At 38.3% G+C, this 144,179-nt stretch overlaps 1 protein-coding gene across 1 annotated transcript; it reads right to left on the reverse strand.

Annotated features, from left to right (window-relative positions):
- Positions 1-20,292: 20,292 nt before the first annotated feature.
- Positions 20,293-72,865, reverse strand: SLC38A11 (solute carrier family 38 member 11; the record flags this gene model as incomplete). Its single annotated transcript, XM_082840916.1, is given in 14 exon segments — positions 20,293-20,600; positions 28,774-28,905; positions 32,308-32,420; positions 35,452-35,613; positions 36,630-36,700; positions 57,518-57,597; positions 59,601-59,707; positions 63,139-63,204; positions 64,077-64,211; positions 69,901-69,955; positions 69,957-69,988; positions 70,395-70,469; positions 72,226-72,343; positions 72,827-72,865. Coding segments are annotated over 14 exon segments (1,479 nt in total). The 3' UTR covers positions 20,293-20,306.
- Between the last annotated feature and the right edge of the window lie 71,314 nt (positions 72,866-144,179).

A 144,179-nucleotide genomic window follows, 5' to 3' on the forward strand; every position in this document is an offset into this window, starting at 1 on the left:
GGAAGATTTTTAATCACAGTTTCAATTTCAGTGCTTGTGATTGGTCTGTTCATATTTTCTATTTCTTCCTGATTCAGTCTTGGCAGGTTGTGCCTTTCTAAGAATTTGTCCATTTCTTCCAGATTGTCCATTTTATTGGCATAGAGTTGCTTGTAGTAATCTCTCATGATCTCTTTTATTTCTGCAGTGTCAGTTGTTACCTCTCCTTTTTCATTTCTAATTCTATTGATTTGGGTCTTCTCCCTTTTTTTCTTGATGAGTCTGGCTAGTGGTTTATCTATTTTGTTTATCTTCTCAAAGAACCAGCTTTTAGTTTTATTGATCTTTGCTATTGTTTCCTTCATTTCTTTTTCATTTATTTCTGATCTGATTTTTATGATTTCTTTCCTTCTGCTAGCTTTGGGGTTTTTTTGTTCTTCTTTCTCTAATTGCTTTAGGTGCAAGGTTAGGTTGTTTATTCGAGATGCTTCCTGCTTCTTAAGGTGGGCTTGTATTGCTATAAACTTCCCCCTTAGAACTGCTTTTGCTGCATCCCACAGGTTTTGGGTCGTTGTGTCTCCATTGTCATTTGTTTCTAGGTATTTTTTGATTTCCTCTTTGATTTCTTCAGTGATATCTTCATTATTAAGTAGTGTATTGTTTAGCCTCCATGTGTTTGTATTTTTTACAGATCTTTTCCTGTAATTGATATCTAGTCTCATGGCGTTGTGGTCAGAAAAGATACTTGATACAATTTCAATTTTCTTAAATTTACCAAGGCTTGATTTGTGACCCAAGATATGATCTATCCTGGAGAATGTTCCATGAGCACTTGAGAAAAATGTGTATTCTGTTGTTTTTGGATGGAATGTCCTATAAATATCAATTAACTCCATCTCGTTTAATGTATCATTTAAAGCTTGTGTTTCCTTATTTATTTTCATTTTGGATGATCTGTCCATTGGTGAAAGTGGGGTGTTAAAGTCCCCTACTATGAATGTGTTACTGTCGATTTCCCCTTTTATGGTTGTCAGTATTTGCCTTATGTATTGAGGTGCACCTATGTTGGGTGCATAAATATTTACAATTGTTATATCTTCCTCTTGGATTGATCCCTTGATCATTATGTAGTGTCCTTCTTTGTCTCTTCTAATAGTCTTTGTTTTAAAGTCTATTTTGTCTGATATGAGAATTGCTACTCCAGCTTTCTTTTGGTTTCCACTTGCATGAAATACCTTTTTCCATCCCCTTACTTTCAGTCTGTATGTGTCTCTAGGTCTGAAGTGGGTCTCTTGTAGACAGCAAATATATGGGTCTTGTTTTTGTATCCATTCAGCCAATCTGTGTCTTTTGGTGGGAGCATTTAGTCCATTTACATTTAAGGTAATTATCGATATGTGTGTTCCTATTCCCATTTTCTTCATTGTTTTGGGTTTGTTATTGTAGGTCCTTTCCTTCTTTTGTGTTTCTTGCCTAGAGAAGTTCCTTTAGCAGTTGTTGTAGAGCTGGTTTGGTGGTGCTGAACTCTCTCAGCTTTTGCTTGTCTGTAAAGGTTTTAATTTCTCCATCAAATCTGAATGAGATCCTTGCTGGGTAGAGTAATCTTGGTTGCAGGTTTTTCTCCTTCAACACTTTCAATATGTCCTGCCACTCCCTTCTGGCTTGCAGAGTTTCTGCTGAAAGATCAGCTGTTAACCTTATGGGGATTCCCTTGTGTGTTATTTGTTGTTTTTCCCTTGCTGCTTTTAATATGTTTTCTTTGTATTTAATTTTTGACAGTTTGATTAATATGTGTCTTGGCGTATTTCTCCTTGGATTTATCCTGTATGGGACTCTCTGTGCTTCCTGGACTTGATTAACTATTTCCTTTCCCATATTAGGGAAGTTTTCAACTATAATCTCTTCAAATATTTTCTCAGTCCCTTTCTTTTTCTCTTCTTCTTCTGGAACCCCTATAATTCGAATGTTGGTGCGTTTAATGTTGTCCCAGAGGTCTCTGAGACTGTCCTCAGTTCTTTTCATTCTTTTTTCTTTATTCTGCTCTGCAGTAGTTATTTCCACTATTTTATCTTCCAGGTCACTTATCCGTTCTTCTGCCTCAGTTATTCTGCTATTGATCCCATCTAGAGTACTTTTAATTTCATTTATTGTGTTGTTCATCGTTGCTTGTTTCATCTTTAGTTCTTCTAGGTCCTTGTTAACTGATTCTTGCAATTTGTCCATTCTATTGTCCATTCTATCTCCAAGATTTCGGATCAACCTTACTATCATTATTCTGAATTCTTTTTCAGGTAGACTGCCTATTTCCTCTTCATTTGTTAGGTCTGGTGGGTTTTTATCTTGCTCCTTCATCTGCTGTGTGTTTTTCTGTCTTTTCATTTTGCTTATCTTACTGTGTTTGGGGTCTCCTTTTTTTTTTTTTTGCAGGCTGAAGGTTCGTAGTTCCTGTTGTTTTTTGAGTCTGTCCCCAGTGGCTAAGGTTGGTTCAGTGGGTTGTGTAGGCTTCCTGGTGGAGGGTACTAGTGCCTGTGTTCTGGTGTATGAGGCTGGATCTTGTCTTTCTGGTGGGCAGGTCCACGTCTGGTGGTGTGTTTTGGGGTGTCTGTAGACTTATTATGATTTTGGGCAGCCTCTCTGCTAATGGGTGGGGTTGTGTTCCTGTCTTGCTAGTTGTTTGGCATAGGATGTCCAGCACTGTAGCTTGCTGGTCGTTGAGTGAAGCTGGGTGCTGGCGTTGAGATGGAGATCTCTCGGAGATTTTTGCTGTTTGATATTATGTGCAGCTGGGAGGCCTCTTGTGGACCAGTGTCCTGAAGTTGGCTCTCCCACCTCAGAGGCACAGCACTGAGTCCTGGCTGCAGCAACAAGAGCCTTTCATCCACAGGGCTCCTTAATTTGGGATGATTCGTTGTCTATTCAGGTATTCCACAGATGCAGGGTATATCAAGTTGATTGTGGAGCTTTAATCCGCTGCTTCTGAGGCTGCTGGAAGAGATTTCCCTTTCTCTTCTTTGTTCTCACAGCTCCCAGGGGCTCAGCTTTGGATTTGGCCCCGCCTGTGCGTGTAGGTCGCCGGAGGGTGTCTGTTCTTTGCTCAGACAGGACGGGGTTAAAGGAGCCGCTGATTCGGAGGCTCTGGCTCACCCAGGCCGGGGGGTAGGGAGGGTCACAGAGTGCAGGGCGGGCCTGCAGCGGCAGAGGCCGGCGTGACGCTGCAGCCTGAGGCGCGCCGTGCGCTCTCCCGGGGGAGCCGTTCCTGGATCCCGGGACCCCGGCAGCGGTGGGCTGCACAGGCTCCCCGGAAGGGCATGTGGCTAGTGACCTGCGCTTGCACACAGGCTTCCTGGCGGCGGCAGCAGCGGCCTTAGCGTCCCATGTCCGTCTCTGGGCTCCGCACTCTTAGCCGCGGCTCGCGCCCGTCTCCGGAGCTCTCCCAAGCAGCATTCCCAATCCCCCCTCCTCGTGCACCAGGAAACAAAGAGGGACGTAAAAGTCTCTTGCCTCTTCGGCAGGTCCAGACCCCTCCCCAGACTCTCTCCCGGCCAGCCGCGGCGCACCAACGCCCTGCAGGCTGTGTTCACGCCGCCAACCTCAGTCCTCTCCCGGCGCTCCGACAAAAGCCGGAGCCTCAGCTCCCAGTCCCGCCCGCCCCGGCGGGCGAGCAGACAAGCCTCTCGGCTGGTGAGTGCCGGTCGGCCCGATCCTCTGCGCTGGAATCTCTCCGCTTTGCCCTCCGCACCCCTGTTGCTGTGCTCTCCTCCGCGGCTCCCGAGCTCCCCCACTCCGCCTCCCGAAGTCTCCACCCGCGAAGGGGCTCCTAGTGTGTGGACACTTTTCCTCCTTCACAGCTCTCTCCCGCTGGTGCAGGACCCGTCCCTATTCTTTTGTCTCTGTTTAGTTTTTTCTTTTGCCCTAACCAGGTACGTGGGGGGTTCCTTGCCTTTTGGGAGGTCTGAGGTCTTCTGCCAGCGTTCAGTAGGTGCTCCGTAGGAGTTGTTCCACGCGTAGATGTATTTCTGGTGTATCTGTGGAGAGGAAGGTGATCTCCGCGTCTTACTCTTCCGCCATCTTCCCGGAACTCCTCTCTGAACACTAGATTTTTAAAAAGCTAATACCCAAGAAACTAATACAATATAAAAAATTAGCAGGGGATAATTGTTTTTTTCTTTTCTTTTTTTTTTTTTTGGTTGTGCCACATGGCTTGCAGGATCTTAGTTCCCCCACCAGGGATTGAACCCGTGCCCTCGGCAATGAAAGTGCGGCATCCTAACCACTGGACCGCCTGGGAATTCCCTAGGAGGTGATAATTTATTCCCTAGATTTTGGGGGGGGGCACTAGAAAGGAGGTACAAACTTTTTCCTCTCAAATTTTGGTAATCCCGGGATGACCAGTTTTACAGAATTCGGGGGATTGTTTGTAATTAAATGTTGGCATGTTTATGGCATGGACTCAGTTTGAACTCTCTAGAAGCTGACCTTGAGATAAGGATTCATGTATTAATATTTGACATTTATTAAGGAAGTGCTCCCGGGAGAAGCAGGTAAGTAAGTGGAGGAAGCAGGACTGAAAAGGGGGAACAAGACAAGCGAGAGAGAAATTGCCCGTGATTTCTGAGTCTCAGATTCCACAGGGTACTTTGGATCATAAATTACATCTTAGATTTGTCCCACTCTGAGGCAAAGAATGGTCTGTCAAACTCCCACACAAGTCAGTACTTGGCTATAGGTTTTCCCAGGAATGCAGTGCCTTTCAGGAACTTCTGCTTCTCTGTACAAAGAACAAGGGCAGAAGGGGCTCCAACAGCTCAAGGTCAGTTCTTGGAGAGAGGATCCAGGAAATCTGAATGATCCCTAGGGATGTGTGCTACATGTGGCGACAGCCATATTCTGCCATAAGTCTGCATTTAAGTTGGGAAATGTGATTCTCCATGTTTTGCTGGGCCAAAGCATTCAACTGTGAGGTAGAGTTCACAAGTCCAGGGATGCATTTAGAGCCTGGGCATTTTCATAGAAACTGCCGTTAGAATTTGGTGTGGAGGGTGATGGTGGGGATGCCTTAGGTGTATGTGATCAGGAGTGAATAATACAAGTTCTTTAAAAATTGGAAGCATAGGAAGGAGAGAGGAAAAAAAAGTAAAACAATTAAGAGGAAACTCAGAACATATTGATTATGGGAGGATGCTTAGCTCAGGGAAACTGTCATTGCCCAGACTCCAGAGGAAGGTTGGGCAGAAAATTCTCAGCTCACGTTTGGAGCTACCAGAACAGTTTTCATGTGAGTGCAGAAAGCTTGACTTGGGCCCCAGACTGGAAAGGAGCCTGGTTCTCTAAGGGTCTAGGAAATCAGTAGAAGTAAAACTCAGAGGAGGCCTGGGATGATGGTAAAGTCTAGCAAGAAAGGACAGTAACCCTGGGTCAAGGCCAAAGGAGGGGCCAGCTGCATCTAACGGGAATAAAAGTGAAGCCATCCAAGAACAGATTGTTTAAAGCTTTAAACCAGTGCCAAGTTTATTGAGGAATGTGAGACTGTGTACTTGCAAATTACCTCAACACTATATCATTTGTATTCTGAAATTTTCTCACACTGTAATAGAGACTCAGAGCCTTCTCAAATGTTTTCGTTTATGATTCTGTGATCCTAAATGAGTTGTGTATGTTATGCATCCTGAGGGTGCTGTGTTCCTGTGGACATCACCAGGGTTGAGTATTACTGGGAAGAAAAGTGAAAAAAGAAAAAGACGGTGATCTTCCATGTGTGGTCTTGGGGGGAGTATCCTGCCTTGTGATTACCCAGAAATTTGTCCAAAGCAAGTGTCTGAGGGCACCCATTGAGGAGAGACTTTTTATTCGTGCCTTAATTTGAGTGACCCATCTGGAAACTGTATGTCTTTTAGTCACATTTGCATACTGGCAAACTATATTTATGGAAAAAACCTCTCAGCAGATAATAATGATAAGTCTTCTACATGATTAGAGGATAAGCTGGCTTTGTCTGTATTCTAGCCAACTACATTTGTCACATTAAAAAAATAATAGAAAGCTAAGAAAAAAATACTTGATAATATTTTCACTTCCATTTTATTTTTGCAAGCAGGAAAATAAAGTATTACTAATAAATATTATTTGAGTTCCAGGAGCTAACTCTATCATCTTATACAAACTATTCTTTAAGTTGGGTACAGATAAAATTTCTTTCACAAAGACCAAAAGATTACGAGCTCATACATTTTTTTCTTAATACTCAAAAAAACTAGTTCCCAAAGAGGTACAAACTATTATGTATAAAGTAAGCTACAAGGGTATATTGTACAAAACAGGGAATATAGCCAATATTTTATAATAATAAAGGAGTTATTTTAAACCACTGCTATTATTATCCTGATTGATGCTCATATCATCCTGTCTTTGACCAGTGGAAGCAAAGCTCTGCAAGCTGACTTCCTTGTTTTTTGGATAGTTCTGCTTCTTTGTTTTTGGTCATCCATTTTTATTTTGCACATTTTCTGTTCCACTTCTGCATTGAGCCATTTCTTCAAAGAGCCTTGGTTCCTTTTATTGGGAAGGTACTTGGAGAACACAGTTTTGGTATTGCTGTGCGCAATATGTTATGCACTGGTCATTCTTTCTAGCCCTTTGCAGTGGTCAGAGCTAGAAAATAAGTTAATTCTTTTAAGATAAAATACTTTTTGAATTCACACAGATATTTTCAATTCAATTTTAGGACTGCAGGAATTTTACAGAATTTTATTGATGTTATATCTGCATGCTATGTCCAAAATCCTGATTTTTAAGGGCACCGCTATAATTTCTCATTTGCATCCAGCCACAATATCCATGTAATAGCCTTGGAATAACAATGCCTACACTACTACAAATACCAACAATAAAATATAAAGTAGTGTGGGCTTTTATTAATGTTCCTTTTGTTTTCAAAGCATATCACTGTGGGGATGTACAGTCAAATTATTGTGTTTTAAGAATGGTTGAGGGACTTCCCTGGTGGTGCAGTGGTTAAGAGTCCGCCTGCCAACGCAGGGCACACGGCCTCGAGCCCTGGTCAGGGAAGAACCGCACATGCCACGGAGCAACTAAGCACATGTGCCACAACTACTGAAGCCCGTGCGCCTAGAGCCCATGCTCCGCAGCAAGAGAAGCCACTGCAATGAGAAGCCCACGCACCGCAGCAAAGAGTAGCCCCCGCTCACCGCAACTAGAGAAAGCCGGTGTGCAGCAACAAAGACCCAACGCAGCCAAAAATTAATTAAATAAATAAATATATTTAAAAAAAAAAAGAATGGTTGATTAAATCATTGACTGTTGGTGGTTAACTCTACTACAGTCCCTTTCCCCTTCCCACAGGTTTGAAGGTGGCAATAAAAGTTCAACCTTTTGTCTTTCTGGTGACCAACCCCCAACCTGAAGCTATCTAGGGGCCCCTAGCCCCCAGTCCTTTCATTAGCATACAAAAAGACACTCATCTTCCTAAAGATTCCAAGGGTCTTAAAAACTCTGGTGTCAGGAATCTGAGTCAAAGACCAACTATTAGGACAAAAGATGCTTCTAGCACCCTATCTATCACTTAGGAAATTACAGTTTTAGGAGCTCTGTGTCAGAAACTGGAGGCCGAGACCAAATATATGTTTCTTATTATATCACAATAGCATTGTCCCAACTTTGGAGAAAATATAACATAGAAAAATGGCTGGATGCTAGTGAACCAAAATATTAACAGTGTGATGATTTTAATTTTCCCTTTGTGCTATGTCATTCCATTTTAATTTACAACGTGCACTTTATAATTTTATAATAAAAATAAAAGACATGAGTGAACTGTAATTAATTCAAAACTAGAATACTGGTGTAAAGTATTATCTACAGATCTTCTTCAACTTATGATGGGGTTAAACCCTTCCTTAACTTATGATGGGGTTAAACCCATCTTCTGATAAACCCATCAGAAGTTGTAAATAGTATAATTTGAAATGCATTTAATACACCACTGAACATCATAGCTGAGTCTAGCCTACCTTCAACATGCTCAGAACATTAACATTAGCCTCCAGTTGGGCAAAATCATCTAACACAAAGCCTATTTTATAATAAAGTGTTGAATATCTCATGTAATTTACGGAATACTGCACTGAAAGTGAAAAAGAATGCTTGTATGGGTACAGAATGCTTTTAAGTGTATCATTGTTTACCCTCCTGGTCTCATGGCCGACTTGGAGCTGCTGCCACTCCCTGCATCACCAGAGAGGATCGTACCACATATGTCTGGCCTGAGAAAAGATCACAGTTCACAATTCAAAGTACAGTTTCTACTGAATCCGTATTGCTTTTGCATAATCATAAAATCAAGAAATTGTAAGTCAGAACCAGTGTAAGTCGGGGACCATCTGTATCCTTAAGTGGAAAAACAACTTTTACAAAAACTATTGAAAAATCTTAAAAATATATATATTTGGCTATATAAAATAAAAGTTTCATCAGGTAAAATGATCAATAACAAAATTTTTTAAGTTAGTACCTTATTCATAAAGGCATGATATCATTAATTCATCAAGAAGAAAAGCAAAAACTCCAATGGGAGAAAATAAGTATGTGTAATACAGTACACAGTAATTCAAATTGTCAATAAATACAGGAAAAGCTCTCATGGAAACCTAGGATATTATGATTTCTTCATTTTACAGGTGAGGAAAGTGAGGATCAGAAAGGTTAAATCACTTGTTTATGAGAATAAGGACAAAGTTGAGATTCATCCTTCTAACTTTGGACTAAGATCTCAAGCCCTGTCACACCTGTGGCTGAGGAAACCCAGTCTCCTAGATACGACTTCTTGTGGCTCACCCTCATAGTCAAGAGTTCTTTTTTAAGAAAATTTTTTATTATTTATTTTATTTATTTATTTTTGGCTGCATTGTGTCCCTGTTGCTGCGTGCGGGCTTTGTCCAGCTAAGGCTTGTGGGCTGTAGGCATGCGGGCTTCAGTAGCTGTGGCGCATGGGCTTCGTTGCTCCGCGGCATGTGGGATCTTCCCAGACAGGACTCGAACCCGTGTCCCCTGCATTGGCAGGCGAATTCCCAACCACTGCGCCACCAGGGAAGCCCAAGAGTTCCTGACGTTAGAATGAGGAATACTCTCCCTTCTCTGGATACCAGACCCTCGCTAAATTTAAATTAAATTGTATGACTCAGTTATTGCTTAGTTCCACATAGAGCATACTCCTTTCATTAAGTTTTTAATGTTAACAAAGTAATTACATGTTCATCTTCATTAAAGTAAAATGTATTTTAGGCTGCTCTTCAGTCTAATTAAAGAGCATGTCTATGACTGTGAATATTTTGTTTAATCAACTACTTAATCTAGAAGCAACAGAAAGAGTATTGTTGGTGACTTCCATCCATTAATCTATTAGGTTGTCCTCTTTATGCATTCAAATATAAATACTATGCTCAGGCTTTAAACATTTATTGCCAAGATATTCCTACTTATTTCTACTCTCCACCCCCCCTTTGTTTATGACAGATATAATCATAAACTGAAAGCACATTTCCATGCTAAAAACTTTCTGACATTCGTTAGGGCTCTTCACATACAAAGTAGAAATCAACAGGATGTCTTAAGTTTTCCTAATTTGTAACATTGTTTCTACTACAGTTACCAAAAAATTGCTATTATGAGCTAACGAAAATATATGGCTAGTGTGTTCAATATTAGACAATGTTGGAAAAAATCATTTTTTAAATGTATGATTGTTCCCAAAAAAACACAATAAACAGAAATGGACTTAATTGTTATTGCCATAAATGAGTGATTTACAGTTATTTTTCCTACCCCAATTCCCAGAAATATGTTATCACACATTCTCATCAGTAACAGAAGCCCTAACATAGGCATAATAGACTCTCCAGGAGGTGGTTTCCTATTTAACTAAGATTCCTAGCTGATTTTGATAAGCCTCCTTCCCAACGGACACAGCCACTTGCACACTGGTGCTTTTCAAACTTGAACAGGAACAACTTGGGGCTCTTATTATAACGCAGATTCTGGTTCATTAGGTTTGGGGTGGAGCCTGAGATTCTGCATTTTTAAAGAGCTCCCGGAGCGATACCAATGCTGAGGGTCCACAGACCCTACTTTTCAGGGTAAGGCAGTATAACCACCTCCCAGCTCTTTATCACCAATAGATGCTGCACATTTGTGAACCCAATCATGGGTTTGATGCATTTGTCTTTATCTTGTCTGTAATTGGGTTCTATTCTGCTTTTAGAGAATTTCCTCCAATCAAAGAGGGAAATTAAAGAATTTATGGATCTATTTGACACAATTATTAAACAGTTCTTTTAGTGTCTCCTGCAAATATCTTTCCCGTAAGTAGAAAATCAGGAATGATGACAAGAAGAGAATGAGAACTGGTCTCACATGCTGGTTAGCAGTGGCAGCAGTAACTCCTGTGCAGACCCGATGGTAGAACAAAGGAAGCTGTTGAAGGATTCCTCTAACTCCCTGTGAGCTCTTATTCTTCAGTGGGACCTAATCCCTAGACGTTTGGTGCTTGGTGATGCTGCTTCATGTCTGCTTTATTCTCTCAAGGTTGTTTTCCCTTCCCTTTCTTAACCTCCCTTCAAAACCAGCTTTCATGGTTCAATCCATAAATTTTTCTGATCACTGATTCTGTGCAAGGCAGTCTAAGCACTGAAAAAAATATGAAGGACCACTGGTTTTAAGCTGTTTAATATTTATTTAGAAAAAAAAAGGTGTGCAAAAATAAGTGATGAAGGAATTCCATAACAACTCTGTATTTTATTTTATTAGAGGACACAAAGCTGTACCTAGAAGCTCAGCATTTGGGGAGACCTTAAAGATCAAGTTCAATTTTTATCTAGCACGTGAACTGCCCCTACCACGCTGTGGGCAATTGTCTGTCCAGCTTCTAAGTTGTTCCAGGCCCAGAAGGCTCACTAAGTTCCAGGGTAGCCCATGCTGACATCCGTTGCCTCTAATTGTTAGAAAGTTCTTATTTACACTAGATTGTTCCTTCTATTAATTGTCAGACATATACCCATTGTCTTGCAGAAGAAAAGTCATGGTCTGCCTGGTGGCTGGGCTTACCACTGCCCTTGGTCGTGGGGTTGTTGTTGGCACCAAGGCCCCAGCATTCATGATGAACTTACTTCAGACTGTGCATGACTACTGGGTACATATACTTGCCCCTTTGGGATTTGTCTTTGGATGTTGTCTAGACAGAAAACATGATGAAAAGCTAACTGGCTTCTGGAACAAGAGTCTGTTATTTAAAAGGAACTGAGGCCCAATGAAGAAGCCATCTGGAAATAAAGGCTGTGGCTGAATTACAGAATGTTTACATTTTTTAAATTGTGAGAGAAATAAAAACTCATTATTTTATTTTATTTATGTATTTCTTTTTTTGGCCGTGCCATGCAGCTTGTGGGATCTTAGTTCCCCGAAAAGGGATCGAACCCAGGCCCACAGCAGTGAAACCGCTGAGTCTTAACCACTGGACTGCCAGGGAATTCCCCACATTCATTATTTTAAAAAAAAGAAAAGAAAAGTTATGGTCTGCTGGAAATGGCTGGGGGGAACTTTCAGAGCAGGAGGCATTTGGGCAAAATCTTAAGTGCTACTAGAATTTAGGGAGACGGACAGAAGTGGGGAGGCAGCATTCTCATCCTTAGAGTTACACTTTCTAATTGTCAATCTGGATCCCCTAATTAATGCCCCCGTGTTAAGGGATGTCTCTATTTTAAATAATGCAGAGCAATCAACAATATGTCAGATACCATGGCATCATTTACACAAGATATTTGAGAAAATGAGTAGAGGGACTTTTCATATTCTCCTCACTTATAAAGCAGATGATTATCCACCTACTACAGCTGGGCCTGCAGTAATCTAATTCTGAAAGGCCAGTTTTATCTGGCGTGCAAAGGAAGTAGGCAGACACACAGCGGTTGTTTGGAGAATAGTACAGATGTTGAGGTGAGAAACTACAATGGCTGGAGATACACAAGAGGGGCTTGTGGGAGCACAGCTTTAAGCCATGAGGGTTCACTGTGTTGGGAAACCACAGCGGGAGCTGGTCAACCTTGTGTTACCCATTTGGATGGAACCGCTCCTATTTAACGCCATGAACTGAGTTTTAACTTTATGCAAGCAGAAGTCTTCTCGTTTCTCTTTTTTTTTAGCCACGCCATGCAGCATGTGGGATCTTAGTTCTCTGACCAGGGACAGAACCCGTGTCCTCTGCATTGGGAACCCTGAGTCTTAACTACTAGACTGTCAGGGAAGTCCCTTGTTTCTCTTTTTAAGAAGAGTGAAGTCCAGAAGTGCAATTCAGAATATAAATGACAGAGTACCTATATGTCAGGAAATGGAAAAATATGGATGTGCTGACAGCTTCCACCTGAATTCTTCTTAGGAAGAGAATGGCATTTGTGTCAAAAAAATACAATGACAAGGTATGGGGTAAAGTGGAATAGGGGTCTTCTAGAGGCCTGGAGGTTCTGGGACCTCGCTGAGAAAGTCACAGGGAAATATTTGCTTGTTAATCTGAAGGAGATGAAAAATGAAGAGTAGAGATGTTTAGGAGGTGAAGCCTAAAGACTGGTCGAAGGCCATGCCCCAGGGTGTGACCCTTCCTCCTAAGCACTCTAAATCTTCAAAAGGTACAACAACAACACAACAAATACACAATGCATGATGTGAATAGATTTTTATGGAAAATGATGCAGGGACTGTGTGTTTTGCGGAGTATCATGGAGTTTTTCAGGTACAACGCAAAAGAACCCTGCTTTATGGTGGCATAGAGAAGCGTGAGAATGTAAACCAGGCTAATTTACCAGAATTATGGAGTAGGCTCCTGAGTGTGGAATGGGGTTTAAGTTTAACCAAGTTTAACCAATTCATTTGGGGGCGAGGAGTCCTCAGCTGGCATTTAGGTTACACATTTAAAATCATCTGTTTCTGAGACAAATTTCTACCTCAAGCTAATATTTTAAAATTTCTTAATCTCTTGTTTAAAATGTCTATTTTGAAGGGTCAGATTGTCTTCTAGAATAGGGAGCATCTCCTGCTGTGTTTGTGCAATCAACTAGCCACTTCTACAAAACCCAAAGTTTTTCTAAGCCCTATTTTTCTAAATATTTAATGTTGATTTCCTTCCCTGTCTATTCTTACAGCTTTTTAAACAAATCTAAATTCATTTTGAAATGCTTTGAAACATAAAGCACATAAAACCCAAGGTCGCATCACTCAACTTCCAGTTTGTCTATGTCTTGCACGTGGAGAAGCAACAGTTAAAAGGTATAACTTAGTGGGATTGCTGGGTCGTATGTTAGTTCTATTTGTAGTTTTTTAAGGAAACTCCATACTGTTCTCCATAGTGGCTGTACCAATTCACATTCCCACCAGCAGTGCAATAGTTTTCCCTTTTCTCCACACCCTCTCCAGCATTTATTGTTTCTAGATTTGTGACCGCCTGGAGGGGTGGGATAGGGAGGGTGGGAGGGAGGGAGACGCAAGAGGGAAGAAATATGGGAACATATGTATATGTATAACTGATTCACTTTGTTATAAAGCAGAAACTAACACACCACTGTAAAGCAATTATACTCCAATAAAGATGTAAAAAACAAAAACAAAAAAAATGGTATAACTTAGAAAATTCTTTTTAGGACTTTATAAGAATGGAAAGTGGTGTAGGAAAAGTCAGAAGTCACCTAAAGGCTGCCATTCTGGGGTACAATAATTTTTCCTCTGTCTTAGAAGACGCTTTACTATTTTTTTCTCCCAGAACCTAAAGATTTAAAGAACAATACTGTTCTGAGAGAGACGTGACTGTAAGAAGCCTGGACTGGATTTATTTTTCTGGAACTGGCCTCGTTGTCCTCCGGCAACACAAAATTAAAAGATAATACACTGTGCCTTGGAAATAAAAGTTTTCAGTCTTTCAAATTTTAAACTGCAAACTCATTTGTTGTCTGGGGTGTTTTTCTTAAATTGTTGCCTGCATGTTCCTAAACCACCTCTTCTTTTTTGTGCTCTATCAAATTACTGAGCTGTCAGATGAGATTAAACAAGGTGATAATTGTATCTGAACCATAAACATATTTTGCTTTAAGGTTTTGACTATTTCTTTAGGAATAATATTAAATGAAGGAATTAAGGTAAGTTTTCCTGGCAAATTATAAATTTTAGTTAAATACATCGGAATTAGGTAAATTCAAGTCATTAAATGTTTACCCAAGCAACTCAAATTACTAAGATATATGAGCATACACTGGCAAAAAATAAAACTAAATACGACATGGTCTTAGGTCTCAAATAACTTGTAATTACAAAAGAGATGAGGGCTTCCCTGGTGGTGCAGTGGTTGAGAGTCCGCCTGCCGATGCAGGGGACACGGGTTCGTACCCTGGTGCGGGAGGATCCCACATGCCGCCGAGCGGCTGAGCCCGTCAACTATGGCCGCTGAGCCTGCGCGTCCGGAGCCTGTGCTCCGCAACGCACTGAAGAGGCCACAGCGGTGAGAGGTCTGCGAACCGCATTAAGAAAAAAAAAAAAAAGAAGAGACAAGTAAATTTTTATTTAGCAGTCAAAACAAGTGAAAAACTATGTGCTGATTGGTACGCACTTGAAGAGACCTTTTAAGAATATTCCAAATAGTCTAAACTTAAGAAAATAATTGACAAAAATGTAAAAAATGCAGATTAAACTAAAAGTGTGGTGTGTCTGCGGCCATCACATTATGAATAGCACAGAACATTAAGGAAATATTCTTCCAGTATTTGAAAACTATTATGCAATTCAACACAATAGTCACTTCACTGACAGGTGATGAGGTCCTGAAATAATGTAGTGCTAAAACTGAAAGAAATTTCAATTTAATGAGTATAGTTTATATGAGGATAAAAATAGATTAACAGTAGATCACATTTCAGATTTAGTGACAATAAATTTATTGGGAAATGAGTGAATTGGAATGGAACTCCATTTGTCAAATCATGGTTGAACTACAATCATAGGTTGCTTACAGATGTGAGAGTTCAGCATCAATCAACCAAAGCACCCTGTAATATTCAATTGGCTATAAAGAACTTATGATACAGTACGGAATACTCTATTATTATTTGTAAATTATGTGTCTTTAATATTATTAAAATTAATAATAAACGTATGTGCTTATATGTAAAAAAAAAGAATATTCTAAATAAATTCTCTGAAGGGTCGATGCTTAATAAAGCAAAACAAGAAACTCAATTATCTAAACCACCTTGTTGGATGAATGACTGTATCACATTAACTTGCTACTTTACTGAATGACAATCATTATAGATAGAAAAATCCTATTAAAAGAATATGTATGGCTATATGTACAATCAGCCATTTTCCCTTCTATACTACCAATCTCACTTCAAATACTTAAGTGTTTGGTACATTCAAGGTACCATGCCACGGACTATTAAGAATAAAAAGAGGCTTTAAAACACACTGTCCTCAAGGAACTTTTAGTCTGGTTGGCAGGACATGGTTTCTTCATATAACATAAGAATTACAGAATTCCAAAGGAGGAAAATTAACCTGCAGCTACAGTTGTCAGGGATGGTACAGGGAGAAGATTGGAGGACTGATAGAATTTGATGAGGGTGGGAAAGGAAGGTTTGGATACTTCAGATGAGAGGATGGCAAGAATTCAAGGGCAATGGCAAAAGGGGCAGAAAGCAATTTTAGTGTAAAACAGTGCTTTAGTTATGTCAGAAAAAAGGGTTCCTTCCTGCAGTCATGGGAGATGAGGCGAGATATGTTGAGGCCATTCTATAAAAAGTTTGAATACAGGCCACGGAGTTTGTACTTTATCCTATAAGCACAAGAGATTCATGAAAAGCTTCTGAGCAAGCATTTGGTGTTATCAAAGCATCAGTTTAATAAGATGATTCTTGGAGTGATACACAAATCATCTTGAAGGGAGGAGAGCCTGAAGGCAGATTGCTCAGGTAAGAGGCTGTGGCATTAGTCTGGGTGTGAGTTGGTAAGGACCAGAATCAGGTAGGTGTTAGGAGTGAAGGACAGATTAAATCTGTATGTGCCTTTTTTTTTTTTTAAAATGAGACATTTAGCATATTGCTATAAGTGAACAATATAATAAAAATTCCAAAGCTAAATTTATTCATAATCTTCATTTTCAATGAGCAAATATTAGAAAATGACTATTGAAATGTCCTATAAAGATAGCCACATGAATTATCAGCATGATGTTATTATGAGTATAACCCAATTTTACTCATGTTCCAAATAAGATTTTTTTTCCAAGTAAGACATTTTATTGAGTTTAGTCCTAGGAAAACTTGCTGTACTTTTGAGGAACTGGTATATTTTCTTCCTTCTCATAAGAGCTATGAAGCTCATGCAATCTTCCCTGAATGCCTGTAGGTTCCAAACCAGGTTTGTAGCTTAACCACTGCAGCTGTGTTGACTTTAGACCATAATCTCTGTTTTCTTCTTTGTTAACTCTCCTCCCCTCCCTTGTCATTACTCTTCCCTAATCTCGCTGTCTTGGTCTCTCCTCTCCTCTCTGTAAGCTTCGCCAAAGGATTTTTCAAAGAGATGAAGGATAAGTACAGTTACTCTCTGACAAGAGCTCTCCCTTCTGTCTCCATTCTCATTTCTTCCTGACCTCCAACCTGGCATTGTACGCCCTGCCCAGCCTCTAAACACATGGCCCCATCTGGCATCTCTATTATGTCCAACCTCCATCCTTATTCAAATGTGACCTTTGAATCAACAACAACCGCATCACCTGGGAACTTTGAACAAATGCAAATTCTCAGGCTTCACCCCAGAGCACTGAACCAGAAACTCCGCAGGTGGGCCCCAGCAATCTGCATTTTGACAAGCCCACCAATGATTCTGACACGTGTTGAACTTTGTGAACCACTGCTCTAGAGAATGACTGTACTGTTTTCTTTGTCTTCCAGTCTATGTGTTCTCTAGGTCATGGTGCCTCTTGTCCACTCTGCGTGTCTACTCTGTAATCTGGGCAAGTCCTTTACACTCTTTTTAGAATAATTACAAATTCTTCAAGGAGGTTATCTGATTGGTGTAGCTAATTATTACCTCCATCAAAGTCAGTTAAGCATTTATGGGTACCTTACCTCATGGTCATTGGTTGGTCCATGCTTGAGAATACCTGACAACGCCTGGTCCTGTCAGCGGCCAGCTATACTAAAAAATGGACTAGTACCACTCCCCTGAGAAGACTGCCACAGATCAACCAGAAGGAGGCCTGCTGCTATCCAATACATTTATCTTTTTATCGCTCATCTAATTAAGTAGATGTGTGCAGTATGACTCCAGCAAAGGACTAGTTGGGATTTTCCTACTTCTATAACCTGGATTTCAGAGTTCTTTTAGGAAAGACAAGAGTCAACAATTATTGCTTGACACCCTTGGGGCTGGTCAGAGGCAAAGCAGTCTACCTGTTCTGATATTTGGGTTGCGGTTAAAGAACCAACTATAAGTGACATGCATAACAACCCGATTTGTAAGTTATACAGATGCCATCCAATCTATATCCTTAAAGGAAATGTATTGCTAGATGTTTGCATTAGTATAATAATATAGTAGTATATTATTAGATATATATATTATTATTATATAATATATATAATATATATTAATATATATAATTATTACAATATAATAGTATAAATATACTATTCCCTCTCCTCCTCTTTAAAATTAAGAAGAACTTTATAAGGTCAAATGTAGTGACAACTTCAAAAACTGGATTAAATATTCAAGTTGTTTTGTTAAGGGCAAGAAGTAGCAGGGAAGGAATGAGTTTCAGTGGAAATCTCATTAAATTGATGGGGGTGGTTCTCAAAGTTATGCACACTGGCAAAATAAACGTAAGTATTCCTGTGAAATAGATGTGTTTGTAACATTTATTCTATCATAATTTGAAAGTGGTAATCCTTGCAGCTAATAACTGGGCCCAAGGTAGTCTTGTTCTGCAGCTGATTTGGAAAACACACACACAAAACCAGAACAAATATATATTAGGCATTAATGCAGCACTCAGTTCTTACCCGGAGCTTTTCACCTACTTGAATCAAGGTTAATGTATCTGAAGCAATAGCAAGAGTACAAGATAATAGAAGGTTAAGTACTAAATTACGTTATCCTTGACGTACTTTTCTTTGTACACCCTTGGAAATCTCTCTCATGACTTTATCTAACAACTATGTAGGTCAGTCTTTCTCAGTCCTGAGTAATGTAGAGAAGGACTGCTTCAAAAATTTCTTACATTCCCTCAGTATGGAATGAAAGTATTTTTATAAGCATTTTACCAAAACATGTATTGATCTAAAAATGGACACAAATCACCTTATGATTCTTAACCAACTATAAAAAAAACAACTCTACAAATGAAATACAGAAAAGCTATACAGCCAATAGAGTTTAAATTAATTTAGTGACCCGGATGATGTTTTGTTGAAGCGAATGCTACCACGCAAAGCCTGAGCACGGCCCTGCCGGCTAAGGGGCAGCTTCCTTTGCTTTCAAGAGGCCTTTCTTATTATTAGTCACATGACAACTCAGCTTTCACCACGTCTGTATTCAAACTGCTGTGAAACTATCCCTTTTACACTTCCTGTGGGAATATTTTTTTTTGGCCTGTGATTTTTACAGATACGTCAGGTGTGTATTCTCTGTTTGTGATATTTTCTCACTATTTGACAACAATTAAAACAGTACTATGGAGTGTCAACTTGATTGAAATACAGATGAAAAGGTGAGAAATTAAATCTACTTGATTTAAGGTAGCCATCCAGATGGGCCCAAATTTTCTTGTTACTTTTAAAAGATTGTTATAGATATGAAAACATGAAATCCCCCTTAAGAGATATAAAAAAATTCTCATTAAAAACTGAGGTCAGCTGTGGCAAACACAGCTGTGCCTCCCAGACCCCGCACAAGGAAGTATTAGTGTCCCAGCCACCAGCAGATCACCTCTAGCTCTCAGTCCCTTTGGGGTTTGCTCAGCTGCAAAGAGCTGCCCACATTCAAGGACTGATGGAAGTAGCAGTATTAAAACTTGGCTATTTCATTTGAACTGAGACAACTCTAATGGGTCACGTATGCTCCAGACTCCTTATGGACTTGTCTGGGGCTTTGCCAGCCTGCACTGCAGTTCCGTTTGCCCACCTGATCCTGCTTTCCCCCTCTGTCCCACTAGTTATAATCCTTAATAAATACCCCGAAGGCCAAACTCCATCTAACTGTCTGCTTCTGGAGAATCTAGTCAACGAGAGCGCCCAAGAATCTCTCTGAGGACCCCCCAGAGTAGTGAGACTGCCTCTTTTGTGCCCTGATTCTTCTCTCAAGGCTCTAGTCTGAAAGTTCAGCTTCCAGTTGTTTATTCCTGCCAGCACTTCACATTCAACGGGTCCAAAGCTGATGCAGAGCTGATCTCTTTAAGCTTGTGCCTTAGAACAACTTGTGGTTTCCCCCCATTTTATAATTCATTTAATGGTACCACCATCATATTCCCACAGGATCAAAACTGCGAGGTAATTTTGCTCCCTCACACACCTGGCTCTGTATACCTAGTCTATTAGTCACGCTTTGTAACATGTGAAGGACTTCACTCATTTCTCCAGGGATTCACTTTTCTCTAAACAAGGGATGCTGCTGAAATCCTAACGGACAGCTTCACTTTGCTCTTGGGATATCTAGTCTCTTTAATAGTCTTGAGTTTTCCTTCCCTTTCAGTCCTTCTTTTAAGACAAAAAACGTATTTTTCTCATAAAGGACACATACACAACATTGCAACCCACAATCATCTACTCATTTTACAGCACAATATATTGGCTCACATACTAAATAAGAGAATACTGCTTTGGGAGGTTGGTAGCAGACGCCACAGGCTTCACTGCTCCTCCTGCATTTAAGATTAGCGCAGCCCCGTCATGAGAACAAAACATTATTTTGTCCCAGTTTAAGATAAAATACATTCAACTTTCTTTTCCTTTTTATCTTTTTTTTTTTTTTCCCCCACACTGTGTGGCTTGCGGGATCTTAGTTCCCCAACTAGGGTCCTCGGCAGTGAAAGCGTGGAGTCCTAACCACTGGGCCGCTAGGGAATTCCCTTTATCTTTTATACTGGACTAAAGAGTAAAGAAAAACCAAGTCTTGATAAATGCCAAAGTAATACTTTTATAATATAGAGACTAAAACATGTGTGAATGTTATTGCGCAGTTTAGAAGTCTATGAAAAATACCTATTTTTTAAAACATGCAACTCACTGAAAGATGCTGACGTTTAAAATTGAAAGTTGTGTTGTCAGTTGAAAATGAGAAATTGAGATGTTCGTGAGGGAGAAATTGTCGGGAAAGCAGTAGAACATTTCCTGCCCGTGGGTGCAGTCTTGAGGATTGGTGACGGCCATGACAAATCCAACAGCCATCACCACAGCACCAATGGGAAGCATGACACAGGACATAATCTTATCTGAGTGTGTCCTCGGTTCTTCAGACAGTTTCAGATAACATGCTGATGGGATGATAAAAATTAGGGGAGCTGCACAGAGCACACCCTGCGTATTCAAAACAAGAAATAAGATAATGTTACTGAATGGAGCGTTCCTTGGACAGTTTTTAAAAAACATTTACAAAATGTATTTGTCATCAAATAACATGCATGTTAAACGTTTGATAGGTTCAGTTAAATCAAACAGAGGAAAGAAAAATAATTCCAAGAAAGACTTAGGAATAGGTTTTTCCCTTACTGATGGTATATTTACAAATGAGAAAAGCAAAATAATATAATAGTATATCAGGCTTAAATAATAATCAGAAAATAATATAAAATAAAGCAGATGGTAAGACTGACTCCTGGCAAACTCTTAAAAGTTCCCATATTTTCAGTCACATCATATTTCCTTATACTCTTCATTTCAAATTGCTGGTTATCTATTATGCCATTCAAAGCTGAGAGGTCTGTTTGTGAGCTGTGTACAAAAGGGGACTATTGGGAGGTGTATATAGGGCATAACGTCTTATCTCTCCTCTCCTCTTTCCTTGACTTTGTATGAAAGTAGGTGCCTGTCTGTATGAGAAAGGAAAACTGTACCCCTAAGGGTACTTAGCATGAAGTAGCATTTCTAAATCCTCTTTCAAGTAAAACTAAACACATTATTACCCTAGAAAATTGACAGCAGAACTAAATAACTATGACTCATTCACCCTTCCCCCACATTGGCTTACGGATAAGTCCAACCTGAGGAGGAATGTTAGATTGAAAATTATGGGAAGTGGTGTTGTCTATTATAGAAAGAACAAGAGTTACTGACTTCAAAGGAAAGAGACTTTCCCCTTGAGGAGGCCAAATCTGCACTAGTAACTCTGTGAATGAAGTAATGTTAAAATTTAATGCACTTTAGGTAATATTTTTTCTAATTATGTTAAAAATTAATTATATATTAAACAAAACATAACACATATTATTAACAAAATATATTTATATGATGTGACAAATGACATATGACGAATGATATCTTCTTAAACCGTAATACAGAAAATTTTTAAAACACACAATAACCAATATGATATGGTTTAGAATACAAAAGAAGCTTTCCATAAAAAATATATTTTCCATACCTGAAAAAGTTATTATGGAAATTTGTAAATATACAGAAAAGTAGAAAGGATAGTATAATGAAACCCTATATGCCTATCACTATGGTTTGAAAGCTTTTGACACATTATTTTGGTAGATTGTCCCTAGGGAAAAATCATAGAAAACTGATTTTGAAATTGGATGATGTAAAAGAACAGATTAGACCTTAAAAATAGTTTTAAAAGAAAGATTTTTCTCAGTATCACCATTTACTAAGTTTACTGTATTTTACACTAATTACTACTCTCATACAAGAAATATACGACTATGATTTCAAAAATGTAACTTTTTTATTTTTACAAAAACAGCAAAAGTCTGGAGAAATATCAATTGAGGGGGACAAATTATGAAGTCAGACTAGCCAGGCAGCATCTAAAAATCTGGGGAAGAATAGAAGGGACCACACTTCATGGAAAATATTTCTACAGTCAGAGATATAAGAATGAGAAAATTCTAAGAGGTACCATATTCTAATTTAAAATATATGGACAATATAATTTTGCTATTCATAGCACATGAATACAAATGATTACCTACAAAGGTACACAGCATATAAAGGATTAGTTTTCATATGGCCAGAGTTAAATGAATTATGGATTCCTTAGGCTCCATCATGTCACTTGAAACTGACAATGTTTTTCAAGTTATAAAAAATACTGTAGAACTCAATCTGTGCTTACAATAATTATCCTTTGATTTCTATGAAATAATTTTTGAAAACAATTATATATGTATGCGTGCGTGTGTGTGTGTGTGTGTGTGTGTGTGTGTGTGTGTGTGTGGAGAGAGAGAGAGAGAGTCTCTTCTCTTCATAGGAACAAACATGTGAAACTACTTCATCTGGAACTGTGGAGTGTGAAAGTGCTATCAAGATGAAAACTGCCACCAGCTGCTGCTAAGAAGCTGTCATCAGTCAGCATTTGGGACTCTTCCAAACCTAACTTGCTGGGCAGTGCAAAGTAATGGGTGTTCTGTTTATGCCATAATTTTTAAGGGTTGAGAAAGTAGTGGGAATTAGTGGGAAAACTGTATAGCTGATGTTTGTACTGGAAGAAGTCCAGTCGAGTATCTTGTCTTGATAGCGGTTACTTTCCTAATATTTGAGAGCTCCGTCTTGCTAGAGATTGTTGTTAGGACCTAAGATCATCAGTAAAATGATAGAACAGTTCCATCTGCTCTATTCCCTACAAATGAGTCCAGCTAATTTGATCTATCTAATATAGCCTTGCCTGAGGTTACACCACTGGCTTTGGGATAATTTTTGAAATTTCTTGACAGGACATAAATACCATACCAATTTATCAAAGAGCCAAGAAAATATAGCCTTAATTATAAAGGGTGGGGGGAAAGCACTATCCTTTGATAATAACACCACAGAAGCCAGCGCATTTTGTAGTTTGCAAGGGGGAAATAACAGAAAGTGTTGAAGATCTTTACGGGCAATACAGATTGGAAAAGTATCTGAGTTCTCCTACCTGAATATAAACCTCTCATTTATGCAAGGAAGCTGAAAACTAAATAAAAGAATGCTTATACATATTGAAAATTTCTACTCAGTAATCAATTTGGACTCGTGAAATGTGTTCCTATACCTTAGAAAGAAACTCTAGCTCACAGGTCTTTGGCAGCCTGGACTATGGCTCCCTCACTCTGAATGTGGGCTTTTGCTGGGTAACTGGTTTGCTGTCCTCCTTCCACTGTAAGCTGCACACAGTGCTTGCTGGGCTGGTTACTCTGACCACAAGCACCAGCTGCTTCATCTCTTCTCTTTGCTCTGCTGCACGTAGAAACCCATAGGACCCAATTACTGCAGATGCCTCTTCTCTCTAAGAGCAACGTCAGTGCCAAGATGCTGGATTCTTATTACCAAGAATGGAACCTACATTTATTTTATTTGTTTCTAAAATGAATCCTTTAAAATTGAGGGTGCATTTGCCTTGGAAAATATGTCGTTGTCTGCTGCCATGAAAACAATAAAATAAAAGGGAAGCTAAGTTCTAAATGGGGTTTTGCTTTTTATTAAATAACTAATATAACCCTGAATAATTTATTCTGTATTATTTTAGTTATACTAAGTAACAGCATTCCCCTAACTTTGCAAGTTGAAGGTCTGATTCTATTACACATCTCATTTGTAAAGGTCCATATTCTACTTATTCTTTTTTTTTAAAATAAATTTATTTGTTTGTTTTTATTTTTGGCTGTATTAGGTCTTTGTTACTGTGCGCGGGCTTTCTCTAGTTGTGGCGAGTGGGGGCTGCTCTTTGTTTTGGTGCGTGGGCTTCTCGTCGTGGCTTCTCTTGTTGCAGAGCACGGGTTCTAGGCCCGCGGGCTTCAGTAGTTGTGGCACATGGGCTCAGCAGTTGTGGCACATGGGCTCAGTAGTTGCGGCTCGCGGGCTCTAGAGCACAGGCTCAGTAGTTGTGGCACACGGGCTTAGTTGCTCTGCAACATGTGGGATCTTACTGGGCCAGAGATCGAACCCATGTCTCCTGCATTGGCAGGTGGATTCTTAACCACTGCGCCACCAGGGAAGCCCTCTACTTATTCTTGATTCTACCACTTAAAACTAGTGTGACCTATTTAAGTGTTTATTAACAGATGAATGGAAAAAGGTGTGGTATCCATACACATACACACACACACACAGAAATATTACTCAGACATAAAAAAGAATGAAATTCTGCCATTTGCAATAACATGGATGGACCTAGAGCCTATTATGCTTAGTGAAATAAATCAGAGAAAGACAAATACTGTATGTTGTCACTTATATGTGGAATGTAAAAAATAAAACAAAGTAGTGACTATAACAAAAAAGAAACAGACTCACAGATATAGAGAACAAACTAGTGGTTACCAGTGGGGAGGGGTGAAGGTAGAAAGGGCAGGATAGGGGAAGGGGATGAAGAGATATAAACTATTATGTATAAGATAGATAAGCTACAAGGATATATTGTACAGCATAGGAAAATATAGCCATTATTTTATATTAACTTTAAATGGAATATAATCTATAAAAATATTGAATCACTATGTTGTACACCTGGAAGTAATCTATTATAAATCAACTATACTTTAATTAAAAAAAAAACTAGTGTGACCTATTTAATCACTCCAATCACTCTGTGCCTCAGTTTCTTCATCTATACAATTAATACAGATTAAGAGGATAATGCATGCAAAACACTTGGCACAGAGTAAACGCTCCCTACATGTTAGCTCACACTGTTGCTCAGAAGGGGAACACCACATGCTTTAGCTACTTCGAAAGTGTTGCGTGACCTGGCTTGCATTACTGACAGAAATGATGCTTGATCTGGCTTTATGAAACATGACAAATGCCCACACAAAACGGAGTTGAACAAAGACCTGACTATGATATTGTGCTAACCAAAAGACATTTGTTGACCGGAAAAATGTGCACTCAAGTGGTCTGGAAGAGAATGCAGATCTTAGATTTTATGAATTCCTACAAAGTGCTTTAAAACTAGTGTAATTGAGTTATTAGATCATGACAATTTAACACTCTGTTTTTTATGAATGTTTATATAACCAGGTTTTTAAAAAATCTAAAGATCTAGAATCATGTATTAAATTTTTAAAAATAGTCCTCCAAGCCAGCTCAGATCTTGACTTTATAACAGATATTCACCAAATATTATTCTTTGACTACAACACCAGAATTCTGTCTTAACCACAAAAAATTTCAACATAAGCATAACAGGGAATATTTAATGTGATTATGTGCTTATAATTTTATTGTGTGTGATTCACAGTGAACAGAAAGTAATGGTCAAATTTACAAAAATATATCATTCCTGAAACATAAGCAATATGTGTACGCTTGCTTAACTTAAAGGGAACAAAACGTTCTTAGGCTATCAAAATAGTGAGTGGCAAGGCACTTGATAAAGACATTTTCTCTCATATGACAATCCTACAATATTCTAACAAACAAACAAACATGCGAACTCAAACGAGACATTTCACAAAATAAGAAATAACAGAGCTGGGAGTCATGTCGATCATGTCCTCAGCATCATTAGAGGGTTACCATTACTGTCAACCCCAACAATTTTTTGTAACACTTAATTTCCTAGTGCTACACTAAGAATGTCTCTTATGTCCAGGAGCATTTGTAGAAATAGTTCCTCAACTGTGCTCCCAAGGGCAATCGCCCATGCAGTAATTTGGAGCACTGTGTTCTTGGCGCTGTGCTATATACTGTGGAAGATGGAGGAGGCAGCTAAGTACCATTCTTGTCTCCAAAGAACTTGCACATAGATAGGCAAGGCAAGCTTATGGACAGTCCAAATAATACATAATACAAGATAATACATAAATCAAGTTAGCACATTTAGGTAGCAGTCATCCCTTTATGTAGACCAAGGTTGGAACATGAAATGATTTTGAGTGAACCTACTAGCCTTTGGCCTATGCAAAATTAGGATGTAGGTAAAAGTTACTTTTGATAATGATCCATCTCTCCTATGAGCCTTTTTTCCATTGCTAATGGAATAGATGTTTCCCTAGTCCCATGCGGTTTCAGGGGAGCTGCCTACTCCCTACTTTCCACATACTCTGATGCAGGAAAATTCCCAATAGTGTTCCTGACTGAATCTTCCACTACCTTTGCCTGGACCTTCAAATCCAAATGGCACTTGGAGGGAACAGTGTCTCGGGCACTGACAATAATACCTTCCCCCTTCCCCTTAACTCTCAGTGGAGTGAGTAAATGATAACTTGGGATTCCATCTGAAAAGCTTGCCCTCCCTGTGGGGGCATGATTGATAAATGCTAAGTGGTGTGATTCTGAGTAGAAATTTCATTAGGACTGTAGAAGGGGAAGATGAAAGACTCTAAAGTGGTAGATTCACTTCTATTCATGTTTCACCAAATGCCATCATTATCCTACTTCCACAAAGTAGAACCAAGGAGTCATTCTTTTTTTTTTTTGGTCACTTTTAAAAACTGACATATAGTTGACATACGATATTATGTTAGTTTTAGGTGTACTACATAGTGATTTGACATTTACATACATTATAAAATGATCACCACAATGAGTCTAGTAAATCATCTGTCCCCATACGAAGTTATTACAGTACTATAGACCATATTCCTTATGCTGTATATTACATACACATGGCTTATTTATTCTATAACTGGAAGTCTGTATCTCTTAATCTCCTTGACCTATTTCACCCCCCTCACCACTCCCTTCTGGCAACCACTCATTTGTTCTCCGTATCTATGAGCCTGTTTTCATTTTTCTTTTAATCTTTCTTAGATTCCACATATAAGTAAGATAATACAGTATTTGTCTTTTTCTGTGTGACTTATTTCACTTAGCATAATACACTCTGGATCCAACTATGATTTCATTTTGTTTTGCCCAAGTAGTATTCCATTGCATATACATACCACATCTTCTTTATTTATTCATCTATTGATGGACACTTAGGTTGTTTCCATATCTTGGCTACTGTAAATAATGCTGCCATGTACTTCAGGGTGCATATATATTTTCAAATTAGTGTTTTTGTTTTTCTTTGGATAAATACCCAGAAGAGGAATTGCTGGATCCCAAGAAGTCATTCTTGATGTGTCCCTCTATCCCCCTGTCCTCCCAGTTGAATTGGTTACCAAATTCTGTCAATCTTTTCTCAAAAATGTCTTTTCAGAGTCTACTTATACCTCTTTCTTTTCTTCATTGCCTATATAGCAGCTGAACTTTTATTTGTGAGATTGTAAGCTCCACGATAGCATGGATCCTTTCTGATTTCCTCCCATCCTTGTATCTCTGTTGTGTGGAATACAGTATACTTGACCCTTGAATAATGTAAGGGTTAAGGGGTTTCTGAGCAGTCGAAAATCCGTGTATAACTTATAGTCAGCCCTCCACATACTTGGTTCCTCCATATCTGCAGATTCAACCAACTGAGGTTCATGTAGTACATATTTATTGAAAAAAATCTGTGCACAAGTGGACCCGTGCAGTTCAAACCCATGTTGTTCAAGGCTCAACTGTAATTATGCAATATATATCTGATCAACAAATAAACAAGTTAGAAAATGCACTAAATTTTAAAACTTTGTAATATTTGCATAGAAAGGAAAGGAAAATAATAATTACAGGAAAGAATAAACATAAGCCAAAGGATAAAAGAAAGAATTAATATGGCTTACTCGTAGGTCAAAAATAAGATCGACTAGAGCTGAGGGCAACTTATGGGAAGTTAATGGTAAAAAACTTTCCATAGAAGGTTTGGGGTCAGATCATAAAGGCAACAGATTTTATGCTTGTTGGTAGGAAAGTGGAGATTTTTAAGCAGGATGGTGATAAATTGGAAGCAGAGCTTAAATATATGCTAGTTGAAGCAAAACGCCAGTACTAATTCAGATGTGATATGATGAGGACCTAGATTTGGGAAGCAGCAGTAGAGACTACAAAATAAAGTCTAGAGGGAGAAAAAAACACTTCAAAGAAAAAAAGAAGAACTTGTGCCAGGGTAAGTGAATGTGGGGTGTGGATATAAGTCTCTTCATTACATATTTTAATTAATCTCTCTAGACCTATCTTCACTCTGCATAGGACTTTCCAGATCCGTTTAATTTATTGTTATTTTCAGTAATATGTATGTTCTACAGAAAACAGAATATGAAAAAAGTCCTTTAAACCAATATCTTAATTTCAGCACTACTGACATTTTGGATTGGATAATTCTTTGTAGTAGGGGTTACCCTGCACATTATGGGATGGTTAGCCACATTCCTGTCCTCTACCCACTAGATACCACTAGCACCAGCCTACCCAGTTGTGGCAACTAAAAATGTCTCTAGACATTGCTAAATGTCCCCTGCAGGTGGAGAGGGAAGGGCAATATTTCCCCCACTGGAGAACCACTGCTCTAAAAATATAGTCCTATAAAGTACACAATATCATCTTTATAAATATTTACTATAATATAACAAACACATTTTCATTCCACTTTAGAAAGTGACACCTTTGTTAAGGGAAAATACACCTCATGTTAAATGTAAACATTATTGTAAAAGGGATTCTTAGAATCTTTAAATGTACTTACATTGAGCTCTAAAACTATTCCAAGGCAATCAATCAGCAATGACACAAGTGTGGCCACAGTAATGATAACTACTGTTATGATAATGTGGAGAACTGACGAAAGAGTCCCACCAAAAAACACATTGGCAATTACCTGCCAAATATAAACAGATTATTTAGAGAGGGAGTCTCAGAGTTGTGCAGGACTTATTAAGAGAGTATTTTATATTATAGTAGTTAGGACTGTATAAAATACTACCAATTAGGCAATCAATCAAATCTTAAGCCAAAGCCATATGAATGAATGTTCTATCGTTTCCAAAGTATTTACACATAGACACACACACATATCAATAACAAGTATTCTTTGTTGAACTATCAGACAGGCAGTGGATTACATTCCAGACTCAGAACACGGCATACTAATGTGTGTATAAATATATTTCTCAAGTGTAAGAGAGACCTTGGGAAGTTACCTTATCCTTCCTCCTTGAATCCAACAAGGTTACCACTTACACAAACTACAGATGCTATTTAGATTATTTGAATGACCTCTAAGGAAGGGGTTAGCACAATATCCTTTAATAATAACGAGTGTGTAATATCCTTTACTAATAGGAAATTAATTTCATATAATCTAAATCCTATTTGATACAAGCCAAGTCTGTTTTATCTCGCCTTTCCTCAACAAAAATGGAGAAGAGTTGATTACCATTTTCCATTGATACTCCGATCAGGAAATCGATCAACAGTTACTTATTTACTGACTTGCTAAGAGAAAATGTCTAGGAGATGATTCCTAGTCTCAGAAATTAACATCCTAATTGGAGAGATCCAACCAATCTAATGAAACAAATAGTGATCAATTTTTGACAGATTAAAAAGATCAAATACAATTCAGAACTAGACAGTGCTTTAGTTATCTAGATCTGTTTCCCTGAGAGTAATTGGCTTTACAGTATTCCTGAAATGTGCTTGTCCTACCTTGGCTTGAGGTAGGACTTGAAACATGGATGGGATTTAGAACAGAATTATAGACCAAGGCAACAGTGTGAAAAAGAGCAAAGAGGTAAGAACAATAAAGATACCTATGGGGGACAAGGAGGAGACAGCCTGAATAGGGTGGTAGCTTTATGCAAAAGAACCATGAGACAAGTATTGGAAATGGTGGGAGAGGGTCAGATGCTGGGGGACCTTAATGACTGTGATAAGTAGCATTCCTAGTTGAGTAACAGTCCCCCATTGACAGGATACTGCCATAACTGTTAATAATTAAATGGGGATACTAATCACTCTTACTCATTTATGGTTTTGCAATTGGTAATGTCCTTCCAAATATTAACTAATTTGAAGTTCATTCTTTTTTTTTTTGCGGTACACAGGCCTCTCACTGTTGTGGCCTCTCCCATTGCAGAGCGCAGACTCCGACACAGTCTCCGGACGCGCAGGCTCAGCAGCCATGGCTCACGGGCCCAGCCGCTCCGTGGCATGTGGGATCTTCCCAGACCGGGGCACGAACCTGCGTTCCCTGCATCAGCAGGCAGACTCTCAACCACTGCGCCACCAGGGAAGCCCCTGAAGTTCATTCTTATAGATGAAGATCACTGAGTGGGGCAGGCTAGTGAGAGTATTTATTAGGCACAGACTGGCTTGGTGGCACCCTTGTACTTGGTTGGCTACTTTACCTGTGAATAGAAACAGCTTTGATAATATTTAGGCCAACTGTATATTTGTGTGTGTGTGTGTGTGTGTGTGTGTGTGTGTGTGCAGAAAGGAGAGAAAGAAAAAGGAAGTGAATGGGTGAGGTATATGCAAAGTTCCTCTGCCTAGTATTTGCTACCATGGCAGAGATCTTGGTTCAGTTCTGTCTTCCTGTCATGGCAGCTAGAAAGGAAACACAAGTTCTAAGTACTGAAGACATAAGCTATACAGGTGGAGTGACTCTGACAGACCACAAGCAGTTCACCAGAAACCACATGAGAATGCACCATTTATTACTGCTGATCTAGAGATCAGATTTGAACCTAAAGTACTGGGCAGAAACTAAAATAAAACCATTTCTGGCATCCAACAATAGTTGGCAAAAATTTTAAAGGCTCTTCAATTTAAAAGATATTCATCAAGTTCTGTCTACTGCTCCCTATATTTGAGGAGAGCTGGCCTATGAGTTATACATTTGTAAGTGAGGACAAGTGATTAACTGCAAAGGATGTACATAGTGCTGAACATTTCCTCATTCCTTTTTCTTGTGCAGTTCCCTATCTGCAGAAGTGGCATAAGGTAAGCACTGGTGTGCCTCTAGAAGCCTGCCCATTAGTTAGTGTGTCTGAAGCTCTGTAGGCATTTCGCTTCACACATTAGACCCATTGACATGGTGCACTGTGTAAACAGCCTCTAGGAATAGATCCTAAGACTAAGCCTTTTCAGTGTGATTCCTGAAAGAACCACTATGAAGCAGGATCATGTTTTTCTGCTAAATGGTACAGTGGATTTTTAGCATACTGTATAAGGGATTCCTGACAAGCCACATTATCCAATTTTACACAAAAAGAATTAGTTCTCTTTTACCTAATCTTCCTCTACAAATTCAGGTGGGCTATGTAACATAACTTGGAGTTGACTTTATAAGTGAAATATCTGAATATACAGATATAAGTAAATAATATACTCTCTATTATTTTATATGGTATATAAGTATAAATAGATAAATATATTTATCATAATAAACATTTATAAATTTATGAATGAATAAAGAAATGTTTATTTTATATTTACATAAACATAAACATTTATAAATTTATAAATATAGAATAAAATATATCTGTAAAACTAATGGTTTAAATTGAATTTTGGGTTTTCATGAAAAATAAAATATTTTAGTTTTTTAAAACTAATAAAACTCATCAAATCTGTCCTGTGGTGCCTTTAAAACATGTTTACTTATAAAACATTTTAGCCAAAAAACAATTTTGTAAAACATGTTTTAAACCTTAGTACTTAATTTCTTTGTAAGAATGAGTAAAATAGGGCTTCCCTGGTGGCGCAGTGGTTGAGAGTCCGCCTGTCGATGCAGAGGACACAGGTTCGCGTCCCGGTCCGGGAAGATCCCACATGCTGTGGGGCAGCTGGGCCCGTGAGCCATGGCCGCTGAGCCTGTGCGTCCGGAGCCTCTGCTCCGCAATGGGAGAGGCTACAACAGTGAGAGGCCCGCGCACAGCAAAAAAAAAAAAAAAAAAAAGAATGAGTAAAATAAAATCTTGGTTTGACTCTATTAAATGCTGGCATTCACTTTGGAATGCAGTTGTATTAATATTTATACTTACGTTAATATAAACTAAACTACCAAACATGATTTTCAAATCCAACTTTTGAAAAAATATCTTGTAAACATTTGAATATGAATTTATCTTTAAACTGGTTAAAAGAGAAAATTTTATACATTATATTACTTGTCATGCACTTGGGAATTTGCAAAATCAAATGATTTATAAATCGCCCCAAATTAATGCAGTAGAGAGATGACCTAGGTAAAGTTTTGGAAAGAAGTTGTGCTTACCTCTCTAGTCACAAAGCATTCAATCGGGTACGTCAAAATGACAGTGACTCCATAACAAAACCTTCCAAATGTTACCAAGTCATCATTTCTGCAATAATTTTCAAATAAGTCTCCTAGAGAATAATATAAAATAGATGTATTTAATAGATACTGGGTATTGAGATAAATATCTAATAAATGAGATATTGGATATTTATTATATAAGTGAAGCTACATAAACGTCATTTAATTTAATAGAATAGATTGCCAAATCTAAACATAAATTTTACATTCAAAAACTATATAATTACTGATGGGTATTAAAAGTAGCACATGTTCCACTTGAAAGCAAATTCATCACTAATAGTTTTTTTCTTAGTCTCAGTGTTTGTTTTTAGAAGATTAGCCTTATATTTGTACCAAGCTCTGAAAAATACTTTTATCCATTGTCTTCTTACACCAGAATCAACTCCCTAAATTCTTGTGCACTGGTTTTATAAACTTGCTTCTGGTCTTTGTTTCTGGTAAGTAAGTGACTTCATTATTAAAAAAAAAAAAAAAGTCTGTTAAAATAAACAAATTTCCTTTTGAAATGTTATTCTTAGATCAAGGACAATCCTGAAAGGAACAGTAGACTAGTACATGTAGGGAGCTGAATTTCCTGTATATCACGCTATAGAGTTTAATCACAAACTCAGGGCCACAGCAAGGAATTCCAAACATACATTATCTTCCATGTTATCTGATGAGTCTGAGGTAAATGCACTGATTCAAAACTGTGAAAATATGGTTATTTCCCAGGCAGAGTATTATATTTAATTAGTTCCAAACTAAATGATGGACCATATATACATTGAACCAATTCTTATTTAGAGACTGTATTTTCTTAGACACCTGTGAGGAAATGCAGGGACCTAATGAGGGCACAGATCATGTCAGCAAAAAGTTTCCCAATAGAGAAACAAAGAATATTTGAGACTGTTTATTTCCTAAATATAACATGCTTACATTTTAAAATGTTGGTCACATTTTTCGATGAGACTGACTAGAAAATTAGATAAAAGTCACACACTACCACACTGTTTACAAAGAAAACAAAATAATAATACTTCTGTACTTTTTTTTTTCATTAAAAGACTAAATGACCTGCCTCTTCCCAAGACTTACTTTAAGTGACTCTTTTCCCCTCCCCCTGTTAATTGAAGTAAATGTACATTACTTTTTAGTGTTCCTTTTGGGCAGAAGGAGATTAAATCACAAAGCAGTAGTGGCAGAGGTTCATCCAAGGTTGATTGAAAGGGTTCCAACACTCTGAGAAAAAAGGCCCAAAGCTCCCTGTTCACTAACCTCCACTAAAAAACAGGCCCTGTACCTTTTCAAAAGTCACTGGGAAATTCAAGAACAATGTAGAGTTCTCACTGCCTCACAAGCTGGAGTTTATGTAATGAAAGGGAAAAGAAGCATGCAGTGTGCGCAAACAAGACTAGATTTGCCTAAGGCAAAATGGCCTGAAGAAACAACCTCAGCTTATTCTAGGTTGAGTCTAAGTGTATTTTAGGGAATTATAGCTAGAAAAGAAAGAAAAACAAAACAAAACAAAACAGACAACCAAAACCAAAACCAACCTGTCAGCTTTATTATATAAAGACTTAATTATATCTGCACAATTACTAATGATAAAAACACCAGGAAGGTGTGACTAAGAAAAAGGGTTTATGTCTTATAGAAAAGGCATTTAAAACCAAGGTCCTGTGCAGACTGGCGCCTACAGGCTATTTGTCTTTGCAAACTATGTAGCAATAGTGATACATGGCAATGTTTTGAAACAATTTTAATCAAGATTTTCAAGGTCACTTCATTACTGCACTCTAATGGCACACACCGGTATTATATTTTCGATGGCACTGGGATTTTGTTATTCAGCACTCTTTTATGAAGCCATCTTCTTTATTTCTTGAGAAATCTCTCCCTATAATCATAGTCACCTGTAACCTGCATTTGGAACAATGTACCACCCACCCAAGAGTACTTCAGCGTCATCTGAAAAGTAAGCTAAGCAGAACTAGAGGCTAAGAGACAGTTTTTAATGGGCCATATGTATCCAAAATGGGGTAGATGACAAGATGGAATGGAAAGAAAATGGGACTGAAAGTTAGGAGATGTGTTTTCTACTTTGTCAGCAGCCAGCTTGGGCAAGTTACTCCGCCTCTTTGTGTTCTAGGCAGGGGGTAAAACTAGTTATTCCACTTACCTTCCTAGGGTTGTCTGAAGGTCAAATGAGATAACAAACCCGCAAAAGCTGTGAAATGCATGAATCATAGTATTTAGCAGGCTGTCAGAATACCCTAACTCTCACACTACAGAGATGAGTGAATGTAAGGGTCAAGGATATAGAAGAGATGACCATTCCGTTGTTGGGCCTGGATGAACAGAAGAAAAGAGAAGTGAATTCAGTGTGGGGTCCTGGGATGAGAGTTGGGGTGAGGAGGGAAAGGCCTGGTTTTGTGGGAAAGGTGTATTTTGTGTTTAAGGCAAGAGTGAAACAACTAAGTAGAAATGTCCTGCAGGCAAGAGGCTGGAGATGAAAAGAAAGTTCTGGACTAGAGTTAAAACAATGAAAATCTCCAAGAATTTGTTGAGAGAAAAAAAGCCAACTTGCTTGAGCCAGTTAATGGGGGTTGTGGGGAGAGAGGGAGAGGAGGTAGGAGAAAGTAAAGATGAATCACTCAGAAAGAAAAAAATATTAAGGGAGTGAATGATGGTATGGTAGTGCTCTTTTCTCTGCGGGAGGAAAGAAAGAATGTACAGAACTGTTAAGTGACTCAGAGAGGTCCATGAAAATCAGAACCAAGAAGACTGTTAGCTTTGAAGAGTGGGAGGATATTGGTGTCCTCGAAAGTGAAACTGCAGTGGACTAGTAGAGAGGGAAGCTGGAATTCATGTGCTTTGAAGTGATACCGTGGAAGGAGGGAGAATGGACTACAGAAGAGGCTTAGCAGTTTAAAAAGGAGAAAATTAGGAAAATTAGGAGAGGCAGGAAGGTAGGGGAGAGAATGGGTTCTACTCTGAAGTAGAACATTGGGTATAATTGTACTTAAAATGAGAAGTGACAGCACCACTCCATATGAACACCAAAATATGCTAATACTGAATTTTTCATTTTACCTTGGGTGTAGCCAGTAAATGTCAAGTATCCGCATGTAGCAAAGAGAATACTGATAAATACAGAAATCAAGGTGGACACATGGATGATGCGAGACCACTTAGCTACTGTGGGTTCTTCCAAAGAACCATAAACTAAGAAGCAGTTATGGTGGCAAATAAATGCTGCAATACAAGAAAAAAAAAAGCATTATTAAAGCAAGCACCATAGTTCTCCCTTTCCTTCAGAAAATTCAGAGATGTATGCTACTTTGAAATACTAATGAACTGAAGTTCAGATATACTAATTTACTAAATATGTCAGAAATAATCTTTCTAACAGCTGTAGGAATGAGAAATTTCATTCATATTAGGCTTATATTCTCCTCATGTCACTCTTGATATATACCAGGCCTAGCCAACTTTCTCTCCCATTTCCCAGTGGCCTTTCCAATTTTAAAGGAAATCTAAACAACACCATATTTTCAGTCCAGGGCTTCCTTTCCCATCTGGGATATAACAGAGTAACTTTAGATGGCCAATTCACAATACTTTGTGTGCAAGGTTTTGAAGAAGTCCATAACACTTGCTAGATTTTCAAGTTAAGAAACAAGAAGACTTAAATGAGTTTTCTGCATGAGGAAGAGACTTGTCCAAATTGAAGCACATTCTGGTGATGAGTGAGAAAAGTTTGAGCCTAATTTTATGTTGGCACAAACTGGATCATATGCTGCTAATGGGAAGTCTAAAACGTAGGACGTCTGCTCTCCAGACACACAGCACCTTTTTTTTAAAAAAATTAATTTACTTATTTATTTTTGGCTGTGTTGGGTCTTTGCTGTGCACAAGCTTTCTTTACTTGTGGTGAGTGGGGGCTACTCTTCGTTGCGGTGTGCGGGCTTCTCATTGTCGTGGTTTCTCATTGTGGAGCATGGGCTCTAGGCGTGCAGGCTTCAGTAGTTGTGGCACGTGGGCTCAGTAGTTGTGGCTTGTGGGCTCTAGAGCTCAGGCTCAGTAGTTGTAGCACAGGGGCTTAGTTGCTCCGCAGCATGTGGGATCTTCCCAGGCCAGGGCTCGAACCCGTGTCCCTTGCAGTGGCAGGCGGATTCTTAACCACTGTGCCACCAGGGAAGCCCCACAGCACTTTTTCCTGGTACAGAAGACTCCATATTGAGAAAGGGCCTTGGAAACCATTTACTCACCAAACGACATTACACCAACAGCCTGAATAGCATTGGGCTTTGCAAATATCCAGGCATCTTCTGTTTTTGGTCTAGAAGAGAAATCAGTTAATTTGATGAATGATTAAACAAATGCAAGCATAAGCATAAAAGAAAACAAGAAATGATGTCACACTATAAACTGAACATCTTTAAGTCAGAAATTAATAAGGGGCTCCCATTCATCTTTTTTTTTTTTTTTTTTTTTGTGGTACGCAGGCCTCTCACTGTTGTGGCCTCTCCCGTTGTGGAGCACAGGTTCCGGACGCGCAGGCTCAGCGGCCATGGCTCAGGAGACCAGCCGCTCCGCGGCACGTGGGATCTTCCCAGACAAGGGCACGAACCCGCGTCCCCTGCATCGGCAGGCGGACTCTCAACCACTGCGCCACCAGGGAAGCCCTAATTTTTTTTTTTTTTTGGCTGTGCTGCCCGGCATGTGGGATCTTAGTTCCCCGACCAGGGATTGAACCCGTGCCCCCTGCATTGGAAGCGCAGAGTCTAAACCCCTGGACAGCCGGGGAAATCCCCATCTTTTTAAATTGTAAATAAATTTCCTGGGATTACCAATGTTACTGTTAACCTCAGTCCTTGAAAATGCATGCCCATGACTTGGAGAGACTCTAGTTTTGCATATTTAGAATTGACCTCTTAACTCTGTGACTTTATCTACTTATCAATTTAACAACAAACATTTGTTATGCACTCATCATTTGAGATACTTGTTGAGGGAGATTCAAACATTAATAATGCAAAGTTCTTCCTCAGTTAATCAATGCTGCTCTTTTTTTTTTTTTTGCGGTATGCGGGCTCTCACTGTTGTGGCCTCTCCCAGTGCGGAGCACAGGCTCTGGACGCGCAGGCTCAGTGGCCATGGCTCACGGGCCTAGCCGCTCCGCGGCACATGGGGTCTTCACAGACCGGGGCACGAACCCGTGTCCCCTGCATCGGCAGGCGGACTCTCAACCACTGCAGCACCAGGGAAGCCCTCAATGCTGCCCTTTATTTCCCTTTAACTCTTCCAGGTTCATCCTACCCAAGGGAAATTCACAGTTGGCGCTACAGTTTATTGAGAAAGGTAGACTTGAACTAATATTAATTGAAAAGGTACTTAACTATGTTCTAGGAACTACCCTATGCTATCTCAATCTTCACAATAACACCTAAGTATTATTATCACCATTTAATGTACTAGGAAAGTCAAGCTCTGGGTGGTGACATATCTGGTCAAGCTTCCACAAACAGTAAGTAAAGAAGTTGAGATCTGTCTCTTTGGTCTGTCTCTTCCTTACTGAACTGCCAGTCGCCTCAAATTCCCACCTGTATATACACCTCTCAAAGAGGTTTTAGAAATATATGTACTTTAAATAGCTTGAATAAGTCTCTTTCCTAGTGGAATTAAAATATTTGCCAACCTGTCTATAGGCAGGGACTGGTCTCCCTGTTTAACAAATCCCTGAGTAGCAGTGAAGAGCACAGGCTCCAAGGTCAGACAGCCTGTGTGATCTGGCCCCATCCACTTATTAGCTATGTATCTTAGGCAAAGTACTTAACCTTTCTGTGCTTCAGTTTTGATATCTATAAAATGAGGATAATAATAATAGTACCAAATTCACTGAGTTATTGTGTAAATTAAATAAGAAAAATATGTAAAACTTTGGAAGAGGGCTTCCCTGGTGGCGCAGTGGTTGAGAGTCCGCCTGCCGATGCAGGGGACACGGGTTCGTGCTCCGGTCCGGGGAGAACCCACATGCCGCGGAGCGGCTGGGCCCGTGAGCTATGGCCGCTGAGCCTGCGTGTCCGGAGCCTGTGCTCCGCAACGGGAGAGGCCACAGCAGTGAGAGGCCCGCGTACCGCAAAACAAAAAAAAAAACTTTGGAAGAGAGCCTAGCATACAGTAAGTATTCAATAAATGGTCACTAGTATTATCAGCTTATGTATTAACATTGTTATTATTATACAGTTTCATTTAATAGAAGATAGCAAATGTCCAAAAGTATGGCCGGCTTCCCTGAAAAGGAAAGGCTTCAGTGAGATCCAAAAAAGGCATAAGATAGAAGAGGGGGACAGGGAAGAAGGGTCCTAGAAAGCATAAAGGTACTAGGTATAAATCCATCTATTTCCTAAGTTTGTTATTCATTCTCAATGTAGACACAAAAATGTCTCATCTGTTTTGTCAAAGTTAGTGGGATTTATGCATTATATTACTTCTTTCCATATTTGAAATGAGCATTACAGACACAAAAGAACTAAGGAGCAGGCAAGGGAGGCCTCCTGCTGTTACAGTGCTTGCTCAGAAACCCATAGTTTGTTGAGTGGGAGCTGCTGCCACCTGCTGCTTCCACTACTCATTGCAGTGAACATTACCGACAGCAGCATACCTGTCAAATTCCAATGTTAATGTGGAAAAATACAAATTTTGTCCACAGTCCTTAAACATTTTTTTGAGAAAAGGCAGCACTAACAATTGTAGAAGCTTGAAGATTTTTAACTTTCTAATATGTTTTAAATGATCTACTTTCCCTGGTAGGGTATTCCCAGGTGAATAATATTCATTTTTCCTTTCAGTACAGATTGTGGGGGTGCCCTACTTTTTAACTCTTATATTAGTAATGAAAAGGTAGGAGTTTTATTTTTATTTTTCTTCTTTCATTTAAGTTTAAAACGTTTTTCCTGGTCCATATGGTTCCTTGATATTCCTGGATAAGATGGAGTGTGAAATAGTACCTATGATGATTTTGGATTTTCTGTGTTCAGCTTAATGATGCTGATTTTATAAGATGGAAAATACCAAAAACATGTTACAGATAGGAAAAAAATGTGTGTCCAAACCTAGATAAAGAGAAGGAAAGAGACACTGAATATGGTTTTCCAACCTTTTATAAATTAGCCTGGGATTGAGTTCCAGAAAAATGGTTCCACAGAAAAAAGAAAAGAGAAAGTTTCTTGGTATATTTTATGAAACATTGATACTCAGTGTGGATGAGAAAATGAAGTTACAGACCGCTCTGACTTTAGAATATAGATGCTGAAATAGAAAATGAAATATTATCAAATGCAATCAAGCAATGTTTAAGAAAAAAATCATGTCTAAGAAGAGTTTTTTCCAATAAGTGCAAGAGTAGTTCAGTAATAGAAAAATCTATTAGTATAAGTCATCACATTAACAGATTAATGGAGAAAAAAGCTATGACTGACCATTTCAAAATAGGTAGGAAAGCATACAATCCAGTATTTATTTTGACAAGCATGCTAAGCACGCTATTATTAAAATAGAACTTCCTTAACCTAATAAGGAATATATACCAAAACCTATAGCAAGTGACATATTTAAAAGTGAAAAATTATAAATATTACAATTAAAGGCAGAAACTAGATGAGGATGTTCACTATCACGGCTTTCAGAATATACTATTGGAACTCTTAGCTAATGCAATAAAATAAGACAGTGATAAGATATGTAATCATTGGAAAGTGATAAATTATTTGGACACAATATAATTATGTACACAGAAAACTCAGGGGAATCTACTGACAAGCTATTGGGATTAATAAGAGCATTCAGCAACTTCACTGGATACAAGCTTAATATACAAAAATTAATAGGGTTGATGTATACAAAAAAGAACCAGTTAAAATGTTTTTTAAATGGCAGTGACAACAAAAACACTATTTTTAAAGATATGCATAATATTAATGTCATGACATAATTTTATTGAAAGACAAACAAATGGAGAGATACAGCATATCCATATTTATGAATGGGAAGACTCAATATCATGTAGATGTCAATTCTTTCCAAATTAATATTAAATTTCAAAGAATAAAACATAATATCGATGGAGGAGAGATTGTTTTAAACCTATAAAGGCAGGCTTCCCTGGTGGCTCAGTGGTTGAGAGTCCACCTGCCAATGCAGGGGACATGGGTTCGTGCTCCGGTCCGGGAAGATCCCACATGCCGCGGAGCGGCTGGGCCCGTGAGCCTTGGCCGCTGAGCCTGCGCGTCCGGAGCCTGTGCTCCGCAACGGGAGAGGCCACAACCGTGAGAGGCCCACGAACCGCAAAAACAAAACAAACAAAACCTATAAAGGCAAAAACCATAAAGGTAAAATTGATAAACCTGATAAAATCAATGGAAGGTAAATATTAATATAAAATGTATAATAAAATAATCCATATTCAAAGTTAAAAAATAAAGAAAAGCTAAAAATTGGGAGACGAAATGTGTCTTGCATATAACCAAGAAAGGGTTATTATCCAGTGTATATTAAATGCTACTGCATATCATAATAAAAAGATATTCCAATGAACAATAGACAACAGGTAATTGACAGAAATGAGAATGGCCAACAAATATGCTGTATGTTGCTCACCCTCCTTCATAATTAGAAAAACTCAAATGAAATACATTAAAAAAAAATTTTAAACCTAATTCAATAATAGCAATGTTGAGAAGTTGCTAGGACAAGATACAATTATTATGGAGGGAACTGTAAACTATAAAACAGTTTGGAGAAGATCTTGGCAATATCTAGTAAAGTTTAAGGTACTCAAAGCTTATAAGCAAACAATTACATTTCTAAATTTCTAAACCGTCAGATTGTATGCTGTAGAGCAATTAAAAAGAGTCACCCAGTGCTAATTTTATCAAAATGGAAATATACTGAATACAATATTGAGGGAAAAATAGTGAGTTATATTAGAGAATGTACATTTTTTTTTACCATAGTGATTATTTATGAATATTTTACAAACATACTAATCAATACTAATACGTAAATGCATAGTATAAGTATAGAAGCATGAACAGGAATGATTCAAACCAACTTAAGAATAATAGTTATGTCTGGGAAAAGAAAAATGAATCCAACTTAAGAATTATAGTTATTGCTATGGAAAGAGAAGTACATTGACTTTTAAATATGATAGTCTATTGTTGATAAAGACTGGAACCAAATATAGAAAATTATTTCAAAAAAATTTAGCCCAATTTAAAACTTTCTGAACTTTATATAATTATACAATATTTTCTACATGAAACCTTTTTGGATTTGAACTTAATTTTTAAGCTTAAATTTCCGTAAATAGTCTATAACTGAAATTACATTCTTCCTACTGGAAAGTCATTCAAATCATTCAATTTTCAACAAATATTTGCTGAACACTACCAATGTGGCAATCAGGGTTATGGCCACTGGAAATGCTGCAGAGAAAAAGACAAAACAAAGAGGTCAAATATTTTTTATTCTGTATGATAATCTAGAATAGCAGCATACAATAGTGTGTCGGGGAGGAAGACATTTTCCGCTATTCTAGGTTCTTCTAGCTGCTCTAAGAGTTAAATTGACATGAGACAGATTAACAGGAGAAAATCAAACAGAAGTTTAATGACAGGTATACATGGGAGAGACTCAAGGGAACTGAGTAACTCGCCAAAATGGCCAAAGCCCTCACATTAAATACCATCTTTAGCTAAAGGCAAACAAGGATGTTGGGGGTAGTGGTTTGGGACTTCGAAGGGGAGGAAGGCAATTCACATGAAGGTGGAAAAGTAAATGTTTGGTAAAGAAATGTCTGCTGGGCCATGTGGAGACATGGGACATTTAGCGGACCCTGATCTCTAGCCCTTGCCAAGTTTCTCCACCACACCTAGCACATATTCTTTGCAGGTATCTCTGGTGATTGCTCTATTCCAGGAACATCCCTCTATCTGAATTCTTTTAGGCAGTGAGGAAGAAGGTCAAAGGTACTTCCTGAGTCTTTTGGGTCTTGATTGTTTTCAGCTCGAAATAATCCACCTGCCAAAGAGACACCTTTTGGCATGGCGAATTTTGCTCCCCTACAATTGCTTTCTGTGCTGATGGAAATGTTCTACATCTGTGCTGTGCAATATGGTGACCATTATGCACATGTGGCTACTGAGCATTTAAAATTATCGCTGGAGTTAATTAATTTTTAATTCTATTTAATTTTATCTAATTTAAATAGTCACATGTAGGGGGAGATAAATTAGGAGTTCGGGATTAACATATATACACACTACTATATATAAAATAGGCAAACAACAACGACCTACTGTATAGCACAGGGAAATATACTCAATATCTTGTAATAACCTATAATGGAAAAGAATCCGAAAGAGACTACATATATATTTATATATATACATTTATATGTATAACTGAATCACTTTGCTGTAAACAACACTGTAAATTAACATTTGCAACTAACACAACATTGTCAATTAACTATACTTCAATAAAAAATCATAAAATAAAAAAAATAGTCACATGTGGCTGGTTGCTACTGTGTTGGACAACATAGATCTAAAAGGAGTGGTATAGGTAACTTTTGTTGCAGAAAACCTAATTAGCTTCTAATGGTCTAGAAGAGTTAAAGAAATTACTTAAAGAGGATTTATTTTTCCTGCAGTGTAGCTTATGCGGTAAGTTTCAGCTACTATTTACCAACTGAACTTCCTGAGAGGCAAGAAGAAGAATGGAGGAGATGAGTGTAACAGTAGACAAGAAGAATACTTTGTTAACTTATAAAGAACCATGGCTACTAGAGAATTTGAGAAAGAAAAAAACAAGAAGAAAAGAAAAAGAAGATGAAGAAAGCAAAAAAATAACAAACTGGGAGAAACAAATCAAAATTGTCATTATTAATACAGACATAGGGGGAAAACAGAGTACATAGTAGTCATATTGAAATATTATTAAATATGAACCAAGTAAAGACTAATCTATTATTACAAAGTGATTAAATTATAGGATGAGAACTTTCCTTTTTTTTTTAATTTTAAAGAATAATTCACAGTAAGTAACCTGTAACAGGAAATGGTTTTCAAATGATTTTTCAAAATCAAACATATTAACATAGAACTCTTCAGGAGTATTTCTTTTGTACAAAGAGAGGCTAATTTTCTTCTGAAGAAACCCCAAAATAAGAACTACTCTCTGGTTTCTTTTTGTTTTAGATTCTTCTGTTGGCACCGTCAAAGTTCATTTCCCTGAGAACTGAAACCAACCACATTTACTGGTGTGTGTCTAGAGTTTGCAATGGAAGCCAACAGTTTTGAAGTTAGTCCACTGCGGTCGATAGCATCTCTTCAGCAACTGTTAATGTTACCTAGTAATGCATAAACCAGCTCTGTATCCCCATCTGGCTCCTACCTGCTTCTTTCATTTAATGTGATTATTTGCTGGCTATAGATAAAACTGTGATTAATATTATCAATAAGGGACAACTAGAACAATAATGAACTTAATTTCCACTGTGAAGGAACTTTCTCTCGACTAAGGAAAAACATATGGAATACAGAGAGCTGAAATGGAAAAAGTTAATGAGCTTTGGGGTCAGGCGGATTTGGATTAAAAATTTTTTTTTTAAGAACATAAATTACCATTTTTCTTTCCCAATGGTACAAAACAATTTTGTCAAAAACAATTTCCAACTTAAAATGAAGAGTAGAATAAAGTTTTCAAGTATAATTTCCAAGATTAACCCTGCACAAATGATATACATATTTTAGAAGTTCCAATACTTGCTGGGGAATTTTTTTAAACACTAAACATCTTTGTGATTAAGGCTACTTTAATCTTATCAATTAACCTTCTAACAGCATACTGTGAGGGAACACAAGCAGATTAAAAACACCGTGCTGTTTTCTGCACAAGAGAGACCCAGGTGATGCGGTGACACGAGCGTGTCTGGCCTGATCAGTAACACGGCAGACTTCATCTTCAGACCAGCCGACCTGCATAGGGGGCCGCACAGACCTGTTCTCTCTCTCTCTCTCTTCTCTAACTTGGAACAGTAAACATTATTTTAGATCATCTTAGCAAACTAGGGGCAAGTTTACAAACCTCGAGTCTCACAGTCACTCTAGGTGGGACCTCACACACCTGGGGTGTCTTATTTCAAATAAGCCTCGGAAGCCCTCTCATGCTGACCTGCCCCTTTCGCTGCTCTCCAGATGAGAGGGTCAAGGGCCTTCTCAACCTTCTTTAGGCTGTCACCACCCAGAGGCCAGCATATCTCTTGATGTCCACACAGGCGCTGGTGGACATTGCCACACAAGGGCAAAGAAGTGTGAGGCCTCGGGGAGCCCTGCTCCCTGGTTTGGAGCCTGCGGGAGCCCTGGCCCTGCCCCTCCTCCTCGCTTCCCCTCCCCTCCTCTCTTCTGGCCTCGCCCCATGCCTCCGGCATCAGGTCAGCGTGTGCTGACCGTGGTGTCTGTGTGGGCGTCCTGGTGGCCATCAGGCCTGCCCGGGGGTTGGCCAAGGTGAGTGAGGCCATGCAGGGCCACGGGTCAAACAGGTGGGCGTTGTGCACTCATGACAAGGAAAGACCCTCAAAAGAAAGTGAAACTAAAATAACAAAGAACTTCTGCCTAAGAACATTTGGCTTTAGAAGGTAAATAAAATAATTACATCTCTTAAAATATAATTTTCTGACTGACATTCCTAAATCCTACATGTACATTACTTCCTAACTGCAGATTTTCAAAAGGCAATTAATAAAAAGACAATTCGGGTCATTCTTAAATAATATGAGATAAACTTTAAAGATCAGATTATGATTTCCGGTATTTATATACACATTCTACGGAGAGATGGCTATTGAAAACAAAATAAAATAAAATAAAAACCAAAGGTGCAAATGAAGTCTCACTCCTGCAGGGAAGTAAAGCTCTTTCTGAATCAGACAGGAAAGTGAGAAACCAGACCCAGCTGTGCAATGTCTCCACCAGCGACCGTCCGAGAGCAGCATCTATGGTCATGCCTAAGATACCTCCTTCTGCAAATAACCCTTCAGACACATTCAAAAATGTCTCACTGAGACCTAAATTAGGCTTTTAAGATTTGGTCCCTTCGTGGGAAAAGCTGGTTGTGATCTGCAAATGACTATTATCAATTCTTGACTCTCGTTTTGTTATTTTACTCCTTGTAACGGTAAACGCAAAACTTAACTTTCATCTCTGAGACAAATATAGAGCACACAGTCAAAATAAATAACACGGAGAAGAGAACATTCCTCTGGGCAGTTACAAACCCTTGGGGTGGGGATGCTTGGCGGTCACCATGCCAAAGCCCTCTCTCATGGCCCTGCTCTGACTGTGTCGCTCCGTGTCTCCTCTGGGGTTGGCGTGATCTGCCGGGAGGGAGGGGTTGGCAGGGTCCCCCTGCGTCCAGGGGGACAGCCACTGGCGCACAGTGACCGCGTGTACCTCCATCTGGCGCTGCAGGATTTAAATTTTAACTTTATGATATACTAGCAGGGTTGACTTTGGGCAGACTACTTAATGACACTGGTCTTAGTGTTTTCTGCTGTAGAACAGAGACGATATTAATTGTATTTTGTATATCTGACACAAAGCTTATGAGAAAATGAATGAGACAGTGTGGTATATAGTGGACAATCAGTGTTAGATGGGCCTTCTTCTGCTCTTTTCCCCTTTCCTCATGTTATCACTAAAGTAACAATACATGTCTCAGTCTGGGTGTAAGGACCTGCAAGTTCGTGAAATGCAATCTTCATCATGGTATTCATATTCTTTTAGAGAATGAAGGGACCTTGAGAAAGGCAAGCTATCTTTTTTTTTTTAAATTTATTTTTTAGTTTTTGTGGTACGCGGGCCTCTCACTGTTGTGGTCTCTCCCGTTGCAGACCACAGGCTCTGGACGCGCAGGCCCAGCGGCCATGCGTCACTGGCCTAGCTGCTCCGCGGCATGTGAGAAGAGCATGTGGGATCTTCCCAGGCCGGGGCACGAACCCGTGTCCCCTGCATCGGCAGGCGGACTCTCAACCACTGCGCCACCAGGGAAGCCCTTGCTATCTTATTTTAAATAAGCAAACGTTTAATCTTGATAACAGATGGTACAAATGCAACCAAACGGGCAGCCGTTTGGTTTTGATTATGGTGAAAAAGATGAAAAAATTCATTTATGCTTTAGATATTGACAGATAAATGTTCGGTATTCCATCCCACCCTCCATACCCCATACAGTTTTCTGCACAACTGGGTCTGCCAAATTAGTGCAGCTTCCAGCTGCAGAAAACCCCTTGGGTAATCTCAGGGCACGCGGAGCTGCTCAACCCCCCTCCAGGGTACAGCTTAGCCCAGCTATCAGTTCCCCAGCTAAGCTGTAGCTTCTCTGTGCTGATATAAATTTTGCTACAGTGGTGTGGAGACTACCACCAATGGAATCTTTGTTTGAATAAATTCAAAATGAATAAATTCAATGTTTGAATAAAAGAGGGCACTCATTAAACCTTAAGATACTGGACATCTAAAATGGACAGAGAGGCAAATTGCCTGATTATTTAATCACCACTTGGATTACATCTTAGACTTGAAAGGAAAAAAAGTATAAAATTATCCTTTTACATTTTTAAGATTCTATCTATACACACATGCACATAGATTAAGGGTTATTCTTGGTGTTAAGTTACAATGACATAGAGGGAGCTAAAGATGTGAAAGAGCTAACTCACTTTGCTAAACCCCCGTGTATAAAGGACTCAGACACACCAGAAAGCTACTCAGGATGCTCCAGCAAAAGGAGAAAACAAAGAAAAAAAGAAAGATGTGAGAAACTGGAAGTAGGGTGTCTAACACAAGAAAAGAGGTGAAAGGAAGTCCTAGAAAGACAATGGGGCAGCAAACTGAGAAATCACTCTATCTAGAAAGGAGCAAGAGGACGAAGGCTCTGAGACTCCTCTCTAGGAAAAATAACAAGATTGGTAGATTATCTTATATGTTCGAGCATTTGGAAAAGGAGTAACAAAAATAATCAAAGTCAAAAGCTAAACTAGGAGAAAATATTTTTAAAAGACACATTTCACAAAGGACTCATTATCTCCAAAATATACAAAGAACACTTCAGACTCAACAATAAGAACACACACAACTCAATTTAAAAATGGCCAAAGATCCACTGACCCCCTAATAGACCCCTCACCAAAGAACAGATCCTGAGAGCAAACAGGCATATGAAAAGATGCTCCCAACCATATGTCACCAGGGAAGTTCAAATTAAAACAACACTGAGATACCACTATACATCTTGAAAGAAAGAAAAAAAAAAGTACAGCCATTAGACTGGCCAAAATCTAGAACACTGACAACTCCAAATGTTGGTGAGGATGTAGAGCAATACGAACCCTCATTCTTTGCTAGTGGAAATGCAAATTGGTACAGCTACTTTGGAAGACAGTTTGATGGTTTCTTATAAAACTAAACATACTCTTATCATAGGATCCAGCAATCACATTGCTTGGTGTTTACCCAAAGAATCTGAAAACATATGATCCACACAAAAACCTGCCACACCGATGTTTATAGCAGCTTTCTTCATAACTACCAAAACTCGGAGGCCACCAACATGGCCTTCAGAAGGTGAATGGGTAAACTCTGGTACATCCAGATGATAGAATATTACTCAGTACTAAAAAGAGATGAGCTATCAAGCCACGAAAAGACAGGAACCTTAAATGCATATTACTAAGTGCAAGAAGCCATTCTGAAAAGGCTACATACTATATGATTTCAACTGTATTTCATTCTGGAAAAGGCAAAACTGGGGAGACAGTAAAAAGATCAGTAGTTGCCAGTGGTTAGGGGTGGGGGAGAAGGGATGAATAGAGGAAACACATAGGATGTTTAGGGCAGTGAAAATGCACTGTATGATAATATAGTTATGGATACATGTCATTACACATTTGTCCAAACCCACAGAATGTACAATACCAAGAGTGAACTCTAATGTAAACTATGGACTTTGGGTGATTATGATGGACTAACCTAGATTCATCAACTGTCACCAATGTACCACTCTAGTAGGGGATGTTGATAATGGCAGGGCATTTGTGGGAAAACTCTGTACCACTCCCTCAACTTTGCTGTGAACCTAAAACGGCTTTGAAAAAATCAAATTTTTTATTTTTTTTAAAGCTAAACTGAACATCCAACTAAACATGATTAAAAACAAAACCAAAAGCAAGTCTCAATTCTAGAAAAAACGTAACAGAAGGGAAATATAACTAACTTTGAAACTTGTGTTACGTCTTCACATATTATGATATAGAAGAAGAAGAAAAATAATTTGAAAGAGCTAAATCCTCATCTACTATATGACAACAGTAAGAATCCAGAAATAGCAGTTACAAGCACATTACCTAGACGTAAAAATGTAAACGCCAAAAGATACAGCTGAAATAGGAAAGGATTTGGTAGCAGGCAGCTCTATTTCATTAAAAGCAATTTGTAATATTTGATGTTGTAAAAATATGTGAATATTCTTTTGAGAAAAATAAATCCAAATGAAAGCAATACTGGGAAGAGGCAGGATCTTTTAAAATGTCTTACAAAACTTCAAATAAATCATGGCAACATAATGAAGGTTTATCATAAGGTTCAGATCATTTAAAAAGCAATGCTTCCAGTGTTTTAACATATTTTAATACTGACAGGAATACAGATTGGCTTGTAGCAGTTTGCAAATACTTTTACAAGAATGATTGCTTCTCTTACTCTGAAAAATCCAGACATGCTTAATTATAAAATTTTTAGAAGCCTTTTCCTTATGTGTGCGAGGTGGGGAGGTTTTCCGGGCTTAAATTCATTTTGCAAAATTATCTCAGTTTGGGTTCTTGGATTCAGGTTTTGCATCCTATTTTGAAAGACATACTTTTCCTTATCTTTATAACAGTAGATTTGTAGTAATAAGCAAGTAGGAAGCAAGTGCCACCAAATACATCTCCAGTCTTCACAGACTGGAGAAAACAAGCTGCATAGGGATTGCTTCTGATCACCAGAACATCTGACCTCCGATCAGGAGGTCAGACACCACATGTGTCTGTTGTACCTGACCAAACTCTTTTCAGCTAAACACAGGCACCTTCCAAATCAGACAATCTCGGCAGAGCCTGCGTTTTTCTTAAGAGAGCCTTACATATTAACCTCTTCAACCAGATACATCTGGGAGTTAAGTGCTCTGGTTGGCACACAAAGGCTCCACGTTTCCTGTCACACCACAAGCTATTAGTGACATAAGCAGATCTGCCCACTTCCCTAGCTCCACATCAGCTGACAGCTCTCTGCCATTTCCTCGCTCCCACCTCACTTTTCTTCTGAGTCTGTTCTATAGACAGCTGTGGCCCACATGAACACATACAGCTGTTCAGGAACATTCTTCCTGGTATCACCCTAAACATCAAAACGGATCCTTTTTTTTTTTTTTTTTTTGCGGTACGTGGGCCTCTTACTGTTGTGGCCTCTCCCGTTGCGGAGCACAGGCTCCAGACGCGCAGGCTCAGCGTTCATGGCTCACGGGCCCAGCCGCTCCGCGGCATGTGGGATCTTCCCGGACCGGGGCACGAGCCGTGTCTCCTGCAGCGGCAGGCGGACTCTCAACCACTGCGCCACCAGGGAGGCCCGGATCCTTTTGTTTTTAAACGGAAGTGCTCAAGGTTTATATTAAAATAAATGTAATTTCAGATGTGAACTCCAGATGATGGAAGTTGACCCTTGAACAATGCAGGGCTTAGGGGCACTGACCGTCAGAGCAGTCGAAAATCCAAGTATAACCTATAGTTGACCCTCCCTATCTGAGTTTCGCATTTGTGGATTCAACCAATTGTGATTGTGTAGTACTGCAGTATTTACTATTGAAAAAAAAATTCCCGAATAAATGGACCCGAGCAGTTCAAACGCATGCTGTTCAAGGGTCAATTGTATTTACCATTGGGGTTCTACTAATAATAATCTCTTCACATTATTATTATTATTGGCTGTGCCATGCAGCTTGTGGGATCCCAGTTCCCCAACCAGGGATCGAATCCGTGCCCCCTCCCTCCCCACCAACAGTGGAAGCGAGGAGTCCCAACCAAGGGGCCGGCAGGGAATTCCCCACCCCACCTTATTATTATATGCTGTCCCTGTACAATCCTGTTCATATCAGACTCTCCCTAAACTCTAAACTTGCATTTCCAAAACTTCCTTTTCCTCTCTCTCCACCCCAAGGGTTACTCAAAATTGATATTAAAATTAAAAATTTATGTTTTTTCCAGACCTGCTTCCTTTTTTATCCTGGTTAACAACTTAAAATAAGCTGGGGTTTTTCATCAATGTTCCCAAGCATTTAGTAAATGCTTTACTGGATGGACAGACTTTTTCATTTTCTCCTTTTGGTGGTGAGTTCTGGACCATCTACAATTCTGGTTGTCCAAGCTGGAAACCTTGGCAACACCCTCCTCTGTTTCCTTTTCTTTTCTGCCAATCTTGCCTTTATACTGTTCCAGTTGTCTTTTGCCTGGATGCTTGCCTCCAGAGAGCCTCCTCCCAGGCCTTTAACCCCTATCTATCCTCACCTCTGCGGTGCGAGAAGTCCAAAATGAAGATTCGCTGTGGTTACTGTCCTGCTGAAGAACTTTCAATGTCCCATCAACTAAAGAACAAATCCAACTTTCTTGGCACTACGTGTAAAGCTTTCCTTCCATGTTGGTCTCTACCAACCTCTCTACGATCATTTCTTCGTTCTCTCTAGCTGAACTTTCAACTCAGGATCACCAACATTCTAGTTACTTCCCTAACACAGACGCTGTACAGGTGGTGGCGATGAGAGAGCAGAGGTCAGTAGATTAGGAAAGCACCAATATTCGGCAGTTTTTCAAAAGAGATAATATGGAGACATGACCATTGTTAAAACTATGATAAAATATATATTCGAGGAGAAACATAAAAGCAAGATAGAGTTTTTGAGAAAATTCTCAAGGGATGCACTTTTATTTTCTTTGATAGTTCCCCCAACCAGTGGCAGTGTCCTTCTTCTCCAGGTACCTCCTGTTAACGTTAAATCTTTAGGTCCTTATACACCTCACACCTCTGGGCCTCACTCATTTCTGCCAACAGTAGCTTCCCACTCCTCCCTTCTCTCCTTTTTTGACCCAGCTAATCCCAGTACATTGTTTTAAAAACAGCAGATCACATACTGTCTTATCTTGAAATATTACTTGCCTGCCCAGGTTGGGCTAAGGGCCCTTCCTGTTTCCATTGCGTTTTGCCATAATTCTATTAAATATTATATTGAGATTAACTGTCTATTCTCCCCATTCACAAACTATAAATATCTGAGGTCATGGACTGTGCTTTCCTCATCTTGGCAGCCTCAATACCTAGAAGAGTGACTGGCATAAGCCAGACATTTAATAAATGCTTATTAGCTGAAAGAACAGGTGACTCGATTTTTGCTCTTTGGTTGTTAATCTGTACCACAGACCAGTCTGGCTTCTTATCGGAAATAACACACAGGTGGCACATTTCACTAAGGCAGCCATTTATAAAAAAATAATTGATGGGCTTCCCTGGTGGCGCAGTGGTTGAGAGTCCACCTGCCGATGCAGGAGACACGGGTTCGTGCCCCGGTCCGGGAGGATCCCACATGCCGTGGAGCGGCTGGGTCCGTGAGCCATGGCCGCTGAGCCTGCGCATCCGGAGCCTGTACTCCGAAACGGGAGAGGCCACAACAGTGAGAGGCCCGCGTACCGCAAAAAACAAAAAAAAAATTGATGATGAGTGGGATGAGTCCTTAACACTGAGCAACCCAGGCTGCTCCTTCAGCTCCACTAACACAGGGACTGGACTGATCTTCTCAGAGAACATATTGTCTTACAGCTGTTTTTTTCTATTTTCATGCAGACTCAAGTCACATGATGGTTCTATTTGTTGCTTCATGTCAGCAATTGGTCTGGAAAAACTTAACACTAGCTCTAGCAGTGCTACAGAACAGAGTCAAATGGTATTTTAGCAAATGAGCGAGCAAATTTTGTTAGCATGGAAGCAGCCTTAGGAACATTTTCTTTGCCAGAGAATGTTTTTGTATGAAATTTTTAATGTCCTAAGATCATTTTCATTATCTCATGACTTCAATCCTCTCCAAGGAGCACTCTATATCATGAATTCCAACTTTTCAAGATCTCCTGGGGGACTTTCACTCCATCTTCTGCCTTGGTCTATAACATGTTCCATATCTCCCATGGTAAAAACGGTAGTTTTTAGACTTCTTACTGCCTTAAGCCACTGTTTTGTCCTGAGATTTTCATTCATTGAGGCTCTTAAAAAACAAAAGGGTTTTTTTTTTTTTTGGCCAAATTCACTTAGATCTTAATTCTCTCTAAGCTACTTTCCAACTTTATCATTTGATTGAAACGCCTGAAGGTCACCAGTAACCTCCTGTCACCTCAAGTGGATATCTGTAGTTTACACTATGCAGTCTACTCCCTCTTCCTGTGGCATCATCATTGCCTTGATTTCCTTTGGGATACCTTTTCCTCTGCTCAGAGTCTGTGTGCTTTAGCTGAGCTGATCCCATCCTTAGCTTCAAAGGTAGTCATGTAACATAAACATAAGCAACTCAGTACAAGGCATGATCGTCATGGGTCCTCACTAGAGCCAATCAGAACTAATACTGGAATTGAGGTTTGAGGTAAAATAAAAGAGAAAGCTCTTTCTATTTTTATGGACTTGAACTTGAATAGATGTAGGCTAAGATTGCCATTGCCGTCTTGTCACAATAAGGGGAAAGTCTTTCAGACACTAGAGCCAAAATAGGATATGAAGCCAAAGGATAAAAAAAGAAAAACTATGATTTTGTTGACTGAGCTCCTAAATCCAACCAAACCTAATAACAGAAATAGCCTTGAACTTTATAGCTGTGTGTGTCAATAAATTCTCTCTTGCCTCAACCAGTTATGGTTCTACGGTTGTTGTCGTCTGCAACAAAAACGGCAATAATTTATGCACCATCAAAACAAATCAGTGGCTGGTATCTGCCAGAACTAATCATTCCCTTTTCAAATATGCACTATTCCTTTGTCTTTACCCATTTTTTTCTGATCCTTCTTTAATCCCCTCTAGTTCCTCTTTATATATAGCTATAATTGTGGAATTTCAGGATTAGAATGAATAAGGGGTAACAAAACTAGTATGTATTGAGATCCTTGGAAAAGGCACATTTTATATGCATAAATACCTGTTAAAAGTGTAGACACATTTTTTGAAATTATGTTTGGAACACAGTACACTATTGATTAAAATGCTGTAAAAGAGATGTTATATGAAGGGAGACTAGTTATAAATTTGGACTGCATGCTATCATTTCCATCCTGAATGTAAAGAATTGAATATTAATGAGGCACAGAATGAAGGTTTTCACAGTGATAATGCCTCTGATTGTAGTTTGAAAAAAAATGGGAGAAATGTGTTATTGTATTTCGATACTAGCACACTTTCTGGAAAGCAATTAGATTGCGTTGTCACCTCAGTTTTTAGAAAGCGAAAGGTTAGAAAACACAATAAAACTGCACATTATTTCCAAAAAGAAATGAAAGTCATTGGACTGTGAGATATTTGAAATCATATCAAAAAGCAGAGTTTATGGCCCTATGAGTTATGGAAAAGGAAATTGAATTGTATGTTTTATTTTTAAAACACAACCACTACAAAGGTGTTTCCATAGTAACAAGGTCAATACCAGTCGCCATTGCAGACCTTCCTCTTTTCTGATACTGGGTTTAAAGATCTTTTTCAAATACCACTTTAAAAGTCCTATGAAAAAGTACAGGGTTTCTGATCATTCATCTGAACAAAAAAATGAGGAAAAACACACATGGGGTATTGAATTTCTCATGTTTTATGGATTATAAGCATTCGTGGCTGTCATATTTTCAGAGAAAAGCCTGCCTGACTAGCTACTATGCCAGCCCCTAAACACGGGATTTGATTAGCCTGATTGTAAATCTGGACAAACAGAAGTTGTTTGCAGTAGTATTCAAACAGAAATAAAAGGCACCACAGTATTAAAAAACACACTTCCTTAACATTTAAATATTGAAAGAGTTAACTAAATAATCCCTGTTATTAGAAAAATTTCAAAGACTCAGATAAAATATGATTATCAGCACTAGAGGAAGGTTAAAAAGATACAGGTCACATTTTGTTTATAACAGAAATAAATAGCTCTTGGCCATAAAAATCAATTCATTTAGCACCACCAGGAAGTGGCTTCTCCTTCCTCTTTCCTTTGTATCAAGATACACTGCCTATATGACAGTCATTTGTATCATCTTATCTTCCCCACTAAACTGTGCACCCCTCAGAGCAGGGATACTTTCTCTTTGTGTTCACAATAGTATATAGAAGACACTGAAAAAAATAACTGAAGGATGAATCATGAAAAATAACGACACAACAGTAACTAAAATAACAAAATCTCTGGCCTATTTTTAGAAATGTGTCAGTTAAAATGTGTACTCATGATTTTAATCTCTTCAAACCAAGAGGCTCTAGATCTTTGTTCACAAACTCAAAACCATTAAGTAATAAATCCAGTTGCCTGACACCTACATCAATTCCTTCAGAATCTCTGCAAGTAGGGCCCTGGCATCAGCATTTTTAAAGCTACTCAGGTAATTCTAATGTGAAGCCAAAGTTGAAAATCATTGCTTCAAACTGTTCTGCTTGGGCTCAACTAATGGCTTATTTATTTACTTCCAACTTTTAGCTGCTTGCTTTTTTTCCCCTCAATATTCCCTCATAGTACTCTATTTCCCAAATCTATTAACACCTTTTACCATAACTTGATTTATTCTCTACATAATAAAGGCTTCAATTAAAATAGTTCTGGCTTATAAAAGTAAAAATTTTAAGCAAAAATTATGTGTATTTTGTTCAATACACTTATTAGCCTTTCGTTGCTGTGAATTCAGCTTCTGAAAACCAGAGCAGAATACAGTACCAATATTATAGATGTTAAATACATCCAGTAGAATTTAATATGTGTTTTTGTGCTTTTAAGCTTACCTTTCCCAGGCCTGTAATGCCTTTTACACCCTTATCTATCTGGAAAAATTCAGATTCCTCTTTCAAAACGTCCAGATCATATTTCTCTTCCTATAGGAAGCCTTCCTTAATTCAGACTATCAAGAACTCTCTTCTTCGGTGCTGACACTGCCCCTCATTTATGCTTCTATTTTGCACTCCTAATACTATATTGTCATTTCTTTTTCTTTTTTGTTTTTAAAATAAATCCCTCATCCATAGCTGATCATGAACAATGTGCAGTAAGTGCTGCACAGCAAAGTAGTTAGAAGCCATAGGTACTCAATAAGTGTTTACTAGATGAAGGAATAAATGGCCATATTGAAGTGAACCAGGTACATTTCAAAAACACTATCGCTATGGACTGAATTGTGCTCCCCACAAAATTCATGTTGAAGCCCTAACCCAAATTCATGATGGTATGTAAGGATGAGGACTTTGGGAGATAATTAGGTTTAGAAGAGGTCATGAGGGTAGGACACTCTTACTGGGATTAGTGCCTTTATAAGAGGAGACACCAGAGAGCTTGCTGTCTCTCCCTCTGTCTGCCACATGAGGACACAGCAGGAAGGCAGGCATCTGCAAGTCAGGAAGAAATCCCTCACCAGAACCCAACCAAGCTGCCAGCCTGCAGAACTATGAGAAAATAAATATCTGTTGTTCATGTCACCCAGTCTGTAGTACTTTGTTCCAGCAGGCCAAACTGACTAATACAACTATGAACTGGGATTAAGTTATTTGAAGATAACATTAATATAATCATTACAGATATTTATGCTATCTCCTTTTATTGAAAACCTTAAAAAAAGGTTTTTTTTTTAAAGAAAAGACCATATGAAATGTAGTTAGTCTAGATATTTCATAATTCCTTTCAAATAAATTTAAGGCATAATTTTTGGTATTTTCCTGGTAAATTAAGAAGCCTGACATAAGTCATATATAGTGGAAGATGAAGTGATTTTGCAGAACAATGTTCAGTAAGAAAAAAATAAGTTACCTGGGGGATGGCATTATCAATTATAGCTATTCACCAAGTTTCTTTTTTTCCTCACAGATAACAACTGAAGACCCAGCATGTTCCTTGCACTATGTTAGAGATTGTCTTAAATTAATTTTATTTGTCTTATGTAGGATAAAGAAAATATTTAAGGTGTCATGGAAACTCCATAATGTATTATTTATTAATTTATTCAACAAATAGTTATTGTGCATTATGGGAACCCAATTTTGTGTTTAAAGCTATTTTAAGCTAGTTTCATTACTGCATTCTCTTGGGACTGTGGATACAAACTACCCAGTCCTTATCTGATAAATCTATTCTATAATCAAAGCATAAGAACTGTGTGGTTTAGATCAGTAGAATCTCTACTTTGAATTTCACAGCTAAGTAACATTTTTAAAATTTGTGGAACCAATGCCAAGTTCCCAACATTTTATTTGGCCAAATAATAATGTAAAAAACAAATAAATATCATTACCAACTATCACTATTAGTTCACAAATGACAAAGCATTTTAACACAATTAAAGAATATAATCTTAGTAGAGAATAAAGGGTGGTTTTCAAGGTGACCACATTTCATTAAATAGAGAAAAACATCCACTATATTCTTTACTCTTCTCATTTCAACCTAGACTGGTGAAAACTTTAAGAACAAATCCATCTGTGAGATAGATACAGAAATTTCTACCATCTACCATTTCTCCTCTTTCTGCCATCTACCACTTCTCTACCTTGTTCCTATTTCTCACTATTCAAAATCCCTTCCTTATTTTAATTCTTTAGGCAGGCCATTAAAATAATAAGCAAACTCAGTTTAATCCCATCAGCTTAAACGTAATCATTTTCTCTCATTTTGTCAAATACTGAAGATAAATGATGCTTCTGGTACCATTATAACTTTATGTTTCTGCATTTATAATACATCATATGAACATCTGAATGATGGGTATAAATCAAATATCAACCAATGAAGCAACAAAACTTACATGTGTGGACCCAATGAAACTACCCTTGCCATTACAATTCCAAGAATCAGAGTTGTTAAAACTGTAGAAATAAGAGAGATCTGAAAAAGAAAATGTAAAGATATATGGTCAGTTTAGAATAGAGACAATTTTATTGAAAATATTAGGTGATTCACTTTTTACTTGAGTAAACTTATGTACAGTTTTTAAAATACAATTCTTTAGTAGTTTATTCTTACAGATTGGTATTGATAATCTAAGGCAGGTAAATTTTTTATTAGATCTTAGTCTTAGTTCTTTTCCCCCCAAATAGAACAAGTACCAAATATGACTATTTCATAAAGGGAAATTATGTTTCCATTTTTCTTCAGGTTTTATTTTAGTGTTGACTTGTGCTTTTTTCTATCTATAATTGCTTCTTGCTTCTGTTGTTATCCTACCCTGCCCCTTCCTATACAACGTCCCCCCACCCACTCACACATATTTTGGGATGCCTCTGCTTTTTCCTTGCTGCTTTCTAGCTCTATTAAGTCTAATTTTCCTCTGTGGTTTTGTCCTTTGGTCTGTGTTTCTAGAGTCTTCTCTGCTACTTCCTCTCTCTTCTGTCACTATTTTAACTGGTTACAATATAAACTGGTCTGTGTGTATATGTGTTCTTTGCACTCTTAACATTAAATCTGTGTTCTACTCTTAATTTTTTAAATGGATAAGCACAATTTAGAAATTTTTGTCTGATAAGAAAAATATAAAATTGCTTTTATTTCATTTGATTGTCATTAATCTTCTTTCCTGGGTTGTTAGTTTTTAACTAGAGAGAAGGTTCTATTATAAGTCCTCTGATCCACTCAGATATTGGGAAAGAATCCGGTCACATAGCTAGAAAGTGGCCCGTGGGGAACTCAGATGCTCAGCCTGACTCCAGATCAGTGTTTTCTAACTACTCTGCTTTGCTCATGGGAGATTTATTTAAATACATCAATATGACATTTTTAAGGGACACTTAGGGTCAAAATGTTCAAGTATTAGTAATATGATGGAACATTAGCTTTCTTTTCATAAATGCCTTGCCTTTTGCTCTCAGAAGGAAGCATTTATGTCTACATTGAGCATGTGGAATGGAAAACAGTTCAAACATTTCAGAAAATTCACCAAAAAAGTTCCTTTTAATACACTTCAGTTTATTTCTAGATGCCTCTTATGGAAGGAAGGAGCATGGTCAGAAAACTCTGGAATATCATCTCCATTCTCAGCTCTACCTGGAAGAGGGGGCTTCATCACTGTGGATACACACGAAACATCACAGTGAAAAGTAAAACTAATTAACTATTGGATTTTTCAAAATAGAATGTAAAAACACATGAATAACTTAAAAAAAATTTTTTTTTATCAGAATGTTTGGCATAATGAGGATGCAACACCAATAATATTCTGAGTAAAATACAAACACTTCATGAGAGTAAGGAAATAAAATACAGCCAGATAAAGGCTAATGCATGCAGATAAGCGTATGTGGTGAGTTGAATACGTACTTGGTTGGTTTCATTAGAAATAAATAACCATTTCTCTTTAGCAATAAGAATCATAAATATTGGCCAAATTCTCAACAATTAATCAATCAAATATTGACATTTAAATTCACTGGATAAAAAATGGGCACAATAGACATTGTAATTTACAAAAAAATTTTAAGCCAATGAAGTGATTCATTCTTACTTCATTAAAGTTAATGTAATTTTAAATTGTTTAAATGACTATCTACAAAGAATGATAGAAAATAGACTAGATTTTTCAGTAAATAGACTTGGTTTAAATAGAGTTCTTTATATTTTCTAAAATTAAAGTGTGCTGTCTGTGTCAGAGTATCTACCTTAAAAAAAGAAAAGAGAGGACCAATTTATTTCATAGTCATCAAGTATTTAACCATCAGTTCCCCCAAATAAGATAAAATATCAAACATAGTTTACTCCAATACAATTATAAGTAAACTAAAAGAAACTAAAGATGAATACTGTAATTAAGAACTTGGCCATAGAGATAGCAGTTTGACAAAATTAATGCAGGTAACAAAGTGCATTTCTTTGCCTATTTAAAATGTAAAAATTACCTTTCCAAGTTTCGCTATATCTCGATACAAGGACAAAGGCAGAGTAAAGGCAACAGTGGAAAGCACAATAATGAAATGGTGACCAATAAGCAAGTTTTCAGGATCAACTAAAACACAATAAATATTATAAAGTGTTTATGAGTAACACCAGTGACACAAGTAGTCAAATATTTAATTAAAAAAATGACTTAATTAATACAAAGCGCTACATAAATGACAATTTTGAATAAATTCCATAGAACCATGTAAAAACAGAAATAATTCACGAAAAATGTAAATACAAAGTAACTTAAGGATGAACCTATAATTCAAATAATGTTATAATATTTTGCATTCAAATTATTTTAGTAGCCTCTGCATCAGTTGTCCTGCTTCTTCCTTCCTTTGTCCCCTTAGCATATGTGTGTGTGTGTGTGTATATATATATATATATATATATATATATATATATATATATATTTTTTTTTTTTTTTGCGTTACCTGGGGCTCTCACTGTTGTGGCCTCTCCCGTTGCGGAGCACAGGCTCCGGATGCGAGGCTCCGCGGCACGTGGGATCTTCCCGGACCGGGGCACGAACCCGTGTCCCCTGCATTGGCAGGCAGACTCTCAACCACTGCACCACCAGGGAAGCCCCCTTAGTGTATACTTTTAACCTAGAAACTACAGAGATCCTTTCCAAAGGCTAAAGACATTATGTCACTCCTTGTCCTAAACCCTCTAATGGCAAAACCCTTCATTCATAAAGTAAGCAACATGGGGAAATGGTATGTTCTGTGGCTTTTTTTTTTTCTAACTTCTGTATTCCAGAGAGACTTGATCAGTACAACTTAAAATTTCAAACCTCAAGGTTTTGATAAAAATATTCACTATATTTCTACCCTTCTATTGAGAAAGAAGTGATTTCCCTGAAGGAAAGCAGACAAAGCAACTTTTTGGATAGGGAAGATGTCATAGGGAAGCTGCTGAAACCTGGTATTCACTTCAGACTCTTGGCTATCAAAACAAGGAAATAATATATATATATAGTGTGTGTGTGTGTGTGTGTGTGTGTGTGTGTGTGTGAGAGAGAGAGAGAGAGAGAGAGAGAGAGAGAGAGAGATCAAATACAAACAAAATTTGTAAACATAAAATAAAACATACTTACAAGGATTTTTATATATATATATATATATATATTTAAAGCTGTGCTAATCACAGTATTCACTTTAGGAGCTATGTATCTATTCTAATGAAGACACTATTGTTTAAATTTTTAGCTCATATTGAATTCCTTCAGAGATCATGTGATTATACTTTTGAAATGTCCTCAGTGGTACCAAGTCTTTGTGCATTAATTTCTGCAAAATCTAAAATCTGTAGAAGCCAAGTCTGTCAAATAAGTAAGTGAATGTGGTAAAAAACAAAAACAAAAAAAGAGAGCTATTACTCTGAAGAGTAAGACTAGTTTTCTTATATGGCTAATAAACTAATGTATGAGGAAGTTCCAAGGTAGGAATTTCAAAATGGCATAAGTTATACACACACACACACACACGTATGTACCAGAATGGAAATATTAATTGTGGGTTTTTGTTGAACTCAGTCATAACTAAACAATCATCATAACGTTGTGAGTCAAAACAATAAAACAGGAAAGTCAAGTTCCAAAACCCTTGAACTTAACTATTTACATATTTCTGGTGAACATAATATGAATTAAATTATTTGTGTATCTGGTCTGTTTACCCTTTCAAACTGTTTGCTCTACTAATATAGTGTTATCTTATTTATATGAATGTCTGAAGTTACATGTATCCTTAAAATTCTGAAAGTATAGATTAAAAAGGAAGGAGAAAAGGAAAGAAGGAAGGAAGTGTTGGTAGGATTATGCCTACTTGGTTGTCCCAAGAGAAAGAGACTATGCTATGTTTTCTAACATTTTCCTCATACATATGTATTACTTCTTAAATAAGAAAAAAGAAAGAATTTTTTCTAAATTAATAATGCTCCTTTGAAAAACTGAAAAAATAGCAAAGGAAACAAAAAATTCCCATGAATCGCACAATTAAAAGATAACCACAGTTTATATATGTTTTTTATTTTTTCCTTATTTATGGAAATAGAAAATTTACATAATTTAGATCATATTGTATATATGGTATTATATTCTTCTCATTTTCCTTAACATTCTATCCACTCACCTAATCTCAGTTTATGAAAACAGGATTTGGAGGCTGGGGGCTATGACAGCACCTACAGATAACAGGTAACAGTGCTGGGTACACCTCCTATATGCTAGGCACTGTCTGCGTTGTCTCTCGTTTCACACCATAATTCTATGAAGCAGGTGATACTCTAATTCATAATTTAGAGATGAGGGGCTAGAACTCAGCGAGGGCATTAACCTTCTCAAGGTCACACAGCTAGCAAGTAGTGGGTCAGTGATTTGATGCTCAAATCTCCTTGGTTTCAGTTTCCACTAAACCCTGTGAGAGGAATAGGCACAATTTCCAGTTTTACGTTTTGTTTCATTTTGTTGGCATGTTTCTAGGATGGGTGATTCACACACTAAGAGAAAAGGTGTTTCTGTATCAATTTGAAGGATAATAACAACTATAAAGTTAGGCGACTATGAAATGGGGATTATGTGGCTTGGAGGAGGAACTCTTCAAAGAAAAAGACTCACAATCTCTGAATTATTCAAATAGCCATGATATGGTGAAAGGATGAACAGGGAGTGGCGTTGTGGCACATGCTGAAAAGGTCTGCTTAAAATGTTCAGGGCGGCTTTTTCAGAATCAAGCCAAACAGGAAACAACCCAAATGTCCCTCAACTGGATGATAGATAAAATGTTTATATCCATATAATGAAATAATCCTCAGCAATTAAAAAAAAGAACACGTTACTAATAAACTCCAAAACATGGAGAATCTCAAATGTACTAACTATACTAAGTGAAAGAGGCCAGACCCAAAAGGCTAGCTCCTATAAGATGCCATTTATTTGACATTCTGGGAAAAGCAAAAGTAGGAAGAGAAATCAGATCAGTGGTTCCCTAAGGCTGGAGATGAGAGAAAGTTTGACTACAAAGGGGAATGAGGAAAATCTGGGGGGGTAACGGAATGGTTCTGTATTTTGATTGTGGCTGTGGTTATATGACTATATGCATGTGTCAAAACTCATACGACTATACATTAAAAAGGGTTAATTTTACTATATTAAATTGTAGCTTAATACAAATAATGGGGACAAAGATTAGCTTGCTTATTTAAGAAATGATGTAGTATAAACACTACATGAAAAAATGATACTACAGATAGTGATACATAAGATATTTAAAATATAAAGTATTTTAATTATATAAATAATAATTTTTAAACAGCTAAATTAGAAATAAACTATATATAAGAGATTAATACTTTAGGATCAGATTGGATCATGGATATTACTGGATATTTGAAGTCATCCAATTCCTCCACTTGCAAATATTTTATTTTTAAATTATTATGAATCACATTAACTATGAAAAACTATATAAAATAAATATACTGACTTACCTCCAGGGATTCTTTGGAAAACTTTGCTCAAAGTATCTCCAGTTATTATGTTGTAACTTATCATAGCTAAACACATAATTAAAACAATACAGTCACCAACAAGCCATCACATATTTCATCTTGAATATTTTGAAAGTAATCAGTTATCACTTCTCAAATAGTCTACTTTCAAATATATACTGTGATTACAAATATGTACAACTTTAAAAATAACTAGACAGCAGATTTGTGGGAGAATATCAATTTGTATTACAAAAAGATTTTCCCTTCACAAATTGATTCTTTCCAGAACATCTTTAAATAATAGTGAGTTTTGGTAGTCACTTAAAACGCAATTTGTTTTGTTATTAAAGTTCAGTTTCCAAATACTCTTTAGGAACACATATTTTGCTCAAAGTGAGGAACAATAATAGAAAAATGTCAAGGCTCCAAAATATCACCTCATTTGAAAAAGTAAAATTTTGGAGAAATATATTCTTAGCTTTCTGAAGAGACATAAGAAACTAGTTTGAACAATAGCTTCTGTATTACTTATTTTGAAAATGAAGTCAATTTGGCCACTGATGAACGTTAACATTTTGCTTATTTAGGAAGTGCTGGGTGCAAACTTTAAACAGCACGTTGGCCTTGGACATGACTTCCAAAAATCCTTAGGTTTTCAAAAAAATTTTAGCCTTAGAAGAAATCTATCATTCTATTTTTCATCAAGCTAGGGAATCACAAGCATTAACTCAGAATCACGCTCACTTTATTTCAATGAAATACTCAGAAAACTGACCAAAAGGAACAGAAAACAAGGGAAAAATGGCTAAAGATAAACACTTAATGTGGAAAATATTTCAACTACTAGTATTCTTTAATGACTATTAAAACTATTTTATTCAGAAATGGCCGTTTATGAAAATACTTACAATATTCAATTTCATATTCATCCTTACCTATGAAAGGATACAAAAATTGTAGAACAGATAGTAGGAGATATCCTGGAAAGCCAAAAGTTTTATTGACCAAAGACTGGTAAGTGTCTGTCCCAGAGAGGGCCCCTCCTTTTATCAATAAAACAAGGGAAAAGTCTGTGGCAAAAATAACCATTAAACAAATGTCAGATTACATTTAGTACAATTTTTTTTTTTTTTTAGTGTTTTGACTTAAAGAAAAAAAGAACTTTAAAGAAGAGTTTAATGCTACAGTAAATTAGCATGGCAAGTCTTACTTTCTTTTCATAAAACTTTATCTTTCATAAAACTGTACTGTTTCCAGTTATATATTTTTCAATCGAGATGCAAATAGACTTCATATATCCATGCAATGAACTGGACAGATGAGGGTATGCAGACTAGAGTTAAAGCTTCAATTTTCCATTTTACTTTCTTAACCTAACCAGTGCGATGACTACTAACAGGATGTGGCTCAATTGTCCAAGCAACAGAATGTAGGTAATCCAATATCTCATAGGCGTTCAATGTGTGAAGACGGACAATAAAACGTGCTGGAAGCATTCAGAAGAAAAAATAGATTTAGGAGAATCAGATCATTTGTTTTATAACAAAGTACAATTAGTAACTTTATAGTTATTATGGTTTACTTTACTATATTATTATTATAGTTAAGAGAGCACTCTAAGAATTTTTTTTGAAATTTACATTTTAGAGATTTAAGTTCCACTTTTTTTTTTTTTAAAAACAGAGATGGCCAATTTTCTTTTTGTTTATTTATTTATTTGGCCGCATCGTGTGGCTTGTGGGATCTTAGTACCCTGACCAGGGATTGAACCGTGCCCTTGGCAGTAAGAGCTTGGAGTCCTAACCACTGGAACGCCAGAGAATTCCCGAGTTCCACTTTTAGTGTTGAAATTGAAGACACAAATATACAGAAAATATATAACTAAAAGTCTATTTCATTTAACCCAATGTTTTTTGAACACCTAGTGAATGACACTGCAGTTGTATTGGGTACACAGCTACACAGATGGTGTGATTCTTGCTTTTTCTTTTTTCTTGCTCATGCTTCCATCACAGGTGAATTTTTTTATCAAGTTATTTGGAAATGTACTAGAATACAAAGAAGAAAATACAAATCATTGCAATGTTGTTTCCACCTTGATTCCCCACCCCCAGTTCACTGAAACTTCTTTTAACAAGTTCATCAATGAGCTCCAAGTTGATAAATCCAATTGATACCTCCTAAATATTAATCATATTTGCTTTTTCAGTAGCATTTTCTCCCTGTTTACCATTCCCTTGTTTCTCAACCATCCTCCCTTGGCCTTTCTGACATCACTTTCTCTTGGATTTCCTCCTGTCTGTTGGGCCATTTAGTTTTTCACGTTTCTTTAACTCTCTTCAAACCCTGGATTCTTGGACTTTTTCCTCACTCTTCAAGATGTCCTAATGTGATCCTATTCATGGTTATGCTTTCAATTTTCATAAAGATGTTAGTAACTCCCAAATTTGTACCTCCAGCCCAGATTTCTTCCAAAACTCCAGATTTCTACATCTAGCTGCCTAATAAACATTTTACCTTGAAGACCTCATAGGCATCTTGATTTTAGATGTCCAAATTAGAATTTATGTATTTGTTTTGGAACCTGCTTCTGCATTCATATTTCTCCAAACTGTGAATAATATCAAGATAAACTTGAGAATCACACTAGACTTCTCATTATCCATCACCTTCTATTTTCCTTTGGTCACTAAGTCCATTAACTACTGCATCATAAATTATTCAACTATATCTCCTCACTTCTAGTCTCTAACCTGTTTTACTTTAGGGCTTAGGCCTTTATCACTTCTTGCTTGGATTACTGCAAAAACTCCTATTAGTTCTCTCATCCACTATCCCCTCCCTACTAAGACTTTCTTGACCTCCCCCCTGTACCAGATGAATCTGACCACAGCATAAATCTGACCATGTTTTCTGCTTAAAATCCTCCAGGGGAATACTTTGATGCCTTTGGATAAAAAACAACACTTTTTCATAATTTTTTTTCAGAAAAAAACTGTTTATTAGCTGTGGGATCTTGGATGAAGGACTCTGAGTTTCATCTGTAAAGTAAGGCAATACCCCAACCTTGAAGAGTCTATGAGGATGATGATGTTTAAATGCCTACCACAATGCTTGGCACACTATGGAGGCTAAATGAATGAGAACTCATGCTATTTTTAGTTATCTTCTATAGGCTGTGTGTTGAGGTGGAAAAACATTGTATTTGGAGTCTGATGATAATGATGGTAACGATGATAAAAACCACAAAAACACTAGCAAATACTTCACAACACTTTCTGTCTGCCAGACCTTTTTCTAAATGCTTTATGTATATTAACGTGTTTAATCATCACAACAGCCCTAAGTAGGTGCCATTATGATCCTCCATTTGATAGATGAGAAAAGTGAGGCACAGAAGCTTAAGTAAATTGCTAAATTTCACAGAAGAAAGGAGAGACAGGACTCAGATCCTGGTAGTCTAGCTCCAGAATCCATGCATTTAACCAAAATCTCAACTCTGTTGCCAGTAACTGCAGACCTTGGGCAAATCATGTTAACCTACTGGTCTCAATTTCCTCCTCCATAAAAAGTAGAACATGAATACCTACTTTATGAAGTCAGAAGGATTAAGTATAGTGGCTGCATTATGCTTGGCATCTAGCCAGTCTTCAGGAAATGGTAATGATTATCATTACATGGGAGCCTTCAAAAATGCCTCTGCAAACCTCTCTAACTTCATCTCTTTCCACTTACCAACATCAACCCTATACTTTAGCCAGGCTGAATCACTTACATAGTTCTCTCTTGCATTTCCACATTACCGTCTGCTTGCAGTACCCTTCCATTTTCTTCGCTCTCTCACATTTTTTCATAAACAGTCAGTGAAGCCGTCTTTTCCTCCCCAAAACATGTCTGCTCCTTTAAGGCTGGATTAAATGCCAGTATCCCTATTGTCATGCACATATTTGTATTATGGTATTTTTCATGAAGCATTATAATTATGTGTGTTTTTTCTGCCTAACATACTACATTGTGAGCTTCATGTGGGCAGGAATAATTCTATCATTGCTATAGCTATCATTGCTATCATTGTTATAATGGCAGCAGTGTCAGTAAATATCTGTTGAATGAATCAGTGATCAATAAAGCAGGATTGCTAGGTGTCTATATATCTGATTCAAATGTAATATGATAAATGACTTAATAAATATATTTTAAAATATTCTGCAAGCACAAATGACATGGTAATTCATCCTACATCCTTTGTTTAAAACTAGGAAAAGCTTCACAGAAGAGTTGAGTAGTGCCTTGAAGGATAAACAGGATTTCACCAGGTAGAGAAGAAAAAAAAAAAAGTCAAGCAGGGGGACTATCTATGGGAAGTCAGTGTGAAGGTATATTCTACATGTGGGTAACGGAATAGTCCAGAATGGCTAAAACATAAGTCCCACACAGGGCAGTGTCGGTGACAGGGTGAAAGAGAGGTCATATTAGTGGGAGATAAGACCAGAAATGCAGACTGTGGCTGAACCATGAAAGAATTTAAATGCAATAAATTTTTTTCTGTTGTCATTATAGAGTCTTGGAACGTTTTGACTGGGGGAATATCAGATCAGGCTGAGGTTTCGTAAAGATAACTTTTGCAGTAATATGGAGGACGGATCAGAAAGCAAAAGACAGATGCTAAAGGCAGGAAAACTAAAAAGCAACTTATTGGCCGAGGAAGAGAATCAGTGAGGACTGGAGTAACAGGAGGTAACCAATTTCACAGATGTTGTAAAGTTTTGGTGAAGAACTGTATGCTTGGGATGAGACTGCTGAATTGTACAACAGTTCAAAATGTACTGCTTAAAAGTAACAATTTGCTAAGAATTTAGTCAATAACAAATGCTATACAGGCTATAGATAAAGCTCTCAAAAGTTTTAGGAATCTCAAATATCACTATAACATTTTGACCTCCCTTTAAATGTACTGTATGCAAATTTTAGATAATCCATGAATGAGTGTACGTTATTTAACAGGAAAATTTTCTTTTACATCGTTATGTATACTTGGACAATAAAAATTATTTTACTCTAATCAACAAATATGAGAACCTTAAAGTAAATTAAAATAAAATCATTTGTTGTAAATATTTACAATTCTTTCTTGTTCTCCAACATTTCACAAACATGAAAACAGAAACACTACTTGTTGAACTGGACATAACTCATTGAAAAGACAAAGGCCTTAAAAAGACAAAAGAATAATTGTAGAGACAAACAACTGTATAATTAGTGTCAATTTAAAGAACAATTCAATATTATAACCCTACTTGTAGATTTTGCTCTTAAAATCCTAATTAAGGAAAAAAATGAATCACAGTCTATAATTATTTTTTGTGTCTGTGTGGTCATCCTTAATTTATCAAAATTATTTAAGGATTTTCATCATGCAGCCAAATTACTGAGTAACTAATTTCTGCTGATTAGTTGCAGCATATGACTTTGCAAAACACTGCTCACAGACATTGCTGTAGGTTTACGTATAGCATCAGTTGAGAGAGTTATTCACATTATGATCTATGTATGTATAATGTGACTTGGCTTTAAGAAACTATTCATTCTCCTTAATTATTGATTGAATCCTTAGGTGATATATATTTTTAAATGCTTTCTGTCTACTGGTGTACAATGTGTGTACATGTTCATAATGCACTTAAACAAGCCATGGTTATTATGCCTGGGAGGAAATTAATTATTTGTCAGTACCGATTGACTGGAAAACAGGAAATTAAAAACGACAAGGGTAAATCCTTGAATAGGGTTTTTGAGTGTGATAAATGTGCTCATAAATAAAACACACTTTTTAAGCACCAGCAACTCTGAATAAGCACAAAGTCACAGATTCCACATTACTAAATTATGGGTCTTAAGCTACAAATTAAGAGCTGTAGAAGCTAAAAGCATCTTAGGTTTAGGGAGTGGTGGGTGGTGAGAAGCAGGGAGGAAGAGAGTTGAGGGCCTCTGCAGCTCTGACTCTGGTACCTGCTGCATGCTTTACTTTCTTCCTCAGCCTGAGGAAAAACAGCTGAGTTACAGGCTGGTTTTGGAAGCCTGAGATTTTATGAGGGATGGCATCTTAGTCAGAGTCTCTAGAAGTAGAGCTGAGACAGAGATTCTTGGGCAAGAGATTTGAGGGAGTGCTCTTAGGAGAAGGGGAGTGAAAAGATAGGGCAGGGGAACAGCTCACCAGGACTCGATCTCGGGGGAGAGCAGCTGCAGCCCAAGCCCTGCAGTGGTGGCGCTCTGGAGCTCCAACGGCCCCGCACATTGGTCCCTCCCAGAGGCAAGGAGGACAGCTTTGGGGTTTCTGTTACTCAGTCTTCGGGGAAATGGTGGCTGGCGTTCATAACCTCACAGGAAGGTGATACTGTTAAGGCCCAGGTCGCCACTCTGGAGCAGGGGACAGCTGAGGTGTTTTGTATTACCTGGTAAAGGGCATCTAGGTGATCACACATAGCAGCCCCCTAGCAGCAACCACTGCAGTGGGTGTCTGTTTGTGATTGCTGCCTCTTTCGCAGTGATACTAAGGTAGAGGAAAGACCTTGTGTTTGCCTTGAGGTGAACTGGGGGGACGACAGGGCAGGGGTGAGAACAACAGGAAGAGAAGATGATTAGGAGTTATAAAGCCTGCACTTAGACAGGGGAATGGGTGTGAATGAACATGTTACACGGAAAGCGGGAAGCAGAACAGAAGAAGCGATACAGAAGCACCTTATTGCTGCCCTTGCAGACAGTGGCAGGCAGGAGGCTGGGCAGGCGGGGTAAGGTGGGGAGGGAGTGGGGATCCCTGCTGGTTGAGCACCGGGGCTCTTGGTGCCACCTGCACAAACAGAGCTCAAAAAGGTTGTTCATCTGTGTGCACCTGCCCGAGGTTTTTGTGGGAAAGGAATCCCTGATGTCTGCATTTTCAGAGTACGGTCTTGGCCTTAATCAGTCTTTAAAGTGACTCCTCTATCTACCACGTTTGGCATAAAGTGAAAAGGCACATGAAAAGGATTTAGGCTTGGTAATATATAATGCTTTTCTAATCTGTTCAGAGGATTAGCAAGGAAAGTAAATCTCCTCAGATACAAATGTTTAAATTCTTTAGGATTCTTTGATGCACTTTTTAATTAGGAAATTCAATTACAGGGCGTGTGTGTGTGTGTGTGTGTGTGTGTGTGTTTGTGTAAAACAGTCATTGCACAATTTAAATTGCAGGAATAATCAATTACATAGCATTTTACCTGTAACATATGAAACCCAGAATAAAAGCAATATTCCCAGAGGAAAGCCAGCTTGCTTCATTGAATAAGGCAATCCTGGAAAAAACATAAAATGTCCCACTCATCACATTAATAAAACATATGGAAACACGGAAGTTTTCCCCCAATTTCTGTATATAATAGGCTAAGTAAATTGACATATTTATATGACATAGTTTTAAACAGTGTATATGAATATTAAAATTAAATGTTAGCATATTAACACCTATTTCAGAATAAAATGTTGTAAGTTAAGGGCATGTCAAGTGAGCAAGTTTATGAGGTGGAAAAATAAGAGTAAGAAAGCATCAAATGAAAAACAGATGACAGTTCACACAAATAATGTTCCCTTCAGGGTGAGGGGGACATATGACCTAGAATATGTGGAGAGTAATGACCCAGAGCTCTCCTTATGTGCTGGCCGGGAAAACAGAGATGATAACAAGAGTATAGAAGGGTTATGAGATTTGAGGAAAGACCAACCCTGGGGTCAAAATGGGCAACTCTGTAGGAAAAGGAGAGGAAAATGAGAAGGCAAAAGTATTTTTTATAAAGCTGAAAGGAGTATGTAATGTTATTTCTTATGAATCTTTTTTGGAAATGGGCAATTTTAGATTATGGACAATGAAACATTTAAAATAAAATGTACTTAAAATAATTCCACCCAGAATATTTATTCTCTGAAAACTTTCCCCTTTCAAAAATCTGCTGAGCCTAATTAAGAAGTACTTTTTAAGTTGACATGAATCAGCTTAAAGTGTTCATATCAGGAATTAACTCTGGAATTCGGCCTACACCTCTATGGTACATGGAGGCTGAATTTCAAAAAAGTCTTTACGCCTACTTGCTACTACTTTGCCTCCGGTTCCTACAGTTTATTTACCATTTGAAAAAAAAAATTGTCTGTATATGGAAAGTAAAATCAAGAAATACATCAACTTGTGAAAGTTAAGAAAAGTAACTCAATCCAGATGACTGAGACTAAAATGTCATAACTTTACAGGAAAAAGTAATATTCTCAATGAGTATTTGCAGGATTTTGTTTTGTCCTTGCTTTTTCTTAAATTGGATGCTTCAAATAACAAAAGCGCTGAAAAAATAACTGCCTTTATTATTATAACGCAATGCACTTAATTTTTTCTGAACTTTTCCTTTGCTTCAAATTGGGAAAATATGAGAGGCTCATTTCTTTCAATTCTGATTATTTGGCTCCTTTGTTTTAAAAAATCATTTAAAAAACCATTTCTATTTATTGATTAAATTATATTTACAACTGATATATCATAATAAGTTTGTACTTTAAAATTTAATACTCTATAAATGGGTAAGGAAATATTACGTGGATTTGATTCTTCACGATTGTTATGTTTTCACATTAAACTTTTGTATCTCCAATATTTGCAAGTATCTGGAGGTTCTACACCTCTAGAAGGTTATGGAAAGGTGATTCAAGTAACGGTTGGCCACTCCAGGAACAGGGAAAAAAGTAAATTAGGTAACATTATCACTTGACCATGCAGCCTATGAAAAAAAAATTCAGCAATCTCCCATCTGCAGCTCCACCTTAATCTATCACACACGGAGGATGCTCTCAAATGTGGAAAGAGTGTGAATCACCACCCCATTTTTAGTATAAGAGAGACTGATGTGTGCACATTGTTACATTGGAAAAAAGGGAAGGCTTTTATGAAAAAACAATTACCAATTTTATCATTTAAGATTTTTTCCTTTAAAATTAACCTATGAATACTAGCAACATAATAAGTGTCTTAAATTTGGCCTTTTCACTGAAAATTAAAAAAAAAAAACTTACCTATTATACCAGATCCTATAATCGAGTTGACAACATTAAAAACAGCAGCAGACTGACGACAAGTTTTCCCTTTGTCCTTATGTTCAGAAACGAGGGTTTCTCTGTCATCTAGATGGCTCTATTTTAGTATATAAAAGTGCAATTAAAAAAATATTTAACTAGCTCAAAAATTCAGAAAACTGTAAGACAAATATGCAATTTAGGAGACTAACATGATATTAGTAATAAGTAATGCCAATAACGATAAGAAAATGAGGATAATAATAGAGTAACAACAATATCAAGTAATTCAAACAGAGCCTGTGAACAAACTCCATCCTAAAATGTCCTGATTACAGCTGCACCAAGTTCGTGGACTACTGCATGAAATCCTAGTACTTTAGAATCTCTTAGGGAGCAAAGGATGTGATTTTTGTGAAATTAAAGGGGTTATATTGAAAAGTGCCCGCTATGAAAAAAAAAAGATCAAGGCAAAATTTCTTTTTTCTCCTGGAGAACCTTCTGTGGTGCTACATCAAGACGCTGGGTGAAGGTAGCTAAACGCTGTTGCAGGGTAAACGAACGAATGACCTGCCTTCAGAACCAGCCCCAGTCTCGTTACCTGTGGCGGGACGACGGGCCGCTGACCCTGGTAGCCCATGGCTGCACCCGGGTCCTCTGCAGGTGGAAGGTTCGCGGGCGCGGGTACTCGACTCGCCAGAACAGCCTCCTCCGCGACCTCCAAGCCCGGGGTCAGCGCGCGGCAGGCGAGTTGGGGGCGGGCTGCGCGGGCTGCGCGGGCTGCGCGGGCTGCGCGGGCTGCGCGGGCTGCGCGGGCTGCGCGGGCTGCGCGGGCTGCGCGGGCTGCGCGGGCTGCGCGGGCTGCGCGGGCTGCGCGGGCTGCGGCCGCAGCTCACTTGGACGCCGCGGCCGAGGCGATTTCCCTCGGAGGTTGCGAAATACGCCTTCCTCCTGAGGCGGAGACGCTACAGGGTGTTTCTGATTCGGGCAGCCCTCTCTCCCAGCACCTCGCCTTTTTTTCCTTGTCTTTTTTTTTTTTTAAACCTCCAGCTGCGGCCTCTCTCCCCTCGCCTCCCACCCAACCAACTGCTGCAAAGTACAATATGTTGCGTCCACGCTGACTTGCTCGGAGTGTACAGAGTTAAGCTGGCCTTATAGTCCATTCCCAAATTATCTGCTCCTTGGCTGGAGTCTGACGTCCAGGTAAGAACGCACTAGCACACCTGTTCCCAGGGAGCGTCTTTTCTATTGCTTCCTCCTGCTGCTCCCTACACCGATTTCCGTCAGAGCTGACAGATGAAAATGTGGAACTGTTAAAAAGCTTTTCTCGAGTTTTAGCAAATTTGATTACTGAGCATGCTTTGGTCAAGTGTTTCCGGGTGACTTTTCAGAAAAGGAGACTTGGAGAATGGAAAGAAAGATGGAGTCAGGTAACGAACCTTAAAAAGGTGGCGGGGGCTTCCCTGGTGGCGCAGTGGTTGGAAGTCCGCCTGCCGATGCAGGGGACACGGGTTCGTGACCCGGTCCGGGAGGATCCCACATGCCGCGGAGCGGCTGGGCCCGTGAGCCTTGGCTGCTGGGCCTGCGCTTCCGGAGCCTGTGCTCCGCGGCGGGAGGGGCCACAACAGTGAGAGGCCCGCGTACAGCAAAAAAAAAAAAAAAAAAAAAAATGGTGGCGGGACAGGGTGTCAGCGGATGGGGAAGGAAAGGCACTTAGAGTATCTGAGCTACAAAGAATCTGAAATGACCATCTGTTCACCCCTCTTACATTACAGGTGAGGAAGCAGGCCCAGAGAATATTCAATCACAAAGAGACAGAATACGTAGAGAACAATTTCAAGGATAGTTAGAGTGGTAATATAACGCAACATCTACTTCTCCAATAATTCAAGTGGTTCTTTTTTCATAAACATTTATTTAAAATTATGAAGCGTTTAAAAAACATAGAAAAACCTAAAGAGAACTATAAACTTCATATACTCTCCACTATCAAAGTAACAAATACTAATATTTTGTCATATTTTCTTCAAATTGCGAAAATAAACATTTAATGTCACAACAGAAACCCCTTTACCCTTCCGAATTCCTTTCCCTACGTCGCTAGACTCATCCAATTCATGAAGTTTGTGTATATCTTTTGTATTCATGCTTTATATTTTAATTCATTCATTTGTAGCCATAAATGATATATAACAATGATTTGAGTATTTTCAAGATTTACAAAGATGGTCCCATACTGCACTATTTTCCTCCTAGCATTATTGTTTACCCAGTGTACTGTTTTCAAGATGTATTATATAGATTCATGTAGATACACAGTATATTCATTTTATCTGTGTCACTGTTCAGTTAGCCATCCTCCTACAGAAAGACATTAAGATTTTTTTCTAATTTTGTACTCTTCTGGAGCATATTAAATGACAGTTTCTCTAGAAGTAGAATTATGAGGAAGTAGTTCATGCATATTTTCAACTTCACTAAATATTTCCAAACTGGTCTACAAATTGATAGCCCCAATTATTTTTCCACCAGCAGGGATAGAATTCCTGCTCTGCACTGTTAACATCAGGACTTAGTTTCTTTTTAAGTTTTGACGCTGTGATGAGTTTTAAAATGGTATATAAATATTGTATAGATTTGTATTCTTAATCTATAGTGATGTTGAGGATCTTTTTATAATGTTTAATTAATATAATTAAATATTTTGGTTATCCTCTTTGTTAATTTCATTTTTTTTTTATCCTTTGCCCATTTGATTTGATTGTTAGTCTTTTTCTTATTGATCTGTAAGAGTTATTTATATGTGTGGGGGGCCAACTGTATGTCAGTTACATATTTTGTACATATCTTCTTCCAGCTTCTTTCTTCTAAAATTGTGCTATTTTTTTCATGCAAAGTTTACAGTTTTGAAATATTTAAAATTAGTAATCGTAATCCTGATACAAGTACATTAAAAGAAAGAAAATTATAGCCCTTTCACTAAAAAATATAGATTTCAAAATCCTGAATAAAATGTTAGTAGATTGAAGCTAACAGTGTATGAAAAAGCTAACGATATCATGACCAAGTTGAGTATACCCCAAGTATGAAAGGATGGATTAACCCCCCCAAAACTATAATTTCCCACATTAACAGATTACAAGAGAAAACGATGTAATTGTTTTACTAGATATAGAATAAAACATTTGATAATGTTGAATTCATGATTGGAGAAAACCTCTTTGTAAATTAGAAACAGAAGACAACTTCCTTAAACTGATAAACTATAGCAGATATCTTCATTAATGGGGAAATTTTGGAAGCATTTCCATTTAACTAAGAAATGAAACAAAAATGCACATGATAATGACCCTTATTTTACATGATGTTGGAGTCCGTAGCCTAAAGCAATAAGAAGAGGAAAAGAATTTATAGGTATGAGGATTGGAAACGTAGAAATAAAGCTGGCATTTTGGGATGATGAAATTGTTTAAAAAGAAAAATTCAACAGACTTTAAAGGAAAATATTAGAAGCAATAAGAGACTTTAGGGAGCTTAATAGATATAAGATTTGCCTGAAAATATATTAATTTTTACAGCAGCAACAAACAACTAGATATAATAATGAAAAAAGAAGCTAATTTATAATAGTGTCAAAGAATACCAAATACTTAGGAATAAATTCAACTAAAGACACACGCAAACTCTTCAGAGAAAACTGTAACAATCAAAAGACATTAAATAAGGCTTGAATAAATGGAGAGAAATACCAAATTCATGGATAAGTAGACTAAATATTCCAAAGATATCAATTCTGTCCAAGTTGATTTATTGATTAAAAACTATTAGTTTCACCATATTGACCACAAACACCTACAGTGTAAATTTATAGAGCTTGTAAAAGTTTCCTTTTTTTAATCTACCAAAGAACTATATTTGATTTTTAAAAGTAGAAAGTAAAGTAAAACGGAGAATTTTTAATAAATTTTGTATTTCTACTTTCAGTGATAACTTTATAAATTTTTTCAATATATTAAATATTTGTCTGTGTATGTGACAGTGGTGACTTCCTTTTTGTGAATAGGGCTCTCTGGGTGGTTTAAAACATGTTTACAAATTCTTGATACTCCTCCCATCAAGAAGTGGAGTTTCATTTCCCTTCCCTGGGTGTGGGCTGGACTCAGTGACTTGTTTCTAATAAACTGCATATGATGGAAGTGACATGTGTCATCTCTGATACTAAGTCATAAAAGCCATTGTGGTTTCTGCTTTGTTCTCTTTCAGATCACTCCCTCTGGGAAAAGCCAGCTGCAATGTCATGAGGACATTCAAGGGTCTCATAGAAGAAACTGAACCCTCTGCCAATGCGATGTGAGTAAGTCATGTTGAAAAATGATCCCTTAGCCCCACTCAACCCTTTAGATGACTGCAGCCCCAGCCAACATCCCAGATGCAACCTGAGCCAGGGCCACTCAACCAACCTGCTTGCTCCTTCCTCATCCACAAAAATGTTTACTGTTGTTTTAGACCACCAGTTGGGGTCTATTTGTTGCATGATGATAGAAAACTAAGATAGGATTTCTATACTATTTTTTTTTTGGTGGTTAGTTTTTGTTAATTAATTTGCATTTTTGAATTTATTTTATTTTGAACAGTTTTAGGTTCACTGCAACACTGAGCAGAAGGTACAGAGATTTACCATATATGCTTTGTCTCCAAACATCCATAGCCTCCCCTATGAAGAACATTCCCCACCAGAGTTGTATATTTGTTACAACTGATGAACCTACATTGACATATCATCACCCACAGTTCGTAGTTTACATTAAAGTTTACTCTTGGTGTTGTACATTCTATGGGTTTGGACAAATGTATAATGATATGTATCCACCATTATAGTATCATACAGAATAGTTTCACTGCCTTAAAAATCCTCTGTGCTCAGCTGATTTATCCCTGTCCTCCCTCCCCTAAATCCCTGGCAACCACTAATATTTTTACTATCTCCAGAGTTTACCCTTTTCTAGAATGTCGTATAGTTGGGATCATACAACATGTAGCCTTTTCAGATTGGCTTATTTCACTTAGTAATATGCATGTAAATTTCCTCCCTTTTTTTTTCATGGCTTGGTAACTCATTTCTTTTTTTAAAATAAATTTATTTATTTTATTTTATTTATTTTTGGCTGCATTGGGTCTTTTTTGCTGCACACGGGCTTTCTCTAGATGCAGCAAGTGGGGGCTGCTCTTTGTAGTGATGTGCGGGCTTCATTGCAGTGGCTTCTCTTGTTGCAAAGCACAAGCTCTAGGTTCCTGGGCTTCAGTAGTTGTGGCTCATGGGCTCTAGAGCACAGGCTCAGTAGTTGTGGTGCACAGGCTTAGTTGCTTCACGGCATGTGGGATCTTCCTGGACCAGGGCTTGAACCCGTGTCCACTGCGTTGGCAGGTGGATTCTTAACCACTGCACCACCAGGGAAGCCCCTCTCATTTCTTTTTAGCACTAAATAATGTTCCATTGTCTATGTACCACAGTTTATTTATCCGCTCACCCACTGAAGGACATCTTGGTTCCTTCCAAGTTTTGGCAATTTTGAATATTGATGCTATAAACATCGGTGTGTGGGTTTTTGTGTAGACATAGGTTTTCATCTCCTTTGGGTAAATACCAAGGAGTACAGTTGCTGGATCCTATGGTAAGCTTATGTTTACCTTTGTAAGAAACCACCAAACTGTCTTTCAAAGTGGCTTTTATATTGAATGGTACAATGAATGAATGAGAGTTCCTGCCAGCATTTGGTGTTGTCAGTGTTCTACATTTTCACCATTCTAATAGTATACACATAAGCACATATGATTGAATACATCGTTGCTATTATTATTTTGAACAAACTGTTATCTGTTAGATCAATTAAGAATAAAAGAAAGGGACTTCCCTGGTGGTGCAGTGGTTAAGAATCCGCCTGCCAATGCAGGGGATATGGGTTCAATCCCTGGTCCAGGAAGATCCCACATGCTGCGGAGCGACTAAGCCCACGCACCACAACTACTGAAGCCTGCATGCTCTAGGGCCTGCGTGCTACAACTACTGAGCCCGCCTGCTGCGACCACTGAAGCCCACATGCCTAGAGCCTGTGCTCCACAACAAGAGAAGCCACTGCAATGAGAAGCCTGCACACTGCAACAAAGAGTAGCCCCTGCTCAACTAGAGAAAGCCCGTGCACAGCAACGAAGACCCAGTGCAGCCAAAAATAAATAATAAAAAGAAAATTAAAATTAAAAATGAAAAGAATAAAAGTTTTTATTTTACCTTCACTCACTCCTGCAATGCTCCTCTCTTGTTTATGTAGATCCAAGTTTCTGGCATATCATTTTCCTTCTCTCTAAATAACTTATTTTAAAATTTTGCAAGGCAGGTTTACTGGTAACAAATTCTGTCAGCTTTTGTTTGTCTGAGAACATCTTTATTGCTCCTTCACTTTTGAAGGATACTTTTGCAGGGTACAGAATTCTAGGTTGATAGGTTTTTTTCTCTCAGCACGTTAAAGATTTCACTTCACTTTCGTCTTGACTATGTTGTCTCTGAGGAGAAGTTGGATATAATTCTTACCTTTGTTCCTCTGTAAGTCAGGTGGTTGTTTTTTCCCCTGTTTTTTTTCAGAATTTTTTCTTTATCTTTGGTTTTCTGTAGTTTGAAAATGATATTTAAGTGTAGTATTTTTTTGTATTTATCCTCTTTGGTGTTTTCTGAACTTCCTGGATCTGTGGTTTGGTGTCTGATATTAATTTGGGAAATTTTCAGTCATTGTTTTCTCAGATATTTCTTCTGTTCCTCTCTCTTCTTCTTCTGGTATTTCTATTGTCCAACTGTTACACCTTTTTTTTTTTTTTTTTTTTTTGCCTTACGCGGGCCTCTCACTGTTGTGGTCTCTCCCGATGCGGAGCACAGGCTCTGGACGCGCAGGCTCAGCGGCCATGGCTCACGGGCCCAGCCGCTCCGTGGCATGTGGGATCTTCCCGGACCGGGACATGAACCTGTGTCCTCTGCATTGGCAGGCAGACTCTCAACCACTGTGCCACCAGGGAAGCCCTGTTACACCTTTTGTAGTTGTCCCACAGTTTTTGGATATTCTGTTCTGGGATGGTATTTTTTGTTTCAGTCTTTTTTTTTTTCTTTTCATTTTTAGAGGTTTCTGTTTAGATATCCTCAAGCTCAGTGATTCTTTCTTCAGCCACATCTGGTCTACAAATAAGCCCATCAAGGCAGTCTTCATTTCTGTGACAGTGTTTTTTACTTGTATTATTTTATTTTAGTTCTTTCTTAAGATTTCCGTCTGTCTGCTTACACTGCCCATCTTGCATGTTGTCTACTTTATCTATTAGAATAATTAGCATCTTAATTGTAGTTTAAAAATTCCTGGTCTGATAATTCCAGCATCCCTCCCAAATCAGAGTCTGGTTCTAATGCTTGCTCTGTCTCTTCAGACTGTTTTTTTAGCTTTTAGTATGTCGTAATTTTTTTTTTTGATAGCCAGACATGATGTACTGGGTAAAAGGAACTGCTGTAAATAGACCTTTAGTAACATGATGGTGAAGATGAGGGAGAGGAAGCATTCTATGGTCCTATGACTAGGTCTCAGTCTTTTAGTAAGCCTGTACCTCTGGACTGTGAATTCCACGCGTGCTTCTCAATACTCTTCTCCCCCGTAGTTGGAACAGGATGATTATAGTAGGCTGGAGATGTGTATTTTCTTCCCCCAGGTCAGTTAAACTCTGATAAAACCCCAGCAGGTTAGGCTCTAGTTAAATAGTTTATCCTGAGGGCAGACTTTGTTAAGAAGTACAGAATGCTCTGGAGTGTTTAAAAATGGCTCCTTTCCCCTTCTCCTGCAGGAAGCAAGAGGAGATTTTTCTCCAGTATTTACTGTGAGAACTTGGTTGAGCTCCTGGAAGTAAAATTCACAAAAGTGTGGGGGCCCCTTATGACTAGGTACCCCTGGACTTTTTATCTCTCAGAGTTGTAATGTTAAGCCTCCAGAAATTCATCAGTTACAGCTCAGGTTTCCCTGTCTGGTGCTGGTTCCCCTGGAGGTTTGTGATTCCTTGTATTTGTCTGTTGGTCTGTCTAATTTTGGGGGCAGTGGTTTGCCCTGTGGCCTTACTTCTCTGAAGGGTCTCAGAAGAGTTGTTGATTTTTCAGTTTGGTTAGATTTTTACTTGTTTTTTTAAGACAGAGTGACATATTCCAGCTTCTTATATGCTGGATCAGAAACCAAAATTTCTTTATACTTATTTTAATGATCTTTCTTAGAGATCTTTTTTTTCTAGCTTGAAAAGTATTATTTGTTTAATTTCAAAAGTACTCTATTCTCAATGAAAAAACATGAGGAAGAAAGAATAGAACACATAGTCACTGGAAATCCTTCCATGCAGAGGTAAACACAGTGAGCATTTGGAGCCTTGCATTTTACTCAGATTATACAGTGTTTGAAGTAGAGGATAAGTGAATGTTCACATGCAGGTAAACAGTTTTTGAGCCTGTCTTAGCCCCAGATAAAGGCCATGGAAGCCAGACTTTCAGGAATGTTAGAGAGCCTAAATTTGAGCTTTTTATCAGATTGTATAATTATGTAAGTAGTATACTATGCTTAGGTAGAATTATTACTTTTCTTCATTATTTGGTTACAGTCCAGACTAGGTGACCTCTAAGAGCACCTGGCTGTTTTAGAAATAATCAGGGAAGGCTGTATCTTGGCAGAAGTGTGAATTTACAAAGCTCTCCCTGATAGCTAACCTGACTTCTTTCTGACATTAAGGTTCAAGTTTGGATGAGACTAAAGACAACAATTTTCAACCCACATCCCCAGGGAAGTTACTTTTTCCTCAACTTTGGAAAGGAGTCTAGAAGAGGAGTAATTTTGTTTTTTGTAAAAATGAATGCTTGTTATGCTCCACAGTATTAGATTATTAATTCTGCTAGCATTAGTAGAGCCTTAATATGCAGAGTCTGAAACAAGATAAACCTTTCTTTTTTGCTTTTTTTAACTTTCAAAGGTGGGGTCCTCAGTCTTTAGAGGTCTGGAAGGACTGCTCAGATACTTTTGGCTAAATAATCAAAGTATGTTCTTTTTAAAATGGATTTATCATCTTAAAAAATCATTCTTGTAACTATATTCTGTGATCTCTATATTACTCATTATCCAGGAATAGCTTATTCTTGTGGTACTATGTTATTATTATTGCATAGTTAAGGTATTTCGATGTTTTCTAACCTAATTATTAGAATTCTGTAAGCCACTATAATGATATTTTTGGTTAGGAGTCAGAGTGGATGGGGCACTCAGGAATGAGTTAAAATTAGTGTAACTGTAAAACCTGGTTTGCCCAAGATAGTCCTGGTTTAGGCTTCTTGTTCCACTGTAATTATGAATCGCATAATCGCATTCTCCAAAGTGTCCCAGTTTTCAGGATCAGTTACAACATCATGCTACAGAGACACCTGGCGGATAATAATCTCAAAATATTTGCATAGCAATTCATAGTTTTTCTTCCAGTGGTGTCCAAGCTGAGAAGGGATGGAAGATTTAAAAAACAAGGATCTTTGTTAATTCTTTAGTTAGTATAGCAGATTAGGAGTTGAGGGACTGGAATCAGAAAAACCTAGGGGTCATTCAAAGCTCAAGGGATCTTTGCTAGTTGCTTCACTTTTTGAGCCTTAATTTCCTTATTTGTAAAAAAGGAAAAATAACTACTTCTTTCATAGGAGTAGTTGTGGGATTAAATGAATTAACCTATTAGTGTTAGTTTTCTACAGCTGCTGTAACAAAGTACCATAAACTGGGTGACTTAAAATAACAGAAATTTATTTTCACAGTTCTGGAGGCTAGAAGTCCAAAATCAAGGTATCATCAGTGCCATGCTCCCTCTGAAACATGTAGGGGAATCCTTTCTTACCTCCTCCTAGCTTCTGGTGGTAGGTGCATCACTTCATTACTCCATCTTCACATGGTATTCTCTCTGTGACTCTTCACTTACTCTTCCCTCTGTGTAGGTCTGTGTCCAAGTTCACCTTTTTATAAGGACACTAACCATATTGGATTAGGGTCCGCCTTAATGACCTCATCTGAACTTGACTACACCTGGAAAGACCCAAATAAAGACCCAATAAGGGTCTTTATTTCCAAATAAGGTCACGTTCTAAGGTATTTGAGTTAGGATCCAACATATCTTAATTGGAGGACAGAATTCAGCCTATAACAGTATTTTTAAAGGTTTTAGTTAATTGCTTGGCACAGAATATGCTCTCAATAAATGTTTGCTGCTGCTATATCCAAACAGAAAAATAATTTGTTAGGCTAAAATTATATATGGTAGAGGGAATTTTGGCTACTGCAGCAGAAACCGTCTCTATTCTTCCACCATGACAGAGTCTCTGATTTTTGTCTGGACCATGGCCACTTAGAAAGAGGAATAAAATTCACCTTTTCACTTGCAGCTGGTTGTGGCTAAGTTAGGATCAAGAATGTAGGCAGAATATAAGTTCTTAAAGAGAAGGGTAATACCTTTACCTCTCTTTTGCTCCTTCCTGCCGGCTGGAGTACAGAGACACAATGGATGAAACTGGAGCTTTATCCTGAGCCAGCCACCTGTTGGAAACAAGGCTGAGTAACAAGATAGAAAGGATCTGGGTCCCTGCTGGTTATGCCAGATCTGGATTGTTCAGGTGATGTGAGATGGAAATAAAACTTTGATCGTGTTTAAAGTACTTTTATTTGGGATTTGTCACTTATAGACAAATCTAATCCTCATTAATACACAACCTCTGGGTACCAAGACTATCATTCTGATAGTCAGATAAGATTCATTCAATCTGGATATTTCTCTCTTACAACACCTAATGTGGTCCTTTAACCGAATTCCTTGTGGAAGTGATAGGAGGATTTATTGTGCTTAATTAAACTCTGTATTAATATATATATATAGTTTACAATTACAAGCATATAAAATAAACTATAAATTGTTAGATTTTGATATTTTTAGTTTTGCCTTACTAATGAACTGGTAAGAAACCTTGGCTAATATGGCTGGGAATATGCTCTCTTCAATACGATGTGGGTCCTCTTCTGTGTGTCCTGTGTTGGTCCTTTCCTTAGATCCTTAGGGGCCTGGAAAGCACTGGTTGTCAATGTCTTGTTTCAGGGTCTGCTTCACTCATCACACAGATTCTTAGTCTTTAATCATTATCCCGAGAACTGACCCAGCAAAACAGCAGCTCTGACTTTGACTTGAGTGTATGCTCAGCTTATTCTGCTCTACTGCCTGTCCTGTCTGCATCTGTGATAGAGAATGCAATTTTAAGTCTCTATGGAAACAAATATTCCTCTTTTTTTAATTGATAAGTCTTTCTTGCATCTTTAAAAAAATTTTATTGGAGTATAGTTGATTTACAATGTTGCATGGAAATAAATCTTTTTATTGGGAATTCAAACTCAAATTTGATCCTTCATGTTTGCAGCTCACAATATTTACTTTGTAAAATCAGAACCATTTTCCAAGCTCCAGAAGCTGGATGTGAATGGCTGTTACAGCTCAGTCCCTTCATGTCCACCGCAATGAGAATAACATAATTCATGACAAAGGTGGGCAAGCTGAGATTTATAATCAAAGAGTACCAGTTTTTATCACTTATTAATAAATATGCTCACAGTTTTGGATGAGGAAGCACACTCACATTGACAGGGTTGAAGAAATGAAATTGGGTGTGTGTGCCCTTTAGTGCTTTTCCAGTCAAGGTCATCTATGAAGGTTACACTAAAATAAGTAAGGGCTCATTCACCTATGGTGATATTTCTTCTCCTTTTGTTTTCATGAAGTTTCATTTGCAATATTTTAGCCCCATGTCAGTTGAATTAAACTGAGAGAAAGGATATTGTGTACCCCTCAAGTGGGTGGATAGGAAGATCAGAGACCCTGCAAGATAGTACTCTCAACTATATCAGCTCAAGAACTTGCAGTCCTGGAGCAAAGAGTAGGGTGGAATTTCGGCAGCAGAATTGTTAGCGACAATTGTGACTCTGTATCCTCTCCCAGCTGGGGCATTGCCTCCTCCTGCATGATGTGCTCCAGAAATATTCTTTCTCGCCAAGAATGGCAAGTGGGGTTAAAATCAGGAAGTGGGAGCAAAGGCACAAAAAAGAACTTTATGACTAGAGCCAGGATTGCCCATAGTGTAGAAATATGGAGCTGGCCAACTTTTCCCAAATCTCCTAATCTGATTTATGTCTCCTTCTCTCTGGTCTCAGGAAATTTTATTTATTCCTAAAATACAATACCCAGTCCTTTACTTTGTGCTGTTGGTAATTGGAACTTATCAGTGGGCATGATAAGCTCCTTGAGGGAAAGGAAAGGATCACATTTATTTTGATCTGTTGATGATGTTGTTTTTTTTTCTTCACTGAACCTAGCACAGTGATTCATACAATTGCTGCTGCTCATTAAAAATGTACCAAATGGAAGAAACAATCTTGAGAGGAATCAGCTTGTAAAAAGCCTTGTTGTTAGGTGAGAATAAGTTTAATGTGGCCAAAAATAAGGACCATCAGGAGAATACTTCAGTAATGAGATTATGATGCTCATTTGCCTCAAGGGCCTCTGTGAAACTGAGAAAGTGCTGGCTCATCTCCATTTATTAGTGCAACCAGAATATTGGAAAAAATAAAGAAATTATGGAACAGGGCGATACAAAGTTGTGATGTAATCTTAAATATTTCCATTTAACAAACTAATGCTTTGTCTTTAACTGCAAAATACAGTGCATTGTCATTCTGTGATTCATACAATAATTATAGGATATATTAATATTTAATATATTTATTCCTAATGCATGAAAATGAAGTGGCGTTTTAATGGGACATGATTTTAAAATTTATTGTGAGTGACATAATTTAACCTCTATAGTGTATCTCTGTAGCTGTATGTACAACTTCATTTAGAGTTAATGTATAATTCTGAGAATTTTCAAACCTTGAAGACTCAAGCCAAATGACCCTTTCAACTACCTATGAGAGGTGCTGTTTTACAAATGTTTGCTAGAAATATTTTAAATAGATGCAAAGGACATCCAAAATACTAACAGTTGAAGGCAAAAATCCATTCATGTTTCAAGAGGATTATCCACTCATCCTCCATAATGAGAAAGAATGTACAAGGCTCCATTGCATAAGGCCACTCCTGTCACATATCTGTAAGCTCACAGGCACTGACCAGAAAAACAGTGTAGGACCCACTGGATATGCTTACACTATTCATTTTTCGATCATTACTAGTTACAAATAAAGTTTTTGAGTATAGCACTCTCTAGGTTCCAAAAATAAGATACATCAGCTCTGCACTTTGAAGTCAACCTTCACTAAAGGATAAATAACTTGACTAAGTTGTATAAATGATGCACCAAATGAATGCAATAGATGCATTTGCTACAGCAATATAGAGGATCAAGTGATCATGAAAGGCTGGGGTGGATGGTCAGGGACATTTGATGGAAGACTGGAAACTGACAAAATTTAGCCCAGCAAAGATAAAATTTAACTCATAAACTTAATATCCTGATCTTGGATCTAAAACCCAACTACATAGGTCCATGGCGGGGGGACATGTAGGTTTTCTGAAACGCATTTCAAAATGAGCTTTTAGTGCTTTTGGTTAACAGTAAGTTTAAAATGTTTCAACAACGTCATTGAAAACAGTTTTAACCAACAGTACTTGAAACATATTACACAGAACAACAAAAGTGGTAGTCCAGGCCATCTGTGTTGGTCATACCACACATGGACAGATGTTTTCAGCTATGGAAGCCATGATTTGGGAAATTTACAAATATGCTGTGACATTTTCAGAAGAGGGTAATCAGAATGATGAATGGTCTCATGATGCTTTAAATAGCTGGAGAATATAAGATTCAGGGAAGTACAGATTTACTCAGCATAGGAAATGGCTTTATAATCTAATTACCTAGAGATATACTCGGATAACTTGAGTGGTAAATTTCTGCTGGAGATGTTTAAACATGCGTATGACCATGGGCAGGGATGTTGCATGTTAGAGTGTGTGAGGAATGATGAAGGATAGGAAGGATGTTGGGTGTTCTTCTTTGCTTGCAAGTAACAGAAACGTACTTGAGCTTTCTTAGGAATGAGGAGAGGTGGTTATTAGAAGAATTTACATAGTGGATTTAGGACTAGAAACTTGGCAGCGTTCCAGATAGCCATGACTGTTTGCTTTCTGTGTTTATCATGGCCATAGTGATCTTTATTTCATGGAAATTTGGCTTCTTTCTGTGGATCTATCCATTCCTCTCTTGCAACTGACCAGCTAGTCACTCAATTTTCCTGGGCAAATTCTGGAGGAAGTGAATTTGACAGGTTCACCTCCATTGAGCACAGCCTTTTGAGCTGTACCTCCTCCTGGGAAGTTGCCAGCCTAGAGATGAGTTTTCTTTGGGTTAGGTTCCAATCTCTTATCCAGTCAGTGGCCAGACCATTGGACTAAGTACTATGGCTTCCCTGCCAAACACTGGGGAATATGGCTGAGGAAAACAGTTTGAGCTAAAGGTGGGCCTGGGCCATGGCCTGAATCATGACCAGTATAAATGGAAACACTACATATTTTTCAGTTTCCTCTGGAACTTGTAATTTCCCAATTCTGTGATGCAGGGTAGGATTGGAGTTGGACCTTGATCATTAAAAGTAAGATAAGGGGAGGTTATGGCAATTCCTGATATGAAAAATAAGGTGGAAACATGTATTATTGGGGTAAATAATATAAAAATAAAAAGTGTGTTTGGAACTAGAGAAAAGCAAATTTTAGTTAGTTTTATTATTATTTCTCATTATTTTTCAGTTTGTAATATTGACCTTTACTATATACTTTCCTCCTGTTAACTGTGGAGGTACCATGTATATACTACTAAACAAAAAGTAGAGAAGGTACTCAATTTGTCGAGATGTAAAATATTTTTTAAAAATATGAAACACTATGAATATTTCATAAAGTTAAAATCATATGTTGTAGTAAGTGGCTTCATTCTTATTAGTGGCTGATTTCTCTACATTAAAAGTCATGTGGGAAAATGGAGTGAAAGCAAGAATGAAACAAAGCATTTTTTACTTGATCCTTTCTTTTTTTTAAAAAGGCATTTGTTTTAAATTTTAGTTCATTTTGCTTTAATTTTCCCTTCCTCAGCTGTGTTTTTTTTCCCACAGCTATTACAACCTATCTCTTTCTCAATATGAGACTCTATGATGTTTTCTAGAAAAATGTCAGTGTAAACAGTGTCCTCTTACCACATAGCCAGTCAGGAACTCAGCCCAATTATAAAAAGAAGTTTTAAAATAGTACAGGCAAGAATTATAAGAATTCATGCATATTTGTTCTAAATACTACTACCTTCTTCAGCTTAATGTCCAAAAGGACCTGCATTTCCCTAAGGGCCAGAAAAAGAGGAACACAGAAGGCGGTCACATTCTCACGACCTTGCTTTGCAGGAACCTGACCCAGATGTGGTGGGAAACACAGGACAGCAAAGCCCTTACTGAGTCTTTGTATGCATAATGCTGTCCTGGCCTTAAGTGTCCCTACTACAAAGGCAGAAAAAATGGTAATTTAATAATGTAAAACATACTGCAATTAAAAAGTAAATTATCTAAAGGGAAGAACCCATGGACTTAATGATTGGAAATGTGGAATAGTAGCAACAACCAGAGTAAGTAGACATAAGACTGTGTGTGTGTGTGTGTGTGTGTGTGTGTGTGTGTGTGTATGTGTGTGTGTGTGTTTTAAAATTTAATGTAAAAATCAGAGAATTTTTTTGGTATGGAATATGTCCTATCAAAAAGTCTATAAATTTTCCCCATGGGTGACTTCTAGGGAAAAATACGAGCAATCTGATAAGTTTAATGCATCCCTTTCCCCAAACACACACACACACCAAATTAAATGAAAATGAAAATAAATCGTGTACACTTTTGCTCTTTTCTGTCTTATTTCCCATATATGGGGAATTGCCATAACCACACCCTTATCTTACTTTTAATGATCAAGGTCCACCTCCAAACCTACCTTGTGTCAGGATTTGGGGAATTATAGGTTCCAGAGGAAACTGAAAACTATGTAGTGTTTCCATGTATACTGGTTATGGTTCAGGCCATGGCTCAGGGCCACCTTTAGCTCAAACTGTTTTCCTCAGCCATATTCCCCAGTGCTTGGCAGGGAAGCCATAGTAGCTAGTCCAATGGTCTGGCCATTGACTGGAGGAGGGATTGGAACCTAACCCAGTGGTCGTCAGGCACCATAACTCTTCACTGATTCAGCTAGAGGGAAAAACAACAACATTTTTTTGTCATTTGTCCATTTTTCTGTACCCTAGTTGAAGATATATTTCCCTTTTAGAAATTCCTTTTGAAATAATTTTCTATTTTAAGCATTATGTGACTATATATACTTGTTTTATGTAAGTCTCATTTATCAACTTCCCAATTATTTATGGGTAAAGGTAGGATTAAAAATGATGTTAAAAAATGAAATGTAAATCGCAACAAACTCTGAAATTATTATTATGCCATAATCCATTTGTGATAGGTTTCTGTTTTGATTCAAATGACCTCTAGTCACTTTTCTGATAAGCCACTGACATCTTTTCTTTTAAAATTAATTAATTAATTTTTATATTTATTTTTGGCTGTGTTGGGTCTTTGTTTCTGTGCGAGGGCTTTCTCTAGTTGAGGCAAGTGGGGGCCACTCTTCATCGTGGTGTGCAGGTCTCTCACTATTGCGGCCTCTCTTGTTGTGGAGCACAGGCTCCAGATGCGCAGGCTCAATAGTTGTAGCTCATGGGCCTAGTTGCTCCGCGGCATGTGGGATCTTCCCAGACCAGGGCTCGAACCCATGTCCCCTGCATTGGCAGTCAGATTCTCAACCACTGCACCACCAGGGAAGCCCCACTGACATCTTTTTATGTATGATGTGTCTGCTGCTAAGATTCAAGGGAGGCAACCCCTTCACTGATTCCAGTGATAATAAAAATATTAACAGTCAGAGAAACATGGTCTTTGGTGGTTAAATGATTCATAATTCATTTTGCAAGATCCAGTGATCTAGTCCTTAAAGAAGTAGGAAGCCCGGGTCCTGGGATCAATATTGTGGGGACATCTGATCATCTAGACTTCTATGTAGTCAGTTTGGCTACACAGCATCTCTAGAGAGTTACATTTGGGGTCCAGAGGATGGTAAAAATATTTAAAAACTTTTATCATCATGTCACCAGCCAGCCCTAATAGAGTCTACCTCAGGAATCTTGGAATTCTCCTTTTTTTCCTCTTTTTTTTTATTTTTAAAAATTTCTTCCCTCTACCAATTGCCTCAATCCATTCTTCCTTCCTCTTTCTTCCCAGAGGCTAGGTTCCAGTCTGGGTGTAGTGATGTGGACTCTTTACTGTCTCCACGCAGAAGAACTTAGGTGCTTCTTATTGTGCACAGTAGAACAAGAAAAGGCTAACTCTTCTTAACACTGTCAGCTGCTACTTACAGTCTAAATCATGTGCACAGTTTCCATATGCTCTTTTTAAGATCCTCTCTCTACCATTTTAGTTTTTAATAGCTACACACATTTTAAAGAAAGGAACAGCAGCATCTACATTTTAGCAAAACAACTCTGGTCTCAGTCGTAACTGATGGAAGCTTCATTTTCTAGGCAATCTGATTGGAACCAGTGAGGAGGTGACTGGAGGCCAGGGGATGGTTCATGGTGTTACCTTGCTTGTTTCAAAGTTGCATTGGCGTAGCAAACACTGTAATTAAAACACAACTTCATTTTTGTTTCTTGCTTCTCCGCTTCAAATTTATTCAGTAGGAAAATGTTCCCTCATTACCAAATGGTATTTCCAATAGCCCCTATGACAATTAGGTAATAGACTCTTATGGTCTCAGAACTTTTCCACCAAGGTTGTTTACTCCCTCAGAAGCTCCTGGCAATTTGGCAGTCCTCATTTTAAGTGTATGCTCTGAGTTTTGAAAAAGCCATACATCTGTGTAACGATCTTGCCAATCAGGATATAGAATATCTCCATCACCCCAGTGAGTTTCCTGGTACATTTTTATAGTCAATCCTCCTCCAGCCCTGAGCTCAGGCAACCTCTAATCTGCTTTCTGTCATTATAGATGAGATTTTCCACTGTAAAATTTCATGCAAATGAAATCATATAGTATGTATTCATTTGTGTCTGGCTTCGCTAACTTAGGATAATGATTTTGAGATTCATTCATGTCAATGAGTGCATCATTAGTTCATTCCTTTTTATTGTTCAGTAGTATTCCACTAATTGATACAGCATAATTTGTTTATCAATTTACTTGTATATTTGAGTTGTTTCGCGTTTTCAGCTATTATGAATAAAGCTATTGTGACCATTCGTGTACAAGTCTTTGTATGGACAGTTGTTTTCACTTGGTGAACACTTAGTGGTATTTTTGAGTAACATGGTAAATGTATGTTTAGCTTCATAAGTGATGTACAATTTTGCTCTCCCATCAGCAGTGTATGAGTGTTCCGGTTGCTCTACATCCTTCCCAATATTTGATATTGGCAGCTTTAAAATATTAGACAACCTAGTAGATATTAGTGAAACCTCATTTGATTTTAATTTGCATTTTACTGATGACTTTTATGAAGTATCTTTTAAAATAGTTTGTTCAGACACAGTACCCACAATTCAAAAGACCCTCAATAAATTTTTGTTGAGCTTGTATTAACTGGATATAGAAAATGTCACTCATCTCAGGAATTGAGTAAAGTTTAAAGCATTCTCTGGTATTTATGAGTCATTGAGCAAGTTATGAAAGGAGAGAGCTAAAACTAATTCTCAAGAATTTAAAAGAAATTGTATGTTCTCTTCTGTCTATCAAGTATGATCTCCAGGCAATTGCTCAAGGCCACATAGGTAGTGCCAGAACGAAGGTTAAAAGCCGCATTTTCTCATTCTCAATTTAATTCTCTTTATATTTAAATCAAGATAAATTTAAAACATTGATTTTTTTGTAAAGCAACTATACTCCAATGAAAATTAATTTAAAAACATTGATGTTTATACCATTTTATTGAATTTATGTTTTATTCAATTACTATTTTGCCACAGTTATTTCTTTAGCTCTGTGATAAAAACTTAACCATCACTCAGAATTTATTGCCCTTCATGAAAATGTATTTCAGGGTTCAGATAACTTATTAAAAAATGAACCTTTAAATGTGTGTTTATTTGGGGAGACCTACATATTAGGTAGTATCTTTGTTTCCTACCTTATTATTATTTTTTAAGCAATTATTTCATAAGCATTTCAGAGGTGAATTGCCTGAAAAGACAGTGCTCTGTGTATTACCCCTCAGTTCTGTAACTGCATTTAGCCTTGCTTCAGATGAGCTGTATTTGTGCTATGTGCAGCTAACTGATAGGCTGGGACTCTCCATTGCACACCCCAGGGCATCAGTCCATTTCAGTGCTTTGTTAACATTAAGTGGCCAGTGAGAAACGATTTGATAAAAGTCCCTGGTTTTTACACACAGAAGTTCAGACAAAAAGTTGCCTGAAGTAAGATTCTATTTAGGCAAGGAAATACAGGAAATAGAGCATTCTAATAAGGCTCAGATGTCAAGAACAGGAAACTCCTGTTAAGCATGTTGATTTGGCCATTTTGATGGAATTGTTTACCCCAAACCTCCTCCTTTGTAGTATTCTTTAACAGAAAAAATCACTTAGCCTTTGAGGCATATTTTAATTATTATTCCTCTCTAACATGGCACATTACATTGACAGCTCATTTTAAGTCTGATTTTTTTCTTATTCTGAAGTACTTGCTTTGTGTATGCTTTTTTTCTTCATTGAATTTTAGTGTACATTGAGAAGTGGCCTCTCAAATCACCAGCCCCACCCTGGTCCGTGGAAAAATTGTCTTCCATGAAACCGGTCCCTGGTACCAAAAAGGTTGGGGACCACTGCTTTAAAACATTTAAGAGGTATAGCTTTGGCAGTCTCTTTTGTTTAATTGTGCAGGACTTCATATTAATTTGAAAATATTTAAAACTACCTTAAATCAGCCAATGGGCTATGTTTTCTCTTTTAATTTGTGTTAGTTTGATAAATATTTTGTTGAGTGTTTTCTGTGCATCAGCTGCTGAATCAGATACTAGGGATGAATAGGAAATGGGCCCAGCTCCCAAGCACTTCACCATGTGGCTTCAATTAAACAGAAAACGTTTCATGGTAAATAGTAGATCCTAATAAAAGCACGCTGTGTGCTGGGACTTAAAAGCTTGCCTTTGGGTAAATGATTTAATCTCCCTGGACCTCATTTCCTCTCTGTGAAATGAAAGGGTTGAATTATATGGTATTTTACGTTATCTAACATTATAAAATCATTTTACCAGAGGTGTTCTGGTCCTGGGCCCAACTGCCCTACGTTCAATCCTTCTCTCCTATATACTCCGAGGGTGCAGATGATCCCCTCCAGGTGACTTTTCCAGGCTCCAGTGTTAGCTGACATCTGGCAGGATTAAGTCAGGGAGAGGCTGGCTTAAGTCAATGGTGGAAGATTGGAGGGCCGGGTAAAGACTGAGTTTGGAGGAGAAAGAAATCAAGATCACCCCCTCCTCTTCTCAGCCTCAGATGGCTTCTCTCATGGTTTTTATCTCCTTCACTGCTCCAGCCTCCACTGCATCCAGACCCACCACAGTTTCTAGTTTCCATAGGGTCATCCTGGCCTCTTGGTTCCAGGAACTGCCTATTTTCCCATTATCCGTCTAGCTTAAGAAAGATAAAACTTTCTGCTATTGCCCGTCGCCAGGGTTATTTTATAGTGCCCTGTTAAACTCTCAGCCTCACCATTCTCCATGAACCTGTGTATTTTCCATTCCTTCTTCTGTGAACACTGGAAGTTGTTTCTGTTTTTCTGGTTAAACTGTGACTAATCCGCAGTGTTTACTTCCTATTTACTTTAGAGCAGTGAAAGTGCTTTCAACAATTCAGGAAGAAAAATATAAGCATGGATACATTCACTGAGCTGACCCAAACTAGTTCTTACCGTGGATACTGGCATCAAAAAAATGTTCGTTTTATGTCCCTTTTGGTTGAGTATTGAAGGAAATACAGGATCCACTTTTTTATTGAAGCCGCCAACTTGAATCTTTTGAAAGTTAAGTCCCAAGTAAATCAAGGTGTGGGAAATCTTTAAAGAAGTACTACGTTAGAGGACTTCTCTGGTGGCACAGTGGTTAAGAATCTGCCTGCCAATGCAGGGGACACGAGTTTGAGCCCTGGTCCAGGAAGATTCCACATGCCACGAAGCAACTAAGCCCATGCACCACAACTACTGAGCCTGTGCTCTAGAGCCCTTGAGCCGCAACTACTGAAGCCCGCGCACCTAGAGCTCGAGCTCCTCAACAAGAGGAGCCAACGCAATGAGAAGCCTGCGCACCGCAATGAAGAGTAGCCCCCGCTCGCCACAACTACAGAAAGCCTGCATGCAACAACGAAGACCCAACACAGCCAAAAATAAATAAGTAAATAAATAAAATTTTAAAAAAAGTACTACATTAGATTGTGTGCTTCTTGGTTCTTAGGGCAAATGGCTTTATTATAGCTTCTACATCTCTTAAACATGTCACTTTTCCACCAAAAGTATTAATGAAAAATAAAATTATAGTGATAAGTGTATTAGCAACCTAATGTTTTGGTAAAAGAAAGAGATGTAAGAAACTGTTTTAAAGACTTGGCTAAGCACTGTACTTTTCTTGCATCTATTTTATCTCCACTGTCTTTAGGTTGCTAAGATACTTTCTTCATTTCTGGCAGTTTCACCAGGAGAGAACAAGAATACAAACTGAGGTGATTTCACTTTTAAATGATATGTAGTTGTCTCTTGTGGACATTTTTAAAAATTTAATTTATTCACCAAAAAAGAAGGGGATGGGATAAAAATTCACTCTATTTCTCCCCCACCACCCCAACTTTGGATATAGAGATAAGAAGAAGAGACATTCATGGTGATTGGATGATAAGGAAAATAATGGTATCATTGCTGATACATTGAGAATCTCATAGAGAGGAACTAGGTAGATACCCAGTGAGAAGGTCAGTGTATTTGTTTCCTGTGGCAGGTGACTTAAAACACACACTTGATGGCTTAAAACGGCACAGATTTATTTTTTATATTTTTTGAAAATTAAATAATTCTATTTTTTAGTGAAGTATAGTTGATTTACAATATTATACTAGTTTCAGGTGTATAACATAGTGATTCAGTATTTTTATATTATTATAAAAAGATTATATTCTGTTTAAAATTATTATAAAATATTGGCTATATTTCCTGTGCTATAGCCCCATTTTAAATATCTAAATATATATTCTAAAACTTGATGGGATCTTTGGCACCAAGAAATTTAGTGAATAATTCAAACCAACTATTATGTCATGATATCGGTGACATGGAGAGATGATCTTTCACTTCTATTTTTAAAAAGTAACCTGAGGGTATATATTGGTCCCCTCTGCTGTATCAGTCAATCAGAGAACTGGTATCTTTCCATATGCAGAAATAATACATTGCTGTTGTTGTAGCTGAAAATATTAAAATTTAAATTACATTCCACCCTGCTGTCAAGATTGTATTAACCAAACTTAATATACAAAAAATGACAGTACAATAAAATACGGAGTATGATAAATCACTAAGCTCCTCTTATTTCATATATGCGGAGAGAGGGTTGAATTTAATGCTTGAATCTCCCTGCTCAAACTTGTCTGAATGTCCTAACATTTGTAGAAAAGCAGCACAGATTTATTAATTCACAATTCTGGAGGCCAGAAGTCTGAAATCAGTATCACTGGACTTAAACCAAGCTGTCAGCAGGGCCACATTCTCTTTGGAGGCCAAAGGCGAGAATTTATTCCTTAACTTTTCTAGCTCTAGTGGCTGCTGGCATTCCTTAGCTTGTGGCCTTACCACTTCAGTCTCTGCCCTAGGGTCCCATTGCTTTCTCCTCTTGCGCGGTAAAATTTCCTTCTGCCTTCCTCTTATAAAAAAGACTTGTGATCATATGTAGGGTCCACCTGAATAATCCAGGATAATCTTTACATCTCAAGATCCTTTATCACATCTGCATAGAACTTTTTGCCATGTATGGTAACACTCACAGTTTCGGGGTATTAGGATTGGGACATATTTGGAGGCCTTTATTCAGTATAGTATAGTCAGGTAAAGTGTGTAAAGAGGCTGATGTGACTTTTATTTACATGCGGTCTCTAAGAGTCTTATGAGACAGCAACCAAATCGGGGATAACTCCCATCTTTAGGGCTAAGATCTTTTAAGGATTGGAGAATACTGATTACTTCTAAACATCCTGAGTTTCATGATGGATATGAAAAGAATATACCCTTTGGGGTGGATGAATAAAAATGCTACTTTATTAAAACTGATAGAGGCATTTTAATATTTGTTCTGTGCATGTTGTGGAAAAGTGTGCATTCTTTATAATGTAATTCTTCTTGTAATTCTTATAATTCTTCTTGAAATTGTTTCATCTCCTTGATCTACTTGTTAAAAGTTATGTTAAATTTTAAGTAAATTTTAATTTCTTTCTTAATAGTTTATATTTTATGTATTTCTATGCTATATGTATTGCTCACAATTACTATATTTTTATTGTGCACTATAACTTTTATAGATATATAATAATTTTTTCTCATTTCATATTTTTGGCCATGATACATGACACTTTGATTCTAATGTTTTTACTTCTCTGCTTCTCTGACTTTTAAATATTTATTTTGACTGAAGAAACTTTCTGAACCTCTTTGAACCCCAGGGAAATTTACAACATTTCTTTCTCAATTTGTTTATATGTATGCTTCCTGTAATTAACAATGACTTCAATTTTACCTTTTGATCCAATCTGACGGTATTTTCCTCTTAAGCCATTTACATTTACTATGGCAAATGATTTATGGTTTTATTTTGCCATTTTATTTATTTATTTATTGGCCATGCCACATGGCGTGCAGGATCTTAGTTCCCCGACCACGGATTAAACCCAGGCCATGGCAGTGACAGCGCTGAGTCCTAACCATTGGACCACTAGGGAATTCCCGCTGCCATTTTATTTTATAATTTATGGTTTTTACTTATTGTTTCTTCTCACCTGTGTATTATGTGTCACTGAAAATTATCTTTTTCCTATTACTTATTTTTTCCTACAAGTATTTGTAGAATGTGCGTTTGTCCCATTTCTGTTCTACGGTGTTAGCTTTATAATTTACATATATTTTCTACATATTACATAAATGTATAATTTTTATATATAAACAGCTTAATATACATATATATGTAATTTTAAACCAATGACAAGAATATAAGGTTACTCTTAATTCTCCTGTATAACACAAGACTCATAAAGTTCTTACTTTCCCCTTTTTTCCTCCCTCAAAACACGTATTACACTACCAAATGTAAAATAGATAGCTAGTGGGAAGCAGCCGCATAGCACAGGGAGATCAGCTCCTGCTTTGTGACCACCTAGAGGGTTGGGATAGGGAAGGTGGGAGGGAGACGCAAGAGGGAGGGCACATGGGGATATATGTATACATATAGCTGATTCACTGTTATACAGCAGCAACTAACACAACAATGTAAATACTCCAATAAAGATGTTAAAAAATAAATAAAATAAATTAAAAAATAAAATAAAAACACCAAAAAAAGCCACAAAACATGTATTAATGATTTTATTTAGATCAAATTCTTTGACATTAAGAATTTCTTTTTTTAATATCATGTATTCTCTTTCCCAAGAAATATTTTTATAATTATGTAACACAGTTGTGTTAAAAACTACTGATTACATATTAATGCTAATTTTAATGGGTGAATTACATGTTACCAATTTTTAAATATCATATAACCTCTTGAGATTTTATAATTTTTATTTGTTCTTTTAGTCAGCTGTAGTAGTTTTTTAAGTATCAAGTACTTTTTTTTTTCAAGAAGTGTCAAAGGATCCTTGCTTTCCTGGTTTCTAATAAAAGTTTAACTAGCTTCAGGTTTTTTTTTTTTTTAAAATATAAATCATTTCTCTGCAAAACTCAGTAGAACAGTATTATTCAAATAATGATTCTTGGGCCATCTGCCTCAGAATCTACAAAAATACGGTCCAGGAATCTGTATTTTAAATAAGGTTTCAAAGTAATTTCAAATTTTAAAAGCTATTTGTGTAGAATTTGCTCTAGTCACTACTGAAATTTAGTGTTATAAAAAGAAAGTGTAATGTCAACTTGAATTATTTTTCCCTTTTTGTATTGTTTGTACTTTCTGCCTATAGGAATTTGCATTATCCTTGAAATCTGTAAATATCAAATACATTTGTAGCTGTGGGTTACATTACATTGATTTTGCCTGATTGGCCCTTTTAAAATAGAAACAGGTATTTCTTTGGCTTAGCATAATTTTCCTCTATTTCTTCTTGATTGTTACTTTCTTCAACTTCTTCCTTCATGTATGTGTATCGGATCTCTTCAATTTAGTGAGCACATCTATCATTTTTTAAAACTTTTTATTTTGAGGTAATTACAGATTCACAGTATATTGCAAAAATAATAGAAATCTTCTGTATGCTTCATCCATATTCCCTCAATGGTTACACCTTACATAACTATATTACAGTATCAAACCAGGAATCTAATACCGTGTTAAATGCCATTTTATCGCATACATAGATTTGTGTAAGCACAATCACAATCAAGATATAGAACTAGTCCACCTACACAAAGATCTCCTTCCCTTTATAGTCACACTCCTTACCACTTACTATCCCTAGTCCCTGGAAACTGTTAGCCTGATCTCAATAGCTATAATTTTGTAATTTGAGAATAAGTGAAATCAAATAGTATGTGACTTTTTGAGATTGGCTTCACTCATCATAAAGCCCTTGGGATCCATCTAAGTTGTTGTATGTATCAACAGTTCATTCCTTTTCATTACCGAGTAGTATTCCTGGGTGTGGATGTTCCACAATTTGTTTAGCAAGTCTCTTAATTTCTTTATTATCTTCAACTATTAATACATTTTCTTTTCCTTTTAGTTCTGGAAAAATTTCCAAAGTTGATTTTATAAATTATCCCTTTCTCCCTATTTTAAAGGAGTTAATTTACTGTTTTTTGTTTCTATGGGCTTTCTAAATTTGACATGCACATTTTTGCCCTTATGAAACTACTCTTAATGATCTCAGATTTTTCTCTTTAAATAGATTTAATGACTCAAATCTTTGTAATGATTATAATTAATATGACTACATTGCTGATAATATAAATTATAATTTTTAAAGTGTTTTTATGTTTCATCCAGGCAATATAGTGGAGTGGCTTAAAAGCATGGCTCTGGACTCAGACTTCTCTGTACAAATCCAAAGTCCCTCGTTAAAGTTGGAACACCTTTTGATCAGAGCCAGCTGTGCTCGTATTTGCTGCTAAGTGGGTTAATGAGACTGAAGTTCACTAGACAAAAGAGAGATGGCTACTCAGTGAGGTGAGTAAATATAAACACCAGGTGGGCAAGTGATCACCACCTAGGTTATTTAAAACTCTGTTGCTTGTCTTTTGTTATCTGAGGGTTTGGTAAGTCATTCTTCAACCTGTACCACTCAGAATTAACTATATATAATCCATGACTGGAATGATTATATTTGAAATCAGAACCTGGATGTATGCAGTGTGAATAGGGGTGTCTGAGAGGATGAGTACTTTATATTATGAGAAAACATTGCATTGGGAAGAAAAAGTACACACTTGTCCTAGGATAGTGATATGGCACCAGAGTCATTTCCCCCCCCCAATTTTTCATTGTGTTAAAATATACATAACATAAAATTTACCATCTTTACCATTTTAAAGTGTACAGTTCAGTGGTATTAAGCACATTCATATTGTTCTGCAAACATCACCACCATTCATCTTCAGAACATTTTTCATTTTACAAAACTGAAACTCTTACCCTTTAAACAATAACTCCCCATTCTCCTCTCCCCCAGCCCCTGGCAACCACCACTCTTAATGTCTCTATAAATTTGACTACTCCAGGTAAGTCATATAAGTATTGTAAAATCATACAGTAACTTCTTTTCGTGATTGGCTTATTTCACTGTACACATGTCCTAAAGTTTCATCCATGTTGCAGTATGTGTCAGAATTCTCTTACTTGTTAAGGCCGAGTAATATTCTACTGTATGTATAGACCACATTTTTTAATTCATTCATCCATTGATGAACATTTGGGTTGCTTCCACCTTTTATCCATTGTGAATAATGCTGCAATGATAGAGTCATTTTAAAATGTGGATTTAGAGCATTTTTTTCCTGATGGAAATATGCTAAAGATAAATTAACCATCACAAGAGCATAAATCGTGAATCTCTACAAATGAGCTGGAACCAGAAGTTCTAGTCTGAAAGCATGAGTTGTAGGAGCTCATGGAATTAAATAATAACTTATATTGGTCAAAGTGTCACCTACCAAGAAGATGATCTTATGGTGTAGGAACACCAATTGTTTAGCTATAAAATGTTTGGTCATCATGACTTTTAGGACTAAACTTTGGTAAGGTCTCCCACAAACTTTCGGGATTCCTGGAACCCGTCCTTTGTCCAGCAGTCACCTTCACATTGTACATATCCTGAGCATGAAGTTACTCAAGTCCCAAGGGAACACTTGAAGGTTTGAAGAAAAAAAAAACAAAAAACTACTGGGAGTGAGGAAAGAGATTCATAGCCCAGTCAAGGACTTCCCAAATGAAACACACAATGGGTGAATGCAATGACTTTAGGGGGAAATGACAATGACAATAAAAGCCTATTTAAGAGGGGGACCATTGTTGCTAATTTTGGATGAATTCAAGATTGCATTAAGACTGGACTACACTGAAGTTTTCAGGTAGGGTCAGGCATGTAACCTTTGCTTCTGGGTTTCAGGACTGTTGATGGCATAGAACTGAAACTAAGAATAGATCTGTCGTTGACTATGATTTACTTTTTTCTCTCTAATCTTGTTAAATGACTGGGTTTCCCTTCAAGTTATACCACCAAAGCTTTGCTGGGATCTTAATTATTAGGTGTATGCTTTTGTATATTCCTGCTTTATCACAGTGTTAGTTCAGTATTATGTGGGTGAATTTAGGGAAGAAGTGGGCAGAGTCTGCATCAGTCCTGGCCAATGAAAAAAAGATCATCTTGCTAAAATGTTTAAGCATCTACCCTGACCCCAAATGAAAGTTGCTGTCAATATCCGAAAGGAGCACAGAGATGCATTGATATTTCTGTTATTAAATATCCCTTAGATCTCAGCTGACTATATGGGCTGATTTTCTTAAGCAATTCTGGGAGGGGAACTGTCATTTTGGAGAATTGTGTTTAGCTTCCATTAATAATACAAAGGGAGAGAATTTATTTGAGAACAGTGTTGAATTTTTAGAGGTCCAAAGATATCTTTGTGGAGAAAGCATTTGCTCTATTAAATCTCCATTAGGTAAACTCATATTTTAGGGGAGCGGTAAGAGAAAATTTCTCCAAGTGTTTAAGCCTAGGAAAATGAGAGAGCAGAGATACAAAATGGGGCTGTATGAACTAGGGGTTGTATATGAGAGGAGAAGTGAGAACCAGAGAAAAGCTCTCAGTGAGTGGGAGAGGTAGGGAATGAAAGGGAACTACCATAAAGAAATGCAGGGGATCAGCCAGATTAAAACTGCTGAAAAATAAGTTTCAAGGAAAAGGAAGACATTAGTGGGGTCAAATATTGATTAAAATTGACTGAGATGAAGATGGAGAAAATGTTATTGGACTCAAGAGTTAGATTATTAGTAACAGTCTTCATGAGCAAGTTTCTAAAGAGTTGTAGGAATGGAAACCAGGGAGTAAGGGAACTACGGAAATTGAGGAAAGATGTTTAGAGTCAGTATCTTTGCAAATATTTGCATGTGATGAGACTGATGAAGATGAAACTATAATTTAAGATAGCATCAAGCAACCATCTCACGTTGGCTCATGGAGACTTGGGCATGTTTGTAGGAATAGGTGTATTAAAAATAGAAAAAAATTAGAAGAGTGAAGAAAATATATTAGAACTGATAGCTGAATGATAAATAATAAACTCTTATTTTACTAAATATATTTGGTTTATATTAATTGTAGAATTTTCCTGGTGAATGTTGTTACACATTATGTAATATTGTGCTATTTTCTTTTTTCAAGTTTTCCTCTTACAAGGTAAATTCACCAAAGCTGCTTTCTGATTTATTTGTGATGGAAATTGAGTTATTAATTTGTTCAGGTTAGAATAAGGACAAAAAAACTCTGTGATAGAAATTTATAGAGGTAGGCCACCATTTGCTGGAGGAATCCAGCCACATAGCCTTCTCTATAATCTTGATAAATCTCTTGGAAAAATAGCTGTTGTCCCAAAGTAAAAGTTGAACTTCAGTTCACATTCCTGCATATTAAACATATTTGTTCAATACACTATTATATTTCATTTGTAAATAGAATTAACAGTTTATATTTAGAAATCCTGTCTACAGGAATATTTGTACAGAGCATTTAAAAATGGATAATTTAAAAATAACTTACCTTTAGTTTTGAAACGTATACATACTGATTTGTTATATATAAAAGGAAATTCTCCTTCATAATTATATCTTGCTCATACTTAAAAGTTTTTGTGTTTTTTGATGATGTAGCCCTGGATGGCTATGGAATTTCAGGCCAGGTGTCTTAGGAAATGCCAAAATTTGGGATGCTTTTTTTCCTCTGGGCCAGACCTTCTTATTACAACAAAAGAGAAAGTACAGTGCACTGAGGAAGAGACTGTACAAAGGGTTTCAGTTTCCCCTTCTTTCCTACAAAATGCAACGCCCTGCCATACTCAGGTATTTCATGAACTGCTCCTGCGTTTTCTGTGAAGTTAGGAATCTCCAGTTATCTGAATAATCTAGATCCCTAAAATTGGTTGAGTAGCCTAGGCCACTCCAGAGTTTTAAGCAGAGAGGGTCCACTTCCTACAGCCAGGTTTCTGAAATAAGAATGGGTGGCTCTTCTAAAGTTTCAATCCTTATTACTTTTCTCAGGACAGAAATTGTGGTCCAATGATGATATCCAATCACGATTATCTTACCTCATTTAGGGTAGGTCAAGGTAATACTCATTGTGACTCTAAGAAGCTCATTTTTCTGTTTGATGCAAACTTCAGAAAGCAAGAAGGAGGGAGTCGCTTTGGTCATCCTGCGTTGCAGCGTGTCCTTGGTGAGGCCCGCGTTAAGGGAGTGCTCTGGGATGTACGGAGCGCATTAAAGGACAGGTTTGGCTCGGGCTTTCAGAGGGGTCTCCTTGGTCAGGCCTGGCCCCTCCTCTCACGTTCGCCCGGACCTGAGCCCCCGCCTTCAGCGAGGTCGTAGGTGCGGCAAGAGGCGTCTACGGGTTCTGTCAGGCACGTGCTTCCCTGTTCGGAAGCCTGTGCCTTTAGCCCATGAGGACATGAATATCCGCTGTTCCAGCCAGGTTGCTCAGGCCCCCGCGCCTTCTGGTTATCATGAAGGTACTGATTGTGACGTGTTCGTAAAAAAATGAACAAACCTGACTCTGAAGACTTCTGAACAGAGGTAGAGAACGGGTGGAAAGACCTGGTGGACGCTGTCTGGATGCATCTCCCAACTCGGTTCAGCCGATCACAGGAGCGATCTCTAGGTCACAGCTGGACCTGGAGGACCCGCGGTCCCAGCACACGTGAGCAGAGCGGGCCAGGCCGCCCCAAGGAGGCCCCTGAAGCCTCCTGGGACAAACTTGTTCTTGGACGCCCTCATCCAGCTCAGGACCCTCTCGTTTGCGCGGGCCTCACCAAGCCGGGATGGGACTGACCCCCACGAAAGTGGAATCGCTCTGGGAGACAGAGATTCGGTGCCAGAAAGACAGACTGAACCGCTTGCGTCACTTCTGTTCCCTGCCTCAGAGAGTAGGGGCGGGGCTTCGGGCATCAGCCAGGTTAGACCACTTCACACAAGTTGTACGTAGTTCCCTCTGGAGTGGATGTGGATGGGCCTTTGGCTCGGCTAAGCACGGCAACTGGGGACAGGTTCGGGCCAAAGGGACGAGGTAGAGGCTAGAAACAGTGTTGTATACGGGGCTACCGGCCGAAGACCCTGCCCACACCCAGGGGCGGGGCTGCGGGACCAGGCCCAGGGCGGGGTTTAGAGGCTGGAAGGGCAAGACTGGGGTTGAGGGTCTACCCCATAGGATGCTTTCCCACCACCTATCCAGTTTCCTAGACCCTTTGTAGGGATTCTCCAATATTGAAAAGCCTGCTCATCCTTGAGGTGGTGGTCCATTCAGTCAATTCTGTTTTTAGGCCTTTGTTTCCCCTGATTGCTTTTTATTTATATGGACACCATGCTAAAGTCTAATAGTGGATTCCTTTGCGATTTCAATGTACAGATATATTCTATAAATTTGAAAAATTGTTTTCTCTTCAGATACATACTTCTGAGTTTGTTTTTCATATCTAACAATATAGGCTAGGACTTTCCCTACTATGTTAAAATAGCGCTGATACCAGGCATTTTTCACCTGCTCAGGAATGGTACTAAAGTTGCTCTGATAATCTTGTTTATTGTGTCAGTGAGTGGCCTTTGAGAGTTAATAAAAATTAAAAAAACCCTCATTTACTAACACATTTTGTGAGGCATGTTCCCATACATTGTTAAAAGTGTTTACATCTAAAAAAAAAAAAAAGAAAGCAAGAAATCATAATCTCTCATCTTAGAAGGGTTTTTCACAGGGAAGTTGCCAACATCACATGATCTCCTTCCTTGTGGTAATATGCATAGTGTGTCTTCAGTGAAGACACTTGTGGCTGCAATAACTTGCTTAAGATTGACTCTGGTGCATCTTTGAAGAGGACAGATTGTACATGGTGCTGCTGGATGACCTTACACTATAATGAGATTTCCTGAGAGATTATTTTAATACTGGGATTAAAAATTGCCTACAAAAATCCACAGAATGAATAATTTATGGAGGGATAAACAAAAGTTAAGTGTAATTTTAAAATTGTATTTTTCAGCTTATTACCATGACATGTGTGTAATTAAGGAATAGGACTTGGATCTGTGGCATGAAGGAGATAGCTTCCTACTTTGTTAAGAGATACCTAAACTGTTCAGACAACCTTAACAGTTCCCTCTCTACCCATAACCTATGCCCCAGTGTCCTTATAAAAGTTGAGAGTACTGTCTTTTATTCTGTGGGCTTTCTTGTTCTGGAATGGTATAACAACTTCCTTCCATCACATTATAAATAGCTTTATCTACCAATTTCCTTCAGATAGATTTCTCTGCTTCAAGCTCCTTCAGTTGTATTTCTCTATCTCAGCATTCTATTTTCTCATCAAATAGGACAGGTAAGTAGCCATATACGGAACCCTTGGCTTTTGCTGAGTTGAGATTTAAGACAGGAGAAATAGGAAAGCTAGTTTGCTCCTCAGAAGGAGGGTGATGTGTTCAGTTTGCAGATAGAAAGGTTTAGATGTCCTGCAGGCAACTGTGGAGGTATTGGAATCCAGGCTTAGGTGAGAGGTTAGGTTTGGGAAATCAATTGTGTAGTCATTAGTAGGAAATGGTCATTGGCATTAGAAGGCAGGAGCAGTAGGCCAACAGAATGTAAGTGAATTGATATTGGAACTGAGGACTGAATCTTGCAGCAAAAAAGAGGAAGAAGAGTTACTGAAGGAGAGGCAGAAGCCAGATAGAAAAGCAGGACATGCTTGTCACTGTCCTTTCATGGTGGGCCTTCACAGTCATCATGACTTCAGGTTTAGATTTATGATGTGATCTCCAAGTGAGATCATACCATGGTATTTTGTGAGTATGTATTAAAACTTTGAATTTAATAACAGCACACATTTAAAACATACCAAATTGTTTGGACTATTAAAAAATGGAAGTGGTTTGGACTCCTGCTAACCAATGATTATCTTGGGAGGAAAATCATGAGACTGTTCTGGGAATCGGTGATCAAAGATATCAGAAGTGTCCAATGTTGAAGAGACACCAAAGAGAATAAGAACTGAGGAAAGATCACGGTATTCACCAAGAAGATCACCGGAGTTCCTTAAGAGAGAGTTCTGTGTATTGTGGTAAAAGGAAGTCAAGGAATTAGTAGACGGTAAGAAAATGGTGCTGGTCTCAAACATCCTTTAGATGAGAGTTTGGCAGTTAGAATTGCACGTGTGTGTGTGTGTGTGTGTTGATTGTGCTGTATATGTTCTGTGTGAGGGGGGGCACTCTCCCTTAGTTTGTTCATTTTTGCCTCTTATGCCCTATCTCTTCCAATACCTCCTGATCTCTAGGGAACTGGAATCCTGGCTGAAAGGCAAGCCTGTTGTCTAGTTGTCACACTGCCAAAGCAGAGCACAACACTTTTTTATTCACACCGTGGTGCTGAAAGGCAGAGGTAGATACAAAAAACTACCCTGGAGTCTGTTGTACTATGACCAAGTCAAGTTATCTGTAGCTTTCCAGAAAATGGGAGTTGAGCTTAGAGGAATGGGGCCGGAGAGCAGGAAGCTTCAAACAACCCGCAGTGGAGGGAACAAGTGGGGTCTTGTGTGGAGAAGCCTGGAGCCAAGTCTAAATGCCTGCTGAAGACTCCACACTTTCCCAGCTGGCTCCTTCAAGGGCAAGCAGGGGTCATGTAAGCAGTCTGAAGCAGGCAGGCTTTTAATATTGTTACATGTTATTGCATCACAACCACCAACATCACCGATCATTCACAGAGCACCTGAACCACAAACAGTGCCTGAGCTAACGGTAGTAGGGTGAGGAACCTGTTGCAGCCTTCTCAAGTTTTCTACTCCTCTGCTTTTGTGCTCAAGCACCTGCATAATCCTTGTAGGGCCTACAGAAGTAGCAGGCAGAGCCAGTGTCCATTTCTGCTGTCAACGGAGTACAGTAGTGATCCTAGGCTTGATTTGGAGTTGTTCTTGCCTTTCTGATTTTTTAAAAAAAGCTGTGCACTGTGGCCTCTGAGCCAGTATTTGTATTTGTGCACTCAATAGTATTTTTTTCTCTCCTTAAATAAGGGTGATTGTTCTACCCTCGATCACATATCCATCTGTCCATTCCTCCTTCATTCAAACATTTATTAAGTACTCCCCAAGTGCCATGCCCATCCTTGTGCCCTAGCGGGCACAAAAAGACTAAAAATATTCCTTGCCAACAGGACACAAGACCTGTACAAATGTTGAATCAAGTTTGACTGGAATTCGGATCAGGGAAAGAACACATCTGGCTGGGAACAACAAGAGATAGGTTCTGATACATTTTCTATTGAACAGTTAGTCTAAATAGTTCTCTGTATGGTAAGGATTGGATCATAAATTAAGATAATTGGATTTTAAGTCAAATTTTGAACTCCTTGCAGGAAAAATCTGTTTATACGCTGTCATGGTAATTAGAGTGTTGGGCCCCATTTTGAAACACTTTAATCCGGTCTGATTCAGAATTTCATTTCTTGAAGGGTTTACTTGTATCACATCAAAGTGCTCTAGTTCTTTAAATTGCAAACCCTTTTAAAACCTGAATACTGCTCTGTGCCTAGGCCTCAGCCGCTATTGAATAATGAGTAAGGGTCAATGAAAGTTTTCATCAGTTTTGTACATTGACCACTAGAGGGTAGCATTTTACTTCTTTTAAGATTTGCTCTACAAAATGCAGAGCTGTATCTGGAGGGCTTTGTGGTGTGGAAGATCTTCAGATGAAACGCACTCCCTGATTGATATTCAAAGAGCAGAAGAAATAATTCTATGTGACTTTTACCAATATTTAGGCAGAAAACCAAATAATTAGACCAAGTTGTTAGTCTTCATGTTTGAGAAGTTATCATGACATTTAAAATTGAAATTCATAATTACAGAGCCCCATCAGGATGATTTGCTTTTAAAGTACATTTTTGATGTACTTTTTCTGGTCTATATCATCACCCTCTGGGGTGGGGGACCTTCTAAATGCCCCCCTTCAAATATGCTACATACAAAAATGTGTACATATCACAAAATCTCTTGGCAGTGACACCAGTGCAGGTTCCATTTCCCTTTCACCATGCCTTGCTGGTGGACCCCACATGTGAGCTGCTTCTGTCATCCTTACTATACCTGTCTACTTTCTGTTACCACTTATTATTATTTTTTGATTTTTTGTTTGTTTGTTTTTGGTTTTGCGGTACGCGGGCCTCTCACTGTTGTGGCCTCTCCCGTTGCGGAGCACAGGCTCCGGACGCGCAGGCTCAGCGGCCATGGCTCGCGGGCCCAGCCGCTCCGCGGCACGCGGGACCCTCCCGGACCGGGGCACGAACCTGCGTCCCCTGCATTGGCAGGCAGACTCTCAACCACTGCGCCACCAGGGAAGCCCTCTCTTACCACTTATTTTTGTAACTCCTCATTTAGTATATTTTCATGTGTGTTTGCCTTGTATGTGTTATCTCCTCAATTAGATTGTAAGCTCCTTGAGGATGGGAACTATGTTTTATATTTCTCTTTGATACCCTACAGTGTTCGGGTTAAGGCACAGAAGACATGCTCAATGAAAATCTCCTGAATGAAGTGAAAAGAAGGGTGATATCAGCAAGACAAGCAAAAAGTTAGACGGGGAATTACCTGAAGGGCATCTTTGGGACCCTATAATTATATAGTAGACCTTCAATTTCATTCCTAGAGCCTGTTCTTGCATCTCTATATCACTTTCCAATTTTCCTGTTTTTTGTCTCATTTCATCAGGACACAAATCAGAGCATTAATGTGGAGACTAGTCCCTGAAACATAACTGCATGATTTCTTGTAAATTACTAAAGCAATGTCCTGTACTCCATTTCCTTTGTCCTTACACTTAGCCAATATTTTTTCTTTTTTTAAATTAATTTATTTTTGGCTGTGTTGGGTCTTCGTTGCTGCCTGCAGACTTTCTCTAGTTGTGGCAAGAAGGGGCTACTCTTCGTACCCCCTTCCTCATTACTCTATTTCATGGCACCCTGTTCATATTTGGAATTGTATACTCACCTCTTTGTTTACTTGATCAATGACTGTCTTGCTCATAGACCGTGAGCCCCATGAAGGCAAGAATCAAATCTGTTCTGCAGCATGACCAGTACCTAGGGGAGGACCTGGGAAATGGGATACATTCAGTAAATATTTGTGGAGTGAATGTTTATATTTCTTGTTCTATACATGAAAACCTTGTGGTGCACAGGCTTCTCACTGTGGTGGCTTCTCTTGTTGTGGAACATGGGCTCTAGGTGCACGGGCTCAGTAGTTGTGGCGCACGGGCTTAGTTGCTCCACGGCATGTGGGATCTTCCTGGACCAGGGATCAAACCCATGTCCCCTGCATTAGTTGGCAGATTCTTAACCACTGTGCCACTAGGGAAGTCTCCATAGCCAATCTTAATGATGGAAATTTCTTTTTTTTTTTGCGGTACGCAGGCCTCTCACTGTTGTGGCCTCTCCCATTGTGGAGCACAGGCTCCGGACACGCAGGCTCAACGGCCATGGCTCACGGGCCCAGCCGCTCTTGGCATGTGGGATCTTCCCGGACCGGGGCGCGAACCCGTGTCCCCTGCATCGGCAGGCGGACTCTCAACCACTGCGCCACCAGGGAAGCCCAATGATGGAAATTTCTTGGTCAGAGTTCCTGTAGAGTTCACAAGCGAGGTATTTCAGGTGACATTGTTTCTTAGAAACCTAGTCCTGTTGGAGGGAGTCCATGATGAGGAAAGTGGATGTAGTTTTCTCTTTCTTGAATTTTCTAACCCTTAATATTGCCACTAAATACTAAGTTTAACTTGATACTGTACTTTCATATTCTAATACAGTCCCTTTGGTGGTCTTATGGAAGATACATTAGCTGACTTGTAGTTGGAGAAGGTAGTTAGGAAGACAGAGACTAGTTTAAAATTACTGTTGAATTTCTCCAAGGAAATTCACTTTAAGAGCCTAACCAAGGAAAAGAAGAAAAGCATAAAGGAATTTTAAGAGGGCAAGACTCTCAGGATCAAGTGATCAATTGAATATGGAAGGCGAGAAGGAGGGAAGAGACTAGGATAACTTCCAGATTCTTGAATGGTCTAAGGAGCCATTATAAGTGTAGGGGTTAGAGGAGGAAGCATAGATCCAGGGCAAAGTAAAAGAGTCTGCGTTTAGCATGAACTATCTGTGAGACATCTAAGTGGAGATGTCAGGAGGGCACAGGAGGTCAGAATGTAGAATATGGAGAGAGATCTGGGCCACAGATGCAGAGTTGGGACCCACCAGTGTGTGTGTGATGGTAGAAGCTCCAAGTGGGTAAGAGATTGCTGACATTAATGGACTAATTGTGAAACTTCAGGGAAAACCAGCATTCCATGGGGCAAGGAAAGGAAGATGAGCCAGGAAAGCAAAGGGTCCCTGACTGTTGTCATGGATGCCAAGGGAGAATATAGATTCAAGAGGAGGGTGTGGTCAAAAGAGCTCAGTTAATAGTAGGTCTGAGAAGATAGGTAAGACTTGAATTATGCAGCTAGAAGGCCCTGTTCAAAAGAGCCATAGGGGTTGAACATGGCCTGTAGTGAGCTGAGGCATGAACATGCTTTGGGGTTCTCCACAGAGCCAAGCACAGTGCTAAGCATGTGATAGGTAAGCAATCAATGCTCTGAACTGAGATAGTCATAATACACCACAGTTATTCTTAAATGGGAAGGAGCAGAAGGATATACTCCCTAGAAGACAGCATAACACAGTATCCAAGGAATTCTTTTCAAACTGCACAGGATCCTAACTCATTGTGATGCAGACCTCTGTGACCCCTCTCAACTCCTTTTCCCAGATGGGAATCATTCCATGTAATTAGATGATACCGAAGGGGAGGTATTGAACTGTGAATATTATGGACATGGGGGAAAAAGGATGAGAACCACAAAGAGAGAACTATATAAAGGGTTAATTGTATATATGTTTGATTATGTTATTATTTGTATATATGCTTTAGGTCTTCTACTGTCAGTGTGTAAGTGGCAAATAAACATGTGAAACTTATAGTACTTTCTTCTTAAAGTGCCCCATCGTACCATAGTTCAACACATAAACAGCCCTTTGCTAAGAGGATGGAATAGTGCACAGGATCCAATGGTTAGATTCAATAAGTAAATGTATATTGACCACCAGTGAAGTACCAATTAGGCATTGTGATTCATTTAAAAAAAAATAAGCCAGTCTCATAAGTAAAAAGCCGACCACTTGCCTTGGCTGGAGAACTTGTTCCCTACTTTCATAAGGTTGACTTCTTAACTCTAATGGATGAAATGTCATTTTCCCAGATAGGCCATTCCTGACCACCTAATCTACATAATGAACCCCCTTCCTCATTACTCTATTTCATGGCACCCTGTTCATATTTGGAATTGTATACTCACCTCTTTGTTTACTTGATCAATGACTGTCTCGCTCATAGACCGTGAACCCCATGAAGGCAAGCATCAAATCTGTTCTGCAGCATGCCCGGTACCTAGGGGAGGACCTGGGAAATGGGGTACATTCAGTAAATATTTGTGGAGTGAATATTTATATTTCTTGTTCTATACATGAAAACCTTGTTAGGTAAATCAGTTAAATTCTACTATTAGTATTATTTATGTCAAATAGTATTACGAAGCCATATCCATTAGCAGCTTGGCTCTTAGTGACAACCAAAATGTTTGTCAGAATGGTTCTTTAGGGACTTCCCTGGTGGCGCAGTGCTTAAGAATCCACCTGCCAATGCCCGGGACATGGGTTCGAGCCCTGGTCCGGGAAGATCCCACATGCCGCAGAGCAGCTAAGCCCGTGTGCCACAACTACTGAAGTCCGCGCGCCTAGAGCCCTGCTCTGCAACAAGAGAAGCCACCACATTGAGAAGCCTGCGTACCGCAATGAAGACGCAATGCAGCCAAAATAAATAAATAAATAAAATAAATTAATTAAAAGAAATGGTTCTTTAAAAAAAATGGTGCTTTAGTAGGAAAATTGATTTAGTATGGTATGAGATTTTCAAGTAAAATATCCTAATCCTTTTAAAGATATAATGTGTCAGCATATTTAAGCATTAAGCAGGTCTGATATTGCTGTTTCTAACAGATGTTTACACCTGGACCTTTGGTACCTGTTTTGACTGGGCTGGTGTCTGAGGGCTGATTGTTCAAGGCTGTGTTATACCTACTGATAAATATTTTGAATATCACCTTTGTCTTTTATCTTCTGACAACAGAGATAACTTCATTTATCTAAGGGAGTATTGATTTTTATACGCTAGGGAAAGAATGTGTGTGTGTCGTGTGTAAATCACATAGGCAGATCAGAAGACAAGCAGTTAGTAGTATCATGCAATGGGCTCATGAAAGAGTTTGCTATAGAGTTAGCTGAAACTTATTTTCAGAATTTGATTTTATATTTTGAGTTTGAGTGCTGATCTGAGAGTCAAAACTCTCCTTTTGAGCCATGGCTGCATAACCTGGGGAACCTGAACATTGAGCTTTACTTACCCATTTGTAAAATAAGGTGAATGGACAAGATAACTTTATTCTGGCCAAAAATTTTCATGATTTATTATCATGTTCTTTTTTTCTTTTAATATCACCTTTAAAAAAAATTTTTTTTAAGTTTAATTTTATTTTTGGCTGTGTTGTATCTTTGTGCTGCACACGGGCTTTCTCTAGTTGCGGTGAGTGGTGGCTTCTCTTGTGGAGCACGGGCTCTAGGGCGCGTGGGCTTCAGTAGTTGTGGTACACGGGCTCAGTAGTTGTGGCTCGTGGGCTCTAGAGTGCAGGCTCAGTAGTTGTGGCGCACAGGCTTAGTTGCTCCAGGGCATGTGGAATTTTCCCGGACCAGGGCTTGAACCCGTGTCCCCTGCACTGGCAGGCGGATTCTTAACCACTGCGCCACCAGGGAAGTCCTATCATGTTCTTTTAACAAGTGGAAGATTTCCAGGGTAAATAAAGGAAAAACAGTAGCATCCCCCTACTCCAGTGTCTCCAGTCTTACCTCCCCACCTCCTGAGGTAATCAACTTAATATATGCTGTATATCCTTCCAGCATTGTTCTTGGCACACATAAACATATATAAACGTATATAAATATATGTTTCTTTGCCTGAAAAAAAATAGTAGAAAAACACATCACTAAGATGTATTTCCTAGCTTATAGACATATAAATATCTTCAGTTTTAATTTTTATCACCATAAATAATACTTCAGTAAAATCATTATAGAAATACCACTACATAATAATGCCTTTTTTTTTTTTTCTTTCTGTCAGATACATTTAAAAAAATAGAATTTGGGCGTCAAAAGTATGTGAAGTTTTAAAATTTTTTTTAAACTTAAAAAAAATTTATTTAATTTTATTTTTGGCTGAGTCGGGTCTTAGTTGCTCCTTGAGGGATCTTCGTTGCTGCATGCAAGATCTTTTGTTGCAGCACGCAGGCTTCTCTCTAGTTGAGGTGCGCATGCTTAGTTACCCCGCCGCATGTGGGATATTAGTTCCCCAACCAGGGATCAAACCCGTGTCCCCTGCATTGGAAGGTGGTTTCTTAACCACTGGACCACCAGGGAAGTCCCGTGAAGTTTTAATTTTAATAGATAATTCTTGATTTCTTTCTAAAATATTTGCGATAACTTAGACTCCCAGCATTGATGTAAAAGAGTGTTGGTTTCCCTGCATCCTTGCCAGCACTGGGGTTACCTTTTTCTTTTTTTTTTTTTAATTGAGAATGTGAAGACTGAAAAATGATGCTGTTTTTGTTTAGTTTGAATTTTTTAAAATTTTACTGACATGGAATGACAAAAATGAATTCTACTGAGGAGAAATGGAGAGTTTCTGTTCAGTAGCTTCATAGTAAATTTTAATGTTTGTGGAATTATGCTACATGTATTTATTAATTTGGAATGGTTATAATATGGATATAATATGTAATATATTATTGTTTTCTTTATATAGCCCTTGTACCTTCCTAGGAACTTCACACTTCTGTTGTTATGAGAATGTTTTGATTTAATTTTCATTTCTATCTGTATTAACGATAAAATAGTAAAACTATTGATTGTAGCATATTTATTTTGTATGCCCCTTATCAAATTTTCTTATTAATTCTAATGCTTTTCAATACACTTTCTTGGGTTTTCTAGCTACATAATAATCTCATCTGCACGTATAGATGATTTTGTTTCTTCCAACATTCATAGCAAATATTTTACTTTTTTATACTATTGCAATTGTTAGGAATTCCAAACAAATTTTAAATAATCATAGTCCTAGTAAGTATTCCAACATTATTCTGGACTTTAATAAAAATGGTTTCAGGATTTTACTTTTTTCTCTCTGTTTCTTTTAGTCTTTAGCATATTTAATTTCTTCTTAATCATATTTTACTTAGAGTTCTTTACACAGGAATAACTGTAGGAATTTCCAGTTGACTTTTTATAGGTCATATACCTTTTGCTTGTATTTGTGTATGTGATGTTACGTATTCCAATTATGAACAATAGTTTTATTGCTAATAGAAATTCTACTTTATCATCATATCAGGCTTTTAACATACTGTTGAATTGACTTGTTATTACTTCATTTATAATTTTGCATCCAAATTTGTAAGAGACATCGATCAACCCATATGTTATCAGGATTTAGATGGCGGCGGGGGAAGGACACAGAGTTTGTGTCTCCTCACAGCTAGGGTTCTTGCCAGATGCTGGGGGGGGACCTCGGCACCCAAGGAGATGGGAGGAACCCCTGAGCGACTGGGTAGGACGTGGTGGGGAGTGAGGGGGGAGGAGAAGTGGAGGCTGGACAGGACTGGCACCCACCCCTGAGGGGTGGCTGGGAGTGGGGAGGGGTTCCCATGCCTAGAGGGACCCTCGGGGACTTGGGGGATCGGAGGGGAGCGTGCCTAGCGTTTCCCCTGCCCAGTTGGGCCCTGGAAAGCCTGCTGGGCTCCTGGGCCTGGTCCTCTGTTCTCCGGGGCCCTCTACAGCCTCGTGAGCCTTAGGGGCATGGGAGGGAGAGAGGAAGGGGGGAGAGGAGGAGAGGCAAACGGTGGGGGGGGACCCTCCAGGACTGGAGGATCAGGGGAGGTGCGGCGGGTGTTTCCCCCATCCACTTGGGCCCTGGGAAGCCTGCTGAGCTCCTGGGCTTGGTCCTCGGCCCTCTGAGGCCCCCCCTCCCCACCTGGCTGCAGGGGTCCTAGGGGCATAGGAGGGAGGGAGGAGGGGGGGAAGAGGAGGAGAGGCTGACGGTGGCGGGGGGACCTCCAGGACCAAGGGATCAGGGGAAGCCCCCACCCACTCAGCCCCAGGAAGCCTGTTGGGCTTCCAGGTCTGGTCCCCTGCCTTCCAGGGCCCCCTCCGGCTGCGTGGGTCCTAGGGACATAGGAGGGCATGGGTGGGGGGGGGAAGAAGAGAGGCCAGCGGGGTGGGGCCCTCCAGGGTGGAGGATCAAGGGAGAACACGCTTAGCTTTTCCCCTGCCCACTTGGGCCCAGTGAGCCTGCTGTGGTCCTGGACCTGGTCCTCAGCCCTCCAAGGCCAGAGGTACTCCTGGGCCCCTCCTGCTGCGTTGAGCCTAAGTCCCACTCCCCAACCCTCCAGGGCCTTTTCCGACCCTGTGGGTCCTAAGCATAGGCCCCAACCACCACCTAAACCCAGTCCCTGCCTAAGCCCCGCCCTCCACAGCCAAGGCCTTTTCTGGCTTTTTTCTTTTTTTTCTCCTTTTTTTTACTATTGTGGTTCTGTTTTACCTTCTGGTTGTTGTTTCATCTGTATTTTTATTTTTTTATTCTTTCTAACATATCTGTTAGTTTTCTAATCTTATTTTATTTTTTACTCTTTGTTATTGTTCTGCTCCTCTTTTTCTTTTTCTTTTTTTTTGTTTTTTGCTGGCCCATGCAGCTTGTGGGATCTTGGTTCCTGAGCCAGGGGTCAGGCCTGAGCTCCTGCAGTAGGAGCTCTGAGTCCGAACCATTGGACTAACAGAGAACCTCAGACCCCAGGGAATATTCATTGGAATAAGGTCTCCCAGAGGTCCTCATCTCGGCAGCAAGAACCAGCCCTACCCAACAGCCTACAAACTCCAGTCCTAGAAGCCTCAGGTCAAACCACCAGTAAGACAGGAACACAATCCCACCCATCCAAAAAAAAAAAAAAAAAAATGAGATGACAAAAAGAATATGTCACAGATGAAGGAGTAAGGTAAAAACCTACAAGACCAAATAAAGGCAGAGGAAATAGGCAACCTACCTGAGAAAGAATTCAGAGTAATGATAGTAAAGATGATCGAGAATCTCAGAAATAGAATGGAGGCACGGATTGAGAAAATGCAAGAAATGTTTAACAAAGATCTAGAAGAACAAACAAACAGAGATGAACAACACTATAACTGAAATGAAAAATACACTAGAAGGAATCAATAACAGAATAACTGAGGCAGAAGAATGAATAAGTGAGCTGGAAGACAGAATGGTGGAAATAACTGCTGAGGAGCAGAATGAAGAAAAAAGAATGAAAAGAAATAAAGTCAATCTCAGAGACCTCTGGGACAACACTAAATGCACCAACATTCGAATTATAGGGGTCCCAGAAGAAGTTAAAGAAAGGATCTGAGAAAATATTCAAAGAGATTATAGTGGAAAATTTCCCTAATATGAGAAAGGAAATAGTCACTCAAGTCCAGGAAGCGCAGAGTATCCCATTCAGAAGAAACCCTAGGAAACACACCTTTGATTAAGATACATATTAATCAAACTAACAAAAATTCAAGAAAAAATATTAAAAGTAAGGGAAAAGCAAAAAATAACATACAAAGGAATCCTGATAAGGTTATCAGCTGATTTTTCAGCAGAAACTCTGCAGGCCAGAAGGGAGTGGCAGGATATACTTAAAGTGATGAAAGAGAAAAACCTACAACCAAGATTACTCTACCCAATAAAGAGCTCATTCAGATTTGACAAAGAAATCAAAAGCTTTACAGACAAGCAAAAGCTAAGAGAATTCAGTACCACCAAACCAGCTTTACAACAAATGCTAAAGGAACTTCTCTAGGCAGGAAACACAAGAGAAGAAAAAGACCCACAAAAACAAACCCCCCAAAATTAAGAAAATAGTAATAGTAACATACATATAGATAATAACCTTGAATGTAAATGGATTAAATGCTCCAACAAAAGACACAGACTGGCTGAATGGATACAAAAACAAGACCCATATATATGCTGTCTACAAGAGACCTACTTCAGACCTAGGGACACATACAGACTGAAAATGAAGGGATGGAAAAAGATATTCCATGCAAATGGAAATCAAAAGAAAGCGGGAGTACTAGCAATACTCATATAAGATAAAATAGACTTTAAAATAAAAACTATTACAAGAGATAAGGAAGAACACTACATAATTATCAAGGGGTCAATCCAAGAAGAAAATATAACAATTATAAATATTTATGCATCCAGCATAGGAGCACCTCAATACATAAGGCAAATGCTAACAACCATAAAAGGGGAAATTGACAGTAACACAATAATAGTAGGGGACTTTAACACCCCACTTACACCAATGGACAGATCATCCAAACAGAAATTAAATAAGGAAACACAAGCTTTAAATGACACAATAGACCAGATAGATTTAATTGATATTTATAGGACATTCCACCTGCAGTGGCAGAATACACTGTCTTCTCAAGTGCACGTGGACCATGCTCCAGGATAGATCACATCTTGGGTCACAAATCAAGCCTCGGAAAATTTAAGAAAATTGAAATCTTATTAAGCATCTTTTCTGACCACAACACTATGAGTTTGGAAATCAATTACAGGAATAAAACTGTAAAAACCACAAATAAATGAAGGCTAAACAGTGTGCTACTAAATAACCAAGAGATCACTGAAGAAATCAGAGAAGAAAAAAACATACATAGAAACAAATAACAATGAAAACACAATGACCCAAAATCTATGGGACACAGCAAAAGCAGTTCTAAGACGGAAGTTTATAGCAATTCAATCTCACCTCAAGAAACAAGAAAAATCTCAAATAAGCAATCTAACCTTACACTTAAAGAAACTAGAAAAAGAAGAACAAAGAAAACCCAAAATCAGTAGAAGGAAAGAAATCATAAAGGTCAGAGCAGAAATAAATGAAATAGAAATGAAGAAAACAATAGTAAAGATCAATTAAACTAAAAGTTGGTTCTTTGAGAAGATAAACAAAATTGATAAACCTTTAGCCAGACTCATCAAGAAAAAAAAGGGAGAAGACACAAATCAATAAAATTAGAAATGAAAAAGGAGAAATCACAACTGACACTGCAGAAATAAAAAGGATTATAAGAGACTACTACAAACAACTATATGCCAATAAAATGGACAACCAAAAAGAAATGGACAAATTCTAGGAAATGTACGATTTTCAAGACTGAACCAGGAAGAATTAGAAAATATAAACAGACCTATCACACATAATGATATTGAAACTGTAATTAAAAATCTTCCAACAAACAAAAGTCTAGGACCAGATGGCTTCACAGGCGAATTCTGTCAAACGTTTAGAAAAGAGCTAACACTGATCCTTCTCAAACTCTTCCAAAAAATTGCAGAGGGAGGAACACTCCCAAATTCGTTCTATGAGGTAACCATCACCCTGATATCAAAACCAGAAAAATATATCACAAAAAAAGAAAATTACAGACCAATATCACTGATGAACAGAGATGCAAAAATCCTGAACAAAATACTAGTAGAATTCAGCAACACATTAAAAAGATCATTCACCATGATCAAGTGGGATTTATCCCAGGAATGCAAGGATTCTTCAGTATGCACAAATCAATCAATGTGACACACCATATTAACAAATTAAGGAATAAAAACCATATGATCATCTCAATAGATGCAGAAAAAGCTTTTGACAAGATTCAACACCCTATTATGTTAAAAACTCTCCAGAAAATGGGAAACATAATAACAGCAAACCCACAGCAAACATCATTCTCAATGGTGAAAAACTGAAATAATTTCCACTAAGATCAGGAATGAGACAAGGATGTCCACTCTTGCCACTCTTGTTCAACATAGTTTTGGAAGTCCTAGCCACGGCAATCAGAGAAGAAAAAGAAATAAAAGGAATCCGGGCTTCCCTGGTGGTGCAGTGGTTAAGAATCCTCCTGCAAATGCAGGGGACACGGGTTCAAGCCCTAGTCCGGGAAGATGACACATGCTGCAGAGTAACTAAGTCCATGCCCCACAACTACTGAGCCTGCGCTTTAGAGCCCATGAGCCACAACTACTGAAGCCCGCAAGCCTAGAGCCTGTGCTCTGCCACAAGATGAGCCACTGCAATGAGAAGCCCTCACATCACAATGAAGAGTAGGCCCTGGTCACCACAATGAGAGAAAGCCCGTGCTCAGCAGTGAAGACCCAGTGCAGCCAAAAATTAAAAAAAAAAAAAAAAGAAAAAAGAAAGAAGTAAAAGGAATCCAAATTAGAAAAGAAGAAGTAAAACTGTCACTGTTTGCAGATGATGATACTATACATAGAGAATCCTAAAGATGCCATTAGAAAACTATTAGAATTAATCAATGAATTTGGTAAGGTTGCAGGATACAAAATTAATGCACAGAAATCTCTTGCATTCCTATACACTAACAACGAAAGATCAGAAAGAGAAATTAAGGAAACAATCCTATTTACCATCACAACAAAAAGAATAAAATACCTAGAAATAAACCTACCTAAGGAGGCAAAATATTTGTACTCAGAAAACTATGCAACACTGATGAAAGAAATCAAAGATGACATAAACAGGTGGAGAAATAGACCACAGTCTTGGATTGGAAGAATCAATATTGTGAAAATGACTATACTACCCAAAGCAATCTACAGATTCAATACAATCCCTATCAAACTAGCAACGACATTCTTCACAGAATTAGAACAAAAAATCTTGCAATTCATATAGAAACACAAAAGACTCCGAATAACCAAAGCAATCTTGAGAAAGAAAAACGGAGTTGGAGGAATCAGGCTGCCTGACTTCAAACTATACCACAAAGCTACAGTAATCAAGACAGTATGGTACTGGCACAAAAACAGAAATATAGATCCATGGTACAGGATAGAAAGCCCAGAGACAAACCCATGCACATATGGTCACCTAATTTATGACAAACGAGGCAAGAACAGACAATGGAGAAAAGACAGCCTCTTCAATAAGTGGTGCTGGGAAAACTGGACAGCTACATGTAAAAGAATGAAATTAGAACACTACCTAACACCATATACAAAAATAAACTCCAAATGGATTAAAGACCTAAATGTAAGACCAGACACTATAAAACTCTCAGAGAAAAACATAGCAAAAACACTCTTTGACATAAACCACAGCAAGATATTTTTTGACCCACCTCCTAGAGTAACGAAAATAAAAATAAACAAATGGGACCCATTAAACTTAAAAGCTTTTGCACAGCAAAGAAAAACTTAAGATGAAAAGACAACCCTCAGAATTGGAGAAAATAATTGCAAATGAAGCAACTGACAATCTCCAATCTCCAAAATATACAAGCAGCTCGTGAAGCTCAATATCAAAAAACAAACAACCCAATTAAAAAATGGGGGGGCTTCCCTGGTGGCGCAGTGGTTGAGAGTCCGCCTGCCGATGCAGGGGACATGGGTTCGTGCCCCAGTCCGGGAAGATCCCACATGCCGCGGAGCAGCTGGGCTTGTGGGCCATGACCGCTGGGCCTGCGCGTCTGGAGCCTGTGCTCTGCAACGGGAGAGGCCACAACAGTGAGAGGCCTGCGTACCGCAAAAAAAAAAAAAGGGGGGGAAGACCTAAATAGACATTTCACCAAAGACATACAGATGGCCAAGAGGCACATGAAAAGATGCTCAACATCACTAATTATTAAAGAAATGCAAATCAAAACTACCATGAGGTATCACCTCACACCAGTCAGAATGACCATCATCAAAAAATCTACAAACAATAAATGCTGGAGAGGGTGTGGAGAAAAGGGAACCCTTTTGCACTGTTGGTGGGAATGTAAATTGATACAGCCACTATGGAGAACAGTATGGAAATTTCTTAAAAAACTAAAAATAGAACTACCATATGACCCAGCAATCCCACTACTTGGCATATACCCTGAGAAAACCATAATTCAAAAAGACACATGTACCCCAGTGTTCATTGCAGCACTATTTACAATAGCCAGGACATGGAAACTACCCAAATGTCCAATGATAGATGAATGGGTAAAGAAGGTGTGGTACGTAAATACAATGGAATATTACTCAGCCATAAAAAGGAACGAAATTGCGTCATTTGTAGGGATGTCGATGTACCTGGAGTCTGTCATACAGAGTGAAGTGAGCCAGAAAGGGAAAAACAAATATCGTATATTAATACTTATGTGTGGAATGTAGAAAAATGGTACAGATGAACCTATTTGTAGGGCAGGAATAGAGACATAGATGTAGAGAACAGACATGTGGACATGGCAGGGATGGGGAGGGTGGGACGAATTGGGAGATTAGGTTTGATATAGATACACTACCATGTGTAAAATAGATATTTAGTGGGAACCTGATGTATTAGTACAGGGAGCTCAGCTTGGTGCTCTGTGACGACCTAGACGGGTGGGATAGTGGAGTGGGAGGGAGGTCCAAGAGGGAGGGTCTATAGGTATACATATAGCTGATTCGCTTCATTGTACAGCAGAAACTAACACAACATTGTAAAGCAATTTTACTCCAATAAAATAAAATAAAAACTATGTTATCAGGATTTAAAAATTTTGCTCATCATATCTTCATAAAATTAATTGGGGGAATTTATTTTTTCTGTTGTATGGAATAGTTTAAATAGAAGGCAGATTATCTGATCTTTAAGATTTTAATATGTGGCTTATTTAAATCAAATTGTTTTAGCATGCTAAAAAGAATGTGGAGGGATATTACATTTGCTAGAATAAAATTTTTTCAAATTTTACTTCCGTCTTAAAAAGCATATAGGGCAGAATAAAAAGGAGCATGCTTATTTATTCTAAGAAAGCTCTAAGCACCAGAGAATTCTCACAAAGCAATTTTGTGGGAAAAATGAATAATAACAAGCCAAATGAAGACAATTTATACCACCATAATTCTCTTTACTGAAAAAAGTCTTTAAAATGGGGAGCTAAGGAAATTAAACCTACAGGGAAAGTTTTAGATTGTTCAAATATGGGGCTAAACCCATGCAAATTTTATTATAAGCACAGAGTTGTAGACATTAATGCTTCATTTGGGATATGATGAGAGAGTGAAAATGACTTCTAGCTAGGTCCATTCCACTGAGACTGATAAAAAGTTATTTATTTATGAAATATCTACATCACTGACTATACAAAACGACCCACTCATAATTCGCCCATTTTCCAAGACCATATATATGTCAGCATAAATGTATATTTTAGATCCCTTTCCCTATTCACCCAGTTTGATTTCAATAGCACTTCTTTTGCCTTTTGTTTAATTAAAAGTTAATTATCCTGCAAGCAAGTCCCAGGACTCTTATCTAGGAAATGTTGCCTCATTTATTTTTCTCCTTTGCCTTGACCAATTAAAACTTCTGGATTCCACTGAGATTTTTATATGATGAATAATTATTTTGCATAATCTAGGGTCAAGGTGTATTCTGGTAACAATTGTTTTTTCAAAGCTATTCCCTGAATAGTCTCTGCCATTCTGTAAGAATAATGCTGTTCTAATAACAAATGTTTGAATTGATAGTGTTCATGTCTTTAATATCAGGAAGCCAAAAATTTTGTGAAGCAAAGATATTAACACAGTCCAACAAGCAATTTAACTTCTGAACAATCAGCATAAAGGAAAGTGAGACATTCCATACACAGTCTTCATAATTTCTCTGAAGCAGTATATCCTAAAGGAATGTGCACATAACACTTTTGAGAAAAATTTGTGAGCAAGGGATGAATAACGAGTCTGTGCATGTCAAATGCTCAGGGAGAAAAGATCGTGTATCCTATATTGTTTAGATATGTAATAAAACTAATTACATAGAAGAATTACAGAGACCAGCAGAATCCCTGAACACTCCCCATGCACCAATTTTTGAGTTTTTGATACTGAAATATAGGCCATAAAGTTTATTTTTTTAGTGTGAACTTTTAAATTTTAATTAATTATTTTTTGGCTGCGTTGGGTCTTCGTTGCTGTGCGAGGGATTTTCTCTAGTTGTGGTGACTGAGGGCTACTTTTCATTATGGTGCGAGGGTGGTGGCTTCTCTTGTTGCAGAGCACGGGCTCTAGGCACGTGGGCTTCAGTAGTTGCGGCACGCGGGCTCAGCAGTTGTGGCGCACGGGCTTAGTTGCTCCGCGGCATGTGGGATCTTCCCGGACCAGGGTTCGAACCCGTGTCCCCTGCATTGGCAGGCAGATTCTTAACCACTGCACCACTAGGGAAGTCCTGGTAATAAAGTTTTAATTAGAGAGATTATATGAAAGTGTGTTTGTTGTAGATCATGACCATAGAATGAGGAAAAACAGATTCAGACAAGGGAGGCATAAGATGAGTGTGGAAGTGAAAGGTGAGTCTCAGAGAAAAAGAGTAGAAATTTTAAAAGATTAAGAGATCAAAGGAAGAGAATATGTAATTATGGAAAATTAATTTAAAAATTATTAGGTTGTAAGACATCTTTTTCTTTCTTCTAAGGGGCATTTTTTAAAATGCAGAGATACTTCTAAAAATTGTCTTTTTCTATTACTATTCAGTTTTAAGTGTAAGCATAGATTTAATTGCTCAACATGTCTTTAGATAAGTTTTCTGTTGTTTTTGAGAGGGAACCAGTATGTTACTGAGATCAGCTAAATTTTCTTAATTTTGACTTTAGCTTGAAGGTAAAACATTTTTAGAGTGGTGTTGATACATTTGTGTTACACAGAGGGGCTCACCTTTCTATTTCTGTATTATTATTTCTATATTGTTTATATCATATTAACCAAATTGACAACACTCTATATTGATTGGCTTTTTCAACACTTGACTGTTTAAGATACTTCCACATTTCTATAATTCTATCATGATATTTATAATACTTCAAGTCAGTCTGGTAAGAAATTATATAAACCATATAAATCAGCATCCTTAATTGCACACTAATGAGCTTAGCTTCTTTTGAAGGCTTTTTATTCTGGACAGGACTGTGGAGTTGCTTGTGTTTAAAAAAAAAAAAAAAGCCTCTGCAAATCGGGAAAGATTGAGGCTTGCTAATATGGAACCCAGATCTAGTTGCTTAAAAAAGAAAAGTATGTAGGAAGAGCCTATAATTTTCATTACTATCTTTGGGCTTGGAGAAATGCCCAGGTTAGTGACAAAGGGAATTTGGAGGAAGACTAAATCTACCACATTGTAAGACAGAAAATGGAAAATCTGATGGATAGCTTCATTTAAAACATAAGCCATGTAAAATCTTCGAGAGTTAAGGTAGTAATAGCAGGGTTTCCATTGATTTTTTTCCCAAATTGAAATATTACTATGATTTAACAATTTAAATTATTTTGAAAGTTAGCAGCAATGCAGCTGTAAGCCATTAACTACAGTCAAACCCATTATGAATTTTCTTCTTGGGTCAGTTTTCACATACTCCTGCAACCTAATCTTGAAACCTTATTGACTTCTCTGACCTTTATTATTTCTTTGAAGCACAGTTTCTTTTGCATCTATCCCTTCTTTTTTTCAGGGGCTATTTTATGATGTCTAGGGCATTGCTTCTCACATTTTAATGTACACATACATTCTCTGAGGATTTTATTAAAATCCAGATCTGACTCCATAGGTCTGGGGTGGGGCCTGGGAGTTTGCATTTTAACAAGTTCCCAGGTGATGCCTATGCATGCCTATGACCTATGTGGGTCATACTTTGAGTAGCAGGGCTCTCCAGGATACTACAATAGCCTCCTATGTGATGATCACTAGATTGATCTTTCTGTAGCACTATTGAAATCTTCCTTCACTGGAAAACATTCATAGGTCTACCAAATCTAGTTTAAAGCCAAAATTAAGTCATTTGCCAACCTTCATAATTCTGACACAACTTTTTAACTTTATCCTCCACCACTCCGTTTCAAGAATGTTGACTTTTAGTCAAACCAGTCAAATTTTCTTTCTCTGCTGAGGTTCCAGTTTCACCTAAGGGGTGGATCTAGCAGGAATACTGACTCTTTGACCCCCACCTCCCAAATCCACCCCAGAAGAACAGGGAGAGAAAAACAGAGGGAACTGTGGGAGACCCCTGACTTGAGGGATGGGGAAAAGGGAGATGTTTTGAACTCATGTAGGATGATAGCTTTGCCCAGGGGAAGGAGGCAGCCTAGCCTGTCTGCAAGAGGCTCAATTAAAATCTTCTCCTTCCATTTCTTTGGGATGATGCAATACCCCGGCTCTGTACCTGCAGACTCAGTCCTGGGCTTAGGTATCCCCAGCAGGGCAAGTAGGGCAGTGTAGACGCCTAGTGCTTGTGCAAAGCTGATCTCAGGGCTTTCCATACTTATTCCTCCCTAAGCCTTGTGGTTGGGGGAGTACAATTTCTTACATTTGTGAGGTGAGGAGTAACTAACTGGTTTTCTGGTATCATCTTCGTTAGATTTAATTAGCAATGTTCTACCTGCTTTATAAAAAAAAGTTTGGAGGTATTCTTTCTTTTTCTATATTCTGGAATAATTTAAGCATAATTAGAATTATCTGGTCTTTGAACGTTTGGTAGAATTCTCTTGTGAAGCCATCTGGGTCTATTGCCTGTTCAATAGTGTAGTTTTTTGATAACTTTTCTATTTTTTTCAATGGAAATTAGTCTACTTGAGTACCTATATTTAATGGGATCAATTTTGATCAATTAAACTTACTAGGAAATTTGTATTTCATCTCTGTATTATTAGCACTGAGTTGTACAAAATAGGCTCTTAAATATTTTAATTCCCTCTCTATCAGTGGTTATATCTTATTTTATACATTTATGCCTCCTATCCTATTCCTAAATAAGTTAGCAAGTGGTTTCCCCCACAAAGCCCAGCATTATCATTTATTAATTCTAATAATTTCTGCTTTTATTACTTTCTTGTGATTTCTTATGGTTTACAATGTTTGTTTGTTTGCATGTTTTTCCTAGAATTTCAGGTTGGGATTTAAATTCATAAATTTTTATTATTTTATTTTTATTGATATAACTGTTAAAGGCTATGAATTTCCCTCTGATCATAGCTTAAATTATATTTCATTTATTTTTTATATATATATATATATATTTTTTTTTTTTTTTGCGGTAAACGGGCCTCTCAGTGTTGTGGCCTCTCCCATTGCGGAGCACAGGCTCCGGATGCGCAGGCTCAGCGGCCATGGCTCACGAGCCCAGCCGCTCCGCGGCATGTGGGATCTTCCCGGACCGGGGCACGAACCTGTGTCCCCTGCATCGGCAGGCGGACTCTCAACCACTGCGCCACCAGGGAAGCCCTCATTTATTATATTTTTATTATCACCTTTTAAAAAAGAAATTCTTCAGTTTAACCCAGTATTTCTCTTTTTACCAAAGAGATGTTTAGTAGAGAGTTTTTACATTTTCAGCTGGAAAAGACATTAAAAATTTTTGTCATTAATTTCTATTTATATTGTACTCTGATTAAAGAATATTGTTTGAATTATTTATACTTTTATGGAAATTACTGAGGGTTTCTATGTGAAATATGGTCAATTTCTGTGAATGTTCTATGTGCACTTGAGAAGAAAATATGTAAATTATTATTGGTAGTAAAATTAAATCTAGATTCACAGGATCTACCTTATTCATACATAACATGAATAATGGTATCATTCCTTGTTCTTTGTCCACTTGGTTTTCTTGGCCTGGGAATGATACAGTAAACTCTCATTATTATTACTGAGATTTTGACCATTTCTTTTGGCATTTCCTGGAGTTTCTGTTTTATGAAGGTTGTCGTGGTGTTCATGAGTATTTAAAAATATTATCATCATGGGTTTCCCTGGTGGCGCAGTGGTTGAGGGTCCGCCTGCCGATGCAGGGGACGCGGGTTCGTGCCCTGGTCTGGGAGGATCCCACATGGTGCGAAGCAGCTGGGCCCGTGTGTGAGTCATGGCCGCTGGGTCTGTGCGTCCGGAGCCTGTGCTCCACAACAGAAGAGGCCACAGCGGTGAGAGCCCGCGTACAGCTAAAAAAAAACATATATATTATCATCATTATAAATTTGACCTTTATCATTTTAGCATGCCCTTCCTTGATTGTCAACCTTGCTTTTCTTTTAGCCTGAAAAAATTTTTGTCCATCCCTTTATTTTTAGCATTCCTGAATCTCTGTTTCACGTGTATCTACCGCATGTAGCACAGAATTGGGTTCTACTTTGTGAGTCAATTTGAAAATCTCTTTAATAGTTAAATTAATCTCATTTTCATATATTGGTATGACTAAGACGTTTGGTTTCAACCCATTGTTTTTTATATTTACTGTATATACTTATTGTTATAATTTCCATGTTTCTCCATGTGGTCTGTTTCTTTGCTTTTTTTGAGGGAGCTGGAGTGGGCAGAGTATTCAATTTGGTGTTTAGGAAAGTTTGTATTTTTTCTAGTGGTTACACTTCTACTATTTTGTTTGTCCCCTGAAAATGATACCCTTTTATTACTATATGATATTCAGTGAATGTGTTTCTTTTTTTTTTCTCCTTTTTCCTCCCATTTCTTTAGTTATATTTTAAAATTTTACCAAAATATGTAACAGTTACATACTATTCTTTCACCTTTTTTCCACCTTTATTGTAGTCTTTGATCTACCATTAAATATATATATTATATATATTCAGTGCTCACCATAAGTCCTTTTTCTAGTTTCCCAATTCATATCTGGCGGGCTGAAACTTCCCCGCTAGTAGATCCTAAGGATGGACTCACGAGTACTGTGTTCTCTGGGTTGTTCCATGTTTAAAATTATTTTCTATCACCTTGATTCTCGGTGTGCAGAGGTGAGAGATTTGAGTGGTTTGCTGGGATTCTTAGTTCGAGAATGCCTTATCCTGTTGTAGCACTTTTTGGCGAGGCCAGTTGGTATACATTCTGGTTCTGATCCTCTTTGGTTTCTTAGTTTTCCTTAATTTCTAACCCTTGCTCCTCCTTTACCACCAAGCCTCCAAGGGATGCCTCCGCCACCCCACCACCAGGTTCCCTGCCTCCACCACAGAGCCCATACTTTCCCAAACTGCTGTCTCTGCTCCTGTGCACTTTTCTGTCCCTTCCTGTCAATTCTTCAGGAGCCAATGCTCTGATCCCCCAGGTCTCATCCCTGTTCTAAGTATTTCTCCAGTCCAGGCGGAACTTTCTCCTTCTGGGAGTGATTTATATCTTTTAGGGTTCTGTTGCTAGTGGGCCCCACTGCCCTCTCCTCGCTTTTGCCCTGGCCTGAGCCCCGGCGTGGTTCTACAGCTTTGGAGGTTTATTCCTTGTTTACATTGTAAATGGAAGTTTGTCACATTCTCTGTCTCCTGATTGTGCTGTAGGCATGGGTTACCAACGGTCCAGTGGTTTTATTTGCTCCCTTTTTGAATCTGTGTGGTCTTTGGAGAATGTGAGTAGAGATTTGAATTTAGGTGGTCACCGTCACCCTATGGGAACTCAAAGGGCAATGGCTAACACTTTTTTATTTCAGTAATTTTAGCCCAACAGTATTGTAAGAAATTTTAGGGCACATCTAATACAGTTTCAGGCATATAGTAAGTGATAATTAAGCATCTGATGGATAAATGCATTAGTAGATTTTATAATTCACTTTAGCAAAAGAGATTATGGAGGGACTAGTCTAATCTTTAGAATAAAATAATCATGTTTTTCTTGTCTAAATTTTATTAGTTGCTGACTCAGTGGCTTAATTGTTGCCAGTTTACCAGTGATAAAATGTGGAAAGCCCACAGCAATTGTTTCATTTATTTGGACACAATTCTGAGAGACAAAGTGAGTTGAGGCCACGTCAGGATAGAAAGCAATGTGGTAAAGATGATTTTTCCCTAATAATGCATACATTTAAATGAAACTTTTAGATAAAGAAAAGAATAAGCTCTGTAATTGTATTTGCTTTGATTTTAAAAATTCACATATACCAAGTTCTCTATTCTAGCCACTTGGAAGGATGTCATGTAAGCAAAAAAAAATACTTGAAAAATCCATGGAATCTTGCCAATGATCTTGATCAAGAAATGTTGGCAGACTGAAGGAAGTGTCTGATAAAGTAAATGTTGCCAAATAATTTCAATATTTATAGTAGATGGTTTTCTTAAACTTAATTGTGTAGCTCTGTGATGACAAAAATAGGGTAACTCAGACAAGATGAATGAATTAGTACGACTTTCAGGGGACAGAAAGGGCAGTGGCTCCCATCTTTCTCTAGAGCAGAACTTTCTGTGGTGATGAACCTGCTCCATATCTGTGCTATCCAGTGATAGCTACTAGCCACATGTGTCAAATGGACCAAGGAACTAAAATTTTAACTTGCCTATTTTAATGAATTTATGTAGCCACTTGTGTTCATGGCTACTGTACTGGACACTGCAGGTATCCAGAGAGACATTTGTGAGCTCAGACTTGAAAGTATATCTAATTTGTGGGAGAGAAAAAGAAAAAAGAGGAATTTGGGTCACATGAGGAAGTGGGGGTTATCTCTATCTATATAGCGTCAACAGAAAAAAATGCACAACTTGCAAGTTGAGAATTGTGTTTTATTCGGCGGACAGAACTGAGGAATTAAGCCTGGGATGCTGCTGCCTCTCAGATCGTTCTGAGGGACTTCTCTGAAGAGGCAGGGGAGAGCCAGGCTGTATAGGGGTTTTTGCAACAAAGACCAGGTAGTCAGAACACCAAAGGATTACTGTTTTTTTTTTAAAAATTTATTTATTTTATTTGCTTATTTTTGGCTGTGTTTGGTCTTCGTTGCTGTGTGTGGGTTTTCTCTAGTTGTGGTGAGCGGGGGCTACTCGTCGTTGTGGTGCGCAGGTTTCTCATTGCGGAGCACGGGCTCTAGGCATATGGGCTTCAGTAGTTGTGGCACACGGGCTCAGTAGTTGTGGCTCACGGGCTCTAGAGCGCAGGCTCGGTAGTTGTGGTGCGTGGGCTTAGCTGTTCCACGGCATGTGGGATCTTCCCGGACCAGGGCTCGAACCCGTGTACCCTGCATTGGCAGGCGGATTCTTAACCACCGTGCCACCAGGGAAGTCCAGGATTACTGTTAGTTAAAGAAAAACTGATATCTCAAGTTAAGGAATTTATCGCTTTTCTATGTATGAGAAGATGCAAGAGTCTGGGCTCCCTGAAATCATTCCTTTGATGCACACCTCAGTTATCTGGGGCCAGTATGCTGAGTGTCCTCAGGGTGCACCGTCGGGGGTGGGTGGTTGAGGGGTGTAATCTCTGCAACATCCTTTGTTTACTGATTTGGCAGGCAATATTTTTTTCATTGATACTATCTATCCACCTCTCTGTCTGTCATCTATCTGAGATAGAAAGAGAATGACTACTTTTCATGGGGAAAAAAAGCAAATGCTGTTTTCCGCTCTCAGGTGAGCCCAGAACTACCTATTGCAAAGTGTCAAGTATCTTAAGCTATTGCACCACTATTTTATATCAGGCTATGTTATACGTCTTTATGCTCAACTCTATTGTCCCCTGATTATTATTTCATGTTAGTGAAGTCCATACATAGGCTATCACTTGGTAAGTTGAATATTTTGAATACTAAGCTAAGAAACACATATACACATCCAACCCATCCCCACATTTGTCCTGCTGTTAAGGCAAGAGCTGTATGGAAATTTGTCAACCAAATCCATGATTTGCTGGTTTGTTGGATTGCTTGAGGCTTAGGCTCTTGGATTCAGGACGCAGGCTGCCTGGGTGTCAATCCTGGACTCATTTATTATGGTGTGACTCTTGGAGGCATACTTAAACTTTACCATAGGTTTCACCAGGGGGTTGTTATGAAGACTAAATAAACTCATATTTGTAAAGTGTATAGAGTAGTGCCTTGCATTGTTTATTTTAACAAATTAAATTAAAATTTAAATAAAAAGTTAGATGCTACCAGTATTAATGACATTTTCTCACTCATCAGAGCTCGTTCAAATATCTGCCACATGGTGGACATCGGAAAATCCCATCAGGTAGCTGGCCAGGTTGGTGCTGGTTTTGCAGGCTTCAAATCTGATGCTTGGCCTCCATGTTCAAGGTCTCAAGATGGTAGTACAAACTCTGTTGCTCTCAACCCCCAGGCAGAGAGAACAGAAGAAATGTAGAGGCTTTTAGTGAGATGAATTTGAAATAACTGCACATAAGAAAAATATGTTGTCTGACTTTGCCATGAGATACCTTCCAATTTAGCAATCCCAAGACAAATCTGTTTGCAAAATGTGAATAGGTACCCAGGTTAGGCTGATAGAGTACTCAATATTCTGTTGCTGAGGATCTAAGCCTATTCATGGGTTCCTATTTTTAGAGTGTGCAAGAATGAATCAGAGACCTATGATTAATTATTAATGATTGTGAAATAACACTGTTGGATGAGAGAAAATAGAAAGTTTTAATAACAGCTGCTTTGAGGATTACTTTTAACAAACACATAAAAGGATTTTTGAAGTTATATTTTACCTCTTGGAACATTGCTTGTTTTGAAGTATTTTTCCCTAAATGTCTATGGTTTAGTCCTGTCTTGAAAGGAAAGGACCTTGGCAATGAGAAATTCTGAATAGATTAATTATAGCTTTTTATTTATCAGCATGCAAACGAAATTCTTAAAATTTGTGAATGTCTGACAGCCTGTCAGATTAAAAGAAAAGTTTTTTTATTTTCAGTTTGGCTTTCAGTGTCTATAGTAACAAGTGATATTGATCATTTAGTATGCCAAGGCTCTGTTCTCTCTGGGTTAGATTGGTGAGAAAACTCAGGGGTAGAAAAGTTAAATACTTGGTCAGAGTCATACAGGTAGTAAGGGATGGATTTGATTGTGAGCAGTTTGACGCGAAAGCCCTCACTCTAACATAGATTTATTTTCTGGTTCACATTAAAGACCCCTCATATATCATTAAGCAACGACATGGACAAATTACATCTTATATGGATTTCATTTTTCCATGTCTTACTATAGCCATTCATTTGTTTAACAAATACTGAGCACACACTAGGCTAATAATAGGTACACTTGAGCATTTATTCCTAATGGTTTAAATGTATCATCTTATTTAATTCTTGCAGCAACCCCAGGCCATAGCTTAGAGACCTACTGGGTACCAGATGTTGCTGATATAGGCATTGAAGATAAGCGATGTTCCAGGAGACAAAATATTCTCTGTTTTCTTGGAGCTTATGGTCTAGTGGGGAGAGACTGACAATAAAAAAATAAGCAAGTGAAGTGTGAAGCTCATCTAAAGTGATCGTTCTACCATCAAACTCCAAGCAGGAAAGGGAGGTGGAGAATCAGGGGCATGTGTTGTTACTTCAATAAGGTGATGAGAGAAAGTCTCACCAAAGAGATAACATTTGAGCAAGGACTTGAAGGAGCTGGAAAAGCAAATGTAAAGACCATGTCTTAGTACATTGAACTTTAAGAACTTCATACCTGAGGGCATGTGCCAGATAGCTTTCTTTTACTCACTACCCCAGGATCCACTCTCCACCCTTCTATACCCTTCTTTTTGTCATGGGGAGGACAGGCTGTATGGACCACATCAAGAGGCAATTTTGCACTTTGGCTTACAGTTACGTTCAGCTGACGGGGAGTTCTAGCATGAGATCAGGGAAAAAAGAGAGTGAGGTCAGGGTATTTATTCCCTCTATCTGTCTCCAAATGGAGCCTTGGATAATATGGGGCATCAGGGAATCATCATTAGCCCTATTTTAGGAAGTAAAAATGTGATATTGATACATTAAAAGATAAAATTATTTGATCTAGGTACAACCGGAAAGGTGTAATTAGGTTAAGAATGAAACTCGCTTCAAGTACATAACCTTTTGCTTACTGAAATTAGCCTATGGAAGGGTATAGATCTCTTTACAGACCCCTTTAAGCACTGATTGTGTTTATTGACCCTATAGCCAAAAGCGTGCGCGCGCACACACACACACACACACACACACACACACACACACACACACACACACAGAGTTGCTTGCAGTTTCAAGGGGTTATCAAATTCATTGAAGCCCTTCTGCTACTGAGTTGTGGGTTCCGGAATAGGACCGTTGGCTCCGTGTAAATGAGAGAGCCGTCCTATCTTCAGGTGATTTGTTACATGGAATCTCTCAGCAGTTAACATTTAACAGTGCTTAGTTTTGTGGTTTCGGTGAAAAAGGTAAAATAAATATTCTCCACTGTATTTGGAGACTAAACGAAGCTTTAATATGCATTCCATGTCTAGTCATACAAGTAAGCCATGCACCGTCAGGAAGCATTTTCAAAATTAATGCTTTCTACAGATTGTATATCTTTATTAGGGGCTATAATATTTTTTTCAAAGGCACAATGTGTCTAGAAATAAGATTTAAAATAACTTAAGATATTACTCTGATATACTATCCTCATAAAAAATTATGAAACAATTGAAATCATCCTCTCCTCTAGGATGACCTGAGTTCTTTGAGAGTATGGGTCCCATCTTCTTTGCCTCTGAATTCCTACAACATAGGATCCCATCAAATGTTGATAGCTGTAAAGTACTGCTATTCAGAAAAAAATCACATTTATATCTATTGGTGATAAATTGATATGAACAGCTCATGTTCCTATATTTAATAACATCTAGAGGAGGTCTTTAATTAGAATAAGGATAGTGAAAGAATTTGTTGAGATGGATTGAACACACACTTATAAGAACTTTGGGTGTTTTCTATACAAGTTAACTTAGATACATACACACCCACTCACGCACATCCACACTGAAAAAAACTATGACTCCTTGCATGAAAATCTTTAATAGTGTTTGTAATTCACTAAGGTGGTGGTAATTTGTTATAGCAGCAATAGGAAACAAGTACATTTACCTAAAAATAAACCATGAAAAGACTTAGTAGAGCCATTTAAAGAGTAAGACAAATATATTCACATAATTCTGCATTTGCTTTCTCACTTTTTTAAAGCTGTGTATAGAACTCACACAGAAGAAGGAGAATAAAACAGCTTGTGGTGAATAATGTACTTGTCTCATGAGCCCACAACACTCTGACCTCTGGTTCCTTCATTGCATCGCTTTCTTTGAGTCTGATCCTCTTGCCTCACTTTTATAAGGGCCCCTGTAGTTATATTGGATCCACCAGGATAATCCAGGATAATCTCTCCACCTCAAAATATTTAGTTTAATCACATCTGCAAAGTCTCTTTTATCATGTAAGGTAACATAGTCACAAATTCCAGGAATTAGGGTGTAGGCATCTTTGGGAGGCTGTTGCTATACCTACACACTAATGCCCTTCTTCTGTTAGGTGCTACTGATCTTTGAGCTGGGATGTAGCTATCTTGGTCCAGAGATTTAATTTCTAACCACAGAATTACAAATCCTAGTCTTTGCTTAAATATTTATTAGTGAATAGGGTTTAGCTCTTTTTATTTATTCATGAGTTCATGCCTTCATTTAATCAATAAACTGAGTCTATTTATTTTGTTGAAAGTGTGCTTCTTTCCAAGAAATTCTGTAAAATGTTAGCTGATTATTTTACACAGATACAAATTGCTACAAGTTGCAGAGGCGAAATAATTGTTATTGTTACTAGAGTTATTTGCTGTTTAATGATGGGGTATTGATTTTTTCTTTTTTCATGGGAAGAGTTTAATGCTTAGAGTCTCATCTAAAAGCAGATTTCCCTATTAGGTAGTACATTGAGACTGTCCATGAAATCATCATCAAACATCGCTTCTCAGCAAGCAATTCAGGAGTATTATCATTTCACTGCTCCATGTCCAATATTCTAAAGGTGGCAGTAGGCTTTCCCCAGGAAGGATGATGTGGCTTAGGGAAAAATGAAAGCATCATTCAGCACTTTTTTCCTTCCAAATGCAGAGAAAGGACTATGCCTTTTAAGAATTATCACACTGTAGTAGTCATCTTTAAATCATAAAATGCCTATTCACCCACAATCAACCTCGTTCTCAAAAAGAGGTTCATAGAATTTTATGACTAGAAGAAAAATAAGAGACTACTTGTTCTGTTTTTTTTTTTTTGGTACCAATGAGGACTCTGAGACCCAGAGAGGAAGTGACTTGCCCAAGGTTAAACAATTAATTAGAGCTACACTAGGACTAGACTCAATTTAATTCTTCTGACTTTCTGAAGAGAATTCTTTTGAGCATATTTCCATTAAGAAATATGTGTTGAACATTCCTATAAAAATATGGCTGTGAGTGTTAGCACAATGCTGCAAAAGAAGTGACTTTTTGAAGACCCCTTGTCTTGTTCTTGTTTTTCTTTCTCTGTGACTATTGCAAAAATATCGTACTCTGCTAGTCTCTTAGTTATAATGACCAATAGAAATATGGTACCTGCCTTTGGAGGCTTTGGGTAAAGTCCTGAGAAGTTCAACTGAAAGGTAAGTTAGTACACAGAAGAACCAAATGAGAGTTGCTGGGCTTCCCTAAGAGAGTCACCAGTGAAAGTTATGGAGAAAATAAGAAGTAAACCTTGACGATCAATGATATGTCATGACATAAGTGGCAACAGCTCGGGGAGGCTGGAATGCATAAAGAAAAGAGTTTGGCTAGACAGGGACAGAGGAGTGAAGAGATTTAGGTGAGTATACAGCTGAGTTAAGGCCAAGTCCCCCATTTTGACCTGATTCTAACTTTGAGTATCCAGTATCTCTCTTTTATTTTAAATTGATTTTATTGAAGTATAGTTGATTTACAGTGTTGTGTTAATTTCTGCTGTATAGCAAAGTGATTCAGTTCATATACATATATCTATAACTATATCTATATACACACACATTCTTTTTTCATATTCTTTTCCATTATGGTTTATCACAGGATACTGAATAGAGCTCCCTGTGCTATGCAGTAGGACCTTGTAGTTTATCCATTCTCTATATAATAGAGTATCCAGCATCTCTTCTTCAGTAGCCTTCTCTGTAGTCACTGAAGATGTTTAAGTGGAGAAGTGACATTATTGAAGCAGTTCTTTATGATATGTAATTTGCCAAACTGTGCTGAGTGTTGTGGAGTAGAGAGTGTCCAGATGCAGGGTGACCAGTTCGGAGGTTAACGAAAGTGTCTAGCCCCAAATTATTGAAGACAGTGGGAACTTCAACCACAGAATCTATGAGACTCCTGTGGTCTGCACCCCTCCTCTCCTAAAGCAATAGCGGGACTCTTCCTCCTCTAATCAAAGGCCGATCTCCTGTGTTCTCGACGCCATCCTTTCCCAGTTCCTCAAGAACCTTTCTTGTCATCTCTCTTCTCTATCCTCTATCCTTCCTTTCCCCCTCATTATTGGTCCCTTTCTTTCAACATTCTCAAATCTCTCTTAGCTGAAAAGCAAAAATTCCTCTCATCTATAGCTCTGCCTTTTTTCTTTACCGCTCAGGTTTTTCAAAGTTTCGAAGAAGTATTGAGGATCACTGCATAAGTCTGCTCAGTTATATAAAATCAAACAGGTTACACTTTGCTGTACACTTGAAACTGACACAACATTGTAAATGAACTATACTTCAATTAATAACAAAAACAAAAATCAAACAGGTTACTTTGCATTTCCTAACTTTTTAATAAATTAACAAATAACTCCAGTCTGGGTTTTACTCCCACTTCTTGCATACAACTCTCCTTGCTAAGGTCACCAGTGCCCTCCAGAAGTCGCAGCCACACTGTTTTCTGTCCTGACTTGCCTCACCTCTGAACAGGCTTCGGCATGGTTTATGGCTCATCCTATCTGGAAGCATTTTCTTCTTTTGGTTTCTGTAATACCTCATTCTCCTCATTTTCCTCATTCTTGAGTCTCAGTCCTTCTTTTCTTGTTAATCAACCCCGTTTCCCCAAGCAATCACATTCTTGCTAACCACTTCTATTACCATCTGTTCAGTGACAGGTCCCTAATTTACACCTCCGGCCACGATCCTTTGTTTGAGCTCTAAGACATGCATGTCCATTTGCTTAAGCAACAAATCCACTTCAATGTCTCAGAGGATCTCAAACACCTGTTCAAAACTGAACTCGTGATATTTACCTGCATATCTCTTTTCCCAAGTATTTCAGTAAACTGGCCACCATAACCAACTTTTTCATTTTAGAAACCTGGGTAATCACAGATAGTTCTTGGCACTTTTCCTCCTCTACTTGCTGGCATCCAGTCACTGAGTCAAGCTGATTCTGATTTCTAAATCTCTTAACTCTGCCCCCTTACTCCATTTCTCATGCTGCCACTTTAGTTTCATAAACCTTCACCTCTCACTTGAGCCAGTGCAATTGCCTCCTAATGATTTGCTCACTAAACAAGCTCTCTTCCACCTACAATCCACTTTCCACATAACAGCTGCAGTATTACGTAAAAGCCCATGACACCCACCAGTAATTAAGCGAATTTGGAGAGGATGTGATTGGTTACTACTTCCCATCCTTCCGCCATTTTCAAACAGAGGTGGGGTAAAGTTTTTATCTTTCATTGGAGAGGCCCATACAAGACGGCAAGGCCCACTGAACTTCAAGGCCCACTGAATTTCAGGAACTCCTATTTTGGGAAGTGGATAAGGGACTTCCACTCCCCCAGTTTTCTCCAGTCCTATTTCCCTAGATGGTATCAGCAAAACAAAAGATTTCTGACATTGCTGCTACTGTCTTAGAAATCCCTTCCAAAGCGCTCAGAATCATCCCTACCAGTATTTAACCTAGAATGGGCAGCTGCCACTAGATGGTGCCAAACAGAGGCTAGGATGCAGACCCCACCCAATTTGGAGGAATTTGGGCAGCTCTTCTGCACTCCAATGACTGACAGCCTACTGTCCTTGTGGCTGATCTAGGTCACTTCATTAACCTAACCATAACAAAACTCCACATATAAAAGCAGTGGAAAATTCTGGACCACACTTACTCTGTTATGGAAAGGCGTTAGTGTATTTTATAAACTCAAATCAGAATGTGTCACTTCCCTTGTTAAAAATTTTCCACAGATTTTTCCCCCCCTCTGAGGATAAATCTCTAATCACATGGGTTCTAAGGCTCGATTTTCATCTCAACTATAATACTTAGTCTTTATGATATGTAATTTGCCAAACTGTGCTGAGTGTTGTGGAGTAGAGAGTGTCCAGATGCAGGGTGACCAGTTCGGAGGTTAACGAAAGTGTCTAGCCCCAAATTAGGTAGGCGTGAGTGTGTGATCCACCTGCCTATAAGACTATAGGGAATGGTGGGGGCCTGGGGCTTCTGAAGCTGTATTTCCTATCTAAAGGTATTCAGAGTTGATTAAAAATAAAACAGAGTAAACTGTAAATATGCCAAAGGAGAGGAAAAACCTGCCCTCCTCTCTCCTCTGCCCATGCTGCAGTTTCATGAATATGTCAAGCTCCTTCCTACCTCAGAGTTTAAGAACTGACCATTCTCTCTGCCTGGAATGCTTTCCTCCTTCTTTTTACCAGATCAACAATCTCTTGTCTTATAAACATTAGCTTAAAAATCACTTCATCATGGAAGCCTATTCCTTTCGTACTCCTGACTCGAATTCGATTCCACCTCCCTGTTACAGCCTACTTCTCCTCTTAGAATGTTTTCAAAATTATGATTATCTAATATCTATCTTTTCCTCCCCATCCATCCACCCATCCATCTGCTGAATCATCCATTCAATAAATCTTTCCTAAGCATCTATTTTCACCAGGAATCTTCAATCTATTGTAAGCAAGCCCATGGCAGGGTTCGTAGCATTGACTGGTTGGAAAATGAATACAGAGGAAAGAGGAAAGGGGATTCAAAAAAAGCTTTTGAGTGTTAAGCCTGGAAAAATGACAAGAATACTCCCCAAGAATATAGGACAATCAGGATGGAAGCAGGTTTTAAGGCAAGAGGAATCATACTTTTATATCAAGATTGTGTTGAGACATTCAAAGATTAGTGTCTAGTATACAGAGAAGTTGGAGGACCATTTGAGAATCATCTGCAGAAGTGTGATCTATGGAGCTATGACAATACTTACAATCTGTAAGGCGCAGAATAGAAATAAAGAAGAAAGAACTGGCATATTTGAAGGAAATTCCAGGAAAGTTAGCTCAGGAAGAATTTTTTTCACATTTTCTACGCAATACAAGTTAACAAAGATAGCTTTCTTTTTTTTTTTTTTTTCAGAGGAAATAGCTCAAGTAAAATAAGAAGGTTAAAGTCCCTGATGTATACCATTCCACTAGCAAAGAATGGTGTAACACTTCTAAGGTGGAAAAAAACCCCAGTAAGGTTTAGTTCTTGGCGGAGCAATAATTGTTCTGTAATTGTGCAAGTTGAAACCTTAATTAGCCAATTAAATCTTGCTTTCCTCATCCTTACTATTATCTAAATATATATTTTGAGATGTTGGAAAAACTCTCCTCTCTTTGAAACAAGCCCTGAAAATATTATTCGACAGAAACCCATCTGCACAGTGATTGAGTCACAACAAATCCAGATTCCTGGAATCTGTGAGAAAGGCTTTTGCTTGTCATGTCATCCCTGCCCGAGGACCTGGCAGGTTTCTCGGAGGCCAGATTTTCTGTGCTGCTATGCTCCATCAACTCGCATGAGGGCAGCAGAGGGGCAGAGTAGATGCTCACCCTGAAGAGCAAATCAGAGAAACCTGAAGCTCTAAATTTGGGCGTAGCGTTTTCAGAAACACCCCTTCAAAAATTAAATCGCATGTTTTATCTTTTTAAACAATCGTAGTCGATCGATTTGCCTGCTTTTCTCCTTTAAAAGAAAAATCGGACCTGTGTCCAGGAATAGCTAAGTACCTGTGAACACAGGCATTTGCAAGCAGTGTTTGCTCAGAATACATTTCCTAATTTTTCTTGGGTAGTTACAATTTGACAGAAGATTTACTTAATAAATACTCAACGGTACCATCCTATATCCTTAAGAATAATTATTTTGAGCACAGTCCAAGCCCTGTCTCCTGTTTGGAGACACATGGAAGCACATTTCGATGAAACACAGTTTGAATAAAAGATTGGTGAAGTGCAACAGCTTTTGTATTAGATTTTTGAACCATCTCTGGCTGTATCCTAGGTTGTAACAGAAAGTTATTGGATCAGTTTGACTCATAACTGAAAACTAGTGAATATTGAACTATAAAGATAGAGGTTAACCTAGTCTCCCTGCCACAGGATCCCTATCTCTTGAGAACGTCTTTGTTCTCTCAGCCAGATGCCTTTTCCCCACCTCCATCCCACCTCACTTTCCAGCCATTCCATTCTTTTGCCTGACTAAATCCTCCAGACTCGTCAGGTCACAGTAGAGGTACTCTCTCCAGGCAGCCTGCCCCACTGCTTCTCACTGTTCTTGGCGATTGCGTGCCTCTCCTATCTCCTCCCATGGAGCCCTGTAAGCTCCAATGGGAGCTATGTCTTTTTCCTAATTTTATCTCGAGCACCTAGCACTGAGTACTTAGTAGGGACCCAATTTAAGAAAAGAATACTTAGAATCTTTATCAAGGAGGTGGGAATAAAGGGTAAGAGGAGCAGAGGACTCTTCACACTGTGAAGGAGAGATTAAAAGAGGATTTGCTACCCTGCATGTTGTAGGGCGGGGGTGGGGAACGTAACATTTGAAGCCAAAGCAAAGCTGATGGAGAGCAGTTCTTTTCAGCAAACATTTGGAAGTCAGGTAAGATCAGATAGACCCAAGGCCCATAACTAGTCATACGACTCAATACTGATGAGAGTCAGGGGCTAAAAAGAAATAAAAGTGTGTTTGTGAAAATGCTTTGTGCAGTGCTAAGCACCGAGGAGTGAGCACTGTGTCATCTGTTTAAAAACAAAAGAAGAAGCTTAGACCTTGTAGCGATCTTAGCAAAACTCTTCCCCCGTAGCTTTCTGGATGTTAAGGTGGTTCTCTCAAGGGCATCAGTTTGTGCTAGAGGTCATTGCAATGCGATGGGGAGAGAAAGAGAGAGCTCTTTCTGGAGAGGACTCAGCTTGCCTTCTTAGCATCTTGTTGCTAGGCAATGGCTCTGCCGGTGAAAGCTCATCTCCCTCTTCAAAGGTGGAGTGAGGTCTTGTTGAGGGAAATGCAGTTTGTATAAATTGGACCATATGCAAACAGTATTTTGCTCTAATCCTCAAAATTGCCTTATCCTATAAGGAAGACAAATAATTCTTACTTAAAATCCTGTTACTTAGCAACCAGATACTATAACTCCTCTCTTTTTGTTGTGAAGCAATATACTTCCTTTTTAATCTTATTGATTTATTTTTACCTTTCCACCCATATGCCTTTCCAAATTGATTTAATGAGATTCAGCAGGGCATTGTTTTGTGATAGTATTTCCCTAGACTGCTGAATTAATTTCCATTTGAAAAATTACTTTGGATCTGCGGTTTCTAGCCAGCGCCTAGCATATTGCTTTTAGCGCGTATTACACTATGATTAAATACAATGGGTTGTCAATGCGAGGGCCAGTATTTAAAGAATTGGTTGTTTTAAGGGGAAGTGTAAACAGGTCAGTGCTATTTGTGTATACCTGAAAAACCTACACATGGCTTACTAGACTCTAAAATTTCAAAAATCAATTTAGAATATATTCAATCAATATAGAAATCTTTTTCAGAACTGCAAAATATCCATCAGACTCAAAGAGCCTTTTGTATTAACCTTTCAATATTTCAAATTGTTGGTCATTTTAGAGCAAAATTTGCAATTTGCTTTTATTCTCATCTCAAAATAATGTTACAAACTTTTGGAAGCTAGTGGCCAAATTAACATAGCCACATATTTATATTTTTTTAGTTCTGGAAGACTTCTGAGTTATAAATAGAGAACTTTTAACTTAAAAGCAAGGAGTTTTAAAATTCTTTTCTAATAGTTATTGTGTGAATTGCCTAGTAGATTCTTGTGTTCATACAAACCTTTATTAAAAAAATTCCATCCTGAAGATTTCGTTATTGAACCATGTATTTTTGCCCAACGTGCAGCAAGTCAACCTGAGACGTCAAGGTTTGCAGCAGAGGGAGGGTTTATTCCCAAGACAGCCAAGCAAGGAGATGGGATAACAAGTCGCAAATCAGCCTCCTGAAAGGCAAGGGCCTTGGGGTATTTATGGGAAAAAGAAGCAGGGTGGCCTAAGGCATGAGGAAAAATGATTGGAGATATGAAAAAAGTGAGGTAATTGTCGTTCTGTGCAGGTGCAACTAAGGTACATGCTTCTTCATGGGAAGCATGTTCAGAAAATAGCTGTGTTAGTATGTTCTGAGGGTGGAGTTTTTGGCCCTCTGACGTCAAAAAGTCACCGATTAGACACTTGTGCATGCCCAGCTGGAGGGGCGGTGGTCCCAACTAGTCTTAACAGGTTTGAGCTCAAACTAGACTACAGCTGACTCCAAGTTCCTGAAAAACAACTTGAGCAAACATCTTAAGACTCTTGTGTCAGAGATACTCTCTATAGGGACAGTAAAGGGGTCTTCTTACTTATTGTTTAGGCTATGTGACACTTAGAGGATATGCAAATTTTTGTATAAACAATTAAAGTGAGCTGGATCAGTGAAGGCAGGTTACAGTTTATTGCTTATTAAGCAAGTGGAAGGGAGGTGGGCCCTTCCACACCATGGTCTCTAGTTTTCCCCAGGAAGATCAGTGGCTCCACTGTGACATCTGCTTCTTCTGTCACATGCCTCCGACTGTGGGGAACAGACTGTCCCTCCAGGTGGGACAGCCTCCTGGAACAGCCTGGAAGGCCACAGCGCCCCTTGTTACAGCATCGACAGATATCCACAGGGCCTTCTACCGGGGACCATCTATTGGAGGATTTGCTGAAGGAGCAGGCTTTGTTTATTTGGTCTGGGACTCAGTCAACCGGAGTGACCTTCAGGTGGCAGGTGATATAGTTTAATGGATGTAACTGATGACTACCCGCAGTTTCAGTTTGACACCTGATTGCCATCCAACACTAATAATTCTGATTAGAAGTTGGAAAACTTGAATCCTTGAGTGAGTTTAGTGAGGTTGAAAGGATTTCCTGTGCCATTTGACTTTTTAATTTCCTGAACCAGCTTAAGCAGAAAAGGGTTTGTGCATGGTGGAGCTGAACAACCCGACACCAGGGTCTGCAATGCCACCAGAATGCTTTTTCTCCCTCTTTCAATTCTGCTTCTCTCATCATGTTTCATCCTCTTTCACGTTATCCCTGTGTCTGTTTCCGTGATTTCTGGTAGCTTCCTGGACCATATGTTCCTAGTTTAAAAAGAAATTTATCAATGTTTTTATACTAGAAAAGGACTGAAGAAGGTAACCTTGAGTCACATACTTACTCAAAAACCAAATCCTGTGGCCATAAAGTTAGAGAAATGCAAGAAAATAATAACTCCTAATTTCCAAAAAGGAGGGGTGGGGTAGGGGAAGAATGATGGTGTTGTTGATAGCAAGGAGAGGAGTACTAAGCAAAGAAAACTAAAAGTAATCATGACCCCATCACTTGCCATGTACTTCAGGAAAAAGATCACTTAGATGTACTTTGGTTTATGAAAGGCTCACCATCCCATGGGACAGCAGGTTTATAAGCTGATACCTTTAAGGCAGTGTCACTCATGCAGCAATAAAAGCTTTCACAGGGCTCTCTAGGATCTTTGAGAAGGTGAACCAGCTTGCCTAGGGACATGGAGCTATGAAGTAAGAGGAACTAGGCTTGGTGAGCTATGGAGATGGTTGTTACCAAGAAAGCCTTTGCAGTGATACTTATGTTTGCATTGAATCTTGAATAATGTGTAAGAATATGCCAGGTGAACAAAGGAAGCAGACATTTAGGCAAATGAAACAACAAAGACAAAAAGAACATGGTATGTTTATGAAGTGTTAGCCATTCAATATGGATCAAGCCATGAGTAGATGGTGGGACTTGCTGGGAGATATCAGCAAAGAGAAGCAGGAAGAGTATCACAGAGAGCCTTTGGGGCCATGATAAGGTGTTCAGTTTATCTTGTATGTGAAAAGAAATCCTGAGAGATTTTAAGTTGAATATAAAACATCTGGTTAGGCATTTATATAGGTAAGTGAACATTATTGTGGATCAATATTTAAAATGAAAATGGAAGGGCTTCCCTGGTGGCGCAGTGGTTGAGAGTCCGCCTGCCGATGCAGGGGACACGGGTTCGTGCCCCAGTCTGGGAAGATCCCACATGCCGCGGAGCGGCTGGGCCCGTGAGCCATGGCCGCTGAGCCTGGGCGTCCGGAGCCTGTGCTCCGCAAAGGGAGAGGCCACAACAATGAGAGGCCCGCGTACCGCAAAAAAAAAAAAAAAAAAAAAAAAAAAAAATGAAAATGGAAAATACACTGGAGCCCTCATTTTAAACCTGCCTGGGGATATATGGAAGTGGACCCCACAGTCCAAACACCTTAATAACTATTAGTTTAAAGTAGTGCCTCCAATCTTTTCAAGATGCTGCATAGAAAACATTAATATTTATACAGCAAATAGATAGCCTGAGGAGGATGTTTCTAGCCAGGGTTACAGCCCAGGAGTCCAGGCTGCTCTAGGCCCCCATCTATCAGCTGTGAGGGGTGAAGAGATAGATCCATCTCCTAAGATGGTAACCCATTTGCTGCACACTA

This window comes from Leucopleurus acutus (genome assembly GCF_964270905.1).
Source record: "Leucopleurus acutus genome assembly, chromosome: 6".
Taxonomy (NCBI): Eukaryota; Metazoa; Chordata; class Mammalia; order Artiodactyla; family Delphinidae; genus Leucopleurus; species Leucopleurus acutus.